The following is a 144,179-nucleotide window of genomic DNA, read 5'->3' on the forward strand; positions in this document are numbered from 1 at the left end:
AAACAAAGGGATACATCGTTTTAGATCGAAACTAGCAAGATTCACGAGCATCGCTATTACAAGTCGTCGAAGAGTAGACGAGAGAAAGGTGTTAACTTTTTCTCTCAGAACTGCGCGAAAACTTGTATTCCGGCTCAAAACAACGGGATAAATCGTTTTAGATCGAAACCAGCAAGATTCACGAGCATCGATTTTACACGTCGTCGAAGAGTACACGAGAGAAAGGTGTAAACGTTTTCTCTCCGAACTGCGCGAAAACTTGTATTCCGGCTCAAAACAACGGGATACATCGTTTTGGATCGAAACTAGCAAGATTCACGGGCATCGATTTTACAAGTCTTCGAAGAGTAGACAAGAGAATGGTGTAAACTTTTTCTCTCAGAACTGCGCGAAAACTTGTATTCCGGCTCAAAACAACGGGATTCATCGTTTTAGATCGAAACTAGCAAGATTCACGAGCATTGATTTTACAAGTCGTCGAAGAGTAGACGAGAGAAAGGTGTAAATTTTTCTCTCAGAACTGCGCGAAAACTTGTATTCCGGCTCAAAACAACGGGATACATCGTTTTAGATCGAAACTAGCAAGAGTCACGAGCATCGATTTTACACGTCGTCGAAGAGTACACGAGAGAAAGGTGTAAACGTTTTCTCTCAGAACTGCGCGAAAACTTGTATACCGGCTCAAAAAAACGGGATACATCGTTTTAGATCGAAACTAGCAAGATTCACGAGCATCGATTTTAAAAGTCGTCGAAGAGTAGACGAGAGAAAGGTGTAAACTTTTTCTCTCAGAACTGCGCGAAAACTTGTATTCCGGCTCAAAACAACGGGATACATCGTTTTAGATCGAAACCAGGAATATTCACGAGCATCGATTTTACAAGTCGTCGAAGAGTAGACGAGAGAAAGGTGTAAACTTTTTATCTCAGAACTTCGCGAAAACTTGTATTCCGGCTCAAAACAATGGGATACATCGTTTTAGATCGAAACTTGCAAGATTCACGAGCATCGATTTTACGTCGTCGAAGAGTAGACGAGAGAAAGGTGTAAACTTTTTCTCTCAGAACTGCGAGAAAACTTGTATTCCGGCTCAAAACAACGGGATACATCATTTTAGATCGAAACCAGCAAGATTCACGAGCATCGATTTTACAAGTCGTCGAATAGTGGACGAGAGAAAGGTGTAAACTTTTTCTCTCAGAACTGCGCGAAAACTTGTATTCCGGCTCAAAACAACGGGATTCATCGTTTTAGATCCAAAGTAGCAAGATTCACGAGCATCGATTTTACAAGTCGTCGAAGAGTAGACGAGAAAAAGGTCTAAACTTTTTCTCTCAGAACTGCGCGAAAACTTGTATTCCGGCTCAAAACAACGGGATAAATCGTTTTAGATCGAAACTAGCAAGATTCACGAGCATCGATTTTACAAGTCATCAGAGTACTCGAGAGAAAGGTGTAAACTTTTTCGCTCAGAACTGCGCGAAAACTTGTATTCCGGCTCAAAACAACGGGATACATCGTTTTAGGTCGAAACTAGCAAGATTCACGAGCATCGATTTTACAAGTCGTCGAATAGTGGACGAGAGAAAGGTCTAAACATTTTCTCTCAGAACGGCGCGAAAACTTGTATTCTGGCTCACAACAACGGGATTCATCGTTTTAGATCGAAACTTGCAAGATTCACGAGCATCGATTTTACAAGTCCTCCAAGAGTAGACGAGAGAAAGGTGTAAACTTTTTCTCTCAGAACTGCGCGAAAACTTGTATTCCGGCTCAAAACAACGGGATACATCGGTTTAGGTCGAAACTAGCAAGATATACGAGCATCGATTTTACAAGTCGTCGAAGAGTAGACGAGAGAAAGGTGTTAACTTTTTCTCTCAGAACTGCGCGAAAACTTGTATTCCGGCTCAAAACAACGGGATACATCGTTTTAGATCGAAACCAGCAAGATTCACGAGCATCGATTTTGCACGTCGTCGAAGAGTACACGAGAGAAAGGTGTAAACGTTTTCTCTCAGAACTGCTGCGAAAACTTGTATACCGGCTCAAAAAAACGGGATACATCGATATAGATCGAAATTAGCAAGATTCACGAGCATCGATTTTACAAGTCGTCGAAGAGTAGACGAGAGAAAGGTGTAAACTTTTTATCTCAGAACTTCGCGAAAACTTGTATTCCGGCTCAAAACAATGGGATACATCGTTTTAGATCGAAACATGCAAGATTCACGAGCATCGATTTTACGTCGTCGAAGAGTAGACGAGAGAAAGGTGTAAACTTTTTCTCTCAGAACTGCGCGAAAACTTGTATTCCGGCTCAAAACAACGGGATACATCGTTTTAGATCGAAACCAGCAAGATTCACGAGCATCGATTTTACAATTCGTCGAATAGTGGACGAGAGAAAGGTGTAAACTTTTTCTCTCAGAACGGCGCGAAAACTTGTATTCCGGCTCAAAACAACGGGATTCATCGTTTTAGATCGAAACTAGCAAGATTCACGAGCATCGATTTTAAAATTCGTCGAAGAGTAGACGAGAGAAAGGTGTAAACTTTTACTCTCAGGACTGCGCGAAAACTTGTTTCCGGCTCAGAACAATGGGTTACATCGTTTTAGATCGAAACTAGCAAGATTCACGAGCATCGCTATTACAAGTCGTCGAAGAGTAGACGAGAGAAAGGTGTTAACTTCTTCTCTCAGAACTGCGCGAAAACTTGTATTCCGGCTCAAAACAGCGGGATACATCGTTTTAGTTCGAAACCAGCAAGATTCACGAGCATCGATTTTACACGTCGTCGAAGAGTACACGAGAGAAAGGTGTAAACGTTTTCTCTCAGAACTGCGCGAAAACTTGTATTCCGGCTCAAAACAATGGGATACATCGTTTTGGATCGAAACTAGCAAGATTCACGGTCATCGATTTTACAAGTCTTAGAAGAGTAGACAAGAGAATGGCGTAAACTTTTTCTCTCAGAACTGCGCGAAAACTTGTATTCCGGCTCAAAACAACAGGATTCATCGTTTTAGATCGAAACTAGCAAGATTCACGAGCATTGATTTTACAAGTTGTCGAAGAGTAGACGAGAGAAAGGTGTAAATTTTTTATCTCAGAACTTCGCGAAAACTTGTATTCCGGCTCAAAACAATGGGATACATCGTTTTAGATCGAAACATGCAAGATTCACGAGCATCGATTTTACGTCGTCGAAGAGTAGACGAGAGAAAGGTGTAAACTTTTTCTCTCAGAACTGCGCGAAAACTTGTATTCCGGCTCAAAACAACAGGATACATCGTTTTAGATCGAAACCAGCAAGATTCACGAGCATCGATTTTACAAGTCGTCGAATAGTGGACGAGAGAAAGGTGTAAACTTTTTCTCTCAGAACGGCGCGAAAACTTGTATTCCGGCTCAAAACAACGGGATTCATCGTTTTAGATCGAAACTAGCAAGATTCACGAGCATCAATTTTAAAATTCGTCGAAGAGTAGACGAGAGAAAGGTGTAAACTTTTACTCTCAGAACTGCGCGAAAACTTGTTTCCGGCTCAGAACAATGGGTTACATCGTTTTAGATCGAATCTAGCAAGATTCACGAGCATCGCTATTACAAGTCGTCGAAGAGTACACGAGAGAAAGGTGTTAACTTCTTCTCTCAGAACTGCGCGAAAACTTGTATTCCGGCTCAAAACAACGGGATACATCGTTTTAGATCGAAACCAGCAAGATTCACGAGCATCGATTTTACACGTCGTCGAAGAGTACACGAGAGAAAGGTGTAAACGTTTTCTCTCAGAACTGCGCGAAAACTTGTATTCCGGCTCAAAACAATGGGATACATCGTTTTGGATCGAAACTAGCCTAGATTCACGGTCATCGATTTTACAAGTCTTAGAAGAGTAGACAAGAGAATGGCGTAAACTTTTTCTCTCAGAACTGCGCGAAAACTTGTATTCCGGCTCAAAACAACAGGATTCATCGTTTTAGATCGAAACTAGCAAGATTCACGAGCATTGATTTTACAAGTTGTCGAAGAGTAGACGAGAGAAAGGTGTAAATTTTTCTCTCACAACTGCGCGAAAACTTGTATTCCGGCTCAAAACAACGGGATACATGTTTTAGATCGAAACTAGCAAGAGTCACGAGCATCGATTTTACACGTCGTCGAAGAGTACACGAGAGAAAGGTGTAAACGTTTTCTCTCAGAACTGCGCGAAAACTTGTATTCCGGCTCAAAAAAACGGAATACATCGTTTTAGATCGAAACTAGAAAGATTCACGAGCATCGATTTTAAAATTCGTCGAAGAGTAGACGAGAGAAAGGTGTAAACTTTTTCTCTCAGAACTGCGCGAAAACTTGTATTCCGGCTCAAAACAACGGGATACATCGTTTTAGATCGAAACTAGCAAGAGTCACGAGCATCGATTTTACACGTCGTCGAAGAGTACACGAGAGAAAGGTGTAAACGTTTTCTCTCAGAACTGCGCGAAAACTTGTATACCGGCTCAAAAAAACGGGATACATCGTTTTAGATCGAAACTAGCAAGATTCACGAGCATCGATTTTACAAGTCGTCGAAGAGTAGACGAGAGAAAGGTGTAAACTTTTTATCTCAGAACTTCGCGAAAACTTGTATTCCGGTTCAAAACAATGGGATACCTCGTTTTAGATCGAAACTTGGAAGATTCACGAGCATCGATTTTACGTCGTCGAAGAGTAGACGAGAGAAAGGTGTAAACTTTTTCTCTCAGAACTGCGCGAAAACTTGTATTCCGGCTCAAAACAACGGGATACATCGTTTTAGATCGAAACCAGCAAGATTCACGAGCATCGATTTTACAAGTCGTCGAATAGTGGACGAGAGAAAGGTGTAAACTTTTTCTCTCAGAACTGCGCGAAAACTTGTATTCCGGCTCAAAACAACGGGGTTCATCGTTTTAGATCGAAAGTATCAAGATTCACGAGCATCGATTTTACAAGTCTTCGAAGAGTACACGAGAGAAAGGTGTAAACTTTTTCTCTCAGAACTGCGCGAAAACTTGTATTCCGGCTCAAAACAAAGGAATACATCGTTTTAGATCGAAACTAGCAAGATTCACGAGCATCGCTATTACAAGTCCTCGAAGAGTAGACGAGAGAAAGGTGTAAACTTTTTCTCTCAGAACAGCGCGAAAACTTGTATTCCGGCTAAAAAAAAACGGGATACATCGTTTTAGATCGAAACTAGCAAGATTCATGGGCATCGATTTTACAAGTCTTCGAAGAGTACACGAGAGAAAGGTGTAAACTTTTTCTCTCAGAACTGCGCGAAAACTTGTATTCCGGCTCAAAACAAAGGAATACATCGTTTTAGATCGAAACTAGCAAGATTCACGAGCATCGCTATTACAAGTCGTCGAAGAGTAGACGAGAGAAAGGTGTTAACTTTTTCTCTCAGAACTGCGCGAAAACTTGTATTCCGGCTCAAAACAACGGGATACATCGTTTTAGATCGAAACCAGCAAGATTCACGAGCATCGATTTTACACGTCGTCGAAGAGTACACGAGAGAAAGGTGTAAACGTTTTCTCTCAGAACTGCGCGAAAACTTGTATTCCGGCTCAAAACAACGGGATACATCGTTTTGGATCGAAACTAGCAAGATTCACGGGCATCGATTTTACGTCTTCGAAGAGTAGACAAGAGAATGGTGTAAACTTTTTCTCTCAGAACTGCGCGAAAACTTGTATTCCGGCTCAAAACAACGGGATTCATCGTTTTAGATCGAAACTAGCAAGATTCACGAGCATTGACTTTACAAGTCGTCGAAGAGTAGACGAAAGAAAGGTGTAAATTTTTCTCTCAGAACTGCGCGAAAACTTGTATTCCGGCTCAAAACAACGGGATACATCGTTTTAGATCGAAACTAGCAAGAGTCACGAGCATCGATTTTACACGTCGTCGAAGAGTACACGAGAGAAAGGTGTAAACGTTTTCTCTCAGAACTGCGCGAAATCTTGTATACCGGCTCAAAAAAACGGGATACATCGTTTTAGATCGAAACTAGCAAGATTCACGAGCATCGATTTCAAAAGTCGTCGAAGAGTAGACGAGAGAAAGGTGTAAACTTTTTCTCTCAGAACTGCGCGAAAACTTGTATTCCGGCTCAAAACAACGGGATACATCGTTTTAGATCGAAACCAGGAATATTCACGAGCATCGATTTTACAAGTCGTCGAAGAGTAGACGAGAGAAAGGTGTAAACTTTTTATCTCAGAACTTCGCGAAAACTTGTATTCCGGCTCAAAACAATGGGATACATCGTTTTAGATCGAAACTTGCAAGATTCACGAGCATCGATTTTACGTCGTCGAAGAGTAGACGAGAGAAAGGTGTAAACTTTTTCTCTCAGAACGGCGCGAAAACTTGTATTCCGGCTCAAAACAACGGGATTCATCGTTTTAGATCGAAACTAGCAAGATTCACGAGCATCGATTTTAAAATTCGTCGAAGAGTAGACGAGAGAAAGGTGTAAACTTTTACTCTCAGAACTGCGCGAAAACTTGTTTCCGGCTCAGAACAATGGGTTACATCGTTTTAGATCGAAACTAGCAAGATTCACGAGCATCGCTATTACAAGTCGTCGAAGAGTAGACGAGAGAAAGGTGTTAACTTCTTCTCTCAGAACAGCGCGAAAACTTGTATTCCGGCTCAAAACAACGGGATACATCGTTTTAGATCGAAACCAGCAAGATTCACGAGCATCGATTTTACACGTCGTCGAAGAGTACACGAGAGAAAGGTGTAAACGTTTTCTCTCAGAACTGCGCGAAAACTTGTATTCCGGCTCAAAACAATGGGATACATCGTTTTGGATCGAAACTAGCAAGATTCACGGGCATCGATTTTACGTCTTCGAAGAGTAGACAAGAGAATGGTGTTAACTTTTTCTCTCAGAACTGCGCGAAAACTTGTATTCCGGCTCAAAACAACGGGATACATCGTTTTAGATCGAAACCAGCAAGATTCACGAGCATCGATTTTACACGTCGTCGAAGAGTACACGAGAGAAAGGTGTAAACGTTTTCTCTCAGAACTGCGCGAAAACTTGTATTCCGGCTCAAAACAACGGGATACATCGTTTTGGATCGAAACTAGCAAGATTCACGGGCATCGATTTTACGTCTTCGAAGAGTAGACAAGAGAATGGTGTAAACTTTTTCTCTCAGAACTGCGCGAAAACTTGTATTCCGGCTCAAAACAACGGGATTCATCGTTTTAGATCGAAACTAGCAAGATTCACGAGCATTGATTTTGCAAGTCGTCGAAGAGTAGACGAAAGAAAGGTGTAAATTTTTCTCTCAGAACTGCGCGAAAACTTGTATTCCGGCTCAAAACAACGGGATACATCGTTTTAGATCGAAACTAGCAAGAGTCACGAGCATCGATTTTACACGTCGTCGAAGAGTACACGAGAGAAAGGTGTAAACGTTTTCTCTCAGAACTGCGCGAAATCTTGTATACCGGCTCAAAAAAACGGGATACATCGTTTTAGATCGAAACTAGCAAGATTCACGAGCATCGATTTTAAAAGTCGTCGAAGAGTAGACGAGAGAAAGGTGTAAACTTTTTCTCTCAGAACTGCGCGAAAACTTGTATTCCGGCTCAAAACAACGGGATACATCGTTTTAGATCGAAACCAGGAATATTCACGAGCATCGATTTTACAAGTCGTCGAAGAGTAGACGAGAGAAAGGTGTAAACTTTTTATCTCAGAACTTCGCGAAAACTTGTATTCCGGCTCAAAACAATGGGATACATCGTTTTAGATCGAAACTTGCAAGATTCACGAGCATCGATTTTACGTCGTCGAAGAGTAGACGAGAGAAAGGTGTAAACTTTTTCTCTCAGAACGGCGCGAAAACTTGTATTCCGGCTCAAAACAACGGGATTCATCGTTTTAGATCGAAACTAGCAAGATTCACGAGCATCGATTTTAAAATTCGTCGAAGAGTAGACGAGAGAAAGGTGTAAACTTTTACTCTCAGAACTGCGCGAAAACTTGTTTCCGGCTCAGAACAATGGGTTACATCGTTTTAGATCGAAACTAGCAAGATTCACGAGCATCGCTATTACAAGTCGTCGAAGAGTAGACGAGAGAAAGGTGTAAACTTTTTCTCTCAGAACTGCGCGAAAACTTGTATTCCGGCTCAAAAAAAACGGGATACATCGTTTTAGATCGAAACTAGCAAGATTCATGGGCATCGATTTTACAAGTCTTCGAAGAGTACACGAGAGAAAGGTGTAAACTTTTTCTCTCAGAACTGCGCGAAAACTTGTATTCCGGCTCAAAACAACGGGATACATCGTTTTAGATCGAAACCAGCAAGATTCACGAGCATCGATTTTACACGTCGTCGAAGAGTACACGAGAGAAAGGTGTAAACGTTTTCTCTCAGAACTGCGCGAAAACTTGTATTCCGGCTCAAAACAATGGGATACATCGTTTTGGATCGAAACTAGCAAGATTCACGGTCATCGATTTTACGTCTTCGAAGAGTAGACAAGAGAATGGTGTTAACTTTTTCTCTCAGAACTGCGCGAAAAATTTTTATTCCGGCTCAAAACAACGGGATACATCGTTTTAGATCGAAACCAGCAAGATTCACGAGCATCGATTTTACACGTCGTCGAAGAGTACACGAGAGAAAGGTGTAAACGTTTTCTCTCAGAACTGCGCGAAAACTTGTATTCCGGCTCAAAACAACGGGATACATCGTTTTGGATCGAAACTAGCAAGATTCACGGGCATCGATTTTACGTCTTCGAAGAGTAGACAAGAGAATGGTGTAAACTTTTTCTCTCAGAACTGCGCGAAAACTTGTATTCCGGCTCAAAACAACGGGATTCATCGTTTTAGATCGAAACTAGCAAGATTCACGAGCATTGATTTTACAAGTTGTCGAAGAGTAGACGAGAGAAAGGTGTAAATTTTTCTCTCACAACTGCGCGAAAACTTGTATTCCGGCTCAAAACAACGGGATACATGTTTTAGATTGAAACTAGCAAGAGTCACGAGCATCGATTTTACACGTCGTCGAAGAGTACACGAGAGAAAGGTGTAAACGTTTTCTCTCAGAACTGCGCGAAAACTTGTATTCCGGCTCAAAAAAACGGAATACATCGTTTTAGATCGAAACTAGAAAGATTCACGAGCATCGATTTTAAAATTCGTCGAAGAGTAGACGAGAGAAAGGTGTAAACTTTTTCTCTCAGAACTGCGCGAAAACTTGTATTCCGGCTCAAAACAACGGGATACATCGTTTTAGATCGAAACTAGCAAGAGTCACGAGCATCGATTTTACACGTCGTCGAAGAGTACACGAGAGAAAGGTGTAAACATTTTCTCTCAGAACTGCGCGAAAACTTGTATACCGGCTCAAAAAAACGGGATACATCGTTTTAGATCGAAACTAGCAAGATTCACGAGCATCGATTTTACAAGTCGTCGAAGAGTAGACGAGAGAAAGGTGTAAACTTTTTATCTCAGAACTTCGCGAAAACTTGTATTCCGGTTCAAAACAATGGGATACCTCGTTTTAGATCGAAACTTGGAAGATTCACGAGCATCGATTTTACGTCGTCGAAGAGTAGACGAGAGAAAGGTGTAAACTTTTTCTCTCAGAACTGCGCGAAAACTTGTATTCCGGCTCAAAACAACGGGATTCATCGTTTTAGATCGAAAGTAGCAAGATTCACGAGCATCGATTTTACAAGTCCTCGAAGAGTAGACGAGAGAAAGGTGTAAACTTTTTCTCTCAGAACTGCGCGAAAACTTGTATTCCGGCTCAAAAAAAACGGGATACATCGTTTTAGATCGAAACTAGCAAGATTCATGGGCATCAATTTTACAAGTCCTCGAAGAGTAGACGAGAGAAAGGTGTAAACTTTTTCTCTCAGAACGGCGCGAAAACTTGTATTCCGGCTCAAAACAACGGGATACATCGTTTTAGATCGAAACCAGCAAGATTCACGAGCATCGAGTTTACAAGTCGTCGAATAGTGGACGAGAGAAAGGTGTAAACTTTTTCTCTCAGAACTGCGCGAAAACTTGTATTCCGGCTCAAAACAACGGGGTTCATCGTTTTAGATCGAAAGTATCAAGATTCACGACCATCGATTTTACAAGTCCTCGAAGAGTAGACGAGAGAAAGGTGTAAACTTTTTCTCTCAGAACTGCGCGAAAACTTGTATTCCGGCTCAAAAAAAACGGGATACATCGTTTTAGATCGAAACTAGCAAGATTCATGGGCATCGATTTTACAAGTCTTCGAAGAGTACACGAGAGAAAGGTGTAAACTTTTTCTCTCAGAACTGCGCGAAAACTTGTATTCCGGCTCAAAACAAAGGGATACATCGTTTTAGATCGAAACTAGCAAGATTCACGAGCATCGCTATTACAAGTCGTCGAAGAGTAGACGAGAGAAAGGTGTTAACTTTTTCTCTCAGAACTGCGCGAAAACTTGTATTCCGGCTCAAAACAACGGGATACATCGTTTTAGATCGAAACCAGCAAGATTCACGAGCATCGATTTTACACGTCGTCGAAGAGTACACGAGAGAAAGGTGTAAACGTTTTCTCTCAGAACTGCGCGAAAACTTGTATTCCGGCTCAAAACAACGGGATACATCGTTTTGGATCGAAACTAGCAAGATTCACGGGCATCGATTTTACGTCTTCGAAGAGTAGACAAGAGAATGGTGTAAACTTTTTTTCTCAGAACTGCGCGAAAACTTGTATTCCGGCTCAAAACAACGGGATTCATCGTTTTAGATCGAAACTAGCAAGATTCACGAGCATTGATTTTACAAGTCGTCGAAGAGTAGACGAGAGAAAGGTGTGAATTTTTCTCTCAGAACTGCGCGAAAACTTGTATTCCGGCTCAAAACAACGGGATACATCGTTTTAGATCGAAACTAGCAAGAGTCACGAGCATCGATTTTACACGTCGTCGAAGAGTACACGAGAGAAAGGTGTAAACGTTTTCTCTCAGAACTGCGCGAAATCTTGTATACCGGCTCAAAAAAACGGGATACATCGTTTTAGATCGAAACTAGCAAGATTCACGAGCATCGATTTTAAAAGTCGTCGAAGAGTAGACGAGAGAAAGGTGTAAACGTTTTCTCTCAGAACTGCGCGAAAACTTGTATTCCGGCTCAAAACAACGGGATACATCGTTTTAGATCGAAACCAGGAATATTCACGAGCATCGATTTTACAAGTCGTCGAAGAGTAGACGAGAGAAAGGTGTAAACTTTTTATCTCAGAACTTCGCGAAAACTTGTATTCCGGCTCAAAACAATGGGATACATCGTTTTAGATCGAAACTTGCAAGATTCACGAGCATCGATTTTACGTCGTCGAAGAGTAGACGAGAGAAAGGTGTAAACTTTTTCTCTCAGAACTGCGCGAAAACTTGTATTCCGGCTCAAAACAACGGGATACATCGTTTTAGATCGAAACCAGCAAGATTCACGAGCATCGATTTTACAAGTCGTCGAATAGTGGACGAGAGAAAGGTGTAAACTTTTTCTCTCAGAACTGCGCGAAAACTTGTATTCCGGCTCAAAACAACGGGATTCATCGTTTTAGATCCAAAGTAGCAAGATTCACGAGCATCGATTTTACAAGTCCTCGAAGAGTAGACGAGAGAAAGGTGTAAACTTTTTCTCTCAGAACTGCGCGAAAACTTGTATTCCGGCTCAAAAAAACGGGATACATCGTTTTAGATCGAAACTAGCAAGATTCATGGGCATCGATTTTACAAGTCCTCGAAGAGTAGACGAGAGAAAGGTGCAAACTTTTTCTCTCAGAACTGCGCGAAAACTTGTATTCCGGCTCAAAACAACGAGATACATCGTTTTAGATCGAAACTAGCAAGATTCATGGGCATCGATTTTACAAGTCTTCGAAGAGTACATGAGAGAAAGGTGTAAACTTTTTCTCTCGGAACTGCGCGAAAACTTGTATTCCGGCTCAAAACAACGGAATACATCGTTTTAGATCGAATCTAGCAAGATTCACGAGCATCGATTTTAAAAGTCGTCGAAGAGTAGACGAGAGAAAGGTGTAAACTTTTTCTCTCAGAACTGCACGAAAACTTGTATTCCGGCTCAAAACAACGGGATACATCGTTTTAGGTCGAAACTAGCGAGATTCACGAGCATCGATTTTACAAGTCGTCGAAGAGTAGACGAGAAAAAGGTCTAAACTTTTTCTCTCAGAACTGCGCGAAAACTTGTATTCCGGCTCAAAACAACGGGATAAATCGTTTTAGATCGAAACTAGCAAGATTCACGAGCATCGATTTTACAAGTCATCAGAGTACTCGAGAGAAAGGTGTAAACTTTTTCTCTCAGAACTGCGCGAAAACTTGTATTCCGGCTCAAAACAACGGGATACATCGTTTTATGTCGAAACTAGCAAGATTCACGAGCATCGATTTTACAAGTCGTCGAATAGTGGACGAGAGAAAGGTCTAAACATTTTCTCTCAGAACGGCGCGAAAACTTGTATTCTGGCTCACAACAACGGGATTCATCGTTTTAGATCGAAACTTGCAAGATTCACGAGCATCGATTTTACAAGTCCTCCAAGAGTAGACGAGAGAAAGGTGTAAACTTTTTCTCTCAGAACTGCGCGAAAACTTGTATTCCGGCTCAAAACAACGGGATACATCGGTTTAGGTCGAAACTAGCAAGATATACGAGCATCGATTTTACAAGTCGTCGAAGAGTAGACGAGAGAAAGGTGTTAACTTTTTCTCTCAGAACTGCGCGAAAACTTGTATTCCGGCTCAAAACAACGGGATACATCGTTTTAGATCGAAACCAGCAAGATTCACGAGCATCGATTTTGCACGTCGTCGATGAGTACACGAGAGAAAGGTGTAAACGTTTTCTCTCAGAACTGCTGCGAAAACTTGTATACCGGCTCAAAAAAACGGGATACATCGATATAGATCGAAATTAGCAAGATTTATGGGCATCGATTTTACAAGTCTTCGAAGAGTACATGAGAGAAAGGTGTAAACTTTTTCTCTCAGAACTGCGCGAAAACTTGTATTCCGGCTCAAAACAACGGAATACATCGTTTTAGATCGAATCTAGCAAGATTCACGAGCATCGATTTTAAAAGTCGTCGAAGAGTAGACGAGAGAAAGGTGTAAACTTTTTCTCTCAGAACTGCACGAAAACTTGTATTCCGGCTCAAAACAACGGGATACATCGTTTTAGGTCGAAACTAGCGAGATTCACGAGCATCGATTTTACAAGTCGTCGAAGAGTAGACGAGAAAAAGGTCTAAACTTTTTCTCTCAGAACTGCGCGAAAACTTGTATTCCGGCTCAAAACAACGGGATAAATCGTTTTAGATCGAAACTAGCAAGATTCACGAGCATCGATTTTACAAGTCATCAGAGTACTCGAGAGAAAGGTGTAAACTTTTTCTCTCAGAACTGCGCGAAAACTTGTATTCCGGCTCAAAACAACGGGATACATCGTTTTATGTCGAAACTAGCAAGATTCACGAGCATCGATTTTACAAGTCGTCGAATAGTGGACGAGAGAAAGGTCTAAACATTTTCTCTCAGAACGGCGCGAAAACTTGTATTCTGGCTCACAACAACGGGATTCATCGTTTTAGATCGAAACTTGCAAGATTCACGAGCATCGATTTTACAAGTCCTCCAAGAGTAGACGAGAGAAAGGTGTAAACTTTTTCTCTCAGAACTGCGCGAAAACTTGTATTCCGGCTCAAAACAACGGGATACATCGGTTTAGGTCGAAACTAGCAAGATATACGAGCATCGATTTTACAAGTCGTCGAAGAGTAGACGAGAGAAAGGTGTTAACTTTTTCTCTCAGAACTGTGCGAAAACTTGTATTCCGGCTCAAAACAACGGGATACATCGTTTTAGATCGAAACCAGCAAGATTCACGAGCATCGATTTTGCACGTCGTCGAAGAGTACACGAGAGAAAGGTGTAAACGTTTTCTCTCAGAACTGCTGCGAAAACTTGTATACCGGCTCAAAAAACGGGATACATCGATATAGATCGAAATTAGCAAGATTCACGAGCATCGATTTTACAAGTCGTCGAAGAGTAGACGAGAGAAAGGTGTAAACTTTTTATCTCAGAACTTCGCGAAAACTTGTATTCCGGCTCAAAACAATGGGATACATCGTTTTAGATCGAAACTTGCAAGATTCACGAGCATCGATTTTACGTCGTCGAAGTGTAGACGAGAGAAAGGTGTAAACTTTTTCTCTCAGAACTGCGCGAAAACTTGTATTCCGGCTCAAAACAACGGGATACATCGTTTTAGATCGAAACCAGCAAGATTCACGAGCATCGATTTTACAAGTCGTCGAATAGTGGACGAGAGAAAGGTGTAAACTTTTTGTCTCAGAACTGCGCGAAAACTTGTATTCCGGCTCAAAACAACGGGATACATCGTTTTGGATCGAAACTAGCAAGATTCACGGGCATCGATTTTACGTCTTCGAAGAGTAGACAAGAGAATGGTGTAAACTTTTTCTCTCAGAACTGCGCGAAAACTTGTATTCCGGCTCAAAACAACGGGATTCATCGTTTTAGATCGAAACTAGCAAGATTCACGAGCATCGATTTTACGTCGTCGAAGTGTAGACGAGAGAAAGGTGTAAACTTTTTCTCTCAGAACTGCGCGAAAACTTGTATTCCGGCTCAAAACAACGGGATACATCGTTTTGGATCGAAACTAGCAAGATTCACAGGCATCGATTTTACGTCTTCGAAGAGTAGACAAGAGAATGGTGTAAACGTTTTCTCTCAGAACTGCGCGAAAACTTGTATACCGGCTCAAAAAAACGGGATACATCGTTTTAGATCGAAACTAGCAAGATTCACGAGCATCGATTTTAAAAGTCGTCGAAGAGTAGACGAGAGAAAGGTGTAAACTTTTTCTCTCAGAACTGCGCGAAAACTTGTATTTCGGCTCAAAACAACGGGATACATCGTTTTAGATCGAAACCAGGAATATTCACGAGCATCGATTTTACAAGTCGTCGAAGAGTAGACGAGAGAAAGGTGTAAACTTTTTATCTCAGAACTTTGCGAAAACTTGTATTCCGGCTCAAAACAATGGGATACATCGTTTTAGATCGAAAATTGCAAGATTCACGAGCATCGATTTTACGTCGTCGAAGAGTAGACGAGAGAAAGGTGTAAACTTTTTCTCTCAGAACTGCGCGAAAACTTGTATTCCGGCTCAAAACAACGGGATACATCGTTTTAGATCGAAACCAGCAAGATTCACGAGCATCGATTTTACAAGTCGTCGAATAGTGGACGAGAGAAAGGTGTAAACTTTTTCTCTCAGAACTGCGCGAAAACTTGTATTCCGGCTCAAAACAACGGGATTCATCGTTTTAGATCCAAAGTAGCAAGATTCACGAGCATCGATTTTACAAGTCCTCGAAGAGTAGACGAGAGAAAGGTGTAAACGTTTTCTCTCAGAACTGCTGCGAAAACTTGTATACCGGCTCAAAAAAACGGGATACATCGATATAGATCGAAATTAGCAAGATTCACGAGCATCGATTTTACAAGTCGTCGAAGAGTAGACGAGAGAAAGGTGTAAACTTTTTATCTCAGAACTTCGCGAAAACTTGTATTCCGGCTCAAAACAATGGGATACATCGTTTTAGATCGAAACTTGCAAGATTCACGAGCATCGATTTTACGTCGTCGAAGTGTAGACGAGAGAAAGGTGTAAACTTTTTCTCTCAGAACTGCGCGAAAACTTCTATTCCGGCTCAAAACAACGGGATACATCGTTTTAGATCGAAACCAGCAAGATTCACGAGCATCGATTTTACAAGTCGTCGAATAGTGGACGAGAGAAAGGTGTAAACTTTTTCTCTCAGAACTGCGCGAAAACTTGTATTCCGGCTCAAAACAACGGGATTCATCGTTTTAGATCGAAACTAGCAAGATTCATGGGCATCGATTTTACAAGTCTTCGAAGAGTACACGAGAGAAAGGTGTAAACTTTTTCTCTCAGAACTGCGCGAAAACTTGTATTCCGGCTCAAAACAAAGGGATACATCGTTTTAGATCGAAACTAGCAAGATTCACGAGCATCGCTATTACAAGTCGTCGAAGAGTAGACGAGAGAAAGGTGTTAACTTTTTCTCTCAGAACTGCGCGAAAACTTGTATTCCGGCTCAAAACAACGGGATACATCGTTTTAGATCGAAACCAGCAAGATTCACGAGCATCGATTTTACACGTCGTCGAAGAGTACACGAGAGAAAGGTGTAAACGTTTTCTCTCAGAACTGCGCGAAAACTTGTATTCCGGCTCAAAACAACGGGATACATCGTTTTGGATCGAAACTAGCAAGATTCACGGGCATTGATATTACGTCTTCGAAGAGTAGACAAGAGAATGGTGTAAACTTTTTCTCTCAGAACTGCACGAAAACTTGTATTCCGGCTCAAAACAACGGGATTCATCGTTTTAGATCGAAACTAGCAAGATTCACGAGCATTGATTTTACAAGTCGTCGAAGAGTAGACGAGAGAAAGGTGTAAATTTTTCTCTCAGAACTGCGCGAAAACTTGTATTCCGGCTCAAAACAACGGGATACATCGTTTTAGATCGAAACTAGCGAGAGTCACGAGCATCGATTTTACACGTCGTCGAAGAGTACACGAGAGAAAGGTGTAAACGTTTTCTCTCAGAACTGCGCGAAAACTTGTATACCGGCTCAAAAAAACGGGATACATCGTTTTAGATCGAAACTAGCAAGATTCACGAGCATCGATTTTAAAAGTCGTCGAAGAGTAGACGAGAGAAAGGTGTAAACTTTTTCTCTCAGAACTGCGCGAAAACTTGTATTCCGGCTCAAAACAACGGGATACATCGTTTTAGATCGAAACCAGGAATATTCACGAGCATCGATTTTACAAGTCGTCGAAGAGTAGACGAGAGAAAGGTGTAAACTTTTTATCTCAGAACTTCGCGAAAACTTGTATTCCGGCTCAAAACAATGGGATACATCGTTTTAGATCGAAACTTGCAAGATTCACGAACATCGATTTTACGTCGTCGAAGAGTAGACGAGAGAAAGGTGTAAACTTTTTCTCTCAGAACTGCGCGAAAACTTGTATTCCGGCTCAAAACAACGGGATACATCGTTTTAGATCGAAACCAGCAAGATTCACGAGCATCGATTTTACAAGTCGTCGAATAGTGGACGAGAGAAAGGTGTAAACTTTTTCTCTTAGAACTGCGCGAAAACTTGTATTCCGGCTCAAAACAACGGGATTCATCGTTTTAGATCCAAAGTAGCAAGATTCACGAGCATCGATTTTACTAGTCCTCGAAGAGTAGACGAGAGAAAGGTGTAAACTTTTTCTCTCAGAACTGCGCGAAAACTTGTATTCCGGCTCAAAAAAACGGGATACATCGTTTAAGATCGAAACTAGCAAGATTCATGGGCATCGATTTTACAAGTCCTCGAAGAGTAGACGAGAGAAAGGTGTAAACTTTTTCTCTCAGAACTGCGCGAAAACTTGTATTCCGGCTCAAAACAACGAGATACATCGTTTTAGATCGAAACTAGCAAGATTCATGGGCATCGATTTTACAAGTCTTCGAAGAGTACATGAGAGAAAGGTGTAAACTTTTTCTCTCAGAACTGCGCGAAAACTTGTATTCCGGCTCAAAACAACGGAATACATCGTTTTAGATCGAATCTAGCAAGATTCACGAGCATCGATTTTAAAAGTCGTCGAAGAGTAGACGAGAGAAAGGTGTAAACTTTTTCTCTCAGAACTGCACGAAAACTTGTATTCCGGCTCAAAACAACGGGATACATCGTTTTAGGTCGAAACTAGCGAGATTCACGAGCATCGATTTTACAAGTCGTCGAAGAGTAGACGAGAAAAAGGTCTAAACTTTTTCTCTCAGAACTGCGCGAAAACTTGTATTCCGGCTCAAAACAACGGGATAAATCGTTTTAGATCAAAACTAGCAAGATTCACGAGCATCGATTTTACAAGTCATCAGAGTACTCGAGAGAAAGGTGTAAAGTTTTTCTCTCAGAACTGCGCGAAAACTTGTATTCCGGCTCAAAACAACGGGATACATCGTTTTAGGTCGAAACTAGCAAGATTCACGAGCATCGATTTTACAAGTCGTCGAATAGTGGACGAGAGAAAGGTCTAAACATTTTCTCTCAGAACGGCGCGAAAACTTGTATTCTGGCTCACAACAACGGGATTCATCGTTTTAGATCGAAACTTGCAAGATTCAAGAGCATCGATTTTACAAGTCCTCCAAGAGTAGACGAGAGAAAGGTGTAAACTTTTTCTCTCAGAACTGCGCGAAAACTTGTATTCCGGCTCAAAACAACGGGATACATCGGTTTAGGTCGAAACTAGCAAGATATACGAGCATCGATTTTACAAGTCGTCGAAGAGTAGACGAGAGAAAGGTGTTAACTTTTTCTCTCAGAACTGCGCGAAAACTTGTATTCCGGCTCAAAACAACGGGATACATCGTTTTAGATCGAAACCAGCAAGATTCACGAGCATCGATTTTGCACGTCGTCGAAGAGTACACGAGAGAAAGGTGTAAACGTTTTCTCTCAGAACTGCTGCGAAAACTTGTATACCGGCTCAAAAAAACGGGATACATCGATATAGATCGAAATAAGCAAGATTCACGAGCATCGATTTTACAAGTCGTCGAAGAGTAGACGAGAGAAAGGTGTAAACTTTTTATCTCACAACTTCGCGAAAACTTGTATTCCGGCTCAAAACAATGGGATACATCGTTTTAGATCGAAACTTGCAAGATTCACGAGCATCGATTTTACGTCGTCGAAGAGTAGACGAGAGAAAGGTGTAAACTTTTTCTCTCAGAACTGCGCGAAAACTTGTATTCCGGCTCAAAACAACGGGATACATCGTTTTAGATCGAAACCAGCAAGATTCACGAGCATCGATTTTACAAGTCGTCGAATAGTGGACGAGAGAAAGGTGTAAACTTTTTCTCTCAGAACTGCGCGAAAACTTGTATTCCGGCTCAAAACAACGGGATTCATCGTTTTTGATCGAAAGTAGCAAGATTCACGAGCATCGATTTTACAAGTCCTCGAAGAGTAGACGAGAGAAAGGTGTAAACTTTTTCTCTCAGAACTGCGCGAAAACTTGTATTCCGGCTCAAAAAAACGGGATACATCGTTTTAGATCGAAACTAGCAAGATTCATGGGCATCGATTTTACAAGTCCTCGAAGAGTAGACGAGAGAATGGTGTAAACGTTTTCTCTCAGAACTGCGCGAAAACTTGTATTCCGGCTCAAAACAACGAGATACATCGTTTTAGATCGAAACTAGCAAGATTCATGGGCATCGATTTTACAAGTCTTCGATGAGTACACGAGAGAAAGGTGTAAACTTTTTCTCTCAGAACTGCGCGAAAACTTGTATTCCGGCTCAAAACAACGGGATACATCGGTTTAGGTCGAAACTAGCAAGATATACGAGCATCGATTTTACAAGTCGTCGAAGAGTAGACGAGAGAAAGGTGTAAACTTTTTCTCTCAGAACTGCGCGAAAACTTGTATTCCGGCTCAAAACAACGGGATACATCGTTTTAGATCGAAACCAGGAATATTCACGAGCATCGATTTTACAAGTCGTCGAAGAGTAGACGAGAGAAAGGTGTAAACTTTTTATCTCAGAACTTCGCGAAAACTTGTATTCCGGCTCAAAACAATGGGATACATCGTTTTAGATCGAAACTTGCAAGATTCACGAGCATCGATTTTACGTCGTCGAAGAGTAGACGAGAGAAAGGTGTAAACTTTTTCTCTCAGAACTGCGCGAAAACTTGTATTCCGGCTCAAAACAACGGGATACATCGTTTTAGATCGAAACCAGCAAGATTCACGAGCATCGATTTTACAAGTCGTCGAATAGTGGACGAGAGAAAGGTGTAAACTTTTTCTCTTAGAACTGCGCGAAAACTTGTATTCCGGCTCAAAACAACGGGATTCATCGTTTTAGATCCAAAGTAGCAAGATTCACGAGCATCGATTTTACTAGTCCTCGAAGAGTAGACGAGAGAAAGGTGTAAACTTTTTCTCTCAGAACTGCGCGAAAACTTGTATTCCGGCTCAAAAAAACGGGATACATCGTTTAAGATCGAAACTAGCAAGATTCATGGGCATCGATTTTACAAGTCCTCGAAGAGTAGACGAGAGAAAGGTGTAAACTTTTTCTCTCAGAACTGCGCGAAAACTTGTATTCCGGCTCAAAACAACGAGATACATCGTTTTAGATCGAAACTAGCAAGATTCATGGGCATCGATTTTACAAGTCTTCGAAGAGTACATGAGAGAAAGGTGTAAACTTTTTCTCTCAGAACTGCGCGAAAACTTGTATTCCGGCTCAAAACAACGGAATACATCGTTTTAGATCGAATCTAGCAAGATTCACGAGCATCGATTTTAAAAGTCGTCGAAGAGTAGACGAGAGAAAGGTGTAAACTTTTTCTCTCAGAACTGCACGAAAACTTGTATTCCGGCTCAAAACAACGGGATACATCGTTTTAGGTCGAAACTAGCGAGATTCACGAGCATCGATTTTACAAGTCGTCGAAGAGTAGACGAGAAAAAGGTCTAAACTTTTTCTCTCAGAACTGCGCGAAAACTTGTATTCCGGCTCAAAACAACGGGATAAATCGTTTTAGATCAAAACTAGCAAGATTCACGAGCATCGATTTTACAAGTCATCAGAGTACTCGAGAGAAAGGTGTAAAGTTTTTCTCTCAGAACTGCGCGAAAACTTGTATTCCGGCTCAAAACAACGGGATACATCGTTTTAGGTCGAAACTAGCAAGATTCACGAGCATCGATTTTACAAGTCGTCGAATAGTGGACGAGAGAAAGGTCTAAACATTTTCTCTCAGAACGGCGCGAAAACTTGTATTCTGGCTCACAACAACGGGATTCATCGTTTTAGATCGAAACTTGCAAGATTCAAGAGCATCGATTTTACAAGTCCTCCAAGAGTAGACGAGAGAAAGGTGTAAACTTTTTCTCTCAGAACTGCGCGAAAACTTGTATTCCGGCTCAAAACAACGGGATACATCGGTTTAGGTCGAAACTAGCAAGATATACGAGCATCGATTTTACAAGTCGTCGAAGAGTAGACGAGAGAAAGGTGTTAACTTTTTCTCTCAGAACTGCGCGAAAACTTGTATTCCGGCTCAAAACAATGGGATACATCGTTTTAGATCGAAACCAGCAAGATTCACGAGCATCGATTTTGCACGTCGTCGAAGAGTACACGAGAGAAAGGTGTAAACGTTTTCTCTCAGAACTGCTGCGAAAACTTGTATACCGGCTCAAAAAAACGGGATACATCGATATAGATCGAAATTAGCAAGATTCACGAGCATCGATTTTACAAGTCGTCGAAGAGTAGACGAGAGAAAGGTGTAAACTTTTTATCTCACAACTTCGCGAAAACTTGTATTCCGGCTCAAAACAATGGGATACATCGTTTTAGATCGAAACTTGCAAGATTCACGAGCATCGATTTTACGTCGTCGAAGAGTAGACGAGAGAAAGGTGTAAACTTTTTCTCTCAGAACTGCGCGAAAACTTGTATTCCGGCTCAAAACAACGGAATACATCGTTTTAGATCGAAACCAGCAAGATTCACGAGCATCGATTTTACAAGTCGTCGAATAGTGGACGAGAGAAAGGTGTAACTTTTTCTCTCAGAACTGCGCGAAAACTTGTATTCCGGCTCAAAACAACGGGATTCATCGCTTTTGATCGAAAGTAGCAAGATTCACGAGCATCGATTTTACAAGTCCTCGAAGAGTAGACGAGAGAAAGGTGTAAACTTTTTCTCTCAGAACTGCGCGAAAACTTGTATTCCGGCTCAAAAAAACGGGATACATCGTTTTAGATCGAAACTAGCAAGATTCATGGGCATCGATTTTACAAGTCCTCGAAGAGTAGACGAGAGAATGGTGTAAACGTTTTCTCTCAGAACTGCGCGAAAACTTGTATTCCGGCTCAAAACAACGAGATACATCGTTTTAGATCGAAACTAGCAAGATTCATGGGCATCGATTTTACAAGTCTTCGATGAGTACACGAGAGAAAGGTGTAAACTTTTTCTCTCAGAACTGCGCGAAAACTTGTATTCCGGCTCAAAACAACGGGATACATCGGTTTAGGTCGAAACTAGCAAGATATACGAGCATCGATTTTACAAGTCGTCGAAGAGTAGACGAGAGAAAGGTGTTAACTTTTTCTCTCAGAACTGCGCGAAAACTTGTATTCCGGCTCAAAACAACGGGATACATCGTTTTAGATCGAAACCAGCAAGATTCACGAGCATCGATTTTGCACGTCGTCGAAGAGTACACGAGAGAAAGGTGTAAACGTTTTCTCTCAGAACTGCTGCGAAAACTTGTATACCGGCTCAAAAAACGGGATACATCGATATAGATCGAAATTAGCAAGATTCACGAGCATCGATTTTACAAGTCGTCGAAGAGTAGACGAGAGAAAGGTGTAAACTTTTTATCTCAGAACTTCGCGAAAACTTGTATTCCGGCTCAAAACAACGGGATACATCGTTTTAGATCGAAACCAGCAAGATTCACGAGCATCGATTTTACAAGTCGTCGAATAGTGGACGAGAGAAAGGTGTAAACTTTTTCTCTCAGAACTGCGCGAAAACTTGTATTCCGGCTCAAAACAACGGGATACATCGTTTTAGATCGAAACCAGCAAGATTCACGAGCATCGATTTTACAAGTCGTCGAATAGTGGACGAGAGAAAGGTGTAAACTTTTTCTCTCAGAACTGCGCGAAAATTGGATTCCGGCTCAAAACAACGGGATTCATCGTTTTAGATCGAAAGCAGCAAGATTCACGAGCATCGATTTTACAAGTCCTCGAAGAGTAGACGAGAGAAAGGTGTAAACTTTTTCTCTCAGAACTGCGCGAAAACTTGTATTCCGGCTCAAAAAAAACGGGATACATCGTTTTAGATCGAAACTAGCAAGATTCATGGGCATCGATTTTACAAGTCCTCGAAGAGTAGACAAGAGAAAGGTGTAAACTTTTTCTCTCAGAACTGCGCGAAAACTTGTATTCCGGCTCAAAACCACGAGATACATCGTTTTAGATCGAAACTAGCAAGATTCATGGGCATCGATTTTACAAGTCTTCGAAGAGTACACGAGAGAAAGGTGTCAACTTTTTCTCTAAGAACTGCGCGAAAACTTGTATTCCGGCTCAAAAAAAACGGGATACATCGTTTTAGATCGAAACTAGCAAGATTCATGGGCATCGATTTTACAAGTCCTCGAAGAGTAGACAAGAGAAAGGTGTAAACTTTTTCTCTCAGAACTGCGCGAAAACTTGTATTCCGGCTCAAAACCACGAGATACATCGTTTTAGATCGAAACTAGCAAGATTCATGGGCATCGATTTTACAAGTCTTCGAAGAGTAGACGAGAGAAAGGTGTAAACTTTTTCTCTCAGAACTGCACGAAAACTTGTATTCCGGCTCAAAACAACGGGATACATCGTTTTAGGTCGAAACTAGCGAGATTCACGAGCATCGATTTTACAAGTCGTCGAAGAGTAGACGAGAAAAAGGTCTAAACTTTTTCTCTCAGAACTGCGCGAAAACTTGTATTCCGGCTCAAAACAACGGGATTAATCGTTTTAAATCGAAACTAGCAAGATTCACGAGCATCGATTTTACAAGTCATCAGAGTACTCGAGAGAAAGGTGTAAACTTTTTCTCTCAGAACTGCGCGAAAACTTGTATTCCGGCTCAAAACAACGGGATACATCGTTTTAGGTCGAAACTAGCAAGATTCACGAGCATCGATTTTACAAGTCGTCGAATAGTGGACGAGAGAAAGGTCTAAACATTTTCTCTCAGAACGGCGCGAAAACTTGTATTCTGGCTCACAACAACGGGATTCATCGTTTTAGATCGAAACTTGCAAGATTCACGAGCATCGATTTTACAAGTCCTCCAAGAGTAGACGAGAGAAAGGTGTAAACTTTTTCTCTCAGAACTGCGCGAAAACTTGTATTCCGGCTCAAAACAACGGGATACATCGGTTTAGGTCGAAACTAGCAAGATATACGAGCATCGATTTTACAAGTCGTCGAAGAGTAGACGAGAGAAAGGTGTTAACTTTTTCTCTCAGAACTGCGCGAAAACTTGTATTCCGGCTCAAAACAACGGGATACATCGTTTTAGATCGAAACCAGCAAGATTCACGAGCATCGATTTTGCACGTCGTCGAAGAGTACACGAGAGAAAGGTGTAAACGTTTTCTCTCAGAACTGCTGCGAAAACTTGTATACCGGCTCAAAAAACGGGATACATCGATATAGATCGAAATTAGCAAGATTCACGAGCATCGATTTTACAAGTCGTCGAAGAGTAGACGTGAGAAAGGTGTAAACTTTTTATCTCAGAACTTCGCGAAAACTTGTATTCCGGCTCAAAACAACGGGATACATCGTTTTAGATCGAAACCAGCAAGATTCACGAGCATCGATTTTACAAGTCGTCGAATAGTGGACGAGAGAAAGGTGTAAACTTTTTCTCTCAGAACTGCGCGAAAACTTGTATTCCGGCTCAAAACAACGGGATACATCTTTTTAGATCGAAACCAGCAAGATTCACGAGCATCGATTTTACAAGTCGTCGAATAGTGGACGAGAGAAAGGTGTAAACTTTTTCTCTCAGAACTGCGCGAAAATTGGATTCCGGCTCAAAACAACGGGATTCATCGTTTTAGATCGAAAGCAGCAAGATTCACGAGCATCGATTTTACAAGTCCTCGAAGAGTAGACGAGAGAAAGGTGTAAACTTTTTCTCTCAGAACTGCGCGAAAACTTGTATTCCGGCTCAAAAAAAACGGGATACATCGTTTTAGATCGAAACTAGCAAGATTCATGGGCATCGATTTTACAAGTCCTCGAAGAGTAGACAAGAGAAAGGTGTAAACTTTTTCTCTCAGAACTGCGCGAAAACTTGTATTCCGGCTCAAAACCACGAGATACATCGTTTTAGATCGAAACTAGCAAGATTCATGGGCATCGATTTTACAAGTCTTCGAAGAGTACACGAGAGAAAGGTGTAAACTTTTTCTCTCAGAACTGCGCGAAAACTTGTATTCCGGCTCAAAAAAAACGGGATACATCGTTTTAGATCGAAACTAGCAAGATTCATGGGCATCGATTTTACAAGTCCTCGAAGAGTAGACAAGAGAAAGGTGTAAACTTTTTCTCTCAGAACTGCGCGAAAACTTGTATTCCGGCTCAAAACCACGAGATACATCGTTTTAGATCGAAACTAGCAAGATTCATGGGCATCGATTTTACAAGTCTTCGAAGAGTAGACGAGAGAAAGGTGTAAACTTTTTCTCTCAGAACTGCACGAAAACTTGTATTCCGGCTCAAAACAACGGGATACATCGTTTTAGGTCGAAACTAGCGAGATTCACGAGCATCGATTTTACAAGTCGTCGAAGAGTAGACGAGAAAAAGGTCTAAACTTTTTCTCTCAGAACTGCGCGAAAACTTGTATTCCGGCTCAAAACAACGGGATAAATCGTTTTAGATCGAAACTAGCAAGATTCACGAGCATCGATTTTACAAGTCATCAGAGTACTCGAGAGAAAGGTGTAAACTTTTTCTCTCAGAACTGCGCGAAAACTTGTATTCCGGCTCAAAACATCGGGATACATCGTTTTAGGTCGAAACTAGCAAGATTCACGAGCATCGATTTTACAAGTCGTCGAATAGTGGACGAGAGAAAGGTCTAAACATTTTCTCTCAGAACGGCGCGAAAACTTGTATTCTGGCTCACAACAACGGGATTCATCGTTTTAGATCGAAACTTGCAAGATTCACGAGCATCGATTTTACAAGTCCTCCAAGAGTAGACGAGAGAAAGGTGTAAACTTTTTCTCTCAGAACTGCGCGAAAACTTGTATTCCGGCTCAAAACAACGGGATACATCGGTTTAGGTCGAAACTAGCAAGATATACGAGCATCGATTTTACAAGTCGTCGAAGAGTAGACGAGAGAAAGGTGTTAACTTTTTCTCTCAGAACTGCGCGAAAACTTGTATTCCGGCTCAAAACAACGGGATACATCGTTTTAGATCGAAACCAGCAAGATTCACGAGCATCGATTTTGCACGTCGTCGAAGAGTACACGAGAGAAAGGTGTAAACGTTTTCTCTCAGAACTGCTGCGAAAACTTGTATACCGGCTCAAAAAACGGGATACATCGATATAGATCGAAATTAGCAAGATTCACGAGCATCGATTTTACAAGTCGTCGAAGAGTAGACGAGAGAAAGGTGTAAACTTTTTATCTCAGAACTTCGCGAAAACTTGTATTCCGGCTCAAAACAATGGGATACATCGTTTTAGATCGAAACTTGCAAGATTCACGAGCATCGATTTTACGTCGTCGAAGTGTAGACGAGAGAAAGGTGTAAACTTTTTCTCTCAGAACTGCGCGAAAACTTGTATTCCGGCTCAAAACAACGGGATACATCGTTTTAGATCGAAACCAGCAAGATTCACGAGCATCGATTTTACAAGTCGTCGAATAGTGGACGAGAGAAAGGTGTAAACTTTTTGTCTCAGAACTGCGCGAAAACTTGTATTCCGGCTCAAAACAACGGGATACATCGTTTTGGATCGAAACTAGCAAGATTCACGGGCATCGATTTTACGTCTTCGAAGAGTAGACAAGAGAATGGTGTAAACTTTTTCTCTCAGAACTGCGCGAAAACTTGTATTCCGGCTCAAAACAACGGGATTCATCGTTTTAGATCGAAACTAGCAAGATTCACGAGCATTGATTTTACAAGTCGTCGAAGAGTAGACGAGAGAAAGGTGTAAATTTTTCTCTCAGAACTGCGCGAAAACTTGTATTCCGGCTCAAAACAACGGGATACATCGTTTTAGATCGAAACTAGCAAGAGTCACGAGCATCGATTTTACACGTCGTCGAAGAGTACACGAGAGAAAGGTGTAAACGTTTTCTCTCAGAACTGCGCGAAAACTTGTATACCGGCTCAAAAAAACGGGATACATCGTTTTAGATCGAAACTAGCAAGATTCACGAGCATCGATTTTAAAAGTCGTCGAAGAGTAGACGAGAGAAAGGTGTAAACTTTTTCTCTCAGAACTGCGCGAAAACTTGTATTCCGGCTCAAAACAACGGGATACATCGTTTTAGATCGAAACCAGGAATATTCACGAGCATCGATTTTACAAGTCCTCGAAGAGTAGACGAGAGAAAGGTGTAAACGTTTTCTCTCAGAACTGCTGCGAAAACTTGTATACCGGCTCAAAAAAACGGGATACATCGATATAGATCGAAATTAGCAAGATTCACGAGCATCGATTTTACAAGTCGTCGAAGAGTAGACGAGAGAAAGGTGTAAACTTTTTATCTCAGAACTTCGCGAAAACTTGTATTCCGGCTCAAAACAATGGGATACATCGTTTTAGATCGAAACTTGCAAGATTCACGAGCATCGATTTTACGTCGTCGAAGTGTAGACGAGAGAAAGGTGTAAACTTTTTCTCTCAGAACTGCGCGAAAACTTGTATTCCGGCTCAAAACAACGGGATACATCGTTTTAGATCAAAACCAGCAAGATTCACGAGCATCGATTTTACAAGTCGTCGAATAGTGGACGAGAGAAAGGTGTAAACTTTTTCTCTCAGAACTGCGCGAAAACTTGTATTCCGGCTCAAAACAACGGGATTCATCGTTTTAGATCGAAACTAGCAAGATTCATGGGCATCGATTTTACAAGTCTTCGAAGAGTACACGAGAGAAAGGTGTAAACTTTTTCTCTCAGAACTGCGCGAAAACTTGTATTCCGGCTCAAAACAAAGGGATACATCGTTTTAGATCGAAACTAGCAAGATTCACGAGCATCGCTATTACAAGTCGTCGAAGAGTAGACGAGAGAAAGGTGTTAACTTTTTCTCTCAGAACTGCGCGAAAACTTGTATTCCGGCTCAAAACAACGGGATACATCGTTTTAGATCGAAACCAGCAAGATTCACGAGCATCGATTTTACACGTCGTCGAAGAGTACACGAGAGAAAGGTGTAAACGTTTTCTCTCAGAACTGCGCGAAATCTTGTATTCCGGCTCAAAACAACGGGATACATCGTTTTGGATCGAAACTAGCAAGATTCACGGGCATCGATTTTACGTCTTCGAAGAGTAGACAAGAGAATGGTGTAAACTTTTTCTCTCAGAACTGCGCGAAAACTTGTATTCCGGCTCAAAACAACGGGATTCATCGTTTTAGATCGAAACTAGCAAGATTCACGAGCATTGATTTTACAAGTCGTCGAAGAGTAGACGAGAGAAAGGTGTAAATTTTTCTCTCAGAACTGCACGAAAACTTGTATTCCGGCTCAAAACAACGGGATACATCGTTTTAGATCGAAACCAGCAAGATTCACGAGCATCGATTTTACACGTCGTCGAAGAGTACACGAGAGAAAGGTGTAAACGTTTTCTCTCAGAACTGCGCGAAATCTTGTATTCCGGCTCAAAACAACGGGATACATCGTTTTGGATCGAAACTAGCAAGATTCACGGGCATCGATTTTACGTCTTCGAAGAGTAGACAAGAGAATGGTGTAAACTTTTTCTCTCAGAACTGCGCGAAAACTTGTATTCCGGCTCAAAACAACGGGATTCATCGTTTTAGATCGAAACTAGCAAGATTCACGAGCATTGATTTTACAAGTCGTCGAAGAGTAGACGAGAGAAAGGTGTAAACTTTTTCTCTCAGAACTGCGCGAAAACTTGTATTCCGGCTCAAAACAACGGGATACATCGTTTTAGATCGAAACCAGGAATATTCACGAGCATCGATTTTACAAGTCGTCGAAGAGTAGACGAGAGAAAGGTGTAAACTTTTTATCTCAGAACTTCGCGAAAACTTGTATTCCGGCTCAAAACAATGGGATACATCGTTTTAGATCGAAACTTGCAAGATTCACGAGCATCGATTTTACGTCGTCGAAGAGTAGACGAGAGAAAGGTGTAAACTTTTTCTCTCAGAACTGCGCGAAAACTTGTATTCCGGCTCAAAACAACGGGATACATCGTTTTAGATCGAAACCAGCAAGATTCACGAGCATCGATTTTACAAGTCGTCGAATAGTGGACGAGAGAAAGGTGTAAACTTTTTCTCTCAGAACTGCGCGAAAACTTGTATTCCGGCTCAAAACAACGGGATTCATCGTTTTAGATCCAAAGTAGCAAGATTCACGAGCATCGATTTTACAAGTCCTCGAAGAGTAGACGAGAGAAAGGTGTAAACTTTTTCTCTCAGAACTGCGCGAAAACTTGTATTCCGGCTCAAAAAAACGGGATACATCGTTTAAGATCGAAACTAGCAAGATTCATGGGCATCGATTTTACAAGTCCTCGAAGAGTAGACGAGAGAAAGGTGTAAACTTTTTCTCTCAGAACTGCGCGAAAACTTGTATTCCGGCTCAAAACAACGAGATACATCGTTTTAGATCGAAACTAGCAAGATTCATGGGCATCGATTTTACAAGTCTTCGAAGAGTACATGAGAGAAAGGTGTAAACTTTTTCTCTCAGAACTGCGCGAAAACTTGTATTCCGGCTCAAAACAACGGAATACATCGTTTTAGATCGAATCTAGCAAGATTCACGAGCATCGATTTTAAAAGTCGTCGAAGAGTAGACGAGAGAAAGGTGTAAACTTTTTCTCTCAGAACTGCACGAAAACTTGTATTCCGGCTCAAAACAACGGGATACATCGTTTTAGGTCGAAACTAGCGAGATTCACGAGCATCGATTTTACAAGTCGTCGAAGAGTAGACGAGAAAAAGGTCTAAACTTTTTCTCTCAGAACTGCGCGAAAACTTGTATTCCGGCTCAAAACAACGGGATAAATCGTTTTAGATCGAAACTAGCAAGATTCACGAGCATCGATTTTACAAGTCATCAGAGTACTCGAGAGAAAGGTGTAAAGTTTTTCTCTCAGAACTGCGCGAAAACTTGTATTCCGGCTCAAAACAACGGGATACATCGTTTTAGGTCGAAACTAGCAAGATTCACGAGCATCGATTTTACAAGTCGTCGAATAGTGGACGAGAGAAAGGCATAAACATTTTCTCTCAGAACGGCGCGAAAACTTGTATTCTGGCTCACAACAACGGGATTCATCGTTTTAGATCGAAACTTGCAAGATTCACGAGCATCGATTTTACAAGTCCTCCAAGAGTAGACGAGAAAAAGGTGTAAACTTTTTCTCTCAGAACTGCGCGAAAACTTGTATACCGGCTCAAAAAAACGGGATACATCGATATAGATCGAAATTAGCAAGATTCACGAGCATCGATTTTACAAGTCGTCGAAGAGTAGACGAGAGAAAGGTGTAAACTTTTTATCTCAGAACTTCGCGAAAACTTGTATTCCGGCTCAAAACAATGGGATACATCGTTTTAGATCGAAACTTGCAAGATTCACGAGCATCGATTTTACGTCGTCGAAGAGTAGACGAGAGAAAGGTGTAAACTTTTTCTCTCAGAACTGCGCGAAAACTTGTATTCCGGCTCAAAACAACGGGATACATCGTTTTAGATCGAAACCAGCAAGATTCACGAGCATCGATTTTACAAGTCGTCGAATAGTGGACGAGAGAAAGGTGTAAACTTTTTCTCTCAGAACTGCGCGAAAACTTGTATTCCGGCTCAAAACAACGGGATTCATCGTTTTAGATCGAAAGTAGCAAGATTCACGAGCATCGATTTTACAAGTCCTTGAAGAGTAGACGAGAGAAAGGTGTAAACTTTTTCTCTCAGAACTGCGCGAAAACTTGTATTCCGGCTCAAAAAAACGGGATACATCGTTTTAGATCGAAACTAGCAAGATTCATGGGCATCGATTTTACAAGTCCTCGAAGAGTAGACGAGAGAATGGTGTAAACGTTTTCTCTCAGAACTGCGCGAAAACTTGTATTCCGGCTCAAAACAACGAGATACATCGTTTTAGATCGAAACTAGCAAGATTCATGGGCATCGATTTTACAAGTCTTCGATGAGTACACGAGAGAAAGGTGTAAACTTTTTCTCTCAGAACTGCGCGAAAACTTGTATTCCGGCTCAAAACAACGGGATACATCGGTTTAGGTCGAAACTAGCAAGATATACGAGCATCGATTTTACAAGTCGTCGAAGAGTAGACGAGAGAAAGGTGTTAACTTTTTCTCTCAGAACTGCGCGAAAACTTGTATTCCGGCTCAAAACAACGGGATACATCGTTTTAGATCGAAACCAGCAAGATTCACGAGCATCAATTTTGCACGTCGTCGAAGAGTACACGAGAGAAAGGTGTAAACGTTTTCTCTCAGAACTGCTGCGAAAACTTGTATACCGGCTCAAAAAACGGGATACATCGATATAGATCGAAATTAGCAAGATTCACGAGCATCGATTTTACAAGTCGTCGAAGAGTAGACGAGAGAAAGGTGTAAACTTTTTATCTCAGAACTGCGCGAAAATTGGATTCCGGCTCAAAACAACGGGATTCATCGTTTTAGATCGAAAGCAGCAAGATTCACGAGCATCGATTTTACAAGTCCTCGAAGAGTAGACGAGAGAAAGGTGTAAACTTTTTCTCTCAGAACTGCGCGAAAACTTGTATTCCGGCTCAAAAAAACGGGATACATCGTTTTAGATCGAAACTAGCAAGATTCATGGGCATCGATTTTACAAGTCCTCGAAGAGTAGACGAGAGAAAGGTGTAAACGTTTTCTCTCAGAACTGCGCGAAAACTTGTATTCCGGCTCAAAACAACGGGATTCATCGTTTTAGATCGAAACTAGCAAGATTCATGGGCATCGATTTTACAAGTCTTCGAAGAGTACACGAGAGAAAGGTGTAAACTTTTTCTCTCAGAACTGCGCGAAAACTTGTATTCCGGCTCAAAACAAAGGGATACATCGTTTTAGATCGAAACTAGCAAGATTCACGAGCATCGCTATTACAAGTCGTCGAAGAGTAGACGAGAGAAAGGTGTTAACTTTTTCTCTCAGAACTGCGCGAAAACTTGTATTCCGGCTCAAAACAACGGGATACATCGTTTTAGATCGAAACCAGCAAGATTCACGAGCATCGATTTTACACGTCGTCGAAGAGTACACGAGAGAAAGGTGTAAACGTTTTCTCTCAGAACTGCGCGAAATCTTGTATTCCGGCTCAAAACAACGGGATACATCGTTTTGGATCGAAACTAGCAAGATTCACGGGCATCGATTTTACGTCTTCGAAGAGTAGACAAGAGAATGGTGTAAACTTTTTCTCTCAGAACTGCGCGAAAACTTGTATTCCGGCTCAAAACAACGGGATTCATCGTTTTAGATCGAAACTAGCAAGATTCACGAGCATTGATTTTACAAGTCGTCGAAGAGTAGACGAGAGAAAGGTGTAAATTTTTCTCTCAGAACTGCACGAAAACTTGTATTCCGGCTCAAAACAACGGGATACATCGTTTTAGATCGAAACCAGCAAGATTCACGAGCATCGATTTTACACGTCGTCGAAGAGTACACGAGAGAAAGGTGTAAACGTTTTCTCTCAGAACTGCGCGAAATCTTGTATTCCGGCTCAAAACAACGGGATACATCGTTTTGGATCGAAACTAGCAAGATTCACGGGCATCGATTTTACGTCTTCGAAGAGTAGACAAGAGAATGGTGTAAACTTTTTCTCTCAGAACTGCGCGAAAACTTGTATTCCGGCTCAAAACAACGGGATTCATCGTTTTAGATCGAAACTAGCAAGATTCACGAGCATTGATTTTACAAGTCGTCGAAGAGTAGACGAGAGAAAGGTGTAAACTTTTTCTCTCAGAACTGCGCGAAAACTTGTATTCCGGCTCAAAACAACGGGATACATCGTTTTAGATCGAAACCAGGAATATTCACGAGCATCGATTTTACAAGTCGTCGAAGAGTAGACGAGAGAAAGGTGTAAACTTTTTATCCCAGAACTTCGCGAAAACTTGTATTCCGGCTCAAAACAATGGGATACATCGTTTTAGATCGAAACTTGCAAGATTCACGAGCATCGATTTTACGTCGTCGAAGAGTAGACGAGAGAAAGGTGTAAACTTTTTCTCTCAGAACTGCGCGAAAACTTGTATTCCGGCTCAAAACAACGGGATACATCGTTTTAGATCGAAACCAGCAAGATTCACGAGCATCGATTTTACAAGTCGTCGAATAGTGGACGAGAGAAAGGTGTAAACTTTTTCTCTCAGAACTGCGCGAAAACTTGTATTCCGGCTCAAAACAACGGGATTCATCGTTTTAGATCCAAAGTAGCAAGATTCACGAGCATCGATTTTACAAGTCCTCGAAGAGTAGACGAGAGAAAGGTGTAAACTTTTTCTCTCAGAACTGCGCGAAAACTTGTATTCCGGCTCAAAAAAACGGGATACATCGTTTAAGATCGAAACTAGCAAGATTCATGGGCATCGATTTTACAAGTCCTCGAAGAGTAGACGAGAGAAAGGTGTAAACTTTTTCTCTCAGAACTGCGCGAAAACTTGTATTCCGGCTCAAAACAACGAGATACATCGTTTTAGATCGAAACTAGCAAGATTCATGGGCATCGATTTTACAAGTCTTCGAAGAGTACATGAGAGAAAGGTGTAAACTTTTTCTCTCAGAACTGCGCGAAAACTTGTATTCCGGCTCAAAACAACGGAATACATCGTTTTAGATCGAATCTAGCAAGATTCACGAGCATCGATTTTAAAAGTCGTCGAAGAGTAGACGAGAGAAAGGTGTAAACTTTTTCTCTCAGAACTGCACGAAAACTTGTATTCCGGCTCAAAACAACGGGATACATCGTTTTAGGTCGAAACTAGCGAGATTCACGAGCATCGATTTTACAAGTCGTCGAAGAGTAGACGAGAAAAAGGTCTAAACTTTTTCTCTCAGAACTGCGCGAAAACTTGTATTCCGGCTCAAAACAACGGGATAAATCGTTTTAGATCGAAACTAGCAAGATTCACGAGCATCGATTTTACAAGTCATCAGAGTACTCGAGAGAAAGGTGTAAAGTTTTTCTCTCAGAACTGCGCGAAAACTTGTATTCCGGCTCAAAACAACGGGATACATCGTTTTAGGTCGAAACTAGCAAGATTCACGAGCATCGATTTTACAAGTCGTCGAATAGTGGACGAGAGAAAGGCATAAACATTTTCTCTCAGAACGGGGCGAAAACTTGTATTCTGGCTCACAACAACGGGATTCATCGTTTTAGATCGAAACTTGCAAGATTCACGAGCATCGATTTTACAAGTCCTCCAAGAGTAGACGAGAGAAAGGTGTAAACTTTTTCTCTCAGAACTGCGCGAAAACTTGTATTCCGGCTCAAAACAACGGGATACATCGGTTTAGGTCGAAACTAGCAAGATATACGAGCATCGATTTTACAAGTCGTCGAAGAGTAGACGAGAGAAAGGTGTTAACTTTTTCTCTCAGAACTGCGCGAAAACTTGTATTCCGGCTCAAAACAACGGGATACATCGTTTTAGATCGAAACCAGCAAGATTCACGAGCATCGATTTTGCACGTCGTCGAAGAGTACACGAGAGAAAGGTGTAAACGTTTTCTCTCAGAACTGCTGCGAAAACTTGTATACCGGCTCAAAAAAACGGGATACATCGATATAGATCGAAATTAGCAAGATTCACGAGCATCGATTTTACAAGTCGTCGAAGAGTAGACGAGAGAAAGGTGTAAACTTTTTATCTCAGAACTTCGCGAAAACTTGTATTCCGGCTCAAAACAAAGGGATACATCGTTTTAGATCGAAACTTGCAAGATTCACGAGCATCGATTTTACGTCGTCGAAGAGTAGACGAGAGAAAGGTGTAAACTTTTTCTCTCAGAACTGCGCGAAAACTTGTATTCCGGCTCAAAACAACGGGATACATCGTTTTAGATCGAAACCAGCAAGATTCACGAGCATCGATTTTACAAGTCGTCGAATAGTGGACGAGAGAAAGGTGTAAACTTTTTCTCTCAGAACTGCGCGAAAACTTGTATTCCGGCTCAAAACAACGGGATTCATCGTTTTAGATCGAAAGTAGCAAGATTCACGAGCATCGATTTTACAAGTCCTTGAAGAGTAGACGAGAGAAAGGTGTAAACTTTTTCTCTCAGAACTGCGCGAAAACTTGTATTCCGGCTCAAAAAAACGGGATACATCGTTTTAGATCGAAACTAGCAAGATTCATGGGCATCGATTTTACAAGTCCTCGAAGAGTAGACGAGAGAATGGTGTAAACGTTTTCTCTCAGAACTGCGCGAAAACTTGTATTCCGGCTCAAAACAACGAGATACATCGTTTTAGATCGAAACTAGCAAGATTCATGGGCATCGATTTTACAAGTCTTCGATGAGTACACGAGAGAAAGGTGTAAACTTTTTCTCTCAGAACTGCGCGAAAACTTGTATTCCGGCTCAAAACAACGGGATACATCGTTTTAGATCGAAACCAGCAAGATTCACGAGCATCAATTTTGCACGTCGTCGAAGAGTACACGAGAGAAAGGTGTAAACGTTTTCTCTCAGAACTGCTGCGAAAACTTGTATACCGGCTCAAAAAACGGGATACATCGATATAGATCGAAATTAGCAAGATTCACGAGCATCGATTTTACAAGTCGTCGAAGAGTAGACGAGAGAAAGGTGTAAACTTTTTATCTCAGAACTGCGCGAAAATTGGATTCCGGCTCAAAACAACGGGATTCATCGTTTTAGATCGAAAGCAGCAAGATTCACGAGCATCGATTTTACAAGTCCTCGAAGAGTAGACGAGAGAAAGGTGTAAACTTTTTCTCTCAGAACTGCGCGAAAACTTGTATTCCGGCTCAAAAAAACGGGATACATCGTTTTAGATCGAAACTAGCAAGATTCATGGGCATCGATTTTACAAGTCCTCGAAGAGTAGACGAGAGAAAGGTGTAAACGTTTTCTCTCAGAACTGCGCGAAAACTTGTATTCCGGCTCAAAACAACGAGATACATCGTTTTAGATCGAAACTAGCAAGATTCATGGGCATCGATTTTACAAGTCTTCGATGAGTACACGAGAGAAAGGTGTAAACTTTTTCTCTCAGAACTGCGCGAAAACTTGTATTCCGGCTCAAAACAACGGGATTCATCGTTTTAGATCGAAAGTAGCAAGATTCACGAGCATCGATTTTACAAGTCCTCGAAGAGTAGACGAGAGAAAGGTGTAAACTTTTTCTCTCAGAACTGCGCGAAAACTTGTATTCCGGCTCAAAAAAAACGGGATACATCGTTTTAGATCGAAACTAGCAAGATTCATGGGCATCGATTTTACAAGTCCTCGAAGAGTAGACAAGAGAAAGGTGTAAACTTTTTCTCTCAGAACTGCGCGAAAACTTGTATTCCGGCTCAAAACCACGAGATACATCGTTTTAGATCGAAACTAGCAAGATTCATGGGCATCGATTTTACAAGTCTTCGAAGAGTACACGAGAGAAAGGTGTAAACTTTTTCTCTCAGAACTGCGCGAAAACTTGTATTCCGGCTCAAAAAAAACGGGATACATCGTTTTAGATCGAAACTAGCAAGATTCATGGGCATCGATTTTACAAGTCCTCGAAGAGTAGACAAGAGAAAGGTGTAAACTTTTTCTCTCAGAACTGCGCGAAAACTTGTATTCCGGCTCAAAACCACGAGATACATCGTTTTAGATCGAAACTAGCAAGATTCATGGGCATCGATTTTACAAGTCTTCGAAGAGTACACGAGAGAAAGGTGTAAACTTTTTCTCTCAGAACTGCGCGAAAACTTGTATTCCGGCTCAAAACAAAGGGATACATCGTTTTAGATCGAAACTAGCAAGATTCACGAGCATCGCTATTACAAGTCGTCGAAGAGTAGACGAGAGAAAGGTGTTAACTTTTTCTCTCAGAACTGCGTGAAAACTTGTATTCCGGCTCAAAACAACGGGATACATCGTTTTAGATCGAAACCAGCAAGATTCACGAGCATCGATTTTACACGTCGTCGAAGAGTACACGAGAGAAAGGTGTAAACGTTTTCTCTCAGAACTGCGCGAAAACTTGTATTCCGGCTCAAAACAACGGGATACATCGTTTTGGACCGAAACTAGCAAGATTCACGGGCATCGATTTTACAAGTCTTCGAAGAGTAGACAAGAGAATGGTGTAAACTTTTTCTCTCAGAACTGCGCGAAAACTTGTATTCCGGCTCAAAACAACGGGATTCATCGTTTTAGATCGAAACTAGCAAGATTCACGAGCATTGATTTTACAAGTCGTCGAAGAGTAGACGAGAGAAAGGTGTAAATTTTTCTCTCAGAACTGCGCGAAAACTTGTATTCCGGCTCAAAACAACGGGATACATCGTTTTAGATCGAAACTAGCAAGAGTCACGAGCATCGATTTTACACGTCGTCGAAGAGTACACGAGAGAAAGGTGTAAACGTTTTCTCTCAGAACTGCGCGAAAACTTGTATACCGGCTCAAAAAAACGGGATACATCGTTTTAAATCGAAACTAGCAAGATTCACGAGCATCGATTTTAAAAGTCGTCGAAGAGTAGACGAGAGAAAGGTGTAAACTTTTTCTCTCAGAACTGCGCGAAAATTTGTATTCCGGCTCAAAACAACGGTATACATCGTTTTAGATCGAAACCAGGAATATTCACGAGCATCGATTTTACAAGTCGTCGAAGAGTAGACGAGAGAAAGGTGTAAACTTTTTATCTCAGAACTTCGCGAAAACTTGTATTCCGGCTCAAAACAATGGGATACATCGTTTTAGATCGAAACTTGCAAGATTCACGAGCATCGATTTTACGTCGTCGAAGAGTAGACGAGAGAAAGGTGTAAACTTTTTCTCTCAGAACTGCGCGAAAACTTGTATTCCGGCTCAAAACAACGGGATACATCGTTTTAGATCGAAAGCAGCAAGACTCACGAGCATCGATTTTACAAGTCGTCGAATAGTGGACGAGAGAAAGGTGTAAACTTTTTCTCTCAGAACTGCGCGAAAACTTGTATTCCGGCTCAAAACCACGAGATACATCGTTTTAGATCGAAACTAGCAAGATTCATGGGCATCGATTTTACAAGTCTTCGAAGAGTACACGAGAGAAAGGTGTAAACTTTTTCTCTCAGAACTGCGCGAAAACTTGTATTCCGGCTCAAAACAAAGGGATACATCGTTTTAGATCGAAACTAGCAAGATTCACGAGCATCGCTATTACAAGTCGTCGAAGAGTAGACGAGAGAAAGGTGTTAACTTTTTCTCTCAGAACTGCGCGAAAACTTGTATTCCGGCTCAAAACAACGGGATACATCGTTTTAGATCGAAACCAGCAAGATTCACGAGCATCGATTTTACACGTCGTCGAAGAGTACACGAGAGAAAGGTGTAAACGTTTTCTCTCAGAACTGCGCGAAAACTTGTATTCCGGCTCAAAACAACGGGATACATCGTTTTGGACCGAAACTAGCAAGATTCACGGGCATCGATTTTACAAGTCTTCGAAGAGTAGACAAGAGAATGGTGTAAACTTTTTCTCTCAGAACTGCGCGAAAACTTGTATTCCGGCTCAAAACAACGGGATTCATCGTTTTAGATCGAAACTAGCAAGATTCACGAGCATTGATTTTACAAGTCGTCGAAGAGTAGACGAGAGAAAGGTGTAAATTTTTCTCTCAGAACTGCGCGAAAACTTGTATTCCGGCTCAAAACAACGGGATACATCGTTTTAGATCGAAACTAGCAAGAGTCACGAGCATCGATTTTACACGTCGTCGAAGAGTACACGAGAGAAAGGTGTAAACGTTTTCTCTCAGAACTGCGCGAAAACTTGTATACCGGCTCAAAAAAACGAGATACATCGTTTTAGATCGAAACTAGCAAGATTCACGAGCATCGATTTTAAAAGTCGTCGAAGAGTAGACGAGAGAAAGGTGTAAACTTTTTCTCTCAGAACTGCGCGAAAATTTGTATTCCGGCTCAAAACAACGGGATACATCGTTTTAGATCGAAACCAGGAATATTCACGAGCATCGATTTTACAAGTCGTCGAAGAGTAGACGAGAGAAAGGTGTAAACTTTTTATCTCAGAACTTCGCGAAAACTTGTATTCCGGCTCAAAACAATGGGATACATCGTTTTAGATCGAAACTTGCAAGATTCACGAGCATCGATTTTACGTCGTCGAAGAGTAGACGAGAGAAAGGTGTAAACTTTTTCTCTCAGAACTGCGCGAAAACTTGTATTCCGGCTCAAAACAACGGGATACATCGTTTTAGATCGAAACCAGCAAGATTCACGAGCATCGATTTTACAAGTCGTCGAATAGTGGACGAGAGAAAGGTGTAAACTTTTCCTCTCAGAACTGCGCGAAAACTTGTATTCCGGCTCAAAACAACGGGATTCATTGTTTTAGATCCAAAGTAGCAAGATTCACGAGCATCGATTTTACAAGTCCTCGAAGAGTAGACGAGAGAAAGGTGTAAACTTTTTCTCTCAGAACTGCGCGAAAACTTGTATTCCGGCTCAAAAAAACGGGATACATCGTTTTAGATCGAAACTAGCAAGATTCATGGGCATCGATTTTACAAGTCCTCGAAGAGTAGACGAGAGAAAGGTGTAAACTTTTTCTCTCAGAACTGCGCGAAAACTTGTATTCCGGCTCAAAACAACGAGATACATCGTTTTAGATCGAAACTAGCAAGATTCATGGGCATCGATTTTACAAGTCTTCGAAGAGTACACGAGAGAAAGGTGTAAACTTTTTCTCTCAGAACTGCGCGAAAACTTGTATTCCGGCTCAAAACAACGGAATACATCGTTTTAGATCGAATCTAGCAAGATTCACGAGCATCGATTTTACAAGTCGTCGAAGAGTAGACGAGAGAAAGGTGTAAACTTTTTCTCTCAGAACTGCACGAAAACTTGTATTCCGGCTCAAAACAACGGGATACATCGTTTTAGGTCGAAACTAGCGAGATTCACGAGCATCGATTTTACAAGTCGTCGAAGAGTAGACGAGAAAAAGGTCTAAACGTTTTCTCTCAGAACTGCGCGAAAACTTGTATTCCGGCTCAAAACAACGGGATAAATCGTTTTAGATCGAAACTTGCAAGATTCACGAGCATCGATTTTACAAGTCCTCCAAGAGTAGGCGAGAGAAAGGTGTAAACTTTTTCTCTCAGAACTGCGCGAAAACTTGTATTCCGGCTCAAAACAACGGGATACATCGGTTTAGGTCGAAACTAGCAAGATATACGAGCATCGATTTTACAAGTCGTCGAAGAGTAGACGAGAGAAAGGTGTTAACTTTTTCTCTCAGAATTGCGCGAAAACTTGTATTCCGGCTCAAAACAACGGGATACATCGTTTTAGATCGAAACCAGCAAGATTCACGAGCATCGATTTTGCACGTCGTCGAAGAGTACACGAGAAAGGTGTAAACGTTTTCTCTCAGAACTGCTGCGAAAACTTGTATACCGGCTCAAAAAAACGGGATACATCAATATAGATCGAAATTAGCAAGATTCACGAGCATCGATTTTACAAGTCGTCGAAGAGTAGACGAGAGAAAGGTGTAAACTTTTTATCTCAGAACTTCGCGAAAACTTGTATTCCGGCTCAAAACAATGGGATACATCGTTTTAGATCGAAACTTGCAAGATTCACGAGCATCGATTTTACGTCGTCGAAGAGTAGACGAGAGAAAGGTGTAAACGTTTTCTCTCAGAACTGCGCGAAAACTTGTATTCCGGCTCAAAACAACGGGATACATCGTTTTAGATCGAAACCAGCAAGATTCACGAGCATCGATTTTACAAGTCGTCGAATAGTGGACGAGAGAAAGGTGTAAACTTTTTCTCTCAGAACTGCGCGAAAACTTGTATTCCGGCTCAAAACAACGGGATTCATCGTTTTAGATCGAAAGTAGCAAGATTCACGAGCATCGATTTTACAAGTCCTCGAAGAGTAGACGAGAGCAAGGTGTAAACTTTTTCTCTCAGAACTGCGCGAAAACTTGTATTCCGGCTCAAAAAAACGGGATACATCGTTTTAGATCGAAACTAGCAAGATTCATGGGCATCGATTTTACAAGTCCTCGAAGAGTAGACGAGAGAATGGTGTAAACGTTTTCTCTCAGAACTGCGCGAAAACTTGTATTCCGGCTCAAAACAACGAGATACATCGTTTTAGATCGAAACTAGCAAGATTCATGGGCATCGATTTTACAAGTCTTCGATGAGTACACGAGAGAAAGGTGTAAACTTTTTCTCTCAGAACTGCGCGAAAACTTGTATTCCGGCTCAAAACAACGGGATACATCGGTTTAGGTCGAAACTAGCAAGATATACGAGCATCGATTTTACAAGTCGTCGAAGAGTAGACGAGAGAAAGGTGTTACCTTTTTCTCTCAGAACTGCGCGAAAACTTGTATTCCGGCTCAAAACAACGGGATATATCGTTTTAGATCGAAACCAGCAAGATTCACGAGCATCGATTTTGCACGTCGTCGAAGAGTACACGAGAGAAAGGTGTAAACGTTTTCTCTCCGAACTGCTGCGAAAACTTGTATACCGGCTCAAAAAAACGGGATACATCGATATAGATCGAAATTAGCAAGATTCACCAGCATCGATTTTACAAGTCGTCGAAGAGTAGACGAGAGAAAGGTGTAAACTTTTTATCTCAGAACTTCGCGAAAACTTGTATTCCGGCTCAAAACAACGGGATACATCGTTTTAGATCGAAACCAGCAAGATTCACGAGCATCGATTTTACACGTCGTCGAAGAGTACACGAGAGAAAGGTGTAAACGTTTTCTCTCAGAACTGCGCGAAAACTTGTATTCCGGCTCAAAACAACGGGATACATCGTTTCGGACCGAAACTAGCAAGATTCACGGGCATCGATTTTACAAGTCTTCGAAGAGTAGACAAAAGAATGGTGTAAACTTTTTCTCTCAGAACTGCGCGAAAACTTGTATTCCGGCTCAAAACAACGGGATTCATCGTTTTAGATCGAAACTAGCAAGATTCACGAGCATTGATTTTACAAGTCGTCGAAGAGTAGACGAGAGAAAGGTGTAAATTTTTCTCTCAGAACTGCGCGAAAACTTGTATTCCGGCTCAAAACAACGGGATACATCGTTTTAGATCGAAACTAGCAAGAGTCACGAGCATCGATTTTACACGTCGTCGAAGAGTACACGAGAGAAAGGTGTAAACGTTTTCTCTCAGAACTGCGCGAAAACTTGTATACCGGCTCAAAAAAACGAGATACATCGTTTTAGATCGAAACTAGCAAGATTCACGAGCATCGATTTTAAAAGTCGTCGAAGAGTAGACGAGAGAAAGGTGTAAACTTTTTCTCTCAGAACTGCGCGAAAATTTGTATTCCGGCTCAAAACAACGGGATACATCGTTTTAGATCGAAACCAGGAATATTCACGAGCATCGATTTTACAAGTCGTCGAAGAGTAGACGAGAGAAAGGTGTAAACTTTTTATCTCAGAACTTCGCGAAAACTTGTATTCCGGCTCAAAACAATGGGATACATCGTTTTAGATCGAAACTTGCAAGATTCACGAGCATCGATTTTACGTCGTCGAAGAGTAGACGAGAGAAAGGTGTAAACTTTTTCTCTCAGAACTGCGCGAAAACTTGTATTCCGGCTCAAAACAACGGGATACATTGTTTTAGATCGAAACCAGCAAGATTCACGAGCATCGATTTTACAAGTCGTCGAATAGTGGACGAGAGAAAGGTGTAAACTTTTTCTCTCAGAACTGCGCGAAAACTTGTATTCCGGCTCAAAACAACGGGATTCATCGTTTTAGATCCAAAGTAGCAAGATTCACGAGCATCGATTTTACAAGTCCTCGAAGAGTAGACGAGAGAAAGGTGTAAACTTTTTCTCTCAGAACTGCGCGAAAACTTGTATTCCGGCTCAAAAAAACGGGATACATCGTTTTAGATCGAAACTAGCAAGATTCATGGGCATCGATTTTACAAGTCCTCGAAGAGTAGACGAGAGAAAGGTGTAAACTTTTTCTCTCAGAACTGCGCGAAAACTTGTATTCCGGCTCAAAACAACGAGATACATCGTTTTAGATCGAAACTAGCAAGAATCATGGGCATCGATTTTACAAGTCTTCGAAGAGTACACGAGAGAAAGGTGTAAACTTTTTCTCTCAGAACTGCGCGAAAACTTGTATTCCGGCTCAAAACTACGGAATACATCGTTTTAGATCGAATCTAGCAAGATTCACGAGCATCGATTTTACAAGTCGTCGAAGAGTAGACGAGAGAAAGGTGTAAACTTTTTCTCTCAGAACTGCACGAAAACTTGTATTCCGGCTCAAAACAACGGGATAAATCGTTTTAGATCGAAACTAGCAAGATTCACGAGCGTCGATTTTACAAGTCGTCGAATAGTGGACGAGAGAAAGGTCTAAACATTTTCTCTCAGAACGGCGCGAAAACTTGTATTCTGGCTCACAACAACGGGATTCATCGTTTTAGATCGAAACTTGCAAGATTCACGAGCATCGATTTTACAAGTCCTCCAAGAGTAGGCGAGAGAAAGGTGTAAACTTTTTCTCTCAGAACTGCGCGAAAACTTGTATTCCGGCTCAAAACAACGGGATACATCGGTTTAGGTCGAAACTAGCAAGATATACGAGCATCGATTTTACAAGTCGTCGAAGAGTAGACGAGAGAAAGGTGTTAACTTTTTCTCTCAGAATTGCGCGAAAACTTGTATTCCGGCTCAAAACAACGGGATACATCGTTTTAGATCGAAACCAGCAAGATTCACGAGCATCGATTTTGCACGTCGTCGAAGAGTACACGAGAGAAAGGTGTAAACGTTTTCTCTCAGAACTGCTGCGAAAACTTGTATACCGGCTCAAAAAAATGGGATACATCAATATAGATCGAAATTAGCAAGATTCACGAGCATCGATTTTACAAGTCGTCGAAGAGTAGACGAGAGAAAGGTGTAAACTTTTTATCTCAGAACTTCGCGAAAACTTGTATTCCGGCTCAAAACAATGGGATACATCGTTTTAGATCGAAACTTGCAAGATTCACGAGCATCGATTTTACGTCGTCGAAGAGTAGACGAGAGAAAGGTGTAAACGTTTTCTCTCAGAACTGCGCGAAAACTTGTATTCCGGCTCAAACCAACGGGATACATCGTTTTAGATCGAAACCAGCAAGATTCACGAGCATCGATTTTACAAGTCGTCGAATAGTGGACGAGAGAAAGGTGTAAACTTTTTCTCTCAGAACTGCGCGAAAACTTGTATTCCGGCTCAAAACAACGGGATTCATCGTTTTAGATCGAAAGTAGCAAGATTCACGAGCATCGATTTTACAAGTCCTCGAAGAGTAGACGAGAGCAAGGTGTAAACTTTTTCTCTCAGAACTGCGCGAAAACTTGTATTCCGGCTCAAAAAAAACGGGATACATCGTTTTAGATCGAAACTAGCAAGATTCATGGGCATCGATTTTACAAGTCCTCGAAGAGTAGACGAGAGAATGGTGTAAACGTTTTCTCTCAGAACTGCGCGAAAACTTGTATTCCGGCTCAAAACAACGAGATACATCGTTTTAGATCGAAACTAGCAAGATTCATGGGCATCGATTTTACAAGTCTTCGATGAGTACACGAGAGAAAGGTGTAAACTTTTTCTCTCAGAACTGCGCGAAAACTTGTATTCCGGCTCAAAACAACGGGATACATCGGTTTAGGTCGAAACTAGCAAGATATACGAGCATCGATTTTACAAGTCGTCGAAGAGTAGACGAGAGAAAGGTGTTAACTTTTTCTCTCAGAACTGCGCGAAAACTTGTATTCCGGCTCAAAACAACGGGATACATCGTTTTAGATCGAAACCAGCAAGATTCACGAGCATCGATTTTGCACGTCGTCGAAGAGTACACGAGAGAAAGGTGTAAACGTTTTCTCTCCGAACTGCTGCGAAAACTTGTATACCGGCTCAAAAAAACGGGATACATCGATATAGATCGAAATTAGCAAGATTCACCAGCATCGATTTTACAAGTCGTCGAAGAGTAGACGAGAGAAAGGTGTAAACTTTTTATCTCAAAACTTCGCGAAAACTTGTATTCCGGCTCAAATCAACGGGATACATCGTTTTAGATCGAAACCAGCAAGATTCACGAGCATCGATTTTACAAGTCGTCGAATAGTGGACGAGAGAAAGGTGTAAACTTTTTCTCTCAGAACTGCGCGAAAACTTGTATTCCGGCTCAAAAAAACGGGATACATCGTTTTAGATCGAAACTAGCAAGATTCATGGGCATCGATTTTACAAGTCCTCGAAGAGTAGACGAGAGAAAGGTGTAAACGTTTTCTCTCAGAACTGCGCGAAAACTTGTATTCCGGCGCAAAACAACGGGATACATCGTTTTAGGTCGAAACTATCAAGATTCACGAGCATCGATTTTACAAATCGTCGAAGAGTAGACGTGAGAAAGGTGGAAACTTTTTCTCTCAGAACTGCGCGAAAACTTGTATACCGGCTCAAAAAAACGGGATACATCGTTTTAGATCGAAACCAGCATTATTCACGAGCATCGATTTTACAAGTCGTCGAAGAGTAGACGAGAGAAAGGTGTACTTTTTCTCTCAGAACTGCACGAAAACTTGTATTCCGGCTCAAAACAACGGGATACATCGTTTTAGGTCGAAACTAGCAAGATTCACGAGCATCGATTTTACAAGTCGTCGAATAGTGGACGAGAGAAAGGTCTAAACTTTTTCTCTCAGAACGGCGCGAAAACTTGTATTCTGGCTCACAACAACGGGATTCATCGTTTTAGATCGAAACTTGCAAGATTCACGAGCATCGATTTTACAAGTCCTCCAAGAGTAGACGAGAGAAAGGTGTAAACTTTTTCTCTCAGAACTGCGCGAAAACTTGTATTCCGGCTCAAAACAACGGGATACATCGTTTTAGGTCGAAACTAGCAAGATATACGAGCATTGATTTTACAAGTCGTCGAAGAGTAGACGAGAGAAAGGTGTTAACTTTTTCTCTCAGAACTGCGCGAAAACTTGTATTCCGGCTCAAAACAACGGGATATATCGTTTTAAATTGAAACCAGCAAGATTCACGAGCATCGATTTTGCACGTCGTCGAAGAGTACACGAGAAAAAGGTGTAAACGTTTTCTCTCAGAACTGCTGCGAAAACTTGTATACCGGCTCAAAAAAACGGGATACATCGATATAGATCGTAATTAGCAAGATTCACTAGCATCGATTTTACAAGTCGTCGAAGAGTAGACGAGAGAAAGGTGTAAACTTTTTACCTCAGAACTTCGCGAAAACTTGTATTCCGGCTCAAAACAATGGGATACATCGTTTTAGATCGAAACATGCAAGATTCACGAGCATCGATTTTACGTCGTCGAAGAGTAGACGAGAGAAAGGTGTAAACTTTTTCTCTCAGAACTGCGCGAAAACTTGTATTCCGGCTAAAAACAACGGGATACATCGTTTTAGATCGAAACCAGCAAGATTCACGAGCATCGATTTTACAAGTCGTCGAATAGTGGACGAGAGAAAGGTGTAAACTTTTTCTCTCAGAACTGCGCGAAAACTTGTATTCCGGCTCAAAACAACGGGATTCATCGTTTTAGATCGAAAGTAGCAAGATTCACGAGCATCGATTTTACAAGTCCTCGAAGAGTAGACGAGAGAAAGGTGTAAACTTTTTCTCTCAGAACTGCGCGAAAACTTGTATTCCGGCTCAAAACAACGAGATACATCGTTTTAGATCGAAACTAGCAAGATTCATGGGCATCGATTTTACAAGTCTTCGATGAGTACACGAGAGAAAGGTGTAAAATTTTCTCTCAGAACGGCGCGAAAACTTGTATTCCGGCTCAAAACAAAGGGATACATCGTTTTAGATCGAAACTAGCAAGATTCACGAGCATCGATTTTACAAGTCGTCGAAGAGTAGACGAGAGAAAGGTGTAAACTTTTTCTCTCAGAACTGCGCAAAAACTTGTATTTCGGCTCAAAACAACGGGATACATCGTTTTAGATCGAAACTAGCAAGATTCACGAGCATCGATTTTACAAGTCGTCGAAGAGTAGACGAGAGAAAGGTGTAAACTTTTTCTCTCAGAACTGCGCAAAAACTTGTATTCCGGCTCAAAACAACGGAATACATCGTTTTAGATCGAATCTAGCAAGATTCACGAGCATCGATTTTACAAGTCGTCGATGAGTAGACGAGAGAAAGGTGTAAACTTTTTCTCTCAGAGCTGCACGAAAACTTGTATTCCGGCTCAAAACAACGGGATACATCGTTTAAGGTCGAAACTAGCGAGATTCACGAGCATCGATTTTACAAGTCGTCGAAGAGTAGACGAGAAAAAGGTGTAAACTTTTCTCTCAGAACTGCGCGAAAACTTGTATTCCGGCTCAAAACAACGGGATAAATCGTTTTAGATCGAAACTAGCAAGATTCACGAGCATCGATTTTACAAGTCATCAGAGTACTCGAGAGAAAGGTGTAAACTTTTTCTCTCAGAACTGCGCGAAAACTTGTATTCCGGCTCAAAACAACGGGATACATCGTTTTAGGTAGAAACTAGCAAGATTCACGAGCATAGATTTTACAAGTCGTCGAAGAGTAGACGAGAGAAAGGTGTAAACTTTTTCTCTCAGAACGGCGCGAAAACTTGTATTCTGGCTCACAACAACGGGATTCATCGTTTTAGATCGAAACTTGCAAGATTCACGAGCATCGATTTTACAAGTCCTCCAAGAGTAGACGAGAGAAAGGTGTAAACTTTTTCTCTCAGAACTGCGCGAAAACTTGTATTTTGGCTCAAAACAACGGGATACATCGTTTTAGATTGAAACCAGCAAGATTCACGAGCATCGATTTTGCACGTCGTCGAAGAGTACACGAGAGAAAGGTGTAAACGTTTTCTCTCAGAACTGCTGCGAAAACTTGTATACCGGCTCACAAAAACGGGATACATCTGTATAGATCGAAATTAGCAAGATTCACGAGCATCGAATTTACAAGTCGTCGAATAGTAGACGAGAGAAAGGTGTAAACTTTTTCTCTCAGAACGGCGCAAAAACTTGTATTCCGGCTCAAAACAACGGGATTCATCGTTTTAGATCGAAACTAGCAAGATTCACGAGCATCGATTTTACAAGTCGTCCAAGAGTAGACGAGAGAAAGGTGTAAACTTTTTCTCTCAGAACTGAGCGAAAACTTGTATTCCGGCTCAAAACAACGGTATACATCGTTTTGGATCGAAACTAGCAAGATTCACGGGCATCGATTTTACAAGTCTTGAAGAGTAGACAAGAGAAAGGTGTAAACTTTTTCTCTCAGAACTGCGCGAAAACTTGTATTCCGGCTCAAAACAACGGAATACATCGTTTTAGATCGATACTAGCAAGATATACGAGCATTGATTTTACAAGTCGTCTGAGAGTATACGAGAAAAAGGTGTAAACGTTTTCTCTCAGAACTGCGCCAAAACTTGTATTCCGGCTCAGAACAACAGGTTACATCGTTTTAGATCGAAACTAGCAAGATTCACGAGCATCGATATTACAAGTCGTCGAAGAGTAGACGAGAGAAAGGTGTAAACGTTTTCTCTCAGAACTGCGCGAAAACTTGTATTCCGGCTCAAAACAACGGGATACATCGTTTTAGGTCGAAACTAGCAAGATTCACGAGCATCGATTTTACAAGTCGTCGAAGAGTACACGAGAGAAAGGTGTAAAATTTTCTCTCAGAACGGCGCGAAAACTTGTATTCCGGCTCAAAACAAAGGGATACATCGTTTTAGATCGAAACTAGCAAGATTCACGAGCATCGATTTTACAAGTCGTCGAAGAGTAGACGAGAGAAAGGTGTAAACTTTTTCTCTCAGAACTGCGCAAAAACTTGTATTCCGGCTCAAAACAACGGAATACATCGTTTTAGATCGAATCTAGCAAGATTCACGAGCATCGATTTTACAAGTCGTCGATGAGTAGACGAGAGAAAGGTGTAAACTTTTTCTCTCAGAACTGCACGAAAACTTGTATTCCGGCTCAAAACAACGGGATACATCGTTTAAGGTCGAAACTAGCGAGATTCACGAGCATCGATTTTACAAGTCGTCGAAGAGTAGACGAGAAAAAGGTGTAAACTTTTTCTCTCAGAACTGCGCGAAAACTTGTATTCCGGCTCAAAACAACGGGATAAATCGTTTTAGATCGAAACTAGCAAAATTCACGAGCATCGATTTTACAAGTCATCAGAGTACTCGAGAGAAAGGTGTAAACTTTTTCTCTCAGAACTGCGCGAAAACTTGTATCCGGCTCAAAACAACGGGATACATCGTTTTAGGTCGAAACTAGCAAGATTCACGAGCATCGATTTTACAAGTCGTCGAAGAGTAGACGAGAGAAAGGTGCAAACTTTTTCTCTCAGAACTGCGCGAAAACTTGTATTCCGGCTCAAAACAACGAGATACATTGTTTTGGGTTGAAACTAGCAATATTCACGAGCATTGATTTTACAAGTCGTCGAAGAGTAGACGAGAGAAAGGTGTAAACTTTTTCTCTCAGAACTGCGCGAAAACTTGTATTCCGGCTCAAAACAACGGGATACATCGTTTAAGATCGAAACTAGCAAGATTCACGAGCATCGATTTTACACGTCGTCGAAGAGTACACGAGAGAAAGGTGTAAACGTTTTCTCTCAGAACTGCGCGAAAACTTGTATACCGGCTCAAAACAACGGGATACATCGTTTTAGGTCGAAACTAGCAAGATTCACGAGCATCGATTTTACAAGTCGTCGAAGAGTAGACGAGAGAAAGGTGTAAACTTTTTCTCTCAGAACTGCGCGAAAACTTGTATTCCGGCTCAAAACAACGGGATACATCGATATAGATCGTAATTAGCAAGATTCACTAGCATCGATTTTACAAGTCGTCGAAGAGTAGACGAGAGAAAGGTGTAAACTTTTTACCTCAGAACTTCGCGAAAACTTGTATTCCGGCTCAAAACAATGGGATACATCGTTTTAGATCGAAACATGCAAGATTCACGAGCATCGATTTTACGTCGTCGAAGAGTAGACGAGAGAAAGGTGTAAACTTTTTCTCTCAGAACTGCGCGAAAACTTGTATTCCGGCTAAAAACAACGGGATACATCGTTTTAGATCGAAACCAGCAAGATTCACGAGCATCGATTTTACAAGTCGTCGAATAGTGGACGAGAGAAAGGTGTAAACTTTTTCTCTCAGAACTGCGCGAAAACTTGTATTCCGGCTCAAAACAACGGGATTCATCGTTTTAGATCGAAAGTAGCAAGATTCACGAGCATCGATTTTACAAGTCCTCGAAGAGTAGACGAGAGAAAGGTGTAAACTTTTTCTCTCAGAACTGCGCGAAAACTTGTATTCCGGCTCAAAACAACGAGATACATCGTTTTAGATCGAAACTAGCAAGATTCATGGGCATCGATTTTACAAGTCTTCGATGAGTACACGAGAGAAAGGTGTAAAATTTTCTCTCAGAACGGCGCGAAAACTTGTATTCCGGCTCAAAACAAAGGGATACATCGTTTTAGATCGAAACTAGCAAGATTCACGAGCATCGATTTTACATGTCGTCGAAGAGTAGACGAGAGAAAGGTGTAAACTTTTTCTCTCAGAACTGCGCAAAAACTTGTATTTCGGCTCAAAACAACGGGATACATCGTTTTAGATCGAAACTAGCAAGATTCACGAGCATCGATTTTACAAGTCGTCGAAGAGTAGACGAGAGAAAGGTGTAAACTTTTTCTCTCAGAACTGCGCAAAAACTTGTATTCCGGCTCAAAACAACGGAATACATCGTTTTAGATCGAATCTAGCAAGATTCACGAGCATCGATTTTACAAGTCGTCGATGAGTAGACGAGAGAAAGGTGTAAACTTTTTCTCTCAGAGCTGCACGAAAACTTGTATTCCGGCTCAAAACAACGGGATACATCGTTTAAGGTCGAAACTAGCGAGATTCACGAGCATCGATTTTACAAGTCGTCGAAGAGTAGACGAGAAAAAGGTGTAAACTTTTCTCTCAGAACTGCGCGAAAACTTGTATTCCGGCTCAAAACAACGGGATAAATCGTTTTAGATCGAAACTAGCAAGATTCACGAGCATCGATTTTACAAGTCATCAGAGTACTCGAGAGAAAGGTGTAAACTTTTTCTCTCAGAACTGCGCGAAAACTTGTATTCCGGCTCAAAACAACGGGATACATCGTTTTAGGTCGAAACTAGCAAGATTCACGAGCATAGATTTTACAAGTCGTCGAAGAGTAGACGAGAGAAAGGTGTAAACTTTTTCTCTCAGAACGGCGCGAAAACTTGTATTCTGGCTCACAACAACGGGATTCATCGTTTTAGATCGAAACTTGCAAGATTCACGAGCATCGATTTTACAAGTCCTCCAAGAGTAGACGAGAGAAAGGTGTAAACTTTTTCTCTCAGAACTGCGCGAAAACTTGTATTTTGGCTCAAAACAACGGGATACATCGTTTTAGGTCGAAACTAGCAAGATATACGAGCATTGATTTTACAAGTCGTCGAAGAGTAGACGAGAGAAAGGTGTTAACTTTTTCTCTCAGAGCTGCGCGAAAACATGTATTCCGGCTCAAAACAACGGGATACATCGTTTTAGATTGAAACCAGCAAGATTCACGAGCATCGATTTTGCACGTCGTCGAAGAGTACACGAGAGAAAGGTGTAAACGTTTTCTCTCAGAACTGCTGCGAAAACTTGTATACCGGCTCACAAAAACGGGATACATCTGTATAGATCGAAATTAGCAAGATTCACGAGCATCGAATTTACAAGTCGTCGAATAGTAGACGAGAGAAAGGTGTAAACTTTTTCTCTCAGAACGGCGCAAAAACTTGTATTCCGGCTCAAAACAACGGGCTTCATCGTTTTAGATCGAAACTAGCAAGATTCACGAGCATCGATTTTACAAGTCGTCCAAGAGTAGACGAGAGAAAGGTGTAAACTTTTTCTCTCAGAACTGAGCGAAAACTTGTATTCCGGCTCAAAACAACGGTATACATCGTTTTGGATCGAAACTAGCAAGATTCACGGGCATCGATTTTACAAGTCTTGAAGAGTAGACAAGAGAAAGGTGTAAACTTTTTCTCTCAGAACTGCGCGAAAACTTGTATTCCGGCTCAAAACAACGGAATACATCGTTTTAGATCGATACTAGCAAGATATACGAGCATTGATTTTACAAGTCGTCTGAGAGTATACGAGAAAAAGGTGTAAACGTTTTCTCTCAGAACTGCGCCAAAACTTGTATTCCGGCTCAGAACAACAGGTTACATCGTTTTAGATCGAAACTAGCAAGATTCACGAGCATCGATATTACAAGTCGTCGAAGAGTAGACGAGAGAAAGGTGTAAACGTTTTCTCTCAGAACTGCGCGAAAACTTGTATTCCGGCTCAAAACAACGGGATACATCGTTTTAGGTCGAAACTAGCAAGATTCACGAGCATCGATTTTACAAGTCGTCGAAGAGTACACGAGAGAAAGGTGTAAAATTTTCTCTCAGAACGGCGCGAAAACTTGTATTCCGGCTCAAAACAAAGGGATACATCGTTTTAGATCGAAACTAGCAAGATTCACGAGCATCGATTTTACAAGTCGTCGAAGAGTAGACGAGAGAAAGGTGTAAACTTTTTCTCTCAGAACTGCGCAAAAACTTGTATTCCGGCTCAAAACAATGGGATACATCGTTTTAGATCGAAACATGCAAGATTCACGAGCATCGATTTTACGTCGTCGAAGAGTAGACGAGAGAAAGGTGTAAACTTTTTCTCTCAGAACTGCGCGAAAACTTGTATTCCGGCTAAAAACAACGGGATACATCGTTTTAGATCGAAACCAGCAAGATTCACGAGCATCGATTTTACAAGTCGTCGAATAGTGGACGAGAGAAAGGTGTAAACTTTTTCTCTCAGAACTGCGCGAAAACTTGTATTCCGGCTCAAAACAACGGGATTCATCGTTTTAGATCGAAAGTAGCAAGATTCACGAGCATCGATTTTACAAGTCCTCGAAGAGTAGACGAGAGAAAGGTGTAAACTTTTTCTCTCAGAACTGCGCGAAAACTTGTATCCGGCTCAAAACAACGGGATACATCGTTTTAGGTCGAAACTAGCAAGATTCACGAGCATCGATTTTACAAGTCGTCGAAGAGTAGACGAGAGAAAGGTGCAAACTTTTTCTCTCAGAACTGCGCGAAAACTTGTATTCCGGCTCAAAACAACGAGATACATTCTTTTGGGTTGAAACTAGCAATATTCACGAGCATTGATTTTACAAGTCGTCGAAGAGTAGACGAGAGAAAGGTGTAAACTTTTTCTCTCAGAACTGCGCGAAAACTTGTATTCCGGCTCAAAACAACGGGATACATCGTTTAAGATCGAAACTAGCAAGATTCACGAGCATCGATTTTACACGTCGTCGAAGAGTACACGAGAGAAAGGTGTAAACGTTTTCTCTCAGAACTGCGCGAAAACTTGTATACCGGCTCAAAACAACGGGATACATCGTTTTAGGTCGAAACTAGCAAGATTCACGAGCATCGATTTTACAAGTCGTCGAAGAGTAGACGAGAGAAAGGTGTAAACTTTTTCTCTCAGAACTGCGCGAAAACTTGTATTCTGGCTCACAACAACGGGATTCATCGTTTTAGATCGAAACTTGCAAGATTCACGAGCATCGATTTTACAAGTCCTTCAAGAGTAGACGAGAGAAAGGTGTAAACTTTTTCTCTCAGAACTGCGCGAAAACTTGTATTCTGGCTCAAAACAACGGGATACATCGTTTTAGGTCGAAACTAGCAAGATATACGAGCATTGATTTTACAAGTCGTCGAAGAGTAGACGAGAGAAAGGTGTTAACTTTTTCTCTCAGAACTGCGCGAAAACTTGTATTCCGGCTCAAAACAACGGGATATATCGTTTTAAATTGAAACCAGCAAGATTCACGAGCATCGATTTTGCACGTCGTCGAAGAGTACACGAGAAAAAGGTGTAAACGTTTTCTCTCAGAACTGCTGCGAAAACTTGTATACCGGCTCAAAAAAACGGGATACATCGATATAGATCGTAATTAGCAAGATTCACTAGCATCGATTTTACAAGTCGTCGAAGAGTAGACGAGAGAAAGGTGTAAACTTTTTACCTCAGAACTTCGCGAAAACTTGTATTCCGGCTCAAAACAATGGGATACATCGTTTTAGATCGAAACATGCAAGATTCACGAGCATCGATTTTACGTCGTCGAAGAGTAGACGAGAGAAAGGTGTAAACTTTTTCTCTCAGAACTGCGCGAAAACTTGTATTCCGGCTAAAAACAACGGGATACATCGTTTTAGATCGAAACCAGCAAGATTCACGAGCATCGATTTTACAAGTCGTCGAATAGTGGACGAGAGAAAGGTGTAAACTTTTTCTCTCAGAACTGCGCGAAAACTTGTATTCCGGCTCAAAACAACGGGATTCATCGTTTTAGATCGAAAGTAGCAAGATTCACGAGCATCGATTTTACAAGTCCTCGAAGAGTAGACGAGAGAAAGGTGTAAACTTTTTCTCTCAGAACTGCGCGAAAACTTGTATTCCGGCTCAAAACAACGAGATACATCGTTTTAGATCGAAACTAGCAAGATTCATGGGCATCGATTTTACAAGTCTTCGATGAGTACACGAGAGAAAGGTGTAAAATTTTCTCTCAGAACGGCGCGAAAACTTGTATTCCGGCTCAAAACAAAGGGATACATCGTTTTAGATCGAAACTAGCAAGATTCACGAGCATCGATTTTACAAGTCGTCGAAGAGTAGACGAGAGAAAGGTGTAAACTTTTTCTCTCAGAACTGCGCAAAAACTTGTATTTCGGCTCAAAACAACGGGATACATCGTTTTAGATCGAAACTAGCAAGATTCACGAGCATCGATTTTACAAGTCGTCGAAGAGTAGACGAGAGAAAGGTGTAAACTTTTTCTCTCAGAACTGCGCAAAAACTTGTATTCCGGCTCAAAACAACGGAATACATCGTTTTAGATCGAATCTAGCAAGATTCACGAGCATCGATTTTACAAGTCGTCGATGAGTAGACGAGAGAAAGGTGTAAACTTTTTCTCTCAGAGCTGCACGAAAACTTGTATTCCGGCTCAAAACAACGGGATACATCGTTTAAGGTCGAAACTAGCGAGATTCACGAGCATCGATTTTACAAGTCGTCGAAGAGTAGACGAGAAAAAGGTGTAAACTTTTCTCTCAGAACTGCGCGAAAACTTGTATTCCGGCTCAAAACAACGGGATAAATCGTTTTAGATCGAAACTAGCAAGATTCACGAGCATCGATTTTACAAGTCATCAGAGTACTCGAGAGAAAGGTGTAAACTTTTTCTCTCAGAACTGCGCGAAAACTTGTATTCCGGCTCAAAACAACGGGATACATCGTTTTAGGTCGAAACTAGCAAGATTCACGAGCATAGATTTTACAAGTCGTCGAAGAGTAGACGAGAGAAAGGTGTAAACTTTTTCTCTCAGAACGGCGCGAAAACTTGTATTCTGGCTCACAACAACGGGATTCATCGTTTTAGATCGAAACTTGCAAGATTCACGAGCATCGATTTTACAAGTCCTCCAAGAGTAGACGAGAGAAAGGTGTAAACTTTTTCTCTCAGAACTGCGCGAAAACTTGTATTTTGGCTCAAAACAACGGGATACATCGTTTTAGATTGAAACCAGCAAGATTCACGAGCATCGATTTTGCACGTCGTCGAAGAGTACACGAGAGAAAGGTGTAAACGTTTTCTCTCAGAACTGCTGCGAAAACTTGTATACCGGCTCACAAAAACGGGATACATCTGTATAGATCGAAATTAGCAAGATTCACGAGCATCGAATTTACAAGTCGTCGAATAGTAGACGAGAGAAAGGTGTAAACTTTTTCTCTCAGAACGGCGCAAAAACTTGTATTCCGGCTCAAAACAACGGGATTCATCGTTTTAGATCGAAACTAGCAAGATTCACGAGCATCGATTTTACAAGTCGTCCAAGAGTAGACGAGAGAAAGGTGTAAACTTTTTCTCTCAGAACTGAGCGAAAACTTGTATTCCGGCTCAAAACAACGGTATACATCGTTTTGGATCGAAACTAGCAAGATTCACGGGCATCGATTTTACAAGTCTTGAAGAGTAGACAAGAGAAAGGTGTAAACTTTTTCTCTCAGAACTGCGCGAAAACTTGTATTCCGGCTCAAAACAACGGAATACATCGTTTTAGATCGATACTAGCAAGATATACGAGCATTGATTTTACAAGTCGTCTGAGAGTATACGAGAAAAAGGTGTAAACGTTTTCTCTCAGAACTGCGCCAAAACTTGTATTCCGGCTCAGAACAACAGGTTACATCGTTTTAGATCGAAACTAGCAAGATTCACGAGCATCGATATTACAAGTCGTCGAAGAGTAGACGAGAGAAAGGTGTAAACGTTTTCTCTCAGAACTGCGCGAAAACTTGTATTCCGGCTCAAAACAACGGGATACATCGTTTTAGGTCGAAACTAGCAAGATTCACGAGCATCGATTTTACAAGTCGTCGAAGAGTACACGAGAGAAAGGTGTAAAATTTTCTCTCAGAACGGCGCGAAAACTTGTATTCCGGCTCAAAACAAAGGGATACATCGTTTTAGATCGAAACTAGCAAGATTCACGAGCATCGATTTTACAAGTCGTCGAAGAGTAGACGAGAGAAAGGTGTAAACTTTTTCTCTCAGAACTGCGCAAAAACTTGTATTCCGGCTCAAAACAACGGAATACATCGTTTTAGATCGAATCTAGCAAGATTCACGAGCATCGATTTTACAAGTCGTCGATGAGTAGACGAGAGAAAGGTGTAAACTTTTTCTCTCAGAACTGCACGAAAACTTGTATTCCGGCTCAAAACAACGGGATACATCGTTTAAGGTCGAAACTAGCGAGATTCACGAGCATCGATTTTACAAGTCGTCGAAGAGTAGACGAGAAAAAGGTGTAAACTTTTTCTCTCAGAACTGCGCGAAAACTTGTATTCCGGCTCAAAACAACGGGATAAATCGTTTTAGATCGAAACTAGCAAAATTCACGAGCATCGATTTTACAAGTCATCAGAGTACTCGAGAGAAAGGTGTAAACTTTTTCTCTCAGAACTGCGCGAAAACTTGTATCCGGCTCAAAACAACGGGATACATCGTTTTAGGTCGAAACTAGCAAGATTCACGAGCATCGATTTTACAAGTCGTCGAAGAGTAGACGAGAGAAAGGTGCAAACTTTTTCTCTCAGAACTGCGCGAAAACTTGTATTCCGGCTCAAAACAACGAGATACATTGTTTTGGGTTGAAACTAGCAATATTCACGAGCATTGATTTTACAAGTCGTCGAAGAGTAGACGAGAGAAAGGTGTAAACTTTTTCTCTCAGAACTGCGCGAAAACTTGTATTCCGGCTCAAAACAACGGGATACATCGTTTAAGATCGAAACTAGCAAGATTCACGAGCATCGATTTTACACGTCGTCGAAGAGTACACGAGAGAAAGGTGTAAACGTTTTCTCTCAGAACTGCGCGAAAACTTGTATACCGGCTCAAAACAACGGGATACATCGTTTTAGGTCGAAACTAGCAAGATTCACGAGCATCGATTTTACAAGTCGTCGAAGAGTAGACGAGAGAAAGGTGTAAACTTTTTCTCTCAGAACTGCGCGAAAACTTGTATTCCGGCTCAAAACAACGGGATATATCGTTTTAAATCGAAACCAGCAAGATTCACGAGCATCGATTTTGCACGTCGTCGAAGAGTACACGAGAGAAAGGTGTAAACGTTTTCTCTCAGAACTGCTGCGAAAACTTGTATACCGGCTCAAAAAAACGGGATACATCGATATAGATCGTAATTAGCAAGATTCACTAGCATCGATTTTACAAGTCGTCGAAGAGTAGACGAGAGAAAGGTGTAAACTTTTTACCTCAGAACTTCGCGAAAACTTGTATTCCGGCTCAAAACAATGGGATACATCGTTTTAGATCGAAACATGCAAGATTCACGAGCATCGATTTTACGTCGTCGAAGAGTAGACGAGAGAAAGGTGTAAACTTTTTCTCTCAGAACTGCGCGAAAACTTGTATTCCGGCTAAAAACAACGGGATACATCGTTTTAGATCGAAACCAGCAAGATTCACGAGCATCGATTTTACAAGTCGTCGAATAGTGGACGAGAGAAAGGTGTAAACTTTTTCTCTCAGAACTGCGCGAAAACTTGTATTCCGGCTCAAAACAACGGGATTCATCGTTTTAGATCGAAAGTAGCAAGATTCACGAGCATCGATTTTACAAGTCGTCTGAGAGTATACGAGAAAAAGGTGTAAACGTTTTCTCTCAGAACTGCGCCAAAACTTGTATTCCGGCTCAGAACAACAGGTTACATCGTTTTAGATCGAAACTAGCAAGATTCACGAGCATCGATATTACAAGTCGTCGAAGAGTAGACGAGAGAAAGGTGTAAACGTTTTCTCTCAGAACGGCGCGAAAACTTGTATTCCGGCTCAAAACAAAGGGATACATCGTTTTAGATCGAAACTAGCAAGATTCACGAGCATCGATTTTACATGTCGTCGAAGAGTAGACGAGAGAAAGGTGTAAACTTTTTCTCTCAGAACTGCGCAAAAACTTGTATTTCGGCTCAAAACAACGGGATACATCGTTTTAGATCGAAACTAGCAAGATTCACGAGCATCGATTTTACAAGTCGTCGAAGAGTAGACGAGAGAAAGGTGTAAACTTTTTCTCTCAGAACTGCGCAAAAACTTGTATTCCGGCTCAAAACAACGGAATACATCGTTTTAGATCGAATCTAGCAAGATTCACGAGCATCGATTTTACAAGTCGTCGATGAGTAGACGAGAGAAAGGTGTAAACTTTTTCTCTCAGAGCTGCACGAAAACTTGTATTCCGGCTCAAAACAACGGGATACATCGTTTAAGGTCGAAACTAGCGAGATTCACGAGCATCGATTTTACAAGTCGTCGAAGAGTAGACGAGAAAAAGGTGTAAACTTTTCTCTCAGAACTGCGCGAAAACTTGTATTCCGGCTCAAAACAACGGGATAAATCGTTTAAAATCGAAACTAGCAAGATTCACGAGCATCGATTTTACAAGTCATCAGAGTACTCGAGAGAAAGGTGTAAACTTTTTCTCTCAGAACTGCGCGAAAACTTGTATTCCGGCTCAAAACAACGGGATACATCGTTTTAGGTCGAAACTAGCAAGATTCACGAGCATAGATTTTACAAGTCGTCGAAGAGTAGACGAGAGAAAGGTGTAAACTTTTTCTCTCAGAACGGCGCGAAAACTTGTATTCTGGCTCACAACAACGGGATTCATCGTTTTAGATCGAAACTTGCAAGATTCACGAGCATCGATTTTACAAGTCCTCCAAGAGTAGACGAGAGAAAGGTGTAAACTTTTTCTCTCAGAACTGCGCGAAAACTTGTATTTTGGCTCAAAACAACGGGATACATCGTTTTAGGTCGAAACTAGCAAGATATACGAGCATTGATTTTACAAGTCGTCGAAGAGTAGACGAGAGAAAGGTGTTAACTTTTTCTCTCAGAGCTGCGCGAAAACATGTATTCCGGCTCAAAACAACGGGATACATCGTTTTAGATTGAAACCAGCAAGATTCACGAGCATCGATTTTGCACGTCGTCGAAGAGTACACGAGAGAAAGGTGTAAACGTTTTCTCTCAGAACTGCTGCGAAAACTTGTATACCGGCTCACAAAAACGGGATACATCTGTATAGATCGAAATTAGCAAGATTCACGAGCATCGAATTTACAAGTCGTCGAATAGTAGACGAGAGAAAGGTGTAAACTTTTTCTCTCAGAACGGCGCAAAAACTTGTATTCCGGCTCAAAACAACGGGATTCATCGTTTTAGATCGAAACTAGCAAGATTCACGAGCATCGATTTTACAAGTCGTCCAAGAGTAGACGAGAGAAAGGTGTAAACTTTTTCTCTCAGAACTGAGCGAAAACTTGTATTCCGGCTCAAAACAACGGTATACATCGTTTTGGATCGAAACTAGCAAGATTCACGGGCATCGATTTTACAAGTCTTGAAGAGTAGACAAGAGAAAGGTGTAAACTTTTTCTCTCAGAACTGCGCGAAAACTTGTATTCCGGCTCAAAACAACGGAATACATCGTTTTAGATCGATACTAGCAAGATATACGAGCATTGATTTTACAAGTCGTCTGAGAGTATACGAGAAAAAGGTGTAAACGTTTTCTCTCAGAACTGCGCCAAAACTTGTATTCCGGCTCAGAACAACAGGTTACATCGTTTTAGATCGAAACTAGCAAGATTCACGAGCATCGATATTACAAGTCGTCGAAGAGTAGACGAGAGAAAGGTGTAAACGTTTTCTCTCAGAACTGCGCGAAAACTTGTATTCCGGCTCAAAACAACGGGATACATCGTTTTAGGTCGAAACTAGCAAGATTCACGAGCATCGATTTTACAAGTCGTCGAAGAGTACACGAGAGAAAGGTGTAAAATTTTCTCTCAGAACGGCGCGAAAACTTGTATTCCGGCTCAAAACAAAGGGATACATCGTTTTAGATCGAAACTAGCAAGATTCACGAGCATCGATTTTACAAGTCGTCGAAGAGTAGACGAGAGAAAGGTGTAAACTTTTTCTCTCAGAACTGCGCAAAAACTTGTATTCCGGCTCAAAACAACGGAATACATCGTTTTAGATCGAATCTAGCAAGATTCACGAGCATCGATTTTACAAGTCGTCGATGAGTAGACGAGAGAAAGGTGTAAACTTTTTCTCTCAGAACTGCACGAAAACTTGTATTCCGGCTCAAAACAACGGGATACATCGTTTAAGGTCGAAACTAGCGAGATTCACGAGCATCGATTTTACAAGTCGTCGAAGAGTAGACGAGAAAAAGGTGTAAACTTTTTCTCTCAGAACTGCGCGAAAACTTGTATTCCGGCTCAAAACAACGGGATAAATCGTTTTAGATCGAAACTAGCAAGATTCACGAGCATCGATTTTACAAGTCATCAGAGTACTCGAGAGAAAGGTGTAAACTTTTTCTCTCAGAACTGCGCGAAAACTTGTATCCGGCTCAAAACAACGGGATACATCGTTTTAGGTCGAAACTAGCAAGATTCACGAGCATCGATTTTACAAGTCGTCGAAGAGTAGACGAGAGAAAGGTGCAAACTTTTTCTCTCAGAACTGCGCGAAAACTTGTATTCCGGCTCAAAACAACGAGATACATTCTTTTGGGTTGAAACTAGCAATATTCACGAGCATTGATTTTACAAGTCGTCGAAGAGTAGACGAGAGAAAGGTGTAAACTTTTTCTCTCAGAACTGCGCGAAAACTTGTATTCCGGCTCAAAACAACGGGATACATCGTTTAAGATCGAAACTAGCAAGATTCACGAGCATCGATTTTACACGTCGTCGAAGAGTACACGAGAGAAAGGTGTAAACGTTTTCTCTCAGAACTGCGCGAAAACTTGTATACCGGCTCAAAACAACGGGATACATCGTTTTAGGTCGAAACTAGCAAGATTCACGAGCATCGATTTTACAAGTCGTCGAAGAGTAGACGAGAGAAAGGTGTAAACTTTTTCTCTCAGAACTGCGCGAAAACTTGTATTCTGGCTCACAACAACGGGATTCATCGTTTTAGATCGAAACTTGCAAGATTCACGAGCATCGATTTTACAAGTCCTTCAAGAGTAGACGAGAGAAAGGTGTAAACTTTTTCTCTCAGAACTGCGCGAAAACTTGTATTCTGGCTCAAAACAACGGGATACATCGTTTTAGGTCGAAACTAGCAAGATATACGAGCATTGATTTTACAAGTCGTCGAAGAGTAGACGAGAGAAAGGTGTTAACTTTTTCTCTCAGAGCTGCGCGAAAGCATGTATTCCGGCTCAAAACAACGGGATACATCGTTTTAGATTGAAACCAGCAAGATTCACGAGCATCGATTTTGCACGTCGTCGAAGAGTACACGAGAGAAAGGTGTAAACGTTTTCTCTCAGAACTGCTGCGAAAACTTGTATACCGGCTCACAAAAACGGGATACATCTATATAGATCGAAATTAGCAAGATTCACGAGCGTCGAATTTACAAGTCGTCGAATAGTAGACGAGAGAAAGGTGTAAACTTTTTCTCTCAGAACGGCGCAAAAACTTGTATTCCGGCTCAAAACAACGGGATTCATCGTTTTAGATCGAAACTAGCAAGATTCACGAGCATCGATTTTACAAGTCGTCCAAGAGTAGACGAGAGAAAGGTGTAAACTTTTTCTCTCAGAACTGAGCGAAAACTTGTATTCCGGCTCAAAACAACGGTATACATCGTTTTGGATCGAAACTAGCAAGATTCACGGGCATCGATTTTACAAGTCTTGAAGAGTAGACAAGAGAAAGGTGTAAACTTTTTCTCTCAGAACTGCACGAAAACTTGTATTCCGGCTCAAAACAACGGAATACATCGTTTTAGATCGATACTAGCAAGATATACGAGCATTGATTTTACAAGTCGTCTGAGAGTAGACGAGAAAAAGGTGTAAACGTTTTCTCTCAGAACTGCGCCAAAACTTGTATTCCGGCTCAGAACAACAGGTTACATCGTTTTAGATCGAAACTAGCAAGATTCACGAGCATCGATATTACAAGTCGTCGAAGAGTAGACGAGAGAAAGGTGTAAACGTTTTCTCTCAGAACTGCGCGAAAACTTGTATTCCGGCTCAAAACAACGGGATACATCGTTTTAGGTCGAAACTAGCAAGATTCACGAGCATCGATTTTACAAGTCGTCGAAGAGTACACGAGAGAAAGGTGTAAAATTTTCTCTCAGAACGGCGCGAAAACTTGTATTCCGGCTCAAAACAACGGTATACATCGTTTTGGATCGAAACTAGCAAGATTCACGAGCATCGATTTTACAAGTCGTCGATGAGTAGACGAGAGAAAGGTGTAAACTTTTTCTCTCAGAACTGCGCAAAAACTTGTATTCCGGCTCAAAACAACGGAATACATCGTTTTAGATCGAATCTAGCAAGATTCACGAGCATCGATTTTACAAGTCGTCGATGAGTAGACGAGAGAAAGGTGTAAACTTTTTCTCTCAGAACTGCACGAAAACTTGTATTCCGGCTCAAAACAACGGGATACATCGTTTAAGGTCGAAACTAGCGAGATTCACGAGCATCGATTTTACAAGTCGTCGAAGAGTAGACGAGAAAAAGGTGTAAACTTTTTCTCTCAGAACTGCGCGAAAACTTGTATTCCGGCTCAAAACAACGGGATAAATCGTTTTAGATCGAAACTAGCAAGATTCACGAGCATCGATTTTACAAGTCATCAGAGTACTCGAGAGAAAGGTGTAAACTTTTTCTCTCAGAACTGCGCGAAAACTTGTATTCCGGCTCAAAACAACGGGATACATCGTTTTAGGTCGAAACTAGCAAGATTCACGAGCATCGATTTTACAAGTCGTCGAAGAGTAGACGAGAGAAAGGTGTAAACTTTTTCTCTCAGAACTGCGCGAAAACTTGTATTCCGGCTCAAAACAACGAGATACATTGTTTTGGGTTGAAACTAGCAATATTCAAGAGCATTGATTTTACAAGTCGTCGAAGAGTAGACGAGAGAAATGTGTAAACTTTTTCTCTCAGAACTGCGCGAAAACTTGTATTCCGGCTCAAAACAACGGGATACATCGTTTAAGATCGAAACTAGCAAGATTCACGAGCATCGATTTTACACGTCGTCGAAGAGTACACGAGAGAAAGGTGTAAACGTTTTCTCTCAGAACTGCGCGAAAACTTGTATACCGGCTCAAGAAAATGGGATACATCGTTTTAGATCGAAACCAGCAAGATTCACGAGCATCGATTTTACAAGTCGTCGAAGAGTAGACGAGAGAAAGGTCTAAACTTTTTCTCTCAGAACGGCGCGAAAACTTGTATTCTGGCTCACAACAACGGGATTCATCGTTTTAGATCGAAACTTGCAAGATTCACGAGCATCGATTTTACAAGTCCTCCAAGAGTAGACGAGAGAAAGGTGTAAACTTTTTCTCTCAGAACTGCGCGAAAACTTGTATTCTGGCTCAAAACAACGGGATACATCGTTTTAGGTCGAAACTAGCAAGATATACGAGCATTGATTTTACAAGTCGTCGAAGAGTAGACGAGAGAAAGGTGTTAACTTTTTCTCTCAGAGCTGCGCGAAAACATGTATTCCGGCTCAAAACAACGGGATACATCGTTTTAGATTGAAACCAGCAAGATTCACGAGCATCGATTTTGCACGTCGTCGAAGAGAACACGAGAGAAAGGTGTAAACGTTTTCTCTCAGAACTGCTGCGAAAACTTGTATACCGGCTCACAAAAACGGGATACATCTATACAGATCGAAATTAGCAAGATTCACGAGCATCGAATTTACAAGTCGTCGAATAGTAGACGAGAGAAAGGTGTAAACTTTTCCTCTCAGAACGGCGCAAAAACTTGTATTCCGGCTCAAAACAACGGGATTCATCGTTTTAGATCGAAACTAGCAAGATTCACGAGCATCGATTTTACAAGTCGTCCAAGAGTAGACGAGAGAAAGGTGTAAACTTTTTCTCTCAGAACTGAGCGAAAACTTGTATTCCGGCTCAAAACAACGGTATACATCGTTTTGGATCGAAACTAGCAAGATTCACGAGCATCGATTTTACAAGTCGTCGATAAGTAGACGAGAGAAAGGTGTAAACTTTTTCTCTCAGAACTGCACGAAAACTTGTATTCCGGCTCAAAACAACGGGATACATCGTTTAAGGTCGAAACTAGCGAGATTCACGAGCATCGATTTTACAAGTCGTCGAAGAGTAGACGAGAAAAAGGTGTAAACTTTTTCTCTCAGAACTGCGCGAAAACTTGTATTCCGGCTCAAAACAACGGGATAAATCGTTTTAGATCGAAACTAGCAAGATTCACGAGCATCGATTTTACAAGTCATCAGAGTACTCGAGAGAAAGGTGTAAACTTTTTCTCTCAGAACTGCGCGAAAACTTGTATTCCGGCTCAAAACAACGGGATACATCGTTTTAGGTCGAAACTAGCAAGATTCACGAGCATCGATTTTACAAGTCGTCGAAGAGTAGACGAGAGAAAGGTGTAAACTTTTTCTCTCAGAACGGCGCGAAAACTTGTATTCTGGCTCACAACAACGGGATTCATCGTTTTAGATCGAAACTTGCAAGATTCACGAGCATCGATTTTACAAGTCCTTCAAGAGTAGACGAGAGAAAAATGTTAACTTTTCTCTCAGAGCTGCGCGAAAGCATGTATTCCGGCTCAAAACAACGGGATACATCGTTTTAGATTGAAACCAGCAAGATTCACGAGCATCGATTTTGCACGTCGTCGAAGAGTACACGAGAGAAAGGTGTAAACGTTTTCTCTCAGAACTGCTGCGAAAACTTGTATACCGGCTCACAAAAACGGGATACATCTATATAGATCGAAATTAGCAAGATTCACGAGCATCGAATTTACAAGTCGTCGAATAGTAGACGAGAGAAAGGTGTCAACTTTTTCTCTCAGAACGGCGCAAAAACTTGTATTCCGGCTCAAAACAACGGGATTCATCGTTTTAGATCGAAACTAGCAAGATTCACGAGCATCGATTTTACAAGTCGTCCAAGAGTAGACGAGAGAAAGGTGTAAACTTTTTCTCTCAGAACTGAGCGAAAACTTGTATTCCGGCTCAAAACAACGGTATACATCGTTTTGGATCGAAACTAGCAAGATTCACGGGCATCGATTTTACAAGTCTTGAAGAGTAGACAAGAGAAAGGTGTAAACTTTTTCTCTCAGAACTGCACGAAAACTTGTATTCCGGCTCAAAACAACGGAATACATCGTTTTAGATCGATACTAGCAAGATATATGAGCATTGATTTTACAAGTCGTCTGAGAGTAGACGAGAAAAAGGTGTAAACGTTTTCTCTCAGAACTGCGCCAAAACTTGTATTCCGGCTCAGAACAACAGGTTACATCGTTTTAGATCGAAACTAGCAAGATTCACGAGCATCGATATTACAAGTCGTCGAAGAGTAGACGAGAGAAAGGTGTAAACGTTTTCTCTCAGAACTGCGCGAAAACTTGTATTCCGGCTCAAAACAACGGGATACATCGTTTTAGGTCGAAACTAGCAAGATTCACGAGCATCGATTTTACAAGTCGTCGAAGAGTACACGAGAGAAAGGTGTAAAATTTTCTCTCAGAACGGCGCGAAAACTTGTATTCCGGCTCAAAACAAAGGGATACATCGTTTTAGATCGAAACTAGCAAGATTCACGAGCATCGATTTTACAAGTCGTCGAAGAGTAGACGAGAGAAAGGTGTAAACTTTTTCTCTCAGAACTGCGCAAAAACTTGTATTCCGGCTCAAAACAACGGAATACATCGTTTTAGATCGAATCTAGCAAGATTCACGAGCATCGATTTTACAAGTCGTCGATGAGTAGACGAGAAAAAGGTGTAAACTTTTTCTCTCAGAACTGCGCGAAAACTTGTATTCCGGCTCAAAACAACGGGATAAATCGTTTTAGATCGAAACTAGCAAGATTCACGAGCATCGATTTTACAAGTCATCAGAGTACTCGAGAGAAAGATGTAAACTTTTTCTCTCAGAACTGCGCGAAAACTTGTATTCCGGCTCAAAACAACGGGATACATCGTTTTAGGTCGAAACTAGCAAGATTCACGAGCATCGATTTTACAAGTCGTCGAAGAGTAGACGAGAGAAAGGTGTAAACTTTTTCTCTCAGAACTGCGCGAAAACTTGTATTCCGGCTCAAAACAACGAGATACATTGTTTTGGGTTGAAACTAGCAATATTCAAGAGCATTGATTTTACAAGTCGTCGAAGAGTAGACGAGAGAAATGTGTAAACTTTTTCTTTCAGAACTGCGCGAAAACTTGTATTCCGGCTCAAAACAACGGGATACATCGTTTAAGATCGAAACTAGCAAGATTCACGAGCATCGATTTTACACGTCGTCGAAGAGTACACGAGAGAAAGGTGTAAACGTTTTCTCTCAGAACTGCGCGAAAACTTGTATACCGGCTCAAGAAAACGGGATACATCGTTTTAGATCGAAACCAGCAAGATTCACGAGCATCGATTTTACAAGTGTCGAAGAGTAGACGAGAGAAAGGTCTAAACTTTTTCTCTCAGAACGGCGCGAAAACTTGTATTCTGGCTCACAACAACGGGATTCATCGTTTTAGATCGAAACTTGCAAGATTCACGAGCATCGATTTTACAAGTCCTCCAAGAGTAGACGAGAGAAAGGTGTAAACTTTTTCTCTCTGAACTGCGCGAAAACTTGTATTCTGGCTCAAAACAACGGGATACATCGTTTTAGGTCGAAACTAGCAAGATATACGAGCATTGATTTTACAAGTCGTCGAAGAGTAGACGAGAGAAAGGTGTTAACTTTTTCTCTCAGAGCTGCGCGAAAACATGTATTCCGGCTCAAAACAACGGGATACATCGTTTTAGATTGAAACCAGCAAGATTCACGAGCATCGATTTTGCACGTCGTCGAAGAGTACACGAGAGAAAGGTGTAAACGTTTTCTCTCAGAACTGCTGCGAAAACTTGTATACCGGCTCACAAAAACGGGATACATCTATATAGATCGAAATTAGCAAGATTCACGAGCATCGAATTTACAAGTCGTCGAATAGTAGACGAGAGAAAGGTGTAAACTTTTTCTCTCAGAACGGCGCAAAAACTTGTATTCCGGGTCAAAACAACGGGATTCATCGTTTTAGATCGAAACTAGCAAGATTCACGAGCATCGATTTTACAAGTCGTCCAAGAGTAGACGAGAGAAAGGTGTAAACTTTTTCTCTCAGAACTGCGCGAAAACTTGTATTCCGGCTCAAAACAACGGAATACATCGTTTTAGATCGATACTAGCAAGATATACAAGCATTGATTTTACAAGTCGTCTGAGAGTAGACGAGAGAAAGGTGTAAACGTTTTCTCTCAGAACTGCGCCAAAACTTGTATTCCGGCTCAGAACAACAGGTTACATCGTTTTAGATCGAAACTAGCAAGATTCACGAGCATCGATATTACAAGTCGTCGAAGAGTAGACGAGAGAAAGGTGTTAACTTTTTCTCTCAGAACTGCGCGAAAACTTGTATTCCGGCTCAAAACAACGGGATACATCGTTTTAGATCGAAACCAGCAAGATTCACGAGCATCGATTTTGCACGTCGTCGAAGAGTACACGAGAGAAAGGTGTAAACGTTTTCTCTCAGAACTGCGCGAAAACTTGTATACCGGCTCAAAAAAACGGGATACATCGATATAGATCGAAACTAGCAAGATTCACGAACATCGATTTTACAAGTCGTCGAAGAGTAGACGAGAGAAAGGTGTAAACCTTTTCTCTCAGAACTGCGCGAAAACTTGTATTCCGGCTCAAAACAACGGGATACATCGTTTTAGATCGAAACCAGCAAGATTCACGAGCATCGATTTTACAAGTCGTCGAATAGTGGACGAGAGAAAGGTGTAAACTTTTTCTCTCAGAACTGCACGAAAACTTGTATTCCGGCTCAAAATAACGGGATTCATCGTTTTAGATCGAAACTAGCAAGATTCACGAGCATCGATTTTACAAGTCGTCGAATAGTAGTCGAGAGAAAGGTGTAAACTTTCTCTCTCAGTACGGCGCGAAAACTTGTATTCCGGCTCAAAACAACGGGATTCATCGTTTTAGATCGAAACTAGCAAGATTCACGAGCATCGATTTTACAAGTTCTCGAAGAGTAGACGAGAGAAAGGTGTAAACTTTTTCTCTCAGAACTGCGCGAAAACTTGTATTCCGGCTCAAAAAACGGGATACATCGTTTTAGATCGAAACTAGCAAGATTCATGGGCATCGATTTTACAAGTCCTCGAAGAGTAGACGAGAGAAGTGTAAACTTTTTCTCTCAGAACTGCGCGAAAACTTGTATTCCGGCTCAAAACAACGGGATTCATCGTTTTAGATCGAAACTAGCAAGATTCACGAGCATCGATTTTACAAGTCCTCCAAGAGTAGACGAGAGAAAGGTGTAAACTTTTTCTCTCAGAACTGCGCGAAAACTTGTATTCCGGCTCAAAACAACGGGATTCATCGTTTTAGATCGAAAGTAGCAAGATTCACGAGCATCGATTTTACAAGTCCTCGAAGAGTAGACGAGAGAAAGGTGTAAACTTTTTCTCTCAGAACTGCGCGAAAACTTGTATTCCGGCTCAAAACAACGAGATACATCGTTTTAGATCGAAACTAGCAAGATTCACGAGCATCGATTTTACAAGTCGTCCAAGAGTAGACGAGAAAAAGGTGTAAACTTTTTCTCTCAGAACTGAGCGAAAACTTGTATTCCGGCTCAAAACAACGGTATACATCGTTTTGGATCGAAACTAGCAAGATTCACGGGCATCGATTTTACAAGTCTTTGTAGAGTAGACAAGAGAAAGGTGTAAACTTTTTCTCTCAGAACTGCGCGAAAACTTGTATTCCGGCTCAAAACAACGGAATACATCGTTTTAGATCGAAACTAGCAAGATATACGAGCATTGATTTTACAAGTCGTCGAAGAGTAGACGAGAGAAAGGTGTAAACGTTTTCTCTCAGAACTGCGCCAAAACTTGTATTCCGGCTCAGAACAACAGGTTACATCGTTTTAGATCGAAACTAGCAAGATTCACGAGCATCAATATTACAAGTCGTCGAAGAGTAGACGAGAGAAAGGTGTTAACTTTTTCTCTCAGAACTGCGCGAAAACTTGTATTCCGGCTCAAAACAACGGAATACATCGTTTTAGATCGAAACCAGCAAGATTCACGAGCATCGATTTTGCACGTCGTCGAAGAGTACACGAGAGAAAGGTGTAAACGTTTTCTCTCAGAACTGCGCGAAAACTTGTATACCGGCTCAAAAAAACGGGATACATCGATATAGATCGAAACTAGCAAGATTCACGAACATCGATTTTACAAGTCGTCGAAGAGTAGACGAGAGAAAGGTGTAAACCTTTTCTCTCAGAACTGCGCGAAAACTTGTATTCCGGCTCAAAACAACGGGATACATCGTTTTAGATCGAAACCAGCAAGATTCACGAGCATCAATTTTACAAGTCGTCGAATAGTGGACGAGAGAAAGGTGTAAACTTTTTCTCTCAGAACTGCGCGAAAACTTGTATTCCGGCTCAAAACAACGGGATTCATCGTTTTAGATCGAAACTAGCAAGATTCACGAGCATCGATTTTACTAGTCGTCGAATAGTAGTCGAGAGAAAGGTGTAAACTTTCTCTCTCAGAACGGCGCAAAAACTTGTATTCCGGCTCAAAACAACGGGATTCATCGTTTTAGATCGAAACTAGCAAGATTCACGAGCATCGATTTTACAAGTCCTCCAAGAGTAGACGAGAGAAAGGTGTAAACTTTTTCTCTCAGAACTGCGCGAAAACTTGTATTCCGGCTCAAAACAACGGGATTCATCGTTTTAGATCGAAAGTAGCAAGATTCACGAGCATCGATTTTACAAGTCCTCGAAGAGTAGACGAGAGAAAGGTGTAAACTTTTTCTCTCAGAACTGCGCGAAAACTTGTATTCCGGCTCAAAACAACGAGATACATCGTTTTAGATCGAAACTAGCAAGATTCATGGGCATCGATTTTACAAGTGTTCGATGAGTACACGAGAGAAAGGTGTACACTTTTTCTCTCAGAACGGCGCGAAAACTTGTATTCCGGCTCAAAACAAAGGAATACATCGTTTTAGATCGAAACTAGCAAGATTCACGAGCATCGATTTTACAAGTCGTCGAAGAGTAGACGAGAGAAAGGTGTAAACTTTTTCTCTCAGAACTGCGCTAAAACTTGTATTCCGGCTCAAAACAACGGAATACATCGTTTTAGATCGAATCTAGCAAGATTCACGAGCATCGATTTTACAAGTCGTCGATGAGTAGACGAGAGAAAGGTGTAAACTTTTTCTCTCAGAACTGCACGAAAACTTGTATTCCGGCTCAAAACAACGGGATACATCGTTTTAGGTCGAAACTAGCGAGATTCACGAGCATCGATTTTACAAGTCGTCGATGAGTAGACGAGAGAAAGGTGTAAACTTTTTCTCTCAGAACTGCACGAAAACTTGTATTCCGGCTCAAAACAACGGTATACATCGTTTTGGATCGAAACTAGCAAGATTCACGGGCATCGATTTTACAAGTCTTTGAAGAGTAGACAAGAGAAAGATGTAAACTTTTTCTCTCAGAACTGCGCGAAAACTTGTATTCCGGCTCAAAACAACGGGATACATCGTTTTAGATCGAAACTAGCAAGATATACGAGCATTGATTTTACAAGTCGTCGAAGAGTAGTCGAGAAAAAGGTGTAAACGTTATCTCTCAGAACTGCGCCAAAACTTGTATTCAGGCTCAGAACAACGGGTTACATCGTTTTAGATCGAAACTAGCAAGATTCACGAGCATCGATATTACAAGTCGTCGAAGAGTAGACGAGAGAAAGGTGTTAACTTTTTCTCTCAGAACTGCGCGAAAACTTGTATTCCGGCTCAAAACAACGGGATACATCGTTTTAGATTGAAACCAGCAAGATTCACGAGCATCGATTTTACGTCGTCGAAGAGTAGACGAGAGAAAGGTGTAAACTTTTTCTCTCAGAACTGCGCGAAAACTTGTATTCCGGCTCAAAACAACGGGATACATCGTTTTAGATCGAAACCAGCAAGATTCACGAGCATCGATTTTACAAGTCGTCGAATAGTGGACGAGAGAAAGGTGTAAACTTTTTCTCTCAGAACTGCGCGAAAACTTGTATTCCGGCTCAAAACAACGGGATTCATCGTTTTAGATCGAAAGTAGCAAGATTCACGAGCATCGATTTTACAAGTCCTCGAAGAGTAGACGAGAGAAAGGTGTAAACTTTTTCTCTCAGAACTGCGCGAAAACTTGTATTCCGGCTCAAAAAAACGGGATACATCGTTTTAGATCGAAACTAGCAAGATTCATGGGCATCGATTTTACAAGTCCTCGAAGAGTAGACGAGAGAAAGGTGTAAACTTTTTCTCTCAGAACTGCGCGAAAACTTGTATTCCGGCTCAAAACAACGAGATACATCGTTTTAGATCGAAACTAGCAAGATTCATGGGCATCGATTTTACAAGTCTTCGATGAGTACACGAGAGAAAGGTGTAAACTTTTTCTCTCAGAACTGCGCGAAAACTTGTATTCCGGCTCAAAAAAACGGGATACATCGTTTTAGATCGAAACTAGCAAGATTCATGGGCATCGATTTTACAAGTCCTCGAAGAGTAGACGAGAGAAAGGTGTAAACTTTTTCTCTCAGAACTGCGCGAAAACTTGTATTCCGGCTCAAAACAAAGGGATACATCGTTTTAGATCGAAACTAGCAAGATTCACGAGCATCGATTTTACAAGTCGTCGAAGAGTAGACGAGAGAAAGGTGTTAACTTTTTCTCTCAGAACAGCGCGAAAACTTGTATTCCGGCTCAAAACAACGGAATACATCGTTTTAGATCGAAACTAGCAAGATATACGAGCATTGATTTTACAAGTCGTCGAAGAGTAGACGAGAGAAAGGTGTAAACGTTTTCTCTCAAAACTGCGCCAAAACTTGTATTCCGGCTCAGAACAACAGGTTACATCGTTTTAGATCGAAACTAGCAAGATTCACGAGCATCGATATTACAAGTCGTCGAAGAGTAGACGAGAGAAAGGTGTTAACTTTTTCTCTCAGAACTGCGCGAAAACTTGTATTCCGGCTCAAAACAACGGGATACATCGTTTTAGATCGAAACCAGCAAGATTCACGAGCATCGATTTTGCACGTCGTCGAAGAGTACACGAGAGAAAGGTGTAAACGTTTTCTCTCAGAACTGCGCGAAAACTTGTATACCGGCTCAAAAAAACGGGATACATCGATATAGATCGAAACTAGCAAGATTCACGAACATCGATTTTACAAGTCGTCGAAGAGTAGACGAGAGAAAGGTGTAAACCTTTTCTCTCAGAACTGCGCGAAAACTTGTATTCCGGCTCAAAACAACGGGATTCATCGTTTTAGATCGAAACTAGCAAGATTCACGAGCATCGATTTTACAAGTCCTCGAAGAGTAGACGAGAGAAAGGTGTAAACTTTTTCTCTCAGAACTGCGCGAAAACTTGTATTCCGGCTCAAAAAAACGGGATACATCGTTTTAGATCGAAACTAGCAAGATTCATGGGCATCGATTTTACAAGTCTTCGATGAGTACACGAGAGAAAGGTGTAAACTTTTTCTCTCAGAACGGCGCGAAAACTTGTATTCCGGCTCAAAACAAAGGGATACATCGTTTTAGATCGAAACTAGCAAGATTCACGAGCATCGATTTTACAAGTCGTCAAAGAGTAGACGAGAGAAAGGTGTTAACTTTTTCTCTCAGAACAGCGCGAAAACTTGTATTCCGGCTCAAAACAACGGGATACATCGTTTTAGATCGAAACCAGCAAGATTCACGAGCATCGATTTTGCACGTCGTCGAAGAGTACACGAGAGAAAGGTGTAAACGTTTTCTCTCAGAACTGCGCGAAAACTTGTATACCGGCTCAAAAAAACGGGATACATCGATATAGATCGAAACTAGCAAGATTCACGAACATCGATTTTACAAGTCGTCGAAGAGTAGACGAGAGAAAGGTGTAAACTTTTTCTCTCAGAACTGCGCGAAAACTTGTATTCCGGCTCAAAACAACGGGATACATCGTTTTAGATCGAAACTAGCAAGATATACGAGCATTGATTTTACAAGTCGTCGAAGAGTAGTCGAGAAAAAGGTGTAAACGTTATCTCTCAGAACTGCGCGAAAACTTGTATTCCGGCTCAAAACAACGGGATACATCGTTTTAGATCGAAACTAGCAAGATATACGAGCATTGATTTTACAAGTCGTCGAAGAGTAGTCGAGAAAAAGGTGTAAACGTTATCTCTCAGAACTGCGCCAAAACTTGTATTCAGGCTCAGAACAACGGGTTACATCGTTTTAGATCGAAACTAGCAAGATTCACGAGCATCGATATTACAAGTCGTCGAAGAGTAGACGAGAGAAAGGTGTTAACTTTTTCTCTCAGAACTGCGCGAAAACTTGTATTCCGGCTCAAAACAACGGGATACATCGTTTTAGATTGAAACCAGCAAGATTCACGAGCATCGATTTTACGTCGTCGAAGAGTAGACGAGAGAAAGGTGTAAACTTTTTCTCTCAGAACTGCGCGAAAACTTGTATTCCGGCTCAAAACAACGGGATACATCGTTTTAGATCGAAACCAGCAAGATTCACGAGCATCGATTTTACAAGTCGTCGAATAGTGGACGAGAGAAAGGTGTAAACTTTTTCTCTCAGAACTGCGCGAAAACTTGTATTCCGGCTCAAAACAACGGGATTCATCGTTTTAGATCGAAAGTAGCAAGATTCACGAGCATCGATTTTACAAGTCCTCGAAGAGTAGACGAGAGAAAGGTGTAAACTTTTTCTCTCAGAACTGCGCGAAAACTTGTATTCCGGCTCAAAAAAACGGGATACATCGTTTTAGATCGAAACTAGCAAGATTCATGGGCATCGATTTTACAAGTCCTCGAAGAGTAGACGAGAGAAAGGTGTAAACTTTTTCTCTCAGAACTGCGCGAAAACTTGTATTCCGGCTCAAAACAACGAGATACATCGTTTTAGATCGAAACTAGCAAGATTCATGGGCATCGATTTTACAAGTCTTCGATGAGTACACGAGAGAAAGGTGTAAACTTTTTCTCTCAGAACTGCGCGAAAACTTGTATTCCGGCTCAAAAAAACGGGATACATCGTTTTAGATCGAAACTAGCAAGATTCATGGGCATCGATTTTACAAGTCCTCGAAGAGTAGACGAGAGAAAGGTGTAAACTTTTTCTCTCAGAACTGCGCGAAAACTTGTATTCCGGCTCAAAACAAAGGGATACATCGTTTTAGATCGAAACTAGCAAGATTCACGAGCATCGATTTTACAAGTCGTCGAAGAGTAGACGAGAGAAAGGTGTTAACTTTTTCTCTCAGAACAGCGCGAAAACTTGTATTCCGGCTCAAAACAACGGGATACATCGTTTTAGATCGAAACCAGCAAGATTCACGAGCATCGATTTTGCACGTCGTCGAAGAGTACACGAGAGAAAGGTGTAAACGTTTTCTCTCAGAACTGCTGCGAAAACTTGTGTACCGGCTCAAAAAAACGGGATACATCGATATAGATCGAAATTAGCAAGATTCACGAGCATCGATTTTACAAGTCGTCGAATAGTAGACGAGAGAAAGGTGTAAACTTTTTCTCTCAGAACGGCGCAAAAACTTGTATTCCGGCTCAAAACAACGGGATTCATCGTTTTAGATCGAAACTAGCAAGATTCACGAGCATCGATTTTACAAGTCGTCCAAGAGTAGACGAGAGAAAGGTGTAAACTTTTTCTCTCAGAACTGCGCGAAAACTTGTATTCCGGCTCAAAACAACGGTATACATCGTTTTGGATCGAAACTAGCAAGATTCACGGGCATCGATTTTACAAGTCTTTGAAGAGTAGACAAGACAAAGGTGTAAACTTTTTCTCTCAGAACTGCGCGAAAACTTGTATTCCGGCTCAAAACAACGGAATACATCGTTTTAGATCGAAACTAGCAAGATATACGAGCATTGATTTTACAAGTCGTCGAAGAGTAGACGAGAGAAAGGTGTAAACGTTTTCTCTCAGAACTGCGCCAAAACTTGTATTCCGGCTCAGAACAACAGGTTACATCGTTTTAGATCGAAACTAGCAAGATTCACGAGCATCGATATTACAAGTCGTCGAAGAGTAGACGAGAGAAAGGTGTTAACTTTTTCTCTCAGAACTGCGCGAAAACTTGTATTCCGGCTCAAAACAACGGGATACATCGTTTTAGATCGAAACCAGCAAGATTCACGAGCATCGATTTTGCACGTCGTCGAAGAGTACACGAGAGAAAGGTGTAAACTTTTTCTCTCAGAACTGCGCGAAAACTTGTATTCCGGCTCAAAACAACGGGATACATCGTTTTAGATCGAAACCAGCAAGATTCACGAGCATCGATTTTACAAGTCCTCGAAGAGTAGACGAGAGAAAGGTGTAAACTTTTTCTCTCAGAACTGCGCGAAAACTTGTATTCCGGCTGAAAAAAACGGGATACATCGTTTTAGATCGAAACTAGCAAGATTCATGGGCATCGATTTTACAAGTCCTCGAAGAGTAGACGAGAGAAAGGTGTAAACGTTTTCTCTCAGAACTGCGCGAAAACTTGTATTCCGGCTCAAAACAACGAGATACATCGTTTTAGATCGAAACTAGCAAGATTCATGGGCATCGATTTTACAAGTCTTCGATGAGTACACGAGAGAAAGGTGTAAACTTTTTCTCTCAGAACGGCGCGAAAACTTGTATTTCGGCTCAAAACAAAGGGATACATCGTTTTAGATCGAAACTAGCAAGATTCACGAGCATCGATTTTACAAGTCGTCGAAGAGTAGACGAGAGAAAGGTGTAAACTTTTTCTCTCAGAACTGCGCAAAAACTTGTATTCCGGCTCAAAACAACGGAATACATCGTTTTAGATCGAATCTAGCAAGATTCACGAGCATCGATTTTACAAGTCGTCGATGAGTAGACGAGAAAAAGGTGTAAACTTTTTCTCTCAGAACTGCGCGAAAACTTGTATTCCGGCTCAAAACAACGGAATACATCGTTTTAGATCGAAACTAGCAAGATATACGAGCAATAATTTTACAAGTCGTCGAAGAGTAGACGAGAGAAAGGTGTAAACGTTTTCTCTCAGAACTGCGCCAAAACTTGTATTTCGGCTCAGAACAACAGGTTACATCGTTTTAGATCGAAACTAGCAAGATTCACGAGCATCGATATTACAAGTCGTCGAAGAGTAGACGAGAGAAAGGTGTTAACTTTTTCTCTCAGAACTGCGCGAAAACTTGTATTCCGGCTCAAAACAACGGGATTCATCGTTTTAGATCGAAACCAGCAAGATTCACGAGCATCGATTTTGCACGTCGTCGAAGAGTACACGAGAGAAAGGTGTAAACGTTTTCTCTCAGAACTGCGCGAAAACTTGTATACCGGCTCAAAAAAACGGGATACATCGATATAGATCGAAACTAGCAAGATTCACGAACATCGATTTTACAAGTCGTCGAATAGTAGTCGAGAGAAAGGTGTAAACTTTCTCTCTCAGAACGGCGCGAAAACTTGTATTCCGGCTCAAAACAACGGGATTCATCGTTTTAGATCGAAACTAGCAAGATTCACGAGCATCGATTTTACAAGTTCTCGAAGAGTAGACGAGAGAAAGGTGTAAACTTTTTCTCTCAGAACTGCGCGAAAACTTGTATTCCGGCTCAAAAAAAACGGGATACATCGTTTTAGATCGAAACTAGCAAGATTCATGGGCATCGATTTTACAAGTCCTCGAAGAGTAGACGAGAGAAGTGTAAACTTTTTCTCTCAGAACTGCGCGAAAACTTGTATTCCGGCTCAAAACAACGGGAGTCATCGTTTTAGATCGAAACTAGCAAGATTCACGAGCATCGATTTTACAAGTCCTCCAAGAGTAGACGAGAGAAAGGTGTAAACTTTTTCTCTCAGAACTGCGCGAAAACTTGTATTCCGGCTCAAAACAACGGCATACATCGTTTTGGATCGAAACTAGCAAGATTCACGAGCATCGATTTTACAAGTCGTCCAAGAGTAGACGAGAGAAAGGTGTAAACTTTTTCTCTCAGAACTGCGCGAAAACTTGTATTCCGGCTCAAAACAACGAGATACATCGTTTTAGATCGAAACTAGCAAGATTCATGGGCATCGATTTTACAAGTCTTCGATGAGTACACGAGAGAAAGGTGTAAACTTTTTCTCTCAGAACGGCGCGAAAACTTGTATTCCGGCTCAAAACAAAGGGATACATCGTTTTAGATCGAAACTAGCAAGATTCGCGAGCATCGATTTTACAAGTCGTCGATGAGTAGACGAGAGAAAGGTGTTAACTTTTTCTCTCACAACTGCGCGAAAACTTGTATTCCGGCTCAAAACAACGGGATACATCGTTTTAGATCGAAACCAGCAAGATTCACGAGCATCGATTTTGCACGTCGTCGAAGAGTACACGAGAGAAAGGTGTACACGTTTTTTCTCAGAACTGCTGCGAAAACTTGTATACCGGCTCAAAAAAACGGGATACATCGATATAGATCGAAATTAGCAAGATTCACGAGCATCGATTTTACAAGTCGTCGAATAGTAGACGAGAGAAAGGTGTAAACTTTTTCTCTCAGAACGGCGCAAAAACTTGTATTCCGGCTCAAAACAACGGGATTCATCGTTTTAGATCGAAACTAGCAAGATTCACGAGCATCGATTTTACAAGTCGTCCAAGAGTAGACGAGAGAAAGGTGTAAACTTTTTCTCTCAGAACTGCGCGAAAACTTGTATTCCGGCTCAAAACAACGGTATACATTGTTTTGGATCGAAACTAGCAAGATTCACGGGCATCGATTTTACAAGTCTTTGAAGAGTAGACAAGAGAAAGGTGTAAACTTTTTCTTTCAGAACTGCGCGAAAACTTGTATTCCGGCTCAGAACAACGGGATTCATCGTTTTAGATCGAAACTAGCAAGATTCACGAGCATCGATTTTACAAGTCGTCGAATAGTAGTCGAGAGAAAGGTGTAAACTTTCTCTCTCAGAACGGCGCGAAAACTTGTATTCCGGCTCAAAACAACGGGATTCATCGTTTTAGATCGAAACTAGCAAGATTCACGAGCATCGATTTTACAAGTTCTCGAAGAGTAGACGAGAGAAAGGTGTAAACTTTTTCTCTCAGAACTGCGCGAAAACTTGTATTCCGGCTCAAAAAAAAGGGATACATCGTTTTAGATCGAAACTAGCAAGATTCATGGGCATCGATTTTACAAGTCCTCGAAGAGTAGACGAGAGAAGTGTAAACTTTTTCTCTCAGAACTGCGCGAAAACTTGTATTCCGGCTCAAAACAACGGGATTCATCGTTTTAGATCGAAACTAGCAAGATTCACGAGCATCGATTTTACAAGTCGTCGAATAGTAGACGAGAGAAAGGTGTAAACTTTTTCTCTCAGAACGGCGCAAAAACTTGTATTCCGGCTCAAAACAACGGGATTCATCGTTTTAGATCGAAACTAGCAAGATTCACGAGCATCGATTTTACAAGTCGTCCAAGAGTAGACGAGAGAAAGGTGTAAACTTTTTCTCTCAGAACTGCGCGAAAACTTGTATTCCGGCTCAAAACAACGGTATACATCGTTTTGGATCGAAACTAGCAAGATTCACGGGCATCGATTTTACAAGTCTTTGAAGAGTAGACAAGAGAAAGGTGTAAACTTTTTCTCTCAGAACTGCGCGAAAACTTGTATTCCGGCTCAAAACAACGGAATACATCGTTTTAGATCGAAACTAGCAAGATATACGAGCATTGATTTTACAAGTCGTCGAAGAGTAGACGAGAGAAAGGTGTAAACGTTTTCTCTCAGAACTGCGCCAAAACTTGTATTCCGGCTCAGAACAACAGGTTACATCGTTTTAGATCGAAACTAGCAAGATTCACGAGCATCGATATTACAAGTCGTCGAAGAGTAGACGAGAGAAAGGTGTTACCTTTTTCTCTCAGAACTGCGCGAAAACTTGTATTCCGGCTCAAAACAACGGGATACATCGTTTTAGATCGAAACCAGCAAGATTCACGAGCATCGATTTTGCACGTCGTCGAAGAGTACACGAGAGAAAGGTGTAAACGTTTTCTCTCAGAACTGCGCGGAAACTTGTATACCGGCTCAAAAAAACGGGATACATCGATATAGATCGAAACTAGCAAGATTCACGAACATCGATTTTACAAGTCGTCGAAGAGTAGACGAGAGAAAGGTGTAAACCTTTTCTTAGAACTGCGCGAAAACTTGTATTCCGGCTCAAAACCACGGGATTCATCGTTTTAGATCGAAACTAGCAAGATTCACGAGCATCGATTTTACAAGTCGTCGAATAGTAGTCGAGAGAAAGGTGTAAACTTTCTCTCTCAGAACGGCGCGAAAACTTGTATTCCGGCTCAAAACAACGGGATTCATCGTTTTAGATCGAAACTAGCAAGATTCACGAGCATCGATTTTACAAGTTCTCGAAGAGTAGACGAGAGAAAGGTGTAAACTTTTTCTCTCAGAACTGCACGAAAACTTGTATTCCGGCTCAAAAAAACGGGATACATCGTTTTAGATCGAAACTAGCAAGATTCATGGGCATCGATTTTACAAGTCCTCGAAGAGTAGACGAGAGAAGTGTAAACTTTTTCTCTCAGAACTGCGCGAAAACTTGTATTCCGACTCAAAACAACGGGATTCATCGTTTTAGATCGAAACTAGCAAGATTCACGAGCATCGATTTTACAAGTCCTCCAAGAGTAGACGAGAGAAAGGTGTAAACTTTTTCTCTCAGAACTGCGCGAAAACTTGTATTCCGGCTCAAAACAACGGTATACATCGTTTTGGATCGAAACTAGCAAGATTAACGGGCATCGATTTTACAAGTCTTTGAAGAGTAGAAAAAAGAAAGATGTAAACTTTTTCTCTCAGAACTGCGCGAAAACTTGTATTCCGGCTCAAAACAACGGGATACATCGTTTTAGATCGAAACTAGCAAGATATACGAGCATTGATTTTACAAGTCGTCGAAGAGTAGACGAGAGAAAGGTGTAAACGTTATCTCTCAGAACTGCGCCAAAACTTGTATTCCGGCTCAGAACAACGGGTTACATCGTTTTAGATCGAAACTAGCAAGATTCACGAGCATCGATATTACAAGTCGTCGAAGAGTAGACGAGAGAAAGGTGTAAACTTTTTCTCTCAGAACTGCGCGAAAACTTGTATTCCGGCTCAAAACAAAGGAATACATCGTTTTAGATCGAAACTAGCAAGATTCACGAGCATCGATTTTACAAGTCGTCGAAGAGTAGACGAGAAAAAGGTGTAAACTTTTTCTCTCAGAACTGCGCAAAAACTTGTATTCCGGCTCAAAACAACGGAATACATCGTTTTAGATCGAATCTAGCAAGATTCACGAGCATCGATTTTACAAGTCGTCGATGAGTAGACGAGAGAAAGGTGTAAACTTTTTCTCTCAGAACTGCACGAAAACTTGTATTCCGGCTCAAAACAACGGGATACATCGTTTTAGGTCGAAACTAGCGAGATTCACGAGCATCGATTTTACAAGTCGTCGATGAGTAGACGAGAGAAAGGTGTAAACTTTTTCTCTCAGAACTGCACGAAAACTTGTATTCCGGCTCAAAACAACGGGATAAATCGTTTTAGATCGAAACTAGCAAGATTCACGAGCATCGATTTTACAAGTCATCAGAGTACTCGAGAGAAAGGTGTAAACTTTTTCTCTCAGAACTGCGCGAAAACTTGTATTCCGGCTCAAAACAACGGGATACATCGTTTTAGGTCGAAACTAGCAAGATTCACGAGCATCGATTTTACAAGTCGTCGAAGAGTAGACGAGAGAAAGGTGTAAACTTTTTCTCTCAGAACTGCGCGAAAACTTGTATTCCGGCTCAAAACAACGAGATACATTGTTTTGGGTTGAAACTAGCAAGATTCACGAGCATCGATTTTACACGTCGTCGAAGAGTACACGAGAGAAAGGTGTAAACGTTTTCTCTCAGAACTGCGCGAAAACTTGTATTCCGGCTCAAAACAACGAGATACATCGTTTTAGATCGAAACTAGCAAGATTCACGAGCATCGATTTTTACAAGTCGTCCAAGAGTAGACGAGAAAAAGGTGTAAACTTTTTCTCTCAGAACTGAGCGAAAACTTGTATTCCGGCTCAAAACAACGGTATACATCGTTTTGGATCGAAACTAGCAAGATTCACGGGCATCGATTTTACAAGTCTTTGTAGAGTAGACAAGAGAAAGGTGTAAACTTTTTCTCTCAGAACTGCGCGAAAACTTGTATTCCGGCTCAAAACAACGGAATACATCGTTTTAGATCGAAACTAGCAAGATATACGAGCATTGATTTTACAAGTCGTCGAAGAGTAGACGAGAGAAAGGTGTAAACGTTTTCTCTCAGAACTGCGCCAAAACTTGTATTCCGGCTCAGAACAACAGGTTACATTGTTTTAGATCGAAACTAGCAAGATTCACGAGCATCAATATTACAAGTCGTCGAATAGTAGTCGAGAGAAAGGTGTAAACTTTCTCTCTCAGAACGGCGCGAAAACTTGTATTCCGGCTCAAAACAACGGGATTCATCGTTTTAGATCGAAACTAGCAAGATTCACGAGCATCGATTTTACAAGTTCTCGAAGAGTAGACGAGAGAAAGGTGTAAACTTTTTCTCTCAGAACTGCGCGAAAACTTGTATTCCGGCTCAAAAAAAACGGGATACATCGTTTTAGATCGAAACTAGCAAGATTCATGGGCATCGATTTTACAAGTCCTCGAAGAGTAGACGAGAGAAGTGTAAACTTTTTCTCTCAGAACTGCGCGAAAACTTGTATTCCGGCTCAAAACAACGGGAGTCATCGTTTTAGATCGAAACTAGCAAGATTCACGAGCATCGATTTTACAAGTCCTCCAAGAGTAGACGAGAGAAAGGTGTAAACTTTTTCTCTCAGAACTGCGCGAAAACTTGTATTCCGGCTCAAAACAACGGCATACATCGTTTTGGATCGAAACTAGCAAGATTCACGAGCATCGATTTTACAAGTCGTCCAAGAGTAGACGAGAAAAAGGTGTAAACTTTTTCTCTCAGAACTGCGCAAAAACTTGTATTCCGGCTCAAAACAACGGAATACATCGTTTTAGATCGAATCTAGCAAGATTCACGAGCATCGATTTTACAAGTCGTCGATGAGTAGACGAGAGAAAGGTGTAAACTTTTTCTCTCAGAACTGCACGAAAACTTGTATTCCGGCTCAAAACAACGGGATACATCGTTTTAGGTCGAAACTAGCGAGATTCACGAGCATCGATTTTACAAGTCGTCGATGAGTAGACGAGAGAAAGGTGTAAACTTTTTCTCTCAGAACTGCACGAAAACTTGTATTCCGGCTCAAAACAACGGGATAAATCGTTTTAGATCGAAACTAGCAAGATTCACGAGCATCGATTTTACAAGTCCTCCAAGAGTAGACGAGAGAAAGGTGTAAACTTTTTCTCTCAGAACTGCGCGAAAACTTGTATTCCGGCTCAAAACAACGGCATACATCGTTTTGGATCGAAACTAGCAAGATTCACGAGCATCGATTTTACAAGTCGTCCAAGAGTAGACGAGAGAAAGGTGTAAACTTTTTCTCTCAGAACTGCGCGAAAACTTGTATTCCGGCTCAAAACAACGAGATACATCGTTTTAGATCGAAACTAGCAAGATTCATGGGCATCGATTTTACAAGTCTTCGATGAGTACACGAGAGAAAGGTGTAAACTTTTTCTCTCAGAACGGCGCGAAAACTTGTATTCCGGCTCAAAACAAAGGGATACATCGTTTTAGATCGAAACTAGCAAGATTCACGAGCATCGATTTTACAAGTCGTCGATGAGTAGACGAGAGAAAGGTGTTAACTTTTTCTCTCACAACTGCGCGAAAACTTGTATTCCGGCTCAAAACAACGGGATACATCGTTTTAGATCGAAACCAGCAAGATTCACGAGCATCGATTTTGCACGTCGTCGAAGAGTACACGAGAGAAAGGTGTAAACGTTTTTTTCTCAGAACTGCTGCGAAAACTTGTATACCGGCTCAAAAAAACGGGATACATCGATATAGATCGAAATTAGCAAGATTCACGAGCATCGATTTTACAAGTCGTCGAATAGTAGACGAGAGAAAGGTGTAAACTTTTTCTCTCAGAACGGCGCAAAAACTTGTATTCCGGCTCAAAACAACGGGATTCATCGTTTTAGATCGAAACTAGCAAGATTCACGAGCATCGATTTTACAAGTCGTCCAAGAGTAGACGAGAGAAAGGTGTAAACTTTTTCTCTCAGAACTGCGCGAAAACTTGTATTCCGGCTCAAAACAACGGTATACATTGTTTTGGATCGAAACTAGCAAGATTCACGGGCATCGATTTTACAAGTCTTTGAAGAGTAGACAAGAGAAAGGTGTAAACTTTTTCTTTCAGAACTGCGCGAAAACTTGTATTCCGGCTCAGAACAACGGGATTCATCGTTTTAGATCGAAACTAGCAAGATTCACGAGCATCGATTTTACAAGTCGTCGAATAGTAGTCGAGAGAAAGGTGTAAACTTTCTCTCTCAGAACGGCGCGAAAACTTGTATTCCGGCTCAAAACAACGGGATTCATCGTTTTAGATCGAAACTAGCAAGATTCACGAGCATCGATTTTACAAGTTCTCGAAGAGTAGACGAGAGAAAGGTGTAAACTTTTTCTCTCAGAACTGCGCGAAAACTTGTATTCCGGCTCAAAAAAAAGGGATACATCGTTTTAGATCGAAACTAGCAAGATTCATGGGCATCGATTTTACAAGTCCTCGAAGAGTAGACGAGAGAAGTGTAAACTTTTTCTCTCAGAACTGCGCGAAAACTTGTATTCCGGCTCAAAACAACGGGATTCATCGTTTTAGATCGAAACTAGCAAGATTCACGAGCATCGATTTTACAAGTCGTCGAATAGTAGACGAGAGAAAGGTGTAAACTTTTTCTCTCAGAACGGCGCAAAAACTTGTATTCCGGCTCAAAACAACGGGATTCATCGTTTTAGATCGAAACTAGCAAGATTCACGAGCATCGATTTTACAAGTCGTCCAAGAGTAGACGAGAGAAAGGTGTAAACTTTTTCTCTCAGAACTGCGCGAAAACTTGTATTCCGGCTCAAAACAACGGTATACATCGTTTTGGATCGAAACTAGCAAGATTCACGGGCATCGATTTTACAAGTCTTTGAAGAGTAGACAAGAGAAAGGTGTAAACTTTTTCTCTCAGAACTGCGCGAAAACTTGTATTCCGGCTCAAAACAACGGAATACATCGTTTTAGATCGAAACTAGCAAGATATACGAGCATTGATTTTACAAGTCGTCGAAGAGTAGACGAGAGAAAGGTGTAAACGTTTTCTCTCAGAACTGCGCCAAAACTTGTATTCCGGCTCAGAACAACAGGTTACATCGTTTTAGATCGAAACTAGCAAGATTCACGAGCATCGATATTACAAGTCGTCGAAGAGTAGACGAGAGAAAGGTGTTACCTTTTTCTCTCAGAACTGCGCGAAAACTTGTATTCCGGCTCAAAACAACGGGATACATCGTTTTAGATCGAAACCAGCAAGATTCACGAGCATCGATTTTGCACGTCGTCGAAGAGTACACGAGAGAAAGGTGTAAACGTTTTCTCTCAGAACTGCGCGGAAACTTGTATACCGGCTCAAAAAAACGGGATACATCGATATAGATCGAAACTAGCAAGATTCACGAACATCGATTTTACAAGTCGTCGAAGAGTAGACGAGAGAAAGGTGTAAACCTTTTCTTAGAACTGCGCGAAAACTTGTATTCCGGCTCAAAACCACGGGATTCATCGTTTTAGATCGAAACTAGCAAGATTCACGAGCATCGATTTTACAAGTCGTCGAATAGTAGTCGAGAGAAAGGTGTAAACTTTCTCTCTCAGAACGGCGCGAAAACTTGTATTCCGGCTCAAAACAACGGGATTCATCGTTTTAGATCGAAACTAGCAAGATTCACGAGCATCGATTTTACAAGTTCTCGAAGAGTAGACGAGAGAAAGGTGTAAACTTTTTCTCTCAGAACTGCACGAAAACTTGTATTCCGGCTCAAAAAAACGGGATACATCGTTTTAGATCGAAACTAGCAAGATTCATGGGCATCGATTTTACAAGTCCTCGAAGAGTAGACGAGAGAAGTGTAAACTTTTTCTCTCAGAACTGCGCGAAAACTTGTATTCCGACTCAAAACAACGGGATTCATCGTTTTAGATCGAAACTAGCAAGATTCACGAGCATCGATTTTACAAGTCCTCCAAGAGTAGACGAGAGAAAGGTGTAAACTTTTTCTCTCAGAACTGCGCGAAAACTTGTATTCCGGCTCAAAACAACGGTATACATCGTTTTGGATCGAAACTAGCAAGATTAACGGGCATCGATTTTACAAGTCTTTGAAGAGTAGAAAAAAGAAAGATGTAAACTTTTTCTCTCAGAACTGCGCGAAAACTTGTATTCCGGCTCAAAACAACGGGATACATCGTTTTAGATCGAAACTAGCAAGATATACGAGCATTGATTTTACAAGTCGTCGAAGAGTAGACGAGAGAAAGGTGTAAACGTTATCTCTCAGAACTGCGCCAAAACTTGTATTCCGGCTCAGAACAACGGGTTACATCGTTTTAGATCGAAACTAGCAAGATTCACGAGCATCGATATTACAAGTCGTCGAAGAGTAGACGAGAGAAAGGTGTAAACTTTTTCTCTCAGAACTGCGCGAAAACTTGTATTCCGGCTCAAAACAAAGGAATACATCGTTTTAGATCGAAACTAGCAAGATTCACGAGCATCGATTTTACAAGTCGTCGAAGAGTAGACGAGAAAAAGGTGTAAACTTTTTCTCTCAGAACTGCGCAAAAACTTGTATTCCGGCTCAAAACAACGGAATACATCGTTTTAGATCGAATCTAGCAAGATTCACGAGCATCGATTTTACAAGTCGTCGATGAGTAGACGAGAGAAAGGTGTAAACTTTTTCTCTCAGAACTGCACGAAAACTTGTATTCCGGCTCAAAACAACGGGATACATCGTTTTAGGTCGAAACTAGCGAGATTCACGAGCATCGATTTTACAAGTCGTCGATGAGTAGACGAGAGAAAGGTGTAAACTTTTTCTCTCAGAACTGCACGAAAACTTGTATTCCGGCTCAAAACAACGGGATAAATCGTTTTAGATCGAAACTAGCAAGATTCACGAGCATCGATTTTACAAGTCATCAGAGTACTCGAGAGAAAGGTGTAAACTTTTTCTCTCAGAACTGCGCGAAAACTTGTATTCCGGCTCAAAACAACGGGATACATCGTTTTAGGTCGAAACTAGCAAGATTCACGAGCATCGATTTTACAAGTCGTCGAAGAGTAGACGAGAGAAAGGTGTAAACTTTTTCTCTCAGAACTGCGCGAAAACTTGTATTCCGGCTCAAAACAACGAGATACATTGTTTTGGGTTGAAACTAGCAAGATTCACGAGCATCGATTTTACACGTCGTCGAAGAGTACACGAGAGAAAGGTGTAAACGTTTTCTCTCAGAACTGCGCGAAAACTTGTATTCCGGCTCAAAACAACGAGATACATCGTTTTAGATCGAAACTAGCAAGATTCACGAGCATCGATTTTTACAAGTCGTCCAAGAGTAGACGAGAAAAAGGTGTAAACTTTTTCTCTCAGAACTGAGCGAAAACTTGTATTCCGGCTCAAAACAACGGTATACATCGTTTTGGATCGAAACTAGCAAGATTCACGGGCATCGATTTTACAAGTCTTTGTAGAGTAGACAAGAGAAAGGTGTAAACTTTTTCTCTCAGAACTGCGCGAAAACTTGTATTCCGGCTCAAAACAACGGAATACATCGTTTTAGATCGAAACTAGCAAGATATACGAGCATTGATTTTACAAGTCGTCGAAGAGTAGACGAGAGAAAGGTGTAAACGTTTTCTCTCAGAACTGCGCCAAAACTTGTATTCCGGCTCAGAACAACAGGTTACATTGTTTTAGATCGAAACTAGCAAGATTCACGAGCATCAATATTACAAGTCGTCGAATAGTAGTCGAGAGAAAGGTGTAAACTTTCTCTCTCAGAACGGCGCGAAAACTTGTATTCCGGCTCAAAACAACGGGATTCATCGTTTTAGATCGAAACTAGCAAGATTCACGAGCATCGATTTTACAAGTTCTCGAAGAGTAGACGAGAGAAAGGTGTAAACTTTTTCTCTCAGAACTGCGCGAAAACTTGTATTCCGGCTCAAAAAAAACGGGATACATCGTTTTAGATCGAAACTAGCAAGATTCATGGGCATCGATTTTACAAGTCCTCGAAGAGTAGACGAGAGAAGTGTAAACTTTTTCTCTCAGAACTGCGCGAAAACTTGTATTCCGGCTCAAAACAACGGGAGTCATCGTTTTAGATCGAAACTAGCAAGATTCACGAGCATCGATTTTACAAGTCCTCCAAGAGTAGACGAGAGAAAGGTGTAAACTTTTTCTCTCAGAACTGCGCGAAAACTTGTATTCCGGCTCAAAACAACGGCATACATCGTTTTGGATCGAAACTAGCAAGATTCACGAGCATCGATTTTACAAGTCGTCCAAGAGTAGACGAGAAAAAGGTGTAAACTTTTTCTCTCAGAACTGCGCAAAAACTTGTATTCCGGCTCAAAACAACGGAATACATCGTTTTAGATCGAATCTAGCAAGATTCACGAGCATCGATTTTACAAGTCGTCGATGAGTAGACGAGAGAAAGGTGTAAACTTTTTCTCTCAGAACTGCACGAAAACTTGTATTCCGGCTCAAAACAACGGGATACATCGTTTTAGGTCGAAACTAGCGAGATTCACGAGCATCGATTTTACAAGTCGTCGATGAGTAGACGAGAGAAAGGTGTAAACTTTTTCTCTCAGAACTGCACGAAAACTTGTATTCCGGCTCAAAACAACGGGATAAATCGTTTTAGATCGAAACTAGCAAGATTCACGAGCATCGATTTTACAAGTCATCAGAGTACTCGAGAGAAAGGTGTAAACTTTTTCTCTCAGAACTGCGCGAAAACTTGTATTCCGGCTCAAAACAACGGGATACATCGTTTTAGGTCGAAACTAGCAAGATTCACGAGCATCGATTTTACAAGTCGTCGAAGAGTAGACGAGAGAAAGGTGTAAACTTTTTCTCTCAGAACTGCGCGAAAACTTGTATTCCGGCTCAAAACAACGAGATACATTGTTTTGGGTTGAAACTAGCAAGATTCACGAGCATCGATTTTACACGTCGTCGAAGAGTACACGAGAGAAAGGTGTAAACGTTTTCTCTCAGAACTGCGCGAAAACTTGTATTCCGGCTCAAAACAACGAGATACATCGTTTTAGATCGAAACTAGCAAGATTCACGAGCATCGATTTTTACAAGTCGTCCAAGAGTAGACGAGAAAAAGGTGTAAACTTTTTCTCTCAGAACTGAGCGAAAACTTGTATTCCGGCTCAAAACAACGGTATACATCGTTTTGGATCGAAACTAGCAAGATTCACGGGCATCGATTTTACAAGTCTTTGTAGAGTAGACAAGAGAAAGGTGTAAACTTTTTCTCTCAGAACTGCGCGAAAACTTGTATTCCGGCTCAAAACAACGAGATACATCGTTTTAGATCGAAACTAGCAAGATTCACGAGCATCGATTTTTACAAGTCGTCCAAGAGTAGACGAGAAAAAGGTGTAAACTTTTTCTCTCAGAACTGAGCGAAAACTTGTATTCCGGCTCAAAACAACGGTATACATCGTTTTGGATCGAGACTAGCAAGATTCACGGGCATCGATTTTACAAGTCTTTGTAGAGTAGACAAGAGAAAGGTGTAAACTTTTTCTCTCAGAACTGCGCGAAAACTTGTATTCCGGCTCAAAACAACGGAATACATCGTTTTAGATCGAAACTAGCAAGATATACGAGCATTGATTTTACAAGTCGTCGAAGAGTAGACGAGAGAAAGGTGTAAACGTTTTCTCTCAGAACTGCGCCAAAACTTGTATTCCGGCTCAGAACAACAGGTTACATCGTTTTAGATCGAAACTAGCAAGATTCACGAGCATCAATATTACAAGTCGTCGAATAGTAGTCGAGAGAAAGGTGTAAACTTTCTCTCTCAGAACGGCGCGAAAACTTGTATTCCGGCTCAAAACAACGGGATTCATCGTTTTAGATCGAAACTAGCAAGATTCACGAGCATCGATTTTACAAGTTCTCGAAGAGTAGACGAGAGAAAGGTGTAAACTTTTTCTCTCAGAACTGCGCGAAAACTTGTATTCCGGCTCAAAAAAAACGGGATACATCGTTTTAGATCGAAACTAGCAAGATTCATGGGCATCGATTTTACAAGTCCTCGAAGAGTAGACGAGAGAAGTGTAAACTTTTTCTCTCAGAACTGCGCGAAAACTTGTATTCCGGCTCAAAACAACGGGAGTCATCGTTTTAGATCGAAACTAGCAAGATTCACGAGCATCGATTTTACAAGTCCTCCAAGAGTAGACGAGAGAAAGGTGTAAACTTTTTCTCTCAGAACTGCGCGAAAACTTGTATTCCGGCTCAAAACAACGGCATACATCGTTTTGGATCGAAACTAGCAAGATTCACGAGCATCGATTTTACAAGTCGTCCAAGAGTAGACGAGAGAAAGGTGTAAACTTTTTCTCTCAGAACTGCGCGAAAACTTGTATTCCGGCTCAAAACAACGAGATACATCGTTTTAGATCGAAACTAGCAAGATTCATGGGCATCGATTTTACAAGTCTTCGATGAGTACACGAGAGAAAGGTGTAAACTTTTTCTCTCAGAACGGCGCGAAAACTTGTATTCCGGCTCAAAACAAAGGGATACATCGTTTTAGATCGAAACTAGCAAGATTCACGAGCATCGATTTTACAAGTCGTCGATGAGTAGACGAGAGAAAGGTGTTAACTTTTTCTCTCACAACTGCGCCAAAACTTGTATTCCGGCTCAAAACAACGGGATACATCGTTTTAGATCGAAACCAGCAAGATTCACGAGCATCGATTTTGCACGTCGTCGAAGAGTACACGAGAGAAAGGTGTAAACGTTTTTTCTCAGAACTGCTGCGAAAACTTGTATACCGGCTCAAAAAAACGGGATACATCGATATAGATCGAAATTAGCAAGATTCACGAGCATCGATTTTACAAGTCGTCGAATAGTAGACGAGAGAAAGGTGTAAACTTTTTCTCTCAGAACGGCGCAAAAACTTGTATTCCGGCTCAAAACAACGGGATTCATCGTTTTAGATCGAAACTAGCAAGATTCACGAGCATCGATTTTACAAGTCGTCCAAGAGTAGACGAGAGAAAGGTGTAAACTTTTTCTCTCAGAACTGCGCGAAAACTTGTATTCCGGCTCAAAACAACGGTATACATTGTTTTGGATCGAAACTAGCAAGATTCACGGGCATCGATTTTACAAGTCTTTGAAGAGTAGACAAGAGAAAGGTGTAAACTTTTTCTCTCAGAACTGCGCGAAAACTTGTATTCGGGCTCAGAACAACGGGATTCATCGTTTTAGATCGAAACTAGCAAGATTCACGAGCATCGATTTTACAAGTCGTCGAATAGTAGTCGAGAGAAAGGTGTAAACTTTCTCTCTCAGAACGGCGCGAAAACTTGTATTCCGGCTCAAAACAACGGGATTCATCGTTTTAGATCGAAACTAGCAAGATTCATGAGCATCGATTTTACAAGTTCTCGAAGAGTAGACGAGAGAAACGTGTAAACTTTTTCTCCCAGAACTGCGCGAAAACTTGTATTCCGGCTCAAAAAAAAGGGATACATCGTTTTAGATCGAAACTAGCAAGATTCATGGGCATCGATTTTACAAGTCCTCGAAGAGTAGACGAGAGAAGTGTAAACTTTTTCTCTCAGAACTGCGCGAAAACTTGTATTCCGGCTCAAAACAACGGGATTCATCGTTTTAGATCGAAACTAGCAAGATTCACGAGCATCGATTTTACAAGTCGTCGAATAGTAGACGAGAGAAAGGTGTAAACTTTTTCTCTCAGAACGGCGCAAAAACTTGTATTCCGGCTCAAAACAACGGGATTCATCGTTTTAGATCGAAACTAGCAAGATTCACGAGCATCGATTTTACAAGTCGTCCAAGAGTAGACGAAAGGTGTAAACTTTTTCTCTCAGAACTGCGCGAAAACTTGTATTCCGGCTCAAAACAACGGTATACATCGTTTTGGATCGAAACTAGCAAGATTCACGGGCATCGATTTTACAAGTCTTTGAAGAGTAGACAAGAGAAAGGTGTAAACTTTTTCTCTCAGAACTGCGCGAAAACTTGTATTCCGGCTCAAAACCACGGGATTCATCGTTTTAGATCGAAACTAGCAAGATTCACGAGCATCGATTTTACAAGTCGTCGAATAGTAGTCGAGAGAAAGGTGTAAACTTTCTCTCTCAGAACGGCGCGAAAACTTGTATTCCGGCTCAAAACAACGGGATTCATCGTTTTAGATCGAAACTAGCAAGATTCACGAGCATCGATTTTACAAGTTCTCGAAGAGTAGACGAGAGAAAGGTGTAAACTTTTTCTCTCAGAACTGCACGAAAACTTGTATTCCGGCTCAAAAAAACGGGATACATCGTTTTAGATCGAAACTAGCAAGATTCATGGGCATCGATTTTACAAGTCCTCGAAGAGTAGACGAGAGAAGTGTAAACTTTTTCTCTCAGAACTGCGCGAAAACTTGTATTCCGACTCAAAACAACGGGATTCATCGTTTTAGATCGAAACTAGCAAGATTCACGAGCATCGATTTTACAAGTCCTCCAAGAGTAGACGAGAGAAAGGTGTAAACTTTTTCTCTCAGAACTGCGCGAAAACTTGTATTCCGGCTCAAAACAACGGTATACATCGTTTTGGATCGAAACTAGCAAGATTAACGGGCATCGATTTTACAAGTCTTTGAAGAGTAGAAAAAAGAAAGATGTAAACTTTTTCTCTCAGAACTGCGCGAAAACTTGTATTCCGGCTCAAAACAACGGGATACATCGTTTTAGATCGAAACTAGCAAGATATACGAGCATTGATTTTACAAGTCGTCGAAGAGTAGACGAGAGAAAGGTGTAAACGTTATCTCTCAGAACTGCGCCAAAACTTGTATTCCGGCTCAGAACAACGGGTTACATCGTTTTAGATCGAAACTAGCAAGATTCACGAGCATCGATATTACAAGTCGTCGAAGAGTAGACGAGAGAAAGGTGTAAACTTTTTCTCTCAGAACTGCGCGAAAACTTGTATTCCGGCTCAAAACAAAGGAATACATCGTTTTAGATCGAAACTAGCAAGATTCACGAGCATCGATTTTACAAGTCGTCGAAGAGTAGACGAGAAAAAGGTGTAAACTTTTTCTCTCAGAACTGCGCAAAAACTTGTATTCCGGCTCAAAACAACGGAATACATCGTTTTAGATCGAATCTAGCAAGATTCACGAGCATCGATTTTACAAGTCGTCGATGAGTAGACGAGAGAAAGGTGTAAACTTTTTCTCTCAGAACTGCACGAAAACTTGTATTCCGGCTCAAAACAACGGGATACATCGTTTTAGGTCGAAACTAGCGAGATTCACGAGCATCGATTTTACAAGTCGTCGATGAGTAGACGAGAGAAAGGTGTAAACTTTTTCTCTCAGAACTGCACGAAAACTTGTATTCCGGCTCAAAACAACGGGATAAATCGTTTTAGATCGAAACTAGCAAGATTCACGAGCATCGATTTTACAAGTCATCAGAGTACTCGAGAGAAAGGTGTAAACTTTTTCTCTCAGAACTGCGCGAAAACTTGTATTCCGGCTCAAAACAACGGGATACATCGTTTTAGGTCGAAACTAGCAAGATTCACGAGCATCGATTTTACAAGTCGTCGAAGAGTAGACGAGAGAAAGGTGTAAACTTTTTCTCTCAGAACTGCGCGAAAACTTGTATTCCGGCTCAAAACAACGAGATACATTGTTTTGGGTTGAAACTAGCAAGATTCACGAGCATCGATTTTACACGTCGTCGAAGAGTACACGAGAGAAAGGTGTAAACGTTTTCTCTCAGAACTGCGCGAAAACTTGTATTCCGGCTCAAAACAACGAGATTCATCGTTTTAGATCGAAACTAGCAAGATTCACGAGCATCGATTTTTACAAGTCGTCCAAGAGTAGACGAGAAAAAGGTGTAAACTTTTTCTCTCAGAACTGAGCGAAAACTTGTATTCCGGCTCAAAACAACGGTATACATCGTTTTGGATCGAAACTAGCAAGATTCACGGGCATCGATTTTACAAGTCTTTGTAGAGTAGACAAGAGAAAGGTGTAAACTTTTTCTCTCAGAACTGCGCGAAAACTTGTATTCCGGCTCAAAACAACGAGATACATCGTTTTAGATCGAAACTAGCAAGATTCACGAGCATCGATTTTTACAAGTCGTCCAAGAGTAGACGAGAAAAAGGTGTAAACTTTTTCTCTCAGAACTGAGCGAAAACTTGTATTCCGGCTCAAAACAACGGTATACATCGTTTTGGATCGAGACTAGCAAGATTCACGGGCATCGATTTTACAAGTCTTTGTAGAGTAGACAAGAGAAAGGTGTAAACTTTTTCTCTCAGAACTGCGCGAAAACTTGTATTCCGGCTCAAAACAACGGAATACATCGTTTTAGATCGAAACTAGCAAGATATACGAGCATTGATTTTACAAGTCGTCGAAGAGTAGACGAGAGAAAGGTGTAAACGTTTTCTCTCAGAACTGCGCCAAAACTTGTATTCCGGCTCAGAACAACAGGTTACATCGTTTTAGATCGAAACTAGCAAGATTCACGAGCATCAATATTACAAGTCGTCGAATAGTAGTCGAGAGAAAGGTGTAAACTTTCTCTCTCAGAACGGCGCGAAAACTTGTATTCCGGCTCAAAACAACGGGATTCATCGTTTTAGATCGAAACTAGCAAGATTCACGAGCATCGATTTTACAAGTTCTCGAAGAGTAGACGAGAGAAAGGTGTAAACTTTTTCTCTCAGAACTGCGCGAAAACTTGTATTCCGGCTCAAAAAAAACGGGATACATCGTTTTAGATCGAAACTAGCAAGATTCATGGGCATCGATTTTACAAGTCCTCGAAGAGTAGACGAGAGAAGTGTAAACTTTTTCTCTCAGAACTGCGCGAAAACTTGTATTCCGGCTCAAAACAACGGGAGTCATCGTTTTAGATCGAAACTAGCAAGATTCACGAGCATCGATTTTACAAGTCCTCCAAGAGTAGACGAGAGAAAGGTGTAAACTTTTTCTCTCAGAACTGCGCGAAAACTTGTATTCCGGCTCAAAACAACGGCATACATCGTTTTGGATCGAAACTAGCAAGATTCACGAGCATCGATTTTACAAGTCGTCCAAGAGTAGACGAGAGAAAGGTGTAAACTTTTTCTCTCAGAACTGCGCGAAAACTTGTATTCCGGCTCAAAACAACGAGATACATCGTTTTAGATCGAAACTAGCAAGATTCATGGGCATCGATTTTACAAGTCTTCGATGAGTACACGAGAGAAAGGTGTAAACTTTTTCTCTCAGAACGGCGCGAAAACTTGTATTCCGGCTCAAAACAAAGGGATACATCGTTTTAGATCGAAACTAGCAAGATTCACGAGCATCGATTTTACAAGTCGTCGATGAGTAGACGAGAGAAAGGTGTTAACTTTTTCTCTCACAACTGCGCCAAAACTTGTATTCCGGCTCAAAACAACGGGATACATCGTTTTAGATCGAAACCAGCAAGATTCACGAGCATCGATTTTGCACGTCGTCGAAGAGTACACGAGAGAAAGGTGTAAACGTTTTTTCTCAGAACTGCTGCGAAAACTTGTATACCGGCTCAAAAAAACGGGATACATCGATATAGATCGAAATTAGCAAGATTCACGAGCATCGATTTTACAAGTCGTCGAATAGTAGACGAGAGAAAGGTGTAAACTTTTTCTCTCAGAACGGCGCAAAAACTTGTATTCCGGCTCAAAACAACGGGATTCATCGTTTTAGATCGAAACTAGCAAGATTCACGAGCATCGATTTTACAAGTCGTCCAAGAGTAGACGAGAGAAAGGTGTAAACTTTTTCTCTCAGAACTGCGCGAAAACTTGTATTCCGGCTCAAAACAACGGTATACATTGTTTTGGATCGAAACTAGCAAGATTCACGGGCATCGATTTTACAAGTCTTTGAAGAGTAGACAAGAGAAAGGTGTAAACTTTTTCTCTCAGAACTGCGCGAAAACTTGTATTCCGGCTCAGAACAACGGGATTCATCGTTTTAGATCGAAACTAGCAAGATTCACGAGCATCGATTTTACAAGTCGTCGAATAGTAGTCGAGAGAAAGGTGTAAACTTTCTCTCTCAGAACGGCGCGAAAACTTGTATTCCGGCTCAAAACAACGGGATTCATCGTTTTAGATCGAAACTAGCAAGATTCATGAGCATCGATTTTACAAGTTCTCGAAGAGTAGACGAGAGAAACGTGTAAACTTTTTCTCCCAGAACTGCGCGAAAACTTGTATTCCGGCTCAAAAAAAAGGGATACATCGTTTTAGATCGAAACTAGCAAGATTCATGGGCATCGATTTTACAAGTCCTCGAAGAGTAGACGAGAGAAGTGTAAACTTTTTCTCTCAGAACTGCGCGAAAACTTGTATTCCGGCTCAAAACAACGGGATTCATCGTTTTAGATCGAAACTAGCAAGATTCACGAGCATCGATTTTACAAGTCGTCGAATAGTAGACGAGAGAAAGGTGTAAACTTTTTCTCTCAGAACGGCGCAAAAACTTGTATTCCGGCTCAAAACAACGGGATTCATCGTTTTAGATCGAAACTAGCAAGATTCACGAGCATCGATTTTACAAGTCGTCCAAGAGTAGACGAGAGAAAGGTGTAAACTTTTTCTCTCAGAACTGCGCGAAAACTTGTATTCCGGCTCAAAACAACGGTATACATCGTTTTGGATCGAAACTAGCAAGATTCACGGGCATCGATTTTACAAGTCTTTGAAGAGTAGACAAGAGAAAGGTGTAAACTTTTTCTCTCAGAACTGCGCGAAAACTTGTATTCCGGCTCAAAACCACGGGATTCATCGTTTTAGATCGAAACTAGCAAGATTCACGAGCATCGATTTTACAAGTCGTCGAATAGTAGTCGAGAGAAAGGTGTAAACTTTCTCTCTCAGAACGGCGCGAAAACTTGTATTCCGGCTCAAAACAACGGGATTCATCGTTTTAGATCGAAACTAGCAAGATTCACGAGCATCGATTTTACAAGTTCTCGAAGAGTAGACGAGAGAAAGGTGTAAACTTTTTCTCTCAGAACTGCACGAAAACTTGTATTCCGGCTCAAAAAAACGGGATACATCGTTTTAGATCGAAACTAGCAAGATTCATGGGCATCGATTTTACAAGTCCTCGAAGAGTAGACGAGAGAAGTGTAAACTTTTTCTCTCAGAACTGCGCGAAAACTTGTATTCCGACTCAAAACAACGGGATTCATCGTTTTAGATCGAAACTAGCAAGATTCACGAGCATCGATTTTACAAGTCCTCCAAGAGTAGACGAGAGAAAGGTGTAAACTTTTTCTCTCAGAACTGCGCGAAAACTTGTATTCCGGCTCAAAACAACGGTATACATCGTTTTGGATCGAAACTAGCAAGATTAACGGGCATCGATTTTACAAGTCTTTGAAGAGTAGAAAAAAGAAAGATGTAAACTTTTTCTCTCAGAACTGCGCGAAAACTTGTATTCCGGCTCAAAACAACGGGATACATCGTTTTAGATCGAAACTAGCAAGATATACGAGCATTGATTTTACAAGTCGTCGAAGAGTAGACGAGAGAAAGGTGTAAACTTTTTCTCTCAGAACTGCGCGAAAACTTGTATTCCGGCTCAAAACAAAGGAATACATCGTTTTAGATCGAAACTAGCAAGATTCACGAGCATCGATTTTACAAGTCGTCGAAGAGTAGACGAGAAAAAGGTGTAAACTTTTTCTCTCAGAACTGCGCAAAAACTTGTATTCCGGCTCAAAACAACGGAATACATCGTTTTAGATCGAATCTAGCAAGATTCACGAGCATCGATTTTACAAGTCGTCGATGAGTAGACGAGAGAAAGGTGTAAACTTTTTCTCTCAGAACTGCACGAAAACTTGTATTCCGGCTCAAAACAACGGGATACATCGTTTTAGGTCGAAACTAGCGAGATTCACGAGCATCGATTTTACAAGTCGTCGATGAGTAGACGAGAGAAAGGTGTAAACTTTTTCTCTCAGAACTGCACGAAAACTTGTATTCCGGCTCAAAACAACGGGATAAATCGTTTTAGATCGAAACTAGCAAGATTCACGAGCATCGATTTTACAAGTCATCAGAGTACTCGAGAGAAAGGTGTAAACTTTTTCTCTCAGAACTGCGCGAAAACTTGTATTCCGGCTCAAAACAACGGGATACATCGTTTTAGGTCGAAACTAGCAAGATTCACGAGCATCGATTTTACAAGTCGTCGAAGAGTAGACGAGAGAAAGGTGTAAACTTTTTCTCTCAGAACTGCGCGAAAACTTGTATTCCGGCTCAAAACAACGAGATACATTGTTTTGGGTTGAAACTAGCAAGATTCACGAGCATCGATTTTACACGTCGTCGAAGAGTACACGAGAGAAAGGTGTAAACGTTTTCTCTCAGAACTGCGCGAAAACTTGTATTCCGGCTCAAAACAACGAGATACATCGTTTTAGATCGAAACTAGCAAGATTCACGAGCATCGATTTTTACAAGTCGTCCAAGAGTAGACGAGAAAAAGGTGTAAACTTTTTCTCTCAGAACTGAGCGAAAACTTGTATTCCGGCTCAAAACAACGGTATACATCGTTTTGGATCGAAACTAGCAAGATTCACGGGCATCGATTTTACAAGTCTTTGTAGAGTAGACAAGAGAAAGGTGTAAACTTTTTCTCTCAGAACTGCGCGAAAACTTGTATTCCGGCTCAAAACAACGGAATACATCGTTTTAGATCGAAACTAGCAAGATATACGAGCATTGATTTTACAAGTCGTCGAAGAGTAGACGAGAGAAAGGTGTAAACGTTTTCTCTCAGAACTGCGCCAAAACTTGTATTCCGGCTCAGAACAACAGGTTACATCGTTTTAGATCGAAACTAGCAAGATTCACGAGCATCAATATTACAAGTCGTCGAAGAGTAGACGAGAGAAAGGTGTTAACTTTTTCTCTCAGAACTGCGCGAAAACTTGTATTCCGGCTCAAAACAACGGAATACATCGTTTTAGATCGAAACCAGCAAGATTCACGAGCATCGATTTTGCACGTCGTCGAAGAGTACACGAGAGAAAGGTGTAAACGTTTTCTCTCAGAACTGCGCGAAAACTTGTATACCGGCTCAAAAAAATGGGATACATCGATATAGATCGAAACTAGCAAGATTCACGAACATCGATTTTACAAGTCGTCGAAGAGTAGACGAGAGAAAGGTGTAAACCGTTTCTCTCAGAACTGCGCGAAAACTTGTATTCCGGCTCAAAACAACGGGATACATCGTTTTAGATCGAAACCAGCAAGATTCACGAGCATCAATTTTACAAGTCGTCGAATAGTGGACGAGAGAAAGGTGTAAACTTTTTCTCTCAGAACTGCGCGAAAACTTGTATTCCGGCTCAAAACAACGGGATTCATCGTTTTAGATCGAAACTAGCAAGATTCACGAGCATCGATTTTACAAGTTCTCGAAGAGTAGACGAGAGAAAGGTGTAAACTTTTTCTCTCAGAACTGCACGAAAACTTGTATTCCGGCTCAAAACAACGAGATACATTGTTTTGGGTTGAAACTAGCAAGATTCACGAGCATCGATTTTACACGTCGTCGAAGAGTACACGAGAGAAAGGTGTAAACGTTTTCTCTCAGAACTGCGCGAAAACTTGTATTCCGGCTCAAAACAACGAGATACATCGTTTTAGATCGAAACTAGCAAGATTCACGAGCATCGATTTTTACAAGTCGTCCAAGAGTAGACAAGAAAAAGGTGTAAACTTTTTCTCTCAGAACTGAGCGAAAACTTGTATTCCGGCTCAAAACAACGGTATACATCGTTTTGGATCGAAACTAGCAAGATTCACGGGCATCGATTTTACAAGTCTTTGTAGAGTAGACAAGAGAAAGGTGTAAACTTTTTCTCTCAGAACTGCGCGAAAACTTGTATTCCGGCTCAAAACAACGGAATACATCGTTTTAGATCGAAACTAGCAAGATATACGAGCATTGATTTTACAAGTCGTCGAAGAGTAGACGAGAGAAAGGTGTAAACGTTTTCTCTCAGAACTGCGCCAAAACTTGTATTCCGGCTCAGAACAACAGGTTACATCGTTTTAGATCGAAACTAGCAAGATTCACGAGCATCAATATTACAAGTCGTCGAAGAGTAGACGAGAGAAAGGTGTTAACTTTTTCTCTCAGAACTGCGCGAAAACTTGTATTCCGGCTCAAAACAACGGAATACATCGTTTTAGATCGAAACCAGCAAGATTCACGAGCATCGATTTTGCACGTCGTCGAAGAGTACACGAGAGAAAGGTGTAAACGTTTTCTCTCAGAACTGCGCGAAAACTTGTATACCGGCTCAAAAAAATGGGATACATCGATATAGATCGAAACTAGCAAGATTCACGAACATCGATTTTACAAGTCGTCGAAGAGTAGACGAGAGAAAGGTGTAAACCGTTTCTCTCAGAACTGCGCGAAAACTTGTATTCCGGCTCAAAACAACGGGATACATCGTTTTAGATCGAAACCAGCAAGATTCACGAGCATCAATTTTACAAGTCGTCGAATAGTGGACGAGAGAAAGGTGTAAACTTTTTCTCTCAGAACTGCGCGAAAACTTGTATTCCGGCTCAAAACAACGGGATTCATCGTTTTAGATCGAAACTAGCAAGATTCACGAGCATCGATTTTACAAGTTCTCGAAGAGTAGACGAGAGAAAGGTGTAAACTTTTTCTCTCAGAACTGCACGAAAACTTGTATTCCGGCTCAAAAAAACGGGATACATCGTTTTAGATCGAAACTAGCAAGATTCATGGGCATCGATTTTACAAGTCCTCGAAGAGTAGACGAGAGAAGTGTAAACTTTTTCTCTCAGAACTGCGCGAAAACTTGTATTCCGACTCAAAACAACGGGATTCATCGTTTTAGATCGAAACTAGCAAGATTCACGAGCATCGATTTTACAAGTCCTCCAAGAGTAGACGAGAGAAAGGTGTAAACTTTTTCTCTCAGAACTGCGCGAAAACTTGTATTCGGGCTCAAAACAACGGTATACATCGTTTTGGATCGAAACTAGCAAGATTAACGGGCATCGATTTTACAAGTCTTTGAAGAGTAGAAAAAAGAAAGATGTAAACTTTTTCTCTCAGAACTGCGCGAAAACTTGTATTCCGGCTCAAAACAACGGGATACATCGTTTTAGATCGAAACTAGCAAGATATACGAGCATTGATTTTACAAGTCGTCGAAGAGTAGACGAGAGAAAGGTGTAAACGTTATCTCTCAGAACTGCGCCAAAACTTGTATTCCGGCTCAGAACAACGGGTTACATCGTTTTAGATCGAAACTAGCAAGATTCACGAGCATCGATATTACAAGTCGTCGAAGAGTAGACGAGAGAAAGGTGTAAACTTTTTCTCTCAGAACTGCGCGAAAACTTGTATTCCGGCTCAAAACAAAGGAATACATCGTTTTAGATCGAAACTAGCAAGATTCACGAGCATCGATTTTACAAGTCGTCGAAGAGTAGACGAGAAAAAGGTGTAAACTTTTTCTCTCAGAACTGCGCAAAAACTTGTATTCCGGCTCAAAACAACGGAATACATCGTTTTAGATCGAATCTAGCAAGATTCACGAGCATCGATTTTACAAGTCGTCGATGAGTAGACGAGAGAAAGGTGTAAACTTTTTCTCTCAGAACTGCACGAAAACTTGTATTCCGGCTCAAAACAACGGGATACATCGTTTTAGGTCGAAACTAGCGAGATTCACGAGCATCGATTTTACAAGTCGTCGATGAGTAGACGAGAGAAAGGTGTAAACTTTTTCTCTCAGAACTGCACGAAAACTTGTATTCCGGCTCAAAACAACGGGATAAATCGTTTTAGATCGAAACTAGCAAGATTCACGAGCATCGATTTTACAAGTCATCAGAGTACTCGAGAGAAAGGTGTAAACTTTTTCTCTCAGAACTGCGCGAAAACTTGTATTCCGGCTCAAAACAACGGGATACATCGTTTTAGGTCGAAACTAGCAAGATTCACGAGCATCGATTTTACAAGTCGTCGAAGAGTAGACGAGAGAAAGGTGTAAACTTTTTCTCTCAGAACTGCGCGAAAACTTGTATTCCGGCTCAAAACAACGAGATACATTGTTTTGGGTTGAAACTAGCAAGATTCACGAGCATCGATTTTACACGTCGTCGAAGAGTACACGAGAGAAAGGTTTAAACGTTTTCTCTCAGAACTGCGCGAAAACTTGTATTCCGGCTCAAAACAACGAGATACATCGTTTTAGATCGAAACTAGCAAGATTCACGAGCATCGATTTTTACAAGTCGTCCAAGAGTAGACGAGAAAAAGGTGTAAACTTTTTCTCTCAGAACTGAGCGAAAACTTGTATTCCGGCTCAAAACAACGGTATACATCGTTTTGGATCGAAACTAGCAAGATTCACGGGCATCGATTTTACAAGTCTTTGTAGAGTAGACAAGAGAAAGGTGTAAACTTTTTCTCTCAGAACTGCGCGAAAACTTGTATTCCGGCTCAAAACAACGGAATACATCGTTTTAGATCGAAACTAGCAAGATATACGAGCATTGATTTTACAAGTCGTCGAAGAGTAGACGAGAGAAAGGTGTAAACGTTTTCTCTCAGAACTGCGCCAAAACTTGTATTCCGGCTCAGAACAACAGGTTACATCGTTTTAGATCGAAACTAGCAAGATTCACGAGCATCAATATTACAAGTCGTCGAAGAGTAGACGAGAGAAAGGTGTTAACTTTTTCTCTCAGAACTGCGCGAAAACTTGTATTCCGGCTCAAAACAACGGAATACATCGTTTTAGATCGAAACCAGCAAGATTCACGAGCATCGATTTTGCACGTCGTCGAAGAGTACACGAGAGAAAGGTGTAAACGTTTTCTCTCAGAACTGCGCGAAAACTTGTATACCGGCTCAAAAAAATGGGATACATCGATATAGATCGAAACTAGCAAGATTCACGAACATCGATTTTACAAGTCGTCGAAGAGTAGACGAGAGAAAGGTGTAAACCGTTTCTCTCAGAACTGCGCGAAAACTTGTATTCCGGCTCAAAACAACGGGATACATCGTTTTAGATCGAAACCAGCAAGATTCACGAGCATCAATTTTACAAGTCGTCGAATAGTGGACGAGAGAAAGGTGTAAACTTTTTCTCTCAGAACTGCGCGAAAACTTGTATTCCGGCTCAAAACAACGGGATTCATCGTTTTAGATCGAAACTAGCAAGATTCACGAGCATCGATTTTACTAGTCGTCGAATAGTAGTCGAGAGAAAGGTGTAAACTTTCTCTCTCAGAACGGCGCGAAAACTTGTATTCCGGCTCAAAACAACGGGATTCATCGTTTTAGATCGAAACTAGCAAGATTCACGAGCATCGATTTTACAAGTTCTCGAAGAGTAGACGAGAGAAGTGTAAACTTTTTCTCTCAGAACTGCGCGAAAACTTGTATTCCGGCTCAAAACAACGGGATACATCGTTTTAGATCGAAACTAGCAAGATTCACGAACATCGATTTTACAAGTCGTCGAAGAGTAGACGAGAGAAAGGTGTAAACCTTTTCTCTCAGAACTGCGCGAAAACTTGTATTCCGACTCAAAACAACGGGATTCATCGTTTTAGATCGAAACTAGCAAGATTCACGAGCATCGATTTTACAAGTCCTCCAAGAGTAGACGAGAGAAAGGTGTAAACTTTTTCTCTCAGAACTGCGCGAAAACTTGTATTCCGGCTCAAAACAACGGTATACATCGTTTTGGATCGAAACTAGCAAGATTAACGGGCATCGATTTTACAAGTCTTTGAAGAGTAGAAAAAAGAAAGATGTAAACTTTTTCTCTCAGAACTGCGCGAAAACTTGTATTCCGGCTCAAAACAACGGGATACATCGTTTTAGATCGAAACTAGCAAGATATACGAGCATTGATTTTACAAGTCGTCGAAGAGTAGACGAGAGAAAGGTGTAAACGTTATCTCTCAGAACTGCGCCAAAACTTGTATTCCGGCTCAGAACAACGGGTTACATCGTTTTAGATCGAAACTAGCAAGATTCACGAGCATCGATATTACAAGTCGTCGAAGAGTAGACGAGAGAAAGGTGTAAACTTTTTCTCTCAGAACTGCGCGAAAACTTGTATTCCGGCTCAAAACAAAGGAATACATCGTTTTAGATCGAAACTAGCAAGATTCACGAGCATCGATTTTACAAGTCGTCGAAGAGTAGACGAGAAAAAGGTGTAAACTTTTTCTCTCAGAACTGCGCAAAAACTTGTATTCCGGCTCAAAACAACGGAATACATCGTTTTAGATCGAATCTAGCAAGATTCACGAGCATCGATTTTACAAGTCGTCGATGAGTAGACGAGAGAAAGGTGTAAACTTTTTCTCTCAGAACTGCACGAAAACTTGTATTCCGGCTCAAAACAACGGGATACATCGTTTTAGGTCGAAACTAGCGAGATTCACGAGCATCGATTTTACAAGTCGTCGATGAGTAGACGAGAGAAAGGTGTAAACTTTTTCTCTCAGAACTGCACGAAAACTTGTATTCCGGCTCAAAACAACGGGATAAATCGTTTTAGATCGAAACTAGCAAGATTCACGAGCATCGATTTTACAAGTGATCAGAGTACTCGAGAGAAAGGTGTAAACTTTTTCTCTCAGAACTGCGCGAAAACTTGTATTCCGGCTCAAAACAACGGGATACATCGTTTTAGGTCGAAACTAGCAAGATTCACGAGCATCGATTTTACAAGTCGTCGAAGAGTAGACGAGAGAAAGGTGTAAACTTTTTCTCTCAGAACTGCGCGAAAACTTGTATTCCGGCTCAAAACAACGAGATACATTGTTTTGGGTTGAAACTAGCAAGATTCACGAGCATCGATTTTACACGTCGTCGAAGAGTACACGAGAGAAAGGTGTAAACGTTTTCTCTCAGAACTGCGCGAAAACTTGTATTCCGGCTCAAAACAACGAGATACATCGTTTTAGATCGAAACTAGCAAGATTCACGAGCATCGATTTTTACAAGTCGTCCAAGAGTAGACGAGAAAAAGGTGTAAACTTTTTCTCTCAGAACTGAGCGAAAACTTGTATTCCGGCTCAAAACAACGGTATACATCGTTTTGGATCGAAACTAGCAAGATTCACGGGCATCGATTTTACAAGTCTTTGTAGAGTAGACAAGAGAAAGGTGTAAACTTTTTCTCTCAGAACTGCGCGAAAACTTGTATTCCGGCTCAAAACAACGGAATACATCGTTTTAGATCGAAACTAGCAAGATATACGAGCATTGATTTTACAAGTCGTCGAAGAGTAGACGAGAGAAGGTGTAAACGTTTTCTCTCAGAACTGCGCCAAAACTTGTATTCCGGCTCAGAACAACAGGTTACATCGTTTTAGATCGAAACTAGCAAGATTCACGAGCATCAATATTACAAGTCGTCGAAGAGTAGACGAGAGAAAGGTGTTAACTTTTTCTCTCAGAACTGCGCGAAAACTTGTATTCCGGCTCAAAACAACGGAATACATCGTTTTAGATCGAAACCAGCAAGATTCACGAGCATCGATTTTGCACGTCGTCGAAGAGTACACGAGAGAAAGGTGTAAACGTTTTCTCTCAGAACTGCGCGAAAACTTGTATACCGGCTCAAAAAAACGGGATACATCGATATAGATCGAAACTAGCAAGATTCACGAACATCGATTTTACAAGTCGTCGAAGAGTAGACGAGAGAAAGGTGTAAACCGTTTCTCTCAGAACTGCGCGAAAACTTGTATTCCGGCTCAAAACAACGGGATACATCGTTTTAGATCGAAACCAGCAAGATTCATGAGCATCAATTTTACAAGTCGTCGAATAGTGGACGAGAGAAAGGTGTAAACTTTTTCTCTCAGAACTGCGCGAAAACTTGTATTCCGGCTCAAAACAACGGGATTCATCGTTTTAGATCGAAACTAGCAAGATTCACGAGCATCGATTTTACTAGTCGTCGAATAGTAGTCGAGAGAAAGGTGTAAACTTTCTCTCTCGGAACGGCGCGAAAACTTGTATTCCGGCTCAAAACAACAGGATTCATCGTTTTAGATCGAAACTAGCAAGATTCACGAGCATCGATTTTACAAGTTCTCGAAGAGTAGACGAGAGAAGTGTAAACTTTTTCTCTCAGAACTGCGCGAAAACTTGTATTCCGGCTCAAAACAACGGGATACATCGTTTTAGATCGAAACTAGCAAGATTCACGAACATCGATTTTACAAGTCGTCGAAGAGTAGACGAGAGAAAGGTGTAAACCTTTTCTCTCAGAACTGCGCGAAAACTTGTATTCCGGCTCAAAACAACGGGATACATCGTTTTAGATCGAAACCAGCAAGATTCACGAGCATCAATTTTACAAGTCGTTGAATAGTGGACGAGAGAAAGGTGTAAACTTTTTCTCTCAGAACTGCGCGAAAACTTGTATTCCGGCTCAAAACAACGGGATTCATCGTTTTAGATCGAAACTAGCAAGATTCACGAGCATCGATTTTACTAGTCGTCGAATAGTAGTCGAGAGAAAGGTGTAAACTTTCTCTCTCAGAACGGCGCGAAAACTTGTATTCCGGCTCAAAACAACGGGATTCATCGTTTTATATCGAAACTAGCAAGATTCACGAGCATCGATTTTACAAGTCCACCAAGAGTAGACGAGAGAAAGGTGTAAACTTTTTCTCTCAGAACTGCGCGAAAACTTGTATTCCGGCTCAAAACAACGGTATACATCGTTTTGGATCGAAACTAGCAAGATTCACGGGCATCGATTTTACAAGTCTTTGAAGAGTAGACAAGAGAAAGATGTAAACTTTTTCTCTCAGAACTGCGCGAAAACTTGTATTCCGGCTCAAAACAACGGGATACATCGTTTTAGATCGAAACTAGCAAGATATACGAGCATTGATTTTACAAGTCGTCGAAGAGTAGTCGAGAAAAAGGTGTAAACGTTATCTCTCAGAACTGCGCCAAAACTTGTATTCAGGCTCAGAACAAAGGGTTACATCGTTTTAGATCGAAACTAGCAAGATTCACGAGCATCGATATTACAAGTCGTCGAAGAGTAGACGAGAGAAAGGTGTTAACTTTTTCTCTCAGAACTGCGCGAAAACTTGTATTCCGGCTCAAAACAACGGGATACATCGTTTTAGATTGAAACCAGCAAGATTCACGAGCATCGATTTTACGTCGTCGAAGAGTAGACGAGAGAAAGGTGTAAACTTTTTCTCTCAGAACTGCGCGAAAACTTGTATTCCGGCTCAAAACAACGGGATACATCGTTTTAGATCGAAACCAGCAAGATTCACGAGCATCGATTTTACAAGTCGTCGAATAGTGGACGAGAGAAAGGTGTAAACTTTTTCTCTCAGAACTGCGCGAAAACTTGTATTCCGGCTCAAAACAACGGGATTCATCGTTTTAGATCGAAAGTAGCAAGATTCACGAGCATCGATTTTACAAGTCCTCGAAGAGTATACGAGAGAAAGGTGTAAACTTTTTCTCTCAGAACTGCGCGAAAACTTGTATTCCGGCTCAAAAAAACGGGATACATCGTTTTAGATCGAAACTAGCAAGATTCATGGGCATCGATTTTACAAGTCCTCGAAGAGTAGACGAGAGAAAGGTGTAAACTTTTTCTCTCAGAACTGCGCGAAAACTTGTATTCCGGCTCAAAACAACGAGATACATCGTTTTAGATCAAAACTAGCAAGATTCATGGGCATCGATTTTACAAGTCTTCGATGAGTACACGAGAGAAAGGCGTAAACTTTTTCTCTCAGAACGGCGCGAAAACTTGTATTCCGGCTCAAAACAAAGGGATACATCGTTTTAGATCGAAACTAGCAAGATTCACGAGCATCGATTTTGCACGTCGTCGAAGAGTACACGAGAGAAAGGTGTAAACGTTTTCTCTCAGAACTGCTGCGAAAACTTGTGTACCGGCTCAAAAAAACGGGATACATCGATATAGATCGAAATTAGCAAGATTCACGAGCATCGATTTTACAAGTCGTCGAATAGTAGACGAGAGAAAGGTGTAAACTTTTTCTCTCAGAACGGCGCAAAAACTTGTATTCCGGCTCAAAACAACGGGATTCATCGTTTTAGATCGAAACTAGCAAGATTCACGAGCATCGATTTTACAAGTCGTCCAAGAGTAGACGAGAGAAAGGTGTAAACTTTTTATCTCAGAACTTCGCGAAAACTTGTATTCCGGCTCAAAACAATGGGATACATCGTTTTAGATCGAAACTTGCAAGATTCACGAGCATCGATTTTACGTCGTCGAAGAGTAGACGAGAGAAAGGTGTAAACTTTTTCTCTCAGAACTGCGCGAAAACTTGTATTCCGGCTCAAAACAACGGTATACATCGTTTTGGATCGAAACTAGCAAGATTCACGGGCATCGATTTTACAAGTCTTTGAAGAGTAGACGAGAGAAAGGTGTAAACGTTTTCTCTCAGAACTGCGCCAAAACTTGTATTCCGGCTCAGAACAACAGGTTACATCGTTTTAGATCGAAACTAGCAAGATTCACGAGCATCGATATTACAAGTCGTCGAAGAGTAGACGAGAGAAAGGTGTTAACTTTTTCTCTCAAAACTGCGCGAAAACTTGTATTCCGGCTCAAAACAACGGGATACATCGTTTTAGATCGAAACCAGCAAGATTCACGAGCATCGATTTTGCACGTCGTCGAAGAGTACACGAGAGAAAGGTGTAAACGTTTTCTCTCAGAACTGCGCGAAAACTTGTATACCGGCTCAAAACAACGGGATTCATCGTTTTAGATCGAAACTAGCAAGATTCACGAGCATCGATTTTACAAGTCCTCGAAGAGTAGACGAGAGAAAGGTGTAAACTTTTTCTCTCAGAACTGCGCGAAAACTTGTATTCCGGCTCAAAAAAACGGGATACATCGTTTTAGATCGAAACTAGCAAGATTAATGGGCATCGATTTTACAAGTCCTCGAAGAGTAGACGAGAGAAAGGTGTAAACTTTTTCTCTCAGAACTGCGCGAAAACTTGTATTCCGGCTCAAAACAACGAGATACATCGTTTTGGATCGAAACTAGCAAGATTCATGGGCATCGATTTTACAAGTCTTCGATGAGTACACGAGAGAAAGGTGTAAACTTTTTCTCTCAGAACGGCGCGAAAACTTGTATTCCGGCTCAAAACAACGGGATTCATCGTTTTAGATCGAAACTAGCAAGATTCACGAGCATCGATTTTACAAGTCGTCGAAGAGTAGACGAGAGAAAGGTGTTAACTTTTTCTCTCAGAACAGCGCGAAAACTTGTATTCCGGCTCAAAACAACGGGATACATCGTTTTAGATCGAAACCAGCAAGATTCACGAGCATCGATTTTGCACGTCGTCGAAGAGTACACGAGAGAAAGGTGTAAACGTTTTCTCTCAGAACTGCTGCGAAAACTTGTATACCGGCTCAAAAAAACGGGATACATCGATATAGATCGAAATTAGCAAGATTCACGAGCATCGATTTTACAAGTCGTCGAATAGTAGACGAGAGTAAGGTGTAAACTTTTTCTCTCAGAACGGCGCAAAAACTTGAATTCCGGCTCAAAACAACGGGATTCATCGTTTTAGATCGAAACTAGCAAGATTCACGAGCATCGATTTTACAAGTCGTCCAAGAGTAGACGAGAGAAAGGTGTAAACTTTTTCTCTCAGAACTGCGCGAAAACTTGTATTCCGGCTCAAAACAACGGTATACATCGTTTTGGATCGAAACTAGCAAGATTCACGGGCATCGATTTTACAAGTCTTTGAAGAGTAGACAAGACAAAGGTGTAAACTTTTTCTCTCAGAACTGCGCGAAAACTTGTATTCCGGTTCAAAACAACGGAATACATCGTTTTAGATCGAAACTAGCAAGATATACGAGCATTGATTTTACAAGTCGTCGAAGAGTAGACGAGAGAAAGGTGTAAACGTTTTCTCTCAGAACTGCGCCAAAACTTGTATTCCGGCTCAGAACAACAGGTTACATCGTTTTAGATCGAAACTAGCAAGATTCACGAGCATCGATATTACAAGTCGTCGAAGAGTAGACGAGAGAAAGGTGTTAACTTTTTCTCTCAGAACTGCGCGAAAACTTGTATTCCGGCTCAAAACAACGGGATACATCGTTTTAGATCGAAACCAGCAAGATTCACGAGCATCGATTTTGCACGTCGTCGAAGAGTACACGAGAGAAAGGTGTAAACGTTTTCTCTCAGAACTGCGCGAAAACTTGTATACCGGCTCAAAAAAACGGGATACATCGATATAGATCGAAACTAGCAAGATTCACGAACATCGATTTTACAAGTCGTCGAAGAGTAGACGAGAGAAAGGTGTAAACCTTTTCTCTCAGAACTGCGCGAAAACTTGTATTCCGGCTCAAAACAACGGGATTCATCGTTTTAGATCGAAACTAGCAAGATTCACGAGCATCGATTTTACAAGTCGTCGAATAGTAGTCGAGTGAAAGGTGTAAACTTTCTCTCTCAGAACGGCGCGAAAACTTGTATTCCGGCTCAAAACAACGGGATTCATCGTTTTAGATCGAAACTAGCAAGATTCACGAGCATCGATTTTACAAGTCGTCGAAGAGTAGACGAGAGAAAGGTGTAAACGTTATCTCTCAGAACTGCGCGAAAACTTGATATTCCGGCTCAAAAAAACGGGATACATCGTTTTAGATCGAAACTAGCAAGATTCATGGGCATCGATTTTACAAGTCCTCGAAGAGTAGACGAGAGAAGTGTAAACTTTTTCTCTCAGAACTGCGCGAAAGCTTGTATTCCGGCTCAAAACAACGGGATCCATCGTTTTAGATCGTAACTAGCAAGATTCACGAGCATCGATTTTACGTCGTCGAAGAGTAGACGAGAGAAAGGTGTAAACTTTTTCTCTCAGAACTGCGCGAAAACTTGTATTCCGGCTCAAAACAACGGGATACATCGTTTTAGATCGAAACCAGCAAGATTCACGAGCATCGATTTTACAAGTCGTCGAATAGTGGACGAGAGAAAGGTGTAAACTTTTTCTCTCAGAACTGCGCGAAAACTTGTATTCCGGCCCAAAACAACGGGATTCATCGTTTTAGATCGAAAGTAGCAAGATTCACGAGCATCGATTTTACAAGTCCTCGAAGAGTAGACGAGAGAAAGGTGTAAACTTTTTCTCTCAGAACTGCGCGAAAACTTGTATTCCGGCTGAAAAAAACGGGATACATCGTTTTAGATCGAAACTAGCAAGATTCATGGGCATCGATTTTACAAGTCCTCGAAGAGTAGACGAGAGAAAGGTGTAAACTTTTTCTCTCAGAACTGCGCGAAAACTTGTATTCCAGCTCAAAACAACGGTATACATTGTTTTGGATCGAAACTAGCAAGATTCACGGGCATCGATTTTACAAGTCTTTGAAGAGTAGACAAGAGAAAGGTGTAAACTTTTTCTCTCAGAACTGCGCGAAAACTTGTATTCCGGCTCAGAACAACGGGATTCATCGTTTTAGATCGAAACTAGCAAGATTCACGAGCATCGATTTTACAAGTCGTCGAATAGTAGTCGAGAGAAAGGTGTAAACTTTCTCTCTCAGAACGGCGCGAAAACTTGTATTCCGGCTCAAAACAACGGGATTCATCGTTTTAGATCGAAACTAGCAAGATTCACGAGCATCGATTTTACAAGTTCTCGAAGAGTAGACGAGAGAAAGGTGTAAACGTTTTCTCTCAGAACTGCGCGAAAACTTGTATTCCGGCTCAAAAAAAAGGGATACATCGTTTTAGACCGAAACTAGCAAGATTCATGGGCATCGATTTTACAACTCCTCGAAGAGTAGACGAGAGAAGTGTAAACTTTTTCTCTCAGAACTGCGCGAAAACTTGTATTCCGGCTCAAAACAACGGGATTCATCGTTTTAGATCGAAACTAGCAAGATTCACGAGCATCGATTTTACAAGTCGTCGAATAGTAGACGAGAGAAAGGTGTAAACTTTTTCTCTCAGAACGGCGCAAAAACTTGTATTCCGGCTCAAAACAACGGGATTCATCGTTTTAGATCGAAACTAGCAAGATTCACGAGCATCGATTTTACAAGTCGTCCAAGAGTAGACGAGAGAAAGGTGTAAACTTTTTCTCTCAGAACTGCGCGAAAACTTGTATTCCGGCTCAAAACAACGGTATACATCGTTTTGGATCGAAACTAGAAAGATTCACGGGCATCGATTTTACAAGTCTGAAGAGTAGACAAGAGAAAGGTGTAAACTTTTTCTCTCAGAACTGCGCGAAAACTTGTATTCCGGCTCAAAACAACGGAATACATCGTTTTAGATCGAAACTAGCAAGATATACGAGCATTGATTTTACAAGTCGTCGAAGAGTAGACGAGAGAAAGGTGTAAACGTTTTTTCTCAGAACTGCTGCGAAAACTTGTATACCGGCTCAAAAAAACGGGATACATCGATATAGATCGAAATTAGCAAGATTCACGAGCATCGATTTTACAAGTCGTCGAATAGTAGACGAGAGAAAGGTGTAAACTTTTTCTCTCAGAACGGCGCAAAAACTTGTATTCCGGCTCAAAACAACGGGATTCATCGTTTTAGATCGAAACTAGCAAGATTCACGAGCATCGATTTTACAAGTCGTCCAAGAGTAGACGAGAGAAAGGTGTAAACTTTTTCTCTCAGAACTGCGCGAAAACTTGTATTCCGGCTCAAAACAACGGTATACATTGTTTTGGATCGAAACTAGCAAGATTCACGGGCATCGATTTTACAAGTCTTTGAAGAGTAGACAAGAGAAAGGTGTAAACTTTTTCTCTCAGAACTGCGCGAAAACTTGTATTCCGGCTCAGAACAACGGGATTCATCGTTTTAGATCGAAACTAGCAAGATTCACGAGCATCGATTTTACAAGTCGTCGAATAGTAGTCGAGAGAAAGGTGTAAATTTTCTCTCTCAGAACGGCGCGAAAACTTGTATTCCGGCTCAAAACGACGGGATTCATCGTTTTAGATCGAAACTAGCAAGATTCACGAGCATCGATTTTACAAGTTCTCGAAGAGTAGACGAGAGAAAGGTGTAAACGTTTTCTCTCAGAACTGCGCGAAAACTTGTATTCCGGCTCAAAAAAAAGGGATACATCGTTTTAGACCGAAACTAGCAAGATTCATGGGCATCGATTTTACAAGTCCTCGAAGAGTAGACGAGAGAAGTGTAAACTTTTTCTCTCAGAACTGCGCGAAAACTTGTATTCCGGCTCAAAACAACGGGATTCATCGTTTTAGATCGAAACTAGCAAGATTCACGAGCATCGATTTTACAAGTCGTCGAATAGTAGACGAGAGAAAGGTGTAAACTTTTTCTCTCAGAACGGCGCAAAAACTTGTATTCCGGCTCAAAACAACGGGATTCATCGTTTTAGATCGAAACTAGCAAGATTCACGAGCATCGATTTTACAAGTCGTCCAAGAGTAGACGAGAGAAAGGTGTAAACTTTTTCTCTCAGAACTGCGCGAAAACTTGTATTCCGGCTCAAAACAACGGTATACATCGTTTTGGATCGAAACTAGAAAGATTCACGGGCATCGATTTTACAAGTCTGAAGAGTAGACAAGAGAAAGGTGTAAACTTTTTCTCTCAGAACTGCGCGAAAACTTGTATTCCGGCTCAAAACAACGGAATACATCGTTTTAGATCGAAACTAGCAAGATATACGAGCATTGATTTTACAAGTCGTCGAAGAGTAGACGAGAGAAAGGTGTAAACGTTTTCTCTCAGAACTGCGCCAAAACTTGTATTCCGGCTCAGAACAACAGGTTACATCGTTTTAGATCGAAACTAGCAAGATTCACGAGCATCGATATTACAAGTCGTCGAAGAGTAGACGAGAGAAAGGTGTTACCTTTTTCTCTCAGAACTGCGCGAAAACTTGTATTCCGGCTCAAAACAACGGGATACATCGTTTTAGATCGAAACCAGCAAGATTCACGAGCATCGATTTTGCACGTCGTCGAAGAGTACACGAGAGAAAGGTGTAAACGTTTTCTCTCAGAACTGCGCGAAAACTTGTATACCGGCTCAAAAAAACGGGATACATCGATATAGATCGAAACTAGCAAGATTCACGAACATCGATTTTACAAGTCGTCGAAGAGTAGACGAGAGAAAGGTGTAAACCTTTTCTCTCAGAACTGCGCGAAAACTTGTATTCCGGCTCAAAACCACGGGATTCATCGTTTTAGATCGAAACTAGCAAGATTCACGAGCATCGATTTTACAAGTCGTCGAATAGTAGTCGAGAGAAAGGTGTAAACTTTCTCTCTCAGAACGGCGCGAAAACTTGTATTCCGGCTCAAAACAACGGGATTCATCGTTTTAGATCGAAACTAGCAAGATTCACGAGCATCGATTTTACAAGTTCTCGAAGAGTAGACGAGAGAAAGGTGTAAACTTTTTCTCTCAGAACTGCACGAAAACTTGTATTCCGGCTCAAAAAAACGGGATACATCGTTTTAGATCGAAACTAGCAAGATTCATGGGCATCGATTTTACAAGTCCTCGAAGAGTAGACGAGAGAAGTGTAAACTTTTTCTCTCAGAACTGCGCGAAAACTTGTATTCCGACTCAAAACAACGGGATTCATCGTTTTAGATCGAAACTAGCAAGATTCACGAGCATCGATTTTACAAGTTCTCGAAGAGTAGACGAGAGAAAGGTGTAAACGTTTTCTCTCAGAACTGCGCGAAAACTTGTATTCCGGCTCAAAAAAAAGGGATACATCGTTTTAGACCGAAACTAGCAAGATTCATGGGCATCGATTTTACAAGTCCTCGAAGAGTAGACGAGAGAAGTGTAAACTTTTTCTCTCAGAACTGCGCGAAAACTTGTATTCCGGCTCAAAACAACGGGATTCATCGTTTTAGATCGAAACTAGCAAGATTCACGAGCATCGATTTTACAAGTCGTCGAATAGTAGACGAGAGAAAGGTGTAAACTTTTTCTCTCAGAACGGCGCAAAAACTTGTATTCCGGCTCAAAACAACGGGATTCATCGTTTTAGATCGAAACTAGCAAGATTCACGAGCATCGATTTTACAAGTCGTCCAAGAGTAGACGAGAGAAAGGTGTAAACTTTTTCTCTCAGAACTGCGCGAAAACTTGTATTCCGGCTCAAAACAACGGTATACATCGTTTTGGATCGAAACTAGAAAGATTCACGGGCATCGATTTTACAAGTCTGAAGAGTAGACAAGAGAAAGGTGTAAACTTTTTCTCTCAGAACTGCGCGAAAACTTGTATTCCGGCTCAAAACAACGGAATACATCGTTTTAGATCGAAACTAGCAAGATATACGAGCATTGATTTTACAAGTCGTCGAAGAGTAGACGAGAGAAAGGTGTAAACGTTTTTTCTCAGAACTGCTGCGAAAACTTGTATACCGGCTCAAAAAAACGGGATACATCGATATAGATCGAAATTAGCAAGATTCACGAGCATCGATTTTACAAGTCGTCGAATAGTAGACGAGAGAAAGGTGTAAACTTTTTCTCTCAGAACGGCGCAAAAACTTGTATTCCGGCTCAAAACAACGGGATTCATCGTTTTAGATCGAAACTAGCAAGATTCACGAGCATCGATTTTACAAGTCGTCCAAGAGTAGACGAGAGAAAGGTGTAAACTTTTTCTCTCAGAACTGCGCGAAAACTTGTATTCCGGCTCAAAACAACGGTATACATTGTTTTGGATCGAAACTAGCAAGATTCACGGGCATCGATTTTACAAGTCTTTGAAGAGTAGACAAGAGAAAGGTGTAAACTTTTTCTCTCAGAACTGCGCGAAAACTTGTATTCCGGCTCAGAACAACGGGATTCATCGTTTTAGATCGAAACTAGCAAGATTCACGAGCATCGATTTTACAAGTCGTCGAATAGTAGTCGAGAGAAAGGTGTAAACTTTCTCTCTCAGAACGGCGCGAAAACTTGTATTCCGGCTCAAAACAACGGGATTCATCGTTTTAGATCGAAACTAGCAAGATTCACGAGCATCGATTTTACAAGTTCTCGAAGAGTAGACGAGAGAAAGGTGTAAACGTTTTCTCTCAGAACTGCGCGAAAACTTGTATTCCGGCTCAAAAAAAAGGGATACATCGTTTTAGACCGAAACTAGCAAGATTCATGGGCATCGATTTTACAAGTCCTCGAAGAGTAGACGAGAGAAGTGTAAACTTTTTCTCTCAGAACTGCGCGAAAACTTGTATTCCGGCTCAAAACAACGGGATTCATCGTTTTAGATCGAAACTAGCAAGATTCACGAGCATCGATTTTACAAGTCGTCGAATAGTAGACGAGAGAAAGGTGTAAACTTTTTCTCTCAGAACGGCGCAAAAACTTGTATTCCGGCTCAAAACAACGGGATTCATCGTTTTAGATCGAAACTAGCAAGATTCACGAGCATCGATTTTACAAGTCGTCCAAGAGTAGACGAGAGAAAGGTGTAAACTTTTTCTCTCAGAACTGCGCGAAAACTTGTATTCCGGCTCAAAACAACGGTATACATCGTTTTGGATCGAAACTAGAAAGATTCACGGGCATCGATTTTACATGTCTGAAGAGTAGACAAGAGAAAGGTGTAAACTTTTTCTCTCAGAACTGCGCGAAAACTTGTATTCCGGCTCAAAACAACGGAATACATCGTTTTAGATCGAAACTAGCAAGATATACGAGCATTGATTTTACAAGTCGTCGAAGAGTAGACGAGAGAAAGGTGTAAACGTTTTCTCTCAGAACTGCGCCAAAACTTGTATTCCGGCTCAGAACAACAGGTTACATCGTTTTAGATCGAAACTAGCAAGATTCACGAGCATCGATATTACAAGTCGTCGAAGAGTAGACGAGAGAAAGGTGTTACCTTTTTCTCTCAGAACTGCGCGAAAACTTGTATTCCGGCTCAAAACAACGGGATACATCGTTTTAGATCGAAACCAGCAAGATTCACGAGCATCGATTTTGCACGTCGTCGAAGAGTACACGAGAGAAAGGTGTAAACGTTTTCTCTCAGAACTGCGCGAAAACTTGTATACCGGCTCAAAAAAACGGGATACATCGATATAGATCGAAACTAGCAAGATTCACGAACATCGATTTTACAAGTCGTCGAAGAGTAGACGAGAGAAAGGTGTAAACCTTTTCTCTCAGAACTGCGCGAAAACTTGTATTCCGGCTCAAAACCACGGGATTCATCGTTTTAGATCGAAACTAGCAAGATTCACGAGCATCGATTTTACAAGTCGTCGAATAGTAGTCGAGAGAAAGGTGTAAACTTTCTCTCTCAGAACGGCGCGAAAACTTGTATTCCGGCTCAAAACAACGGGATTCATCGTTTTAGATCGAAACTAGCAAGATTCACGAGCATCGATTTTACAAGTCGTCGAATAGTAGTCGAGAGAAAGGTGTAAACTTTCTCTCTCAGAACGGCGCGAAAACTTGTATTCCGGCTCAAAACAACGGGATTCATCGTTTTAGATCGAAACTAGCAAGATTCACGAGCATCGATTTTACAAGTCGTCCAAGAGTAGACGAGAGAAAGGTGTAAACTTTTTCTCTCAGAACTGCGCGAAAACTTGTATTCCGGCTCAAAACAACGGTATACATCGTTTTGGATCGAAACTAGAAAGATTCACGGGCATCGATTTTACAAGTCTGAAGAGTAGACAAGAGAAAGGTGTAAACTTTTTCTCTCAGAACTGCGCGAAAACTTGTATTCCGGCTCAAAACAACGGAATACATCGTTTTAGATCGAAACTAGCAAGATATACGAGCATTGATTTTACAAGTCGTCGAAGAGTAGACGAGAGAAAGGTGTTACCTTTTTCTCTCAGAACTGCGCGAAAACTTGTATTCCGGCTCAAAACAACGGGATACATCGTTTTAGATCGAAACCAGCAAGATTCACGAGCATCGATTTTGCACGTCGTCGAAGAGTACACGAGAGAAAGGTGTAAACGTTTTCTCTCAGAACTGCGCGAAAACTTGTATACCGGCTCAAAAAAACGGGATACATCGATATAGATCGAAACTAGCAAGATTCACGAACATCGATTTTACAAGTCGTCGAAGAGTAGACGAGAGAAAGGTGTAAACCTTTTCTCTCAGAACTGCGCGAAAACTTGTATTCCGGCTCAAAACCACGGGATTCATCGTTTTAGATCGAAACTAGCAAGATTCACGAGCATCGATTTTACAAGTCGTCGAATAGTAGTCGAGAGAAAGGTGTAAACTTTCTCTCTCAGAACGGCGCGAAAACTTGTATTCCGGCTCAAAACAACGGGATTCATCGTTTTAGATCGAAACTAGCAAGATTCACGAGCATCGATTTTACAAGTTCTCGAAGAGTAGACGAGAGAAAGGTGTAAACTTTTTCTCTCAGAACTGCACGAAAACTTGTATTCCGGCTCAAAAAAACGGGATACATCGTTTTAGATCGAAACTAGCAAGATTCATGGGCATCGATTTTACAAGTCTTCGAAGAGTAGACGAGAGAAGTGTAAACTTTTTCTCTCAGAACTGCGCGAAAACTTGTATTCCGACTCAAAACAACGGGATTCATCGTTTTAGATCGAAACTAGCAAGATTCACGAGCATCGATTTTACAAGTCCTCCAAGAGTAGACGAGAGAAAGGTGTAAACTTTTTCTCTCAGAACTGCGCGAAAACTTGTATTCTGGCTCAAAACAACGGTATACATCGTTTTGGATCGAAACTAGCAAGATTCACGGGCATCGATTTTACAAGTCTTTGAAGAGTAGACAAGAGAAAGATGTAAACTTTTTCTCTCAGAACTGCGCGAAAACTTGTATTCCGGCTCAAAACAACGGGATACATCGTTTTAGATCGAAACTAGCAAGATATACGAGCATTGATTTTACAAGTCGTCGAAGAGTAGACGAGAGAAAGGTGTAAACGTTATCTCTCAGAACTGCGCCAAAACTTGTATTCCGGCTCAGAACAACGGGTTACATCGTTTTAGATCGAAACTAGCAAGATTCACGAGCATCGATATTACAAGTCGTCGAAGAGTAGACGAGAGAAAGGTGTTAACTTTTTCTCTCAGAACTGCGCGAAAACTTGTATTCCGGCTCAAAACAACGGGATACATCGTTTTAGATCGAAACCAGCAAGATTCACGAGCATCGATTTTACGTCGTCGAAGAGTAGACGAGAGAAAGGTGTAAACTTTTTTTCTCAGAACTGCGCGAAAACTTGTATTCCGGCTCAAAACAACGGGATACATCGTTTTAGATCGAAACCAGCAAGATTCACGAGCATCGATTTTACAAGTCGTCGAATAGTGGACGAGAGAAAGGTGTAAACTTTTTCTCTCAGAACTGCGCGAAAACTTGTATTCCGGCTAAAACAACGGGATTCATCGTTTTAAATCGAAAGTAGCAAGATTCACGAGCAGCGATTTTACAAGTCCTCGATGAGTAGACGAGAGAAAGGTGTAAACTTTTTCTCTCAGAACTGCGCGAAAACTTGTATTCCGGCTCAAAAAAAACGGGATACATCGTTTTAGATCGAAACTAGCAAGATTCATGGGCATCGATTTTACAAGTCCTCGAAGAGTAGACGAGAGAAAGGTGTAAACTTTTTCTCTCAGAACTTCGCGAAAACTTGTATTCCGGCTCAAAACAACGAGATACATCGTTTTAGATCGAAACTAGCAAGATTCATGGGCATCGATTTTACAAGTCTTCGATGAGTACACGAGAGAAAGGTGTAAACTTTTTCTCTCAGAACGGCGCGAAAACTTGTATTCCGGCTCAAATCAAAGGGATACATCGTTTTAGATCGAAACTAGCAAGATTCACGAGCATCGATTTTACAAGTCGTCGAAGAGTAGACGAGAGAAAGGTGTAAACTTTTTCTCTCAGAACTGCGCGAAAACTTGTATTCCGGCTCAAAACAACGGAATACATCGTTTTAGATCGAAACTAGCAAGATATACGAGCATTGATTTTACAAGTCGTCGAAGAGTAGACGAGAGAAAGGTGTAAACGTTTTCACTCAGAACTGCGCCAAAACTTGTATTCCGGCTCAGAACAACAGGTTACATCGTTTTAGATCGAAACTAGCAAGATTCACGAGCATCGATATTACAAGTCGTCGAAGAGTAGACGAGAGAAAGGTGTTAACTTTTTCTCTCAGAACTGCGCGAAAACTTGTATTCCGGCTCAAAACAACGGGATACATCGTTTTAGATCGAAACCAGCAAGATTCACGAGCATCGATTTTGCACGTCGTCGAAGAGTACACGAGAGAAAGGTGTAAACGTTTTCTCTCAGAACTGCGCGAAAACTTGTATTCCGACTCAAAACAACGGGATTCATCGTTTTAGATCGAAACTAGCAAGATTCACGAGCATCGATTTTACAAGTCCTCCAAGAGTAGACGAGAGAAAGGTGTAAACTTTTTCTCTCAGAACTGCGCGAAAACTTGTATTCCGGCTCAAAACAACGGTATACATCGTTTTGGATCGAAACTAGCAAGATTCACGGGCATCGATTTTACAAGTCTTTGAAGAGTAGACAAGAGAAAGATGTAAACTTTTTCTCTCAGAACTGCGCGAAAACTTGTATTCCGGCTCAAAACAACGGGATACATCGTTTTAGATCGAAACTAGCAAGATATACGAGCATTGATTTTACAAGTCGTCGAAGAGTAGACGAGAGAAAGGTGTAAACGTTATCTCTCAGAACTGCGCCAAAACTTGTATTCCGGCTCAGAACAACGGGTTACATCGTTTTAGATCGAAACTAGCAAGATTCACGAGCATCGATATTACAAGTCGTCGAAGAGTAGACGAGAGAAAGGTGTTAACTTTTTCTCTCAGAACTGCGCGAAAACTTGTATTCCGGCTCAAAACAACGGGATACATCGTTTTAGATCGAAACCAGCAAGATTCACGAGCATCGATTTTACGTCGTCGAAGAGTAGACGAGAGAAAGGTGTAAACTTTTTCTCTCAGAACTGCGCGAAAACTTGTATTCCGGCTCAAAACAACGGGATACATCGTTTTAGATCGAAACCAGCAAGATTCACGAGCATCGATTTTACAAGTCGTCGAATAGTGGACGAGAGAAAGGTGTAAACGTTTTCTCTCAGAACTGCGCGAAAACTTGTATTCCGGCTCAAAACAACGGAATACATCGTTTTAGATCGAAACTAGCAAGATATACGAGCATTGATTTTACAAGTCGTCGAAGAGTAGACGAGAGAAAGGTGTAAACGTTTTCACTCAGAACTGCGCCAAAACTTGTATTCCGGCTCAGAACAACAGGTTACATCGTTTTAGATCGAAACTAGCAAGATTCACGAGCATCGATATTACAAATCGTCGAAGAGTAGACGAGAGAAAGGTGTTAACTTTTTCTCTCAGAACTGCGCGAAAACTTGTATTCCGGCTCAAAACAACGGGATACATCGTTTTAGATCGAAACCAGCAAGATTCACGAGCATCGATTTTGCACGTCGTCGAAGAGTACACGAGAGAAAGGTGTAAACGTTTTCTCTCAGAACTGCGCGAAAACTTGTATTCCGACTCAAAACAACGGGATTCATCGTTTTAGATCGAAACTAGCAAGATTCACGAGCATCGATTTTACAAGTCCTCCAAGAGTAGACGAGAGAAAGGTGTAAACTTTTTCTCTCAGAACTGCGCGAAAACTTGTATTCCGGCTCAAAACAACGGTATACATCGTTTTGGATCGAAACTAGCAAGATTCATGGGCATCGATTTTACAAGTCTTTGAAGAGTAGACAAGAGAAAGATGTAAACTTTTTCTCTCAGAACTGCGCGAAAACTTGTATTCCGGCTCAAAACAACGGGATACATCGTTTTAGATCGAAACTAGCAAGATATACGAGCATTGATTTTACAAGTCGTCGAAGAGTAGACGAGAGAAAGGTGTAAACGTTATCTCTCAGAACTGCGCCAAAACTTGTATTCCGGCTCAGAACAACGGGTTACATCGTTTTAGATCGAAACTAGCAAGATTCACGAGCATCGATATTACAAGTCGTCGAAGAGTAGACGAGAGAAAGGTGTTAACTTTTTCTCTCAGAACTGCGCGAAAACTTGTATTCCGGCTCAAAACAACGGGATACATCGTTTTAGATCGAAACCAGCAAGATTCACGAGCATCGATTTTACGTCGTCGAAGAGTAGACGAGAGAAAGGTGTAAACTTTTTCTCTCAGAACTGCGCGAAAACTTGTATTCCGGCTCAAAACAACGGGATACATCGTTTTAGATCGAAACCAGCAAGATTCACGAGCATCGATTTTACAAGTCGTCGAATAGTGGACGAGAGAAAGGTGTAAACTTTTTCTCTCAGAACTGCGCGAAAACTTGTATTCCGGCTCAAAACAACGGGATTCATCGTTTTAAATCGAAAGTAGCAAGATTCACGAGCATCGATTTTACAAGTCCTCGAAGAGTAGACGAGAGAAAGGTGTAAACTTTTTCTCTCAGAACTGCGCGAAAACTTGTATTCCGGCTCAAAAAAAAACGGGATACATCGTTTTAGATCGAAACTAGCAAGATTCATGGGCATCGATTTTACAAGTCCTCGAAGAGTAGACGAGAGAAAGGTGTAAACTTTTTCTCTCAGAACGGCGCGAAAACTTGTATTCCGGCTCAAATCAAAGGGATACATCGTTTTAGATCGAAACTAGCAAGATTCACGAGCATCGATTTTACAAGTCGTCGAAGAGTAGACGAGAGAAAGGTGTAAACTTTTTCTCTCAGAACTGCGCGAAAACTTGTATTCCGGCTCAAAACAACGGAATACATCGTTTTAGATCGAAACTAGAAAGATATACGAGCATTGATTTTACAAGTCGTCGAAGAGTAGACGAGAGAAAGGTGTAAACGTTTTCACTCAGAACTGCGCCAAAACTTGTATTCCGGCTCAGAACAACAGGTTACATCGTTTTAGATCGAAACTAGCAAGATTCACGAGCATCGATATTACAAGTCGTCGAAGAGTAGACGAGAGAAAGGTAATAACTTTTTCTCTCAGAACTGCGCGAAAACTTGTATTCCGGCTCAAAACAACGGGATACATCGTTTTAGATCGAAACCAGCAAGATTCACGAGCATCGATTTTGCACGTCGTCGAAGAGTACACGAGAGAAAGGTGTAAACGTTTTCTCTCAGAACTGCGCGAAAACTTGTATACCGGCTCAAAAAAACGGGATACATCGATATAGATCGAAACTAGCAAGATTCACGAACATCGATTTTACAAGTCGTCGAAGAGTAGACGAGAGAAAGGTGTAAACCTTTTCTCTCAGAACTGCGCGAAAACTTGTATTCCGGCTCAAAACAATGGGATACATCGTTTTAGATCGAAACCAGCAAGATTCACGAGCATCGATTTTACAAGTCGTCGAATAGTGGACGAGAGAAAGGTGTAAACTTTTTCTCTCAGAACTGCGCGAAAACTTGTATTCCGGCTCAAAACAACGGGATTCATCGTTTTAGATCGAAACTAGCAAGATTCACGAGCATCGATTTTACAAGTCGTCGAATAGTAGTCGAGAGAAAGGTGTAAACTTTCTCTCTCAGAACTGCGCGAAAACTTGTATTCCGGCTCAGAACAACGGGTTACATCGTTTTAGATCGAAACTAGCAAGATTCACGAGCATCAATATTACAAGTCGTCGAAGAGTAGACGAGAGAAAGGTGTTAACTTTTTCTCTCAGAACTGCGCGAAAACTTGTATTCCGGCTCAAAACAACGGGATTCATCGTTTTAGATCGAAACTAGCAAGATTCACGAGCATCGATATTACAAGTCGTCGAAGAGTAGACGAGAGAAAGGTGTTAACTTTTTCTCTCAGAACTGCGCGAAAACTTGTATTCCGGCTCAAAACAACGGGATACATCGTTTTAGATCGAAACCAGCAAGATTCACGAGCATCGATTTTACGTCGTCGAAGAGTAGACGAGAGAAAGGTGTAAACTTTTTCTCTCAGAACTGCGCGAAAACTTGTATTCCGGCTCAAAGCAACGGGATACATCGTTTTAGATCAAAACCAGCAAGATTCACGAGCATCGATTTTACAAGTCCTCGAAGAGTAGACGAGAGAAAGGTGTAAACTTTTTCTCTCAGAACTGCGCGAAAACTTGTATTCCGGCTCAAAAAAACGGGATACATCGTTTTAGATCGAAACTAGCAAGATTCATGGGCATCGATTTTACAAGTCCTCGAAGAGTAGACGAGAGAAAGGTGTAAACTTTTTCTCTCAGAGCTGCGCGAAAACTTGTATTCCGGCTCAAAACAACGGGATAAATCGTTTTAGATCGAAACTAGCAAGATTCACGAGCATCGATTTTACACGTCGTCGAAGAGTACACGAGAGAAAGGTGTAAACGTTTTCTCTCAGAACTGCGCGAAAACTTGTATACCGGCTCAAAAAAACGGGATACATTGTTTTAGATCCAAACCAGCAAGATTCACGAGCATCGATTTTACAAGTCGTCGAAGAGTAGACGAGAGAAAGGTCTAAACTTTTTCTCTCAGAACGGCGCGAAAACTTGTATTCTGGCTCACAACGGGATTCATCGTTTTAGATCGAAACTTGCAAGATTCACGAGCATCGATTTTACAAGTCGTCGAAGAGTAGACGAGAGAAAGGTGTAAACTTTTTCTCTCAGAACTGCGCGAAAACTTGTATTCCGGCTCAAAACAACGAGATACATTGTTTTTGGTTGAAACTAGCAATATTCACGAGCATTGATTTTACAAGTCGTCGAAGAGTAGACGAGAGAAAGGTGTAAACTTTTTCTCTCAGAACTGCGCGAAAACTTGTATTCCGGCTCAAAACAACGGGATACATTGTTTAAGATCGAAACTAGCAAGATTCACGAGCATCGATTTTACACGTCGTCGAAGAGTACACGAGAGAAAGGTGTAAACGTTTTCTCTCAGAACTGCGCGAAAACTTGTATACCGGCTCAAAAAAACGGGATTCATCGTTTTAGATCGAAACTTGCAAGATTCACGAGCATCGATTTTACAAGTCCTCCAAGAGTAGACGAGAGAAAGGTGTAAACTTTTTCTCTCAGAACTGCGCGAAAACTTGTATTTTGGCTCAAAACAACGGGATACATCGTTTTAGGTCGAAACTAGCAAGATATACGAGCATTGATTTTACAAGTCGTCGAAGAGTAGACGAGAGAAAGGTGTTAACTTTTTCTCTCAGAACTGCGCGAAAACTTGTATTCCGGCTCAAAACAACGGGATACATCGTTTTAGATCGAAACCAGCAAGATTCACGATCATCGATTTTGCACGTCGTCGAAGAGTACACGAGAGAAAGGTGTAAACGTTTTCTCTCAGAACTGCTGCGAAAACTTGTATACCGGCTCAAAAAAACGGGATACATCGATATAGATCGAAATTAGCAAGATTCACGAGCATCGATTTTACAAGTCGTCGAATAGTAGACGAGAGAAAGGTGTAAACTTTTTCTCTCAGAACGGCGCAAAAACATGTATTCCGGCTCAAAACAACGGGATTCATCGTTTTAGTTCGAAACTAGCAAGATTCACGAGCATCGATTTTACAAGTCGTCCAAGAGTAGACGAGAGAAAGGTGTAAACTTTTTCTCTCAGAACTGCGCGAAAACTTGTATTCCGGCTCAAAACAACGGGATTCATCGTTTTAGATCGAAACTAGCAAGATTCACGAGCATCGATATTACAAGTCGTCGAAGAGTAGACGAGAGAAAGGTGTTAACTTTTTCTCTCAGAACTGCGCGAAAACTTGTATTCCGGCTCAAAACAACGGGATACATCGTTTTAGATCGAAACCAGCAAGATTCACGAGCATCGATTTTACGTCGTCGAAGAGTAGACGAGAGAAAGGTGTAAACTTTTTCTCTCAGAACTGCGCGAAAACTTGTATTCCGGCTCAAAGCAACGGGATACATCGTTTTAGATCAAAACCAGCAAGATTCACGAGCATCGATTTTACAAGTCGTCGAATAGTGGACGAGAGAAAGGTGTAAACTTTTTCTCTCAGAACTGCGCGAAAACTTGTATTCCGGCTCAAAACAACGGGATTCATCGTTTTAGATCGAAAGTAGCAAGATTCACGAGCATCGATTTTACAAGTCCTCGAAGAGTAGACGAGAGAAAGGTGTAAACTTTTTCTCTCAGAACTGCGCGAAAACTTGTATTCCGGCTCAAAAAAACGGGATACATCGTTTTAGATCGAAACTAGCAAGATTCATGGGCATCGATTTTACAAGTCCTCGAAGAGTAGACGAGAGAAAGGTGTAAACTTTTTCTCTCAGAGCTGCGCGAAAACTTGTATTCCGGCTCAAAACAAAGGGATACATCGTTTTAGATCGAAACTAGCAAGATTCACGAGCATCGATTTTACAAGTCGTCGAAGAGTAGACGAGAGAAAGGTGTAAACTTTTTCTCTCAGAACTGCGCAAAAACTTGTATTCCGGCTCAAAACAACGGAATACATCGTTTTAGATCGAATCTAGCAAGATTCACGAGCATCGATTTTACAAGTCGTCGATGAGTAGACGAGAGAAAGGTGTAAACGTTTTCTCTCAGAACTGCGCGAAAACTTGTATTCCGGCTCAGAACAACAGGTTACATCGTTTTAGATCGAAACTAGCAAGATTCACGAGCATCGATATTACAAGTCGTCGAAGAGTAGACGAGAGAAAGGTGTTAACTTTTTCTCTCAGAACTGCGCGAAAACTTGTATTCCGGCTCAAAACAACGGGATACATCGTTTTAGATCGAAACCAGCAAGATTCACGAGCATCGATTTTGCACGTCGTCGAAGAGTACACGAGAGAAAGGTGTAAACGTTTTCTCTCAGAACTGCGCGAAAACTTGTATACCGGCTCAAAAAAACGGGATACATCGATATAGATCGAAACTAGCAAGATTCACGAACATCGATTTTGCACGTCGTCGAAGAGTAGACGAGAGAAAGGTGTAAACGTTTTCTCTCAGAACTGCGCGAAAACTTGTATACCGGCTCAAAAAAACGGGATACATCGATATAGATCGAAACTAGCAAGATTCACGAACATCGATTTTACAAGTTCTCGAAGAGTAGACGAGAGAAAGGTGTAAACTTTTTCTCTCAGAACTGCGCGAAAACTTGTATTCCGGCTCAAAACAACGGGATACATCGTTTTATATCGAAACTAGCAAGATATACGAGCATTGATTTTACAAGTCGTCGAAGAGTAGACGAGAGAACGGTGTAAACGTTATCTCTCAGAACTGCGCCAAAACTTGTATTCCGGCTCAAAGCAACGGGATACATCGTTTTAGATCAAAACCAGCAAGATTCACGAGCATCGATTTTACAAGTCGTCGAATAGTGGACGAGAGAAAGGTGTAAACTTTTTCTCTCAGAACTGCGCGAAAACTTGTATTCCGGCTCAAAACAACGGGATTCATCGTTTTAGATCGAAAGTAGCAAGATTCACGAGCATCGATTTTACAAGTCCTCGAAGAGTAGACGAGAGAAAGGTGTAAACTTTTTCTCTCAGAACTGCGCGAAAACTTGTATTCCGGCTCAAAAAAACGGGATACATCGTTTTAGATCGAAACTAGCAAGATTCATGGGCATCGATTTTACAAGTCCTCGAAGAGTAGACGAGAGAAAGGTGTAAACTTTTTCTCTCAGAGCTGCGCGAAAACTTGTATTCCGGCTCAAAACAACGGGATAAATCGTTTTAGATCGAAACTAGCAAGATTCACGAGCATCGATTTTACACGTCGTCGAAGAGTACACGAGAGAAAGGTGTAAACGTTTTCTCTCAGAACTGCGCGAAAACTTGTATACCGGCTCAAAAAAACGGGATACATTGTTTTAGATCCAAACCAGCAAGATTCACGAGCATCGATTTTACAAGTCGTCGAAGAGTAGACGAGAGAAAGGTCTAAACTTTTTCTCTCAGAACGGCGCGAAAACTTGTATTCTGGCTCACAACGGGATTCATCGTTTTAGATCGAAACTTGCAAGATTCACGAGCATCGATTTTACAAGTCGTCGAAGAGTAGACGAGAGAAAGGTGTAAACTTTTTCTCTCAGAACTGCGCGAAAACTTGTATTCCGGCTCAAAACAACGAGATACATTGTTTTTGGTTGAAACTAGCAATATTCACGAGCATTGATTTTACAAGTCGTCGAAGAGTAGACGAGAGAAAGGTGTAAACTTTTTCTCTCAGAACTGCGCGAAAACTTGTATTCCGGCTCAAAACAACGGGATACATTGTTTAAGATCGAAACTAGCAAGATTCACGAGCATCGATTTTACACGTCGTCGAAGAGTACACGAGAGAAAGGTGTAAACGTTTTCTCTCAGAACTGCGCGAAAACTTGTATACCGGCTCAAAAAAACGGGATTCATCGTTTTAGATCGAAACTTGCAAGATTCACGAGCATCGATTTTACAAGTCCTCCAAGAGTAGACGAGAGAAAGGTGTAAACTTTTTCTCTCAGAACTGCGCGAAAACTTGTATTTTGGCTCAAAACAACGGGATACATCGTTTTAGGTCGAAACTAGCAAGATATACGAGCATTGATTTTACAAGTCGTCGAAGAGTAGACGAGAGAAAGGTGTTAACTTTTTCTCTCAGAACTGCGCGAAAACTTGTATTCCGGCTCAAAACAACGGGATACATCGTTTTAGATCGAAACCAGCAAGATTCACGATCATCGATTTTGCACGTCGTCGAAGAGTACACGAGAGAAAGGTGTAAACGTTTTCTCTCAGAACTGCTGCGAAAACTTGTATACCGGCTCAAAAAAACGGGATACATCGATATAGATCGAAATTAGCAAGATTCACGAGCATCGATTTTACAAGTCGTCGAATAGTAGACGAGAGAAAGGTGTAAACTTTTTCTCTCAGAACGGCGCAAAAACATGTATTCCGGCTCAAAACAACGGGATTCATCGTTTTAGTTCGAAACTAGCAAGATTCACGAGCATCGATTTTACAAGTCGTCCAAGAGTAGACGAGAGAAAGGTGTAAACTTTTTCTCTCAGAACTGCGCGAAAACTTGTATTCCGGCTCAAAACAACGGGATTCATCGTTTTAGATCGAAACTAGCAAGATTCACGAGCATCGATATTACAAGTCGTCGAAGAGTAGACGAGAGAAAGGTGTTAACTTTTTCTCTCAGAACTGCGCGAAAACTTGTATTCCGGCTCAAAACAACGGGATACATCGTTTTAGATCGAAACCAGCAAGATTCACGAGCATCGATTTTACGTCGTCGAAGAGTAGACGAGAGAAAGGTGTAAACTTTTTCTCTCAGAACTGCGCGAAAACTTGTATTCCGGCTTAAAGCAACGGGATACATCGTTTTAGATCAAAACCAGCAAGATTCACGAGCATCGATTTTACAAGTCGTCGAATAGTGGACAAGAGAAAGGTGTAAACTTTTTCTCTCAGAACTGCGCGAAAACTTGTATTCCGGCTCAAAACAACGGGATTCATCGTTTTAGATCGAAAGTAGCAAGATTCACGAGCATCGATTTTACAAGTCCTCGAAGAGTAGACGAGAGAAAGGTGTAAACTTTTTCTCTCAGAACTGCGCGAAAACTTGTATTCCGGCTCAAAAAAACGGGATACATCGTTTTAGATCGAAACTAGCAAGATTCATGGGCATCGATTTTACAAGTCCTCGAAGAGTAGACGAGAGAAAGGTGTAAACTTTTTCTCTCAGAGCTGCGCGAAAACTTGTATTCCGGCTCAAAACAAAGGGATACATCGTTTTAGATCGAAACTAGCAAGATTCACGAGCATCAATTTTACAAGTCGTCGAAGAGTAGACGAGAGAAAGGTGTAAACTCTTTCTCTCAGAACTGCGCAAAAACTTGTATTCTGGCTCAAAACAACGGAATACATCGTTTTAGATCGAATCTAGCAAGATTCACGAGCATCGATTTTACAAGTCGTCGATGAGTAGACGAGAGAAAGGTGTAAACGTTTTCTCTCAGAACTGCGCGAAAACTTGTATTCCGGCTCAGAACAACAGGTTACATCGTTTTAGATCGAAACTAGCAAGATTCACGAGCATCGATATTACAAGTCGTCGAAGAGTAGACGAGAGAAAGGTGTTAACTTTTTCTCTCAGAACTGCGCGAAAACTTGTATTCCGGCTCAAAACAACGGGATACATCGTTTTAGATCGAAACCAGCAAGATTCACGAGCATTGATTTTGCACGTCGTCGAAGAGTACACGAGAGAAAGGTGTAAACGTTTTCTCTCAGAACTGCGCGAAAACTTGTATACCGGCTCAAAAAACGGGATACATCGATATAGATCGAAACTAGCAAGATTCACGAACATCGATTTTGCACGTCGTCGAAGAGTAGACGAGAGAAAGGTGTAAACGTTTTCTCTCAGAACTGCGCGAAAACTTGTATACCGGCTCAAAAAAACGGGATACATCGATATAGATCGAAACTAGCAAGATTCACGAACATCGATTTTACAAGTTCTCGAAGAGTAGACGAGAGAAAGGTGTAAACTTTTTCTCTCAGAACTGCGCGAAAACTTGTATTCCGGCTCAAAACAACGGGATACATCGTTTTATATCGAAACTAGCAAGATATACGAGCATTGATTTTACAAGTCGTCGAAGAGTAGACGAGAGAACGGTGTAAACGTTATCTCTCAGAACTGCGCCAAAACTTGTATTCCGGCTCAGAACAACGGGTTACATCGTTTTAGATCGAAACTAGCAAGATTCACGAGCATCGATATTACAAGTCGTCGAAGAGTAGACGAGAGAAAGGTGTAAACTTTTTCTCTCAGAACTGCGCGAAAACTTGTATTCCGGCTCAAAACAACGAGATACATCGTTTTAGATCGAAACTAGCAAGATTCATGGGCATCGATTTTACAAGTCTTCGATGAGTACACGAGAGAAAGGTGTAAACTTTTTCTCTCAGAACGGCGCGAAAACTTGTATTCCGGCTCAAAACAAAGGGATACATCGTTTTAGATCGAAACTAGCAAGATTCACGAGCATCGATTTTACAAGTCGTCGAAGAGTAGACGAGAGAAAGGTGTAAACCTTTTCTCTCAGAACTGCGCAAAAACTTGTATTCCGGCTCAAAACAACAAAATACATCGTTTTAGATCTAATCTAGCAAGATTCACGAGCATCGATTTTACCAGTCGTCGATGAGTAGACGAGAGAAAGGTGTAAACTTTTTCTCTCAGAACTGCGCGAAAACTTGTATTCCGGCTCAAAACAACGGGATAAATCGTTTTAGATCGAAACCAGCAAGATTCACGAGCATCGATTTTACACGTCGTCGAAGAGTACACGAGAGAAAGGTGTAAACGTTTTCTCTCAGAACTGCGCGAAAACTTGTATACCGGCTCAAAAAAACGGGATACATTGTTTTAGATCCAAACCAGCAAGATTCACGAGCATCGATTTTACAAGTCGTCGAAGAGTAGACGAGAGAAAGGTCTAAACTTTTTCTCTCAGAACGGCGCGAAAACTTGTATTCTGGCTCACAACGGGATTCATCGTTTTAGATCGAAACTTGCAAGATTCACGAGCATCGATTTTACAAGTCGTCGAAGAGTAGACGAGAGAAAGGTGTAAACTTTTTCTCTCAGAACTGCGCGAAAACTTGTATTCCGGCTCAAAACAACGAGATACATTGTTTTTGGTTGAAACTAGCAATATTCACGAGCATTGATTTTACAAGTCGTCGAAGAGTAGACGAGAGAAAGGTGTAAACTTTTTCTCTCAGAACTGCGCGAAAACTTGTATTCCGGCTCAAAACAACGGGATACATTGTTTAAGATCGAAACTAGCAAGATTCACGAGCATCGATTTTACACGTCGTCGAAGAGTACACGAGAGAAAGGTGTAAACGTTTTCTCTCAGAACTGCGCGAAAACTTGTATACCGGCTCAAAAAAACGGGATTCATCGTTTTAGATCGAAACTTGCAAGATTCACGAGCATCGATTTTACAAGTCCTCCAAGAGTAGACGAGAGAAAGGTGTAAACTTTTTCTCTCAGAACTGCGCGAAAACTTGTATTTTGGCTCAAAACAACGGGATACATCGTTTTAGGTCGAAACTAGCAAGATATACGAGCATTGATTTTACAAGTCGTCGAAGAGTAGACGAGAGAAAGGTGTTAACTTTTTCTCTCAGAACTGCGCGAAAACTTGTATTCCGGCTCAAAACAACGGGATACATCGTTTTAGATCGAAACCAGCAAGATTCACGAGCATCGATTTTGCACGTCGTCGAAGAGTACACGAGAGAAAGGTGTAAACGTTTTCTCTCAGAACTGCTGCGAAAACTTGTATACCGGCTCAAAAAAACGGGATACATCGATATAGATCGAAATTAGCAAGATTCACGAGCATCGATTTTACAAGTCGTCGAATAGTAGACGAGAGAAAGGTGTAAACTTTTTCTCTCAGAACGGCGCAAAAACTTGTATTCCGGCTCAAAACAACGGGATTCATCGTTTTAGTTCGAAACTAGCAAGATTCACGAGCATCGATTTTACAAGTCGTCTAAGAGTAGACGAGAGAAAGGTGTAAACTTTTTCTCTCAGAACTGCGCGAAAACTTGTATTCCGGCTCAAAACAACGGGATTCATCGTTTTAGATCGAAACTAGCAAGATTCACGAGCATCGATATTACAAGTCGTCGAAGAGTAGACGAGAGAAAGGTGTTAACTTTTTCTCTCAGAACTGCGCGAAAACTTGTATTCCGGCTCAAAACAACGGGATACATCGTTTTAGATCGAAACCAGCAAGGTTCACGAGCATCGATTTTACGTCGTCGAAGAGTAGACGAGAGAAAGGTGTAAACTTTTTCTCTCAGAACTGCGCGAAAACTTGTATTCCGGCTCAAAACAACGGGATACATCGTTTTAGATCAAAACCAGCAAGATTCACGAGCATCGATTTTACAAGTCGTCGAATAGTGGACGAGAGAAAGGTGTAAACTTTTTCTCTCAGAACTGCGCGAAAACTTGTATTCCGGCTCAAAACAACGGGATTCATCGTTTTAGATCGAAAGTAGCAAGATTCACGAGCATTGATTTTACAAGTCCTCGAAGAGTAGACGAGAGAAAGGTGTAAACTTTTTCTCTCAGAACTGCGCGAAAACTTGTATTCCGGCTCAAAAAAACGGGATACATCGTTTTAGATCGAAACTAGCAAGATTCATGGGCATCGATTTTACAAGTCCTCGAAGAGTAGACGAGAGAAAGGTGTAAACTTTTTCTCTCAGAGGTGCGCGAAAACTTGTATTCCGGCTCAAAACAAAGGGATACATCGTTTTAGATCGAAACTAGCAAGATTCACGAGCATCGATTTTACAAGTCGTCGAAGAGTAGACGAGAGAAAGGTGTAAACTTTTTCTCTCAGAACTGCGCAAAAACTTGTATTCCGGCTCAAAACAACGAAATACATCGTTTTAGATCGAATCTAGCAAGATTCACGAGCATCGATTTTACAAGTCGTCGATGAGTAGACGAGAGAAAGGTGTAAACTTTTTCTCTCAGAACTGCGCGAAAACTTGTATTCCGGCTCAGAACAACAGGTTACATCGTTTTAGATCGAAACTAGCAAGATTCACGAGCATCGATATTACAAGTCGTCGAAGAGTAGACGAGAGAAAGGTGTTAACTTTTTCTCTCAGAACTGCGCGAAAACTTGTATTCCGGCTCAAAACAACGGGATACATCGTTTTAGATCGAAACCAGCAAGATTCACGAGCATCGATTTTGCACGTCGTCGAAGAGTACACGAGAGAAAGGTGTAAACGTTTTCTCTCAGAACTGCGCGAAAACTTGTATACCGGCTCAAAAAAACGGGATACATCGATATAGATCGAAACTAGCAAGATTCACGAACATCGATTTTACAAGTCGTCGAAGAGTAGACGAGAGAAAGGTGTAAACCTTTTCTTTCAGAACTGCGCGAAAACTTGTATTCCGGCTCAAAACAACGGGATACATCGTTTTAGATCGAAACCAGCAAGATTCACGAGCATCGATTTTACAAGTCGTCGAATAGTGGACGAGAGAAAGGTGTAAACTTTTTCTCTCAGAACTGCGCGAAAACTTGTATTCCGGCTCAAAACAACGGGATTCATCGTTTTAGATCGAAACTAGCAAGATTCACGAGCATCGATTTTACAAGTCGTCGAATAGTAGTCGAGAGAAAGGTGTAAACTTTCTCTCTCAGGACGGCGCGAAAACTTGTATTCCGGCTCAAAACAACGGGATTCATCGTTTTAGATCGAAACTAGCAAGATTCACGAGCATCGATTTTACAAGTTCTCGAAGAGTAGACGAGAGAAAGGTGTAAACTTTTTCTCTCAGAACTGCGCGAAAACTTGTATTCCGGCTCAAAACAACGGGATTCATCGTTTTAGATCGAAACTAGCAAGATTCACGAGCATCGATTTTACAAGTCCTCCAAGAGTAGACGAGAGAAAGGTGTAAACTTTTTCTCTCAGAACTGCGCGAAAACTTGTATTCCGGCTCAAAACAACGGTATACATCGTTTTGGATCGAAACTAGCAAGATTCACGGGCATCGATTTTACAAGTCTTTGAAGAGTAGACAAGAGAAAGATGTAAACTTTTTCTCTCAGAACTGCGCGAAAACTTGTATTCCGGCTCAAAACAACGGGATACATCGTTTTATATCGAAACTAGCAAGATATACGAGCATTGATTTTACAAGTCGTCGAAGAGTAGACGAGAGAAAGGTGTAAACGTTATCTCTCAGAACTGCGCCAAAACTTGTATTCCGGCTCAGAACAACGGGTTACATCGTTTTAGATCGAAACTAGCAAGATTCACGAGCATCGATATTACAAGTCGTCGAAGAGTAGACGAGAGAAAGGTGTTAACTTTTTCTCTCAGAACTGCGCGAAAACTTGTATTCCGGCTCAAAACAACGAGATACATCGTTTTAGATCGAAACTAGCAAGATTCAGGGCATCGATTTTACAAGTCTTCGATGAGTACACGAGAGAAAGGTGTAAACTTTTTCTCTAAGAACGGCGCGAAAACTTGTATTCCGGCTCAAAACAAAGGGATACATCGTTTTAGATCGAAACTAGCAAGATTCACGAGCATCGATTTTACAAGTCGTCGAAGAGTAGACGAGAGAAAGGTGTAAACCTTTTCTCTCAGAACTGCGCAAAAACTCGTATTCCGGCTCAAAACAACGAAATACATCGTTTTAGATCTAATCTAGCAAGATTCACGAGCATCGATTTTACCAGTCGTCGATGAGTAGACGAGAGAAAGGTGTAAACTTTTTCTCTCAGAACTACGCGAAAACTTGTATTCCGGCTCAAAACAACGGGATAAATCGTTTTAGATCGAAACTAGCAAGATTCACGAGCATCGATTTTACACGTCGTCGAAGAGTACACGAGAGAAAGGTGTAAACGTTTTCTCTCAGAACTGCGCGAAAACTTGTATACCGGCTCAAAAAAACGGGATACATTGTTTTAGATCCAAACCAGCAAGATTAAAACAATGTATTCCGTTGTTTTGAGCCGGAATACAAGTTTTCGCGCAGTTCTGAGAGAAAAAGTTTACACCTTTCTCTCGTCTACTCTTCGAAGACTTGTAAAATCGATGCTCGTGAATCTTGCTAGTTTCGATCTAAAACGATGTATCCCGTTTTTTGAGCCGGAATACAAGTTTTGGCGCAGTTCTGAGAGAAAAAGTTTACACCTTTCTCTCGTCTACTCTTCGACGACTTGTAAAATCAATGCTCGTATATCTTGCTAGTTTCGATCTAAAACGATGTATCGCGTTGTTTTGAGCCAGAATACAAGTTTTCGCGCAGTTCTGGGAGAAAAAGTTTACACCTTTCTCTCGTGTGCTCTTTGACGACTTGTAAAATCGATGCTCGTGAATTTTGCTCGTTTCGATCTAAAACGATGTATTCCGTTGTTTTGAGCCGGAATACAAGTTTTCGCGCAGTTCTGAGAGAAAAAGTTCACACCTTTCTCTCGTCTACTCTTCGACGACTTGTAAAATCGATGCTCGTGAATCTTGCTAGTTTCGATCTAAAACGATGTAACCCATTGTTCTGAGCCGGAAACAAGTTTTCGCGCAGTTCTGAGAGTAAAAGTTTACACCTTTCTCTCGTCTACTCTTCGACGACTGGTAAAATCGATGCTCGTGAATCTTGCTAGTTTCGACCTAAAACGATGTATCGCGTTGTTTTGAGCCGGAATACAAGTTTTCGCGCCTTTCTGAGAGAAAAAGTTTACACCTTTCTCTCGTCTACTCTCCGAAGACTTGTAAAATCGATGCCCGTGAATCTTGCTAGTTTCTATCTAAAACGATGTATCTCGTTGTTTTGAGCCGTAATACAAGTTTTCGCGCCGTTCTGAGAGAAAAAGTTTACACCTTTCTCTCGTCTACTCTTCGAAGACTTGTAAAATCGATGCTCGTGAATCTTGCTAGTTTCGATCTAAAACGATGTATCCCGTTTTTTTTTTGAGCCGGAATACAAGTTTTGGCGCAGTTCTGAGAGAAAAAGTTTACACCTTTCTCTCGTCTACCCTTCGACGACTTGTAAACTCGTTGCTCGTGAATCTTGCTAGTTTCGACCTAAAACGATGTATCGCGTTGTTTTGAGCCGGAATGCAAGTTTTCGCGCAGTTCTGAGAGAAAAAGTTCACACCTTTCTCTCGTCTACTCTTCGACGACTTGTAAAATTGATGCTCGTGAATCTTGCTAGTTTCGATCTAAAACGATGTATCCCGTTGTTTTGAGCCGGAATACAAGTTTTCGTGCAGTTCTGAGAGAAAAAGTTTACACCTTTCTCTCCTCTACTCTTCGACGACTTGTAAAATCGTTGCTCGTGAATCTTGCTAGTTTCGATCTAAAACGATGTATTCCGTTGTTTTGAGCCGGAATACAAGTTTTCGCGCAGTTCTGAGAGAAAAAGTTCACACCTTTCTCTCGTCTACTCTTCGACGACTTGTAAAATCGATGCTCGTGAATCGTGCTAGTTTCGATCTAAAACGATGTATTCTGTTGTTTTGAGCCGGAATACGAGTTTTCGTGCAGTTCTGAGAGAAAAAGTTCACACCTTTCTCTCGTCTACTCTTCGACGACTGGTAAAATCGATGCTCGTGAATCTTGCTAGTTTCGACCTAAAACGATGTATCGCGTTGTTTTGAGCCGGAATACAAGTTTTCGCGCCTTTCTGAGAGAAAAAGTTTACACCTTTCTCTCGTCTACTCTTCGAAGACTTGTAAAATCGATGCCCTTGAATCTTGCTAGTTTCTATCTAAAACGATGTATCTCGTTGTTTTGAGCCGTAATACAAGTTTTCGCGCCGTTCTGAGAGAAAAAGTTTACACCTTTCTCTCGTCTACTCTTCGAAGACTTGTAAAATCGATGCTCGTGAATCTTGCTAGTTTCGATCTAAAACGATGTATCCCGTTTTTTTTTGAGCCGGAATACAAGTTTTGGCGCAGTTCTGAGAGAAAAAGTTTACACCTTTCTCTCGTCTACTCTTCGACGACTTGTAAAATCGATGCTCGTGAATCTTGCTAGTTTCGACCTAAAACGATGTATCGCGTTGTTTTGAGCCGGAATACAAGTTTTCGCGCCTTTCTGAGAGAAAAAGTTTACACCTTTCTCTCGTCTACTCTTCGAAGACTTGTAAAATCGATGCCCGTGAATCTTGCTAGTTTCTATCTAAAACGATGTATCTCGTTGTTTTGAGCCGTAATACAAGTTTTCGCGCCGTTCTGAGAGAAAAAGTTTACACCTTTTTCTCGTCTACTCTTCGAAGACTTGTAAAATCGATGCTCGTGAATCTTGCTAGTTTCGATCTAAAACGATGTATCCCGTTTTTTTTTTGAGCCGGAATACAAGTTTTGGCGCAGTTCTGAGAGAAAAAGTTTACACCTTTCTCTCGTCTACTCTTCGACGACTTGTAAAATCGTTGCTCGTGAATCTTGCTAGTTTCGACCTAAAACGATGTATCGCGTTGTTTTGAGCCGGAATGCAAGTTTTCGCGCAGTTCTGAGAGAAAAAGTTCACACCTTTCTCTCGTCTACTCTTCGACGACTTGTAAAATCGATGCTCGTGAATCTTGCTAGTTTCGATCTAAAACGATGTATTCTGTTGTTTTGAGCCGGAATACGAGTTTTCGTGCAGTTCTGAGAGAAAAAGTTCACACCTTTCTCTCGTCTACTCTTCGACGACTGGTAAAATCGATGCTCGTGAATCTTGCTAGTTTCGACCTAAAACGATGTATCGCGTTGTTTTGAGCCAAAATACAAGTTTTCGCGCCTTTCTGAGAGAAAAAGTTTACACCTTTCTCTCGTCTACTCTTCGAAGACTTGTAAAATCGATGCCCTTGAATCTTGCTAGTTTCTATCTAAAACGATGTATCTCGTTGTTTTGAGCCGTAATACAAGTTTTCGCGCCGTTCTGAGAGAAAAAGTTTACACCTTTCTCTCGTCTACTCTTCGAAGACTTGTAAAATCGATGCTCGTGAATCTTGCTAGTTTCGATCTAAAACGATGTATCCCGTTTTTTTTTTGAGCCGGAATACAAGTTTTGGCGCAGTTCTGAGAGAAAAAGTTTACACCTTTCTCTCGTCTACTCTTCGACGACTTGTAAAATCGTTGCTCGTGAATCTTGCTAGTTTCGATCTAAAACGATGTATTCCGTTGTTTTGAGCCGGAATACAAGTTTTCGCGCAGTTCTGAGAGAAAAAGTTCACACCTTTCTCTCGTCTACTCTTCGACGACTTGTAAAATCGATGCTCGTGAATCTTGCTGGTTTCAATATAAAACAATGTATTCTGTTGTTTTGAGACGGAATACAAGTTTTCGCGCAGTTCTGAGAGAAAAAGTTTACACCTTTCTCTCGTATACTCTTCGACGAATTGTAAAATCGATGCTCGTGAATATTGCTAGTTTCGACCTAAAACGATGTATCCCGTTGTTTTGAGCCGGAATACAGGTTTTCGCGCAGTTCTGAGAGAAAAAGTTTACACCTTTCTCTCGTGGACTCTCCGACGACATGTAAAATTGAGCCCCATGAATCTTGCTAGTTTCGATCTAAAACGATGTATCTCGTTGTTTTGAGCCGGAATACAAGTTTTGGCGCAGTTCTGAGAGAAAAAGTTTACACCTTTCTCTCGTCTACTCTTCGACGACTTGTAAAATCGATGCTCATGAATCTTGCTAGTTTCGATCTAAAACGATGAATCCCGTTGTTTTGAGCCGGAATGCAAGTTTTCGTGCAGTTCTGAGAGAAAAAGTTTACACCTTTCTCTCGTCTACTCTTCGACGACTTGTAAAATCGTTGCTCGTGAATCTTGCTAGTTTCGATCTAAAACGATGTATTCCGTTGTTTCGAGCCGGAATACAGGTTTTCGCGCAGTTCTGAGAGAAAAAGTTCACACCTTTCTCTCGTCTACTCTTCGACGACTTGTAAAATCGATGCTCGTGAATCTTGCTAGTTTCGATCTAAAACGATGTATTATGTTGTTTTGAGCCGGAATACGAGTTTTCGTGCAGTTCTGAGAGAAAAAGTTCACACATTTCTCTCGTCTACTCTTCGACGACTTTTAAAATCGATGCTCAAAATCTTGCTAGTTTCGACCTAAAACGATGTATCGCGTTGTTTTGAGCCGGAATACAAGTTTTCGCGCCTTTCTGAGAGAAAAAGTTTACACCTTTCTCTCGTCTACTCTTCGAAGACTTGTAAAATCGATGCTCGTGAATCTTGCTAGTTTCGATCTAAAACGATGTATCCCGTTTTTTTGAGCCGGAATACAAGTTTTGGCGCAGTTCTGAGAGAAAAAGTTTACACCTTTCTCTCGTCTACTCTTCGACGACTTGTAAAATCAATGCTCGTATATCTTGCTAGTTTCGATCTACAACGATGTATCCCGTTGTTTTGAGCTGGAATAGAAGTTTTCGCGCCGTTCTGAGAGAAAAAGTTTACGCCTTTCTCTCGTCTACTCTCCGACGACTTGTAAAATCGATGCCCGTGAATCTTGCTAGTTACGATCTAAAACAATGTACCCCGTTGTTTTGAGCCGGAATACAAGTTTTCGTGCAGTTCTGAGAGAAAAAGTTTACACCTTTCTCTTGTCTTCTCTTCGACGACTGGTAAAATCGATGCTCGTGATTCTTGCTAGTTCCGACCTAAAACGATGTATCGCGTTGTTTTGAGCCAGAATACAAGTTTTCGCGCAGTTCTGGGAGAAAAAGTTTACACCTTTCTCTCGTGTGCTCTTCGACGACTTGTAAAATCGATGCTCGTGAATCTTGCTAGTTTCGATCTAAAACGATGTATTCTGTTGTTTTGAGCCGGAATACGAGTTTTCGTGCAGTTCTGAGAGAAAAAGTTCACACCTTTCTCTCGTCTACTCTTCGACGACTGGTAAAATCGATGCTCATGAATCTTGCTAGTTTCGATCTAAAACGATGTATTCTGTTGTTTTGAGCCGGAATACGAGTTTTCGTGCAGTTCTGAGAGAAAAAGTTCACACCTTTCTCTCGTCTACTCTTCGACGACTGGTAAAATCGATGCTCGTGAATCTTGCTAGTTTCGACCTAAAACGATGTATCGCGTTGTTTTGAGCCGGAATACAAGTTTTCGCGCCTTTCTGAGAGAAAAAGTTTACACCTTTCTCTCGTCTACTCTTCGAAGACTTGTAAAATCGATGCCCGTGAATCTTGCTAGTTTCTATCTAAAACGATGTATCTCGTTGTTTTGAGCCGTAATACAAGTTTTCGCGCCGTTCTGAGAGAAAAAGTTTACACCTTTCTCTCGTCTACTCTTCGAAGACTTGTAAAATCGATGCTCGTGAATCTTGCTAGTTTCGATCTAAAACGATGTATTCTGTTGTTTTGAGCCGGAATACGAGTTTTCGTGCAGTTCTGAGAGAAAACGTTCACACCTTTCTCTCGTCTACTCTTCGACGACTTTTAAAATCGATGCTCGTGAATCTTGCTAGTTTCGACCTAAAACGATGTATCGCATTGTTTTGAGCCGGAATACAAGTTTTCGCGCCTTTCTGAGAGAAAAAGTTTACACCTTTCTCTCGTCTACTCTTCGAAGACTTGTAAAATCGATGCTCGTGAATCTTGCTAGTTTCGATCTAAAACGATGTATTCTGTTGTTTTGAGCCGGAATACGAGTTTTCGTGCAGTTCTGAGAGAAAAAGTTCACACCTTTCTCTCGTCTACTCTTCGACGACTGGTAAAATCGATGCTCGTGAATCTTGCTAGTTTCGACCTAAAACGATGTATCGCGTTGTTTTGAGCCGGAATACAAGTTTTCGCGCCTTTCTGAGAGAAAAAGTTTACACCTTTCTCTCGTCTACTCTTCGAAGACTTGTAAAATCGATGCCCGTGAATCTTGCTAGTTTCTATCTAAAACGATGTATCTCGTTGTTTTGAGCCGTAATACAAGTTTTCGCGCCGTTCTGAGAGAAAAAGTTTACACCTTTCTCTCGTCTACTCTTCGAAGACTTGTAAAATCGATGCTCGTGAATCTTGCTAGTTTCGATCTAAAACGATGTATCCCGTTTTTTTTTGAGCCGGAATACAAGTTTTGGCGCAGTTCTGAGAGAAAAAGTTTACACCTTTCTCTCGTATACTCTTCGACGACTTGTAAAATCGATGCTCGTGAATATTGCTAGTTTCGACCTAAAACGATGTATCCCGTTGTTTTGAGCCGGAATACAGGTTTTCGCGCAGTTCTGAGAGAAAAAGTTTACACCTTTCTCTCGTGGACTATCCGACGACATGTAAAATTGAGCCCCATGAATCTTGCTAGTTTCGATCTAAAACGATGTATCTCGTTGTTTTGAGCCGGAATACAAGTTTTGGCGCAGTTCTGAGAGAAAAAGTTTACACCTTTCTCTCGTCTACTCTTCGAGGACTTGTAAAATCGATGCTCATGAATCTTGCTAGTTTCGATCTAAAACGATGAATCCCGTTGTTTTGAGCCGGAATGCAAGTTTTCGCGCAGTTCTGAAAGAAAAAGTTCACACCTTTCTCTCGTCTACTCTTCGACGACTTGTAAAATCGATGCTCGTGAATCTTGCTAGTTTCGATCTAAAACGATGTATCCCGTTGTTTTGAGCCGGAATACAAGTTTTCGTGCAGTTCTGAGAGAAAAAGTTTACACCTTTCTCTCGTCTACTCTTCGACGACTTGTAAAATCGTTGCTCGTGAATCTTGCTAGTTTCGATCTAAAACGATGTATTCCGTTGTTTTGAGCCGGAATACAGGTTTTCGCGCAGTTCTGAGAGAAAAAGTTCACACCTTTCTCTCGTCTACTCTTCGACGACTTGTAAAATCGATGCTCGTGAATCTTGCTAGTTTCGATCTAAAACGATGTATTCTGTTGTTTTGAGCCGGAATACGAGTTTTCGTGCAGTTCTGAGAGAAAACGTTCACACCTTTCTCTCGTCTACTCTTCGACGACTTTTAAAATCGATGCTCGTGAATCTTGCTAGTTTCGACCTAAAACGATGTATCGCATTGTTTTGAGCCGGAATACAAGTTTTCGCGCCTTTCTGAGAGAAAAAGTTTACACCTTTCTCTCGTCTACTCTTCGAAGACTTGTAAAATCGATGCTCGTGAATCTTGCTAGTTTCGATCTAAAACGATGTATTCTGTTGTTTTGAGCCGGAATACGAGTTTTCGTGCAGTTCTGAGAGAAAAAGTTCACACCTTTCTCTCGTCTACTCTTCGACGACTGGTAAAATCGATGCTCGTGAATCTTGCTAGTTTCGACCTAAAACGATGTATCGCGTTGTTTTGAGCCGGAATACAAGTTTTCGCGCCTTTCTGAGAGAAAAAGTTTACACCTTTCTCTCGTCTACTCTTCGAAGACTTGTAAAATCGATGCCCGTGAATCTTGCTAGTTTCTATCTAAAACGATGTATCTCGTTGTTTTGAGCCGTAATACAAGTTTTCGCGCCGTTCTGAGAGAAAAAGTTTACACCTTTCTCTCGTCTACTCTTCGAAGACTTGTAAAATCGATGCTCGTGAATCTTGCTAGTTTCGATCTAAAACGATGTATCCCGTTTTTTTTGAGCCGGAATACAAGTTTTGGCGCAGTTCTGAGAGAAAAAGTTTACACCTTTCTCTCGTCTACTCTTCGACGACTTGTAAAATCGTTGCTCGTGAATCTTGCTAGTTTCGATCTAAAACGATGTATTCCGTTGTTTTGAGCCGGAATACAAGTTTTCGCGCAGTTCTGAGAGAAAAAGTTCACACCTTTCTCTCGTCTACTCTTCGACGACTT

This window comes from Amblyomma americanum, unplaced genomic scaffold (assembly GCF_052857255.1).
Source record: "Amblyomma americanum isolate KBUSLIRL-KWMA unplaced genomic scaffold, ASM5285725v1 scaffold_21, whole genome shotgun sequence".
Lineage (NCBI taxonomy): Eukaryota > Metazoa > Arthropoda > Arachnida > Ixodida > Ixodidae > Amblyomma > Amblyomma americanum.